This window comes from Pristis pectinata, chromosome 22 (genome assembly GCF_009764475.1).
Source record: "Pristis pectinata isolate sPriPec2 chromosome 22, sPriPec2.1.pri, whole genome shotgun sequence".
NCBI classification, from domain to species: domain Eukaryota; kingdom Metazoa; phylum Chordata; class Chondrichthyes; order Rhinopristiformes; family Pristidae; genus Pristis; species Pristis pectinata.
This window is the reverse complement of record NC_067426.1, coordinates 11,240,069-11,357,981: the sequence shown is the minus strand read 5'-3', so window position 1 is coordinate 11,357,981 and position 117,913 is coordinate 11,240,069. Positions and strand designations below refer to the sequence as shown.

General features: G+C 40.5%; 1 long non-coding RNA gene across 1 annotated transcript; it reads left to right on the top strand.

The window, feature by feature from the left end:
• Positions 1-28,844: 28,844 nt before the first annotated feature.
• Positions 28,845-114,889, top strand: LOC127581861 (uncharacterized). The gene is made up of 4 exons (XR_007958024.1): positions 28,845-29,139; positions 40,364-40,491; positions 53,199-53,301; positions 114,865-114,889. It is a non-coding gene; the product is annotated as an uncharacterized LOC127581861 (long non-coding RNA).
• The last annotated feature ends 3,024 nt before the right edge of the window (positions 114,890-117,913 follow it).

Genomic DNA, 117,913 nt, shown 5'->3' with positions numbered 1-117,913 from the left:
GATACTGAACCACACTAGATTAAGTTTGTGCATCAAGAATGGCCTTAAGTCATAAAGAAATGCAGAAGATATCAGATCATGGCTTAGTCCAATATGAAGTTCCATATATTCAATGCTCATTGATCTTTGTTTAAAAGCTGTTTTTCTCTAACATATTCCAGATCTGACAAAGTGTTATCTGACAATAATGTGGCAATTTTACTTAACTCACTGTGTGGGTTATCCACTGGATTGGGTGGGTCTCTGGTTTTACACTGTGCTCAATTTAACTGATCAGTCATGTCAGTGGAGAGTAACATCAAGTAACATGTGAAACCAGCTCTGCACCGTTTTGTCAGTTCCTGAGTGGCCAAGTTAGTTCAATATTGCCCCTGTTAACTTGCTTTCATCTGCTAAATGTCTGCACCCTTTTCTGTTTTTATTTCAGATATACATCATCAGTAGTGTTTGTTTTTCCTCTTCTTATCTGAGAATAGTTCTGATATTCTGACAGACAGAATGGGCAAGCTGAAGACCCTTAAAAGTTAAAATTTATCCCAGTGTATCCATAATCATTCAGGTGAAAAATCATTTGTGTAATTTGATTTTGGAGCCAATGAAAATATACTTGTACTTTAATGATAAATGAAGAATTTGCATTTATAGAAAAGTTATCACACCCTCAGCATGTCTCAAGGATGCTCTTGCAAAGAGTATATTGCCTCAAAATGCCTCACGAGAAATTATTTACTTTGGAATGATCATTCTGACATGGCCAAATGTAACATCCATTTAGCAGACAACCAATTTAAATGTGGCTTTGAGTATAATGTAAAATTGTTTTTGTTTCCATAGTGGGATTAATTAAGTGGGGAATGTTAAAGTTATACTGCGAGAGCACTGCTTTGTCTGAATGGTGACTGTGAGGTCTTTAATGTCTACCTGAACCAGTTGGAGAAGTAGGGTTACTCTGGGTTGTTTACGTTCCCAGAAGTTGGATGTTTTTGTAAGGGAGCACAATGGCGCAGCTGGGAAAGCCACTGCTCTGCAGCGCTGGAGACCAGATTCAAACTTGACCTCAGGTTCTGTCTGTGTGGAGTTAACACGTTGTATTTGTGACCACGTGGGTTTCCTCCAGGTGCTCCGGTTTCCTCCCATAACCCAAAGACTTCCAGGTTGGTAGGTTAACTTGCCACTGTAAGTTGAACTAGTGTGTAGGTGAGTGGTAGAATTAGGGGGGGAGTTGATGACAATGTGGGGAGAATAAAATGGGATCAGTGCAGGATTGGTATAAATGAGTGGTTGATGGTTGGTGCAGACTCAATGAGCTGAAGAACCTACATCTCTCGATGAAGTTATGTTTAATCACTTAGTATCAGATCATTTGATATTTAATATTTGATTATGTGACACTTGCTCACAGTTTGAAACTCTTACCCTGTTATCATGTAAAGGCAGAGACCCTTGTAACATTATTCCTTTTGCCTCTGAAAGACAAGGAATTCCTTTAAGTAGGAGAAGGCAAAGGAAAATGTAGGTGCAAACGAAAAGCTCAAAGCTCCGCTGTTCTCCCTGGTTGCTAGTAGCAGTTGCTAGGAGATTTGCTCTCTTTTTCAGAGGACTCCTGGAAAATCCTGGAGGTTTGGACACCCCATTATTTACTGAAGGAACACCGTTTGGGGTGTGGTCTCTCAGGAGTGGCATCAAACCAACTTGATGAGAAATTAATCTACCGTAACCACAGTATCTGAAGAGAGGTTTTCTTCACAAGATTTAAGCTCTGCTTAAACCATCAGAAGGGATTATCTAAAACAAAAACAGAAATGCTAGAAATACTCAGCAGGTCAGGCTGAATCTGTGCAAAGAGAAACAGAGTCAACATTTCAGGTCGGAGAGTGTTCATCTGACCATTTGTTGATTTTCAAAATTGATTATCTGATCATTTGTCTCATTTTTATTAGTGAAGTTTTTGTTATGTGCAATTTGCCAATTATTTTCACAACAGCGGTTCTTTTTAAAGTGGTTCATTAGCTGTGGTGAAGTTTGGGAATTTATGACAGGAAAGATGTTATATAATTCAGGTTTTCCACTGACTTTTTCTTCTTTTACAAGATGGTGAAAGATAAAGCTGAAGACCTGGGTAGCATGGATGGCGTCTCTCTGATTCAACCCGTATCTAAACTGCACACACATCTGTCCAGCCATATGCAAGGTTGTCAGATGTGTCTTGCCAGAAGAAATCAGCCTGACCAGATTATTAGCCCTATTAACCTATTCCCAATTATAAATAATGGAAAGAATCATCAACAGTACCAGAAATATTAAAAGCCAAGGGATAATCTGATCAAAAAGTCTAAAATGTTAATAGGGTTTATAAAGTATATACAGCAAAACTATTTACTCTGGCATGGGGAATTCAAGATTGGAAAGCTATCATCTTAAATTTAGACACAAGATATTGCAAATGATGGATATCTGAAATAAAAATAGAAAGTCATGGGTCAGACAGCTTTATGGAAAGAGGAACTTCATCATATTAAAGTGAAAGCTAGATCTTTTAGTGGCAGAATCCAGTATAATCAACTTCTAACTTGGGTCGGTTTGCAACCTTATGAAAGAAGAAGGGGTGTTGATTTAACGTCGAAAACAAATGAAATGTAGCACTTCTTTGGTGTTGTGCTGGATTTTCAACTTGTTTTATGTGTTCTGTTCAGAGGGACACGAATTATAATATTATCAATCTCAAAACACCATGACGTCTTCACTGTAGGTGTTACCAAGTGGAATATTTTGGATGGGCAGCCTTCCTCAGGCTGATAACCTATCTTCCAACAATAATTGGTCTCCAGAGCTTCAGCTTGTATGTTTCTGAATCGCAGGATAAATATAGGAATGAAATGAAAACTGTTGCCAGCTTCTTGCACATTAAGTTCTTCCAGCCATTGCTAATAATTAATGAAAGGAAGATTATATAAAACTGCAGCTGTATTGAAATTTGGTTAGACCACATCTGGAGTACAGTGTGCAGTTCTGGTCACCACATTACAGGAAGGATGTGGCGGCTTCGGAGAGAGTGCAGAAAGGTTAAGCAGGATGTTGCCTGGATTAGGCAGTTTTAGCTGTAAAGAGAGGTTGGACAAACTTGGATTGCTTTCTCTGGAGCATCGGAGGCTGAGGGGTGACCTGATGGAAGTTTATAAGATTATGAGAGGCATAGATAGGGTAGATAGTCAAAGTCTTTCTCCCAGGGTGGAAATATCAAATACTAGAGGGCGTAGCTTTAAACTGAGAGGAGGAAAGTTTAAAGGAGATTTATCATGCAAGGTTTTTACACAGGGAGTGGTAGGTGCCTGGAATCACTGCCAGTGGAAGTGGTGGAAACAGATACGATAACAATGTTTAAGAGGCATTTAGACAGGCACATGAACAGGCAGGGAATGGAAGGCTATAGACCATGTGCAGGCAGGTGGGATTAATTTGGATTGGCATCATGGCTGGCACAGACACTATGGGCCGAAGGGCCTGTTCCTGTGTTATATTGTTCCATGTTCTATTGTAAAGACATAAAGGATTGTAAAATTCCTGCCATATATCAAGAATGATAATGTGCAGCCTTTTCGCCCTCACTGCCAATAGTCTTATTTCTGAAGTAAGTATATATAAGGAAGTTAGTTAAAAATCCATTTTGTCTAAAAGCATCTTTTTTTCACTCTTACTATATAAATAGGAGCTGCACCAGAGGCATTATGGTTGATATAATGTCAGACACCATCAAGTTGTTACCCCTTTACCCTGCGTGACTCTGAGTTTATTTCCATTAACCTTTGTGCTATGTGGTGACATTGCCAAGCAACCCAGGAACTGCAGCATTACAGAAAATGTCAAAGCTCCAGAAAAAATGTAAGAGACCTGCTTGTATCTGAGAAAATCTCTGCATGGGCTGATTAGGAGCCAGTGAAAACAAAGATCTCAAGCTGGGATCTGAGTACTTCTCCTCTAATGATGATTATCAATCATCCTGAGCTTTTCTCAGCAGTCCAGACGCTTCACTGTCTATAATCAGAACAGCACTTCAACACTGAGTAACGAGCTTTATCCAGCCTAGTCTTTGCCTTCAATAACCCAGAGCCATCTTGTGGAATAATGATTTTGTGCTGAGTGAAGGGCTGAGAGAAAGAAAAAGCAGCCAGAGATCTTACCTTTTACTGCTATGCATTGATTCAAGGAGCTGGAAAGCTTGTTTGTATTGCAGTCAGGTAAGAATAGGGATAAGAGTCAGTTTAGACTGGCTGACTGGGATGTATAAATATCCAGTCCCAACCCCAGGCTAAATAACTCCTCAACCACTATAGGAGACTGAGAGGTGCATAAAATCATGAGGGGCATAGATGGGGTGAATACACAGTCTTTTTCCCAGAGTTGGGGAACCAAGAACTCAAGGGCAGAGGTTTAAGGTGAGAGGGAAAAGATTTAACAGGAACTTGACAGGCAACTTTTCTGTCCAAAGGGTGGTGTGTAAGTGGAATAAGCTGCCAGAGGAAGTGGTTGAGGCAGGTACAACAACAACTTCTAAACGACAGTTGGACAGGTACATGGATTGGAAAGGTTTAGAAGGTTATGGACCAAACACTGGCAAATGGGACTTGCTTGGATGGGGCATCTTGGTCGGCATGGACCAGTTGGCCCGAAGGTCCTGTATAACTCTATCAATTCTATGAAGAACAGTTAGGACAACACCAGTGCCAACTCAGGCTTGCAAAGATCCGTATCAGCAATTGAAAGAATTGCACCCATCATCGTATTGATGGTGGTGGTCGGTAACCTGCAGCACGGGTTTGCATTTACTCAGTTAATGACTTGACCCTGGAGGACAGCACCTCCCACAGTTTCCAACCACCCCCCATCCGTAAGCTGGGCAACACGGCACTCTGAGAGGATGGTTCACATATGAACACCTCACTTTAAAGGCAGCTTTTTATTTCTGTTATGAGCCAGACTTTCCACTTTATTAATTAAAATTGAGCAGTTATTTTGATGTCACATTTCCTTTCATTCATCCTATTGGAATAAACAGCAGACACATGCGGTGAGTTAACTCATGCGACCATGGCCAACCCATCCACCACGATGATGTGTCTTGCTTTATAATTTGAAAGAGGTGGTTACCTTAGCTACCTTTCCTAGGGCCATGTATCCTGTCCACGCCAACTGACAGGATAAATGGTCTTGTTTACACTCCCAGACAATGATAGCCCTCTGAGTGAGGCATCAGGAAGGTTGTTCTTGCTTTCCAAATTAAATGGTACCTTCAGGGAAAAAAAAGAAGTGAAGTTGGAAAGAGACAAATGAAATGAAGAGTCATTGATATTGTTTGTTGAATTAAATGGCTGTTTGAAATCTCCACGGCTCTGTTCCGATTTAACCAAAGTCAAATAATGAATATAAGAAAATTTTAAAAAGTAGAAGTATCAGGAGCTTAAAACTTCTTTCAGTGGCCTAATTCCCTGATGTTGACCTTGGGAAGTGACAGTGTGGTTTCTATAATGTTTTGATATTTTAAATTTGTTGAATGGTGTGTACTTGGACATGAGAGGAATGTCATCTTTTCCCAATGCAGGTGTCTTGATCCTCAAGCTCACATATTCACCCTAAATTTATTGCTTAATCATTGTCAGGAGACGGGCAAGGCCAGCATTTAATGAGAATGTGCAGTGAAACATGGGATAGGTGCTCCACATTACATAGAATATAGAACATTACAGGAAAGTACAGGCCCTTCAGCCCACGATGTTGTGCCGACATTTTATCCTGCTCTAAGATCTAGCTAACCCTTCCCTCCCACATAGTCCCTCATTTTTCTACCATTCATTGTTGTTAATTAGCAAGTATCAGGAACAGGTGACATCTTCCTAAAGCAGGGTGGTCTGTGACTTGAAGGAGAACTTGATGGTGTTAACATGTAAGTACTGGCATTTTCCTTCAAGGTACTAGGAGCATTCTATTTGGAAAGTATAACGAGCAAGATGCTTGAGGAACTCAGAGGGTCAGGCAGCATCTGTGGAGGGAAATGGACAGTCAACCCAAAACGTTGACTGTCCATTACCCTCCACAGATACCGCCTGACCCATTTGAGTTCCTCCAGCATCTTGTTTGTTGCTCCAGATTCCAGCAGCTGCAATCTCTTGTGTCTCCTCTTTGGGAAGTTCCCTCAGTTGAACTGATCATACTACCTCACTGCCGCTGACTTGGATTAAAGTGAAGTTAGGCGAAGGATTCATCAGCATAATGCTTCCAGGGTGCAAACTGACCACATCCCAAAGACTAAAAGGCAGCTTTTGTCCAGTCAAAAAGATGTTATGAAGATTTAAGTGTTCTGAAAAGATGGAAGCCTTCTTAAATCTTAAAATTTTTAAATTGAAATGAATGTCACATTTCTGACTCTGTAATCAATCACATCATATAATTTTTCTTTCTGCTCTCCTTGAGTGCAACTGATGGAATTCACTGACCCTCTCTGGGATCAAGCAGAGCCTGTGTCTGATCCCATGTGTTTCCCTTTTTTTGAACATATCTCCTCAGGCACAGGTAGGTGCCAGTCGTTTGCAAGAACATAGAACATTACAGCACGGTACAGGGCCTACGGCCCACAGTGTTGTGCCGACATTTTATCCTGCTCTAATATCTATCTAACCCTTCCCTCCCAAATGTTAACCCTTCCCTCCCATTTCTCTATCATTCATGTGACTATCTAAGGGTCTCTTAAAAGTCCCTAATGTATCTGCCCCCACAACCTCTGCAGGCAGTGCGTTCCATGCACCCACTACTCTCTGTGTAAAAAAACTTACCTCTGACATCCCCCTTCCTCCAATCACCTTAAAATTATGCCCCTCGTGTTAGCCATTTTCACCCTGGGAAAAAGTCTCTGACTGTCCACTCGATCTATGCATCTTATCATCTTGTACACCTCTATCAAGTCACCTCTCATCCTCCTTCTCTCCAAAGAGAAAAGCCCTAGCTCACTCAACCTATCCTCATATACATGCTCTCCAGTCCAGGCAGCGGCCTGGTAAATCTCCTCTGCACCCTCTCTAAAGCATGGTCTAACCAGAGTTCTATAGAGCTGCAACATTACCTCACAGCTCTTGAACTCAATACCCTGACTAATGAAGGCCAACACACCATAAGCCTTCTTAACAGCCCTATCGACCTGTGCGGAAACCCTGAGGGATCTATGGGGGTAGACCCCAAGATCCCTCTGTTTCTCCACACTGCTAAGAGTCCTGCCGTTAACCTTGTATTCTGCCTTCAAATTCGATCTTCCAAAGTGTATCACTTCACACTTTTCCGGGTTGAACTCCATCTGCCACTTCTCAGCCCAGCTCTGCATCCTATCGATGACCTGTTGTAATCTACATCAACCTTCTACACTATCCTCAACTCTAGGATTCTAGGATTCAGATGTAATCCATTGATTGCAAATCTTTTTTTCTGATGACCTGAAATCTTAATAATAATGTTGTTAATGCATTTCATTGTATAAAAATGTACCATTTTGCACCTGCTGAGATCCTCATATCTAAGGAAACAGTAAGTTCAATTAGTAATGCAGTGTGACAAATGTTGGTTCTTACAGATGTTGGTTATATATTGGAGGACAAAAGAGCAACAATTCTGACAATACAAAAAAATGAGCTGCTCGAGGAACTCAGCGGGTCAGGCAGCATCTGTAAAGGGAAATAGCCAACGTTTCGGGTCAAGACCCTTCATCTAGGCTGGCAAAAGGTTTTTTACCTGAAAGACTCACTTGTTCATTTTATCATTTTGGTGGTTGATAGATATGCAGCACATTTTCAATACTTTGGTTTTTCTTTTCACAGAATCCAGAATACTTTCCAATATGTTTCACAATTTATGTTTATTGGGACTGGTGCCCTCTAGCTCCGTTCCCTTCCACGGGGCTTTCTTGTAGACAAAAGAAGACTAACATGATATACAATGGTACCTGGACAGCATTGGCAGTGATTGCTTTTGTATTTTCTTAAAGTTTACCTTTCATTGAAGGACAAGGTAAAATAAAATTCAACTATAAGCTGACACACCATAGAGGAAGAGAAATAATTTCCTTCTGCAGAATTACTCAGTCAATAGAACCAGTCACATTCATTATACCAACTATTCTCAGAGGGAGAAATATATTGTACTACAAAAGAATTCAGGCATAGTGCTTTGTTTGATTGTGTTGGTTTCCATCTAAACGGAGATGCTAGAACTTCCAGTGCAAACAAAACTTTTAGCTTTGTGCTACTGGCATGCACCCAAGATTATGGAAGGAAAATGAAAGTCAGCTCTGAAAGCAGTGGAAGAGTATTCCAGAGAGAAATAAAAAAGTTTCATGGTTAGGTTTGAAAGACTATGCATTTGATGATTTCATTTGGAAGATAAAAATATAAGTTCATTTCAAAGAACCTCTACATCCATGAGTGCTCAACCTTAGTGAAGCCGGCAAGGTGATGCCACTGATGCTACATCCTAATAATGATTAAGCAATAGATGTAATGTCAATACATAAACCCCAGAATCAAGGTCAGGGATTCCTAGCGCAGTCTCTGGTGCTCATAATGAGAAGTGCCTCAGTTCATTACAAGTGAGGACCACGACACAGGGTGAGTTATGACAGCACTTATTGAAACAGCTGCTAATCTCAGCTGCATTTTTGTCCCTGGCTCCTTTTTTATATAAACAATAAGAAAAAAATGCACAAGGGCAGCAGAAGGAAACACACTATTTTTTTTAAATAAATGCTCCTGTGATTTATCTTCCTGGTAAATGTTCCAGTTTCAGGACAATCCTGAATATCCTGCGGATAGCAGAAATTACATCGTTTAACCACATACTTCCTAATTATTGGCCAATTTGGGTCTTATAATCATGTTGCACTAAAAACTTGCTGGGCTATGGAAAGAGGGCAGGGGAATGGGACTAGCATAGGCCAGCAATGTTCCAATGGCCCAATTGGTCTCCTTCTCTGCAATGACCATTCGGTGATTCTGTGACCTTGGTTAACCCAGTACCTCTTCTGGAATTAACACGAAAGGCAAAATGCTTCTATCCACACAACTGAATCGTTATTCTAGGTTAAAATACTATTAATTAACATTAAACCTGCAATTTCATGCACACAAGGCACAGAATTAACAGTGTGAAAAATGGAAGAATGTTGTGCTCTTGCATTACAGGAAACTCTTCCAACACAGGGTTTCAACTCTTGCTGGATCTATTCCTGTAGCGTTGACATTGATCACACAACATCTGATCCCAAGACATTCAGTCACTTGATATTGGCCCTCACTTTGCATGTTATTGGTCAGACTGAGTCTCCTTGCTCATGATGTTTCTGTCAGAAGTTGGCAGCTAGAAACGCGGAGCATCAAAAGGGCGTACACACGGAGATGATGAAAGTGCTTGCACCTATCACCATCCAGTCCAAGGTAATAAACTGGGAGAATTTAGAATGGGGACCAGTGCTTGCTCTCAGATGCAAATGAGAAGACTGGTTCTTAATTTCTGGACGCTCAACATTATTTTAAGAGAGCCGTTGAAGAATATCATTAATTCACTATGAGTTTTATCCTGCAGCTAACCATGTTTAATCTGACCTAGCACTGCTCTACCCTGACTCCAGTGTTCTGTCAGGATGATTTTAGCATACTCCTTAATTTTAACATACTCATGGTGTTGTACAAACTCTGCTCTTCTATTATACATGATCACCTGCTAATGTGTTTGTCATGGTATATTTACAGAGAAGTATGAAGAGACATTATTAGAAGTGACACATCTTCCTATGCTTGATTGATATTCCCCTTATTTTGCAACATTTGCCAGAAGATAGGCATTCCATTGTGACAAGAGTTATAAAGCTCAGTTGATAACCTCTGTGATGGAAGCATATTTCTCAGTATATTTCTCACCTGATGTGTGCAAGGGGTGTGAGATAACACTGAGATCATTATACAATTTTTAAATCAGCTAATAAATGTAATATGCCCCATATCATATATTATGCAAGGCAGAGGGAATAAAAAAGAGAGTTCAATTCATATACCATATTTTACAAGCCTAGGACATCTCCAAGTGCCTTAGAACCATTGAGGTAGCTTTGCCATGTTGTAATGTAGCAACTCATTTGTCTACAGTAAAGTTGCACTAAAAGCAATGTGGTATTGAATGAGTCATCTGTTTTTGATTGATGGAAGGATAAATATTAGATAGGACACTGGGTAGAACTCCCCTTTTCTTCTTTCAAACATTTCCATGAGATTATTTTTGTCCCTCTGGGATGGCAGAAAACTTTCCCAGCCATCTAACCCTTCAGCTGAATGAAAGTATCTTAGATCCGATATTCAGTCACTCACTATCAAACTAGATGTTGGTATCAAGCTTCTGGAATGGGATTGGGAAACTGGCTTAGCATTGGAGAACTCTTATGACAGAGAAGAAGGCCATTCAGCCCACCATGCATGTGCAGACCTTTCATAAGGGCAATACAGGTAGTCAATATAGGTCGTCTCATTCCATGTCTCTTTTCATATAGCTCTGCAATCATTTCTCCTTCAGGTCCTTGCTGGAACACGATTATTGAATCCATTCTCCACCACCATTTGAAGCAATGTTTGACCCCCTATCTGCTAGCTGCACATAAATGTTTTCCTAGTGCTTCATTCTTTCATTCACTGTTAATCTGTGTCCTTTGGTTTCTGACACTCTTCCGTCGAAATACCCTCTGCTTACTTAATCTCTGCTTAGATCCTTCATAATTTTGAACAAATTCTATTAAATCTCATTTGTTCCTTCACATCTTTCATGAGGTGCAGTGTGGTACCTAGATTTGAACCCAGTTTGTCAGCCTGGACTGAACCAGTGTTTCACAAAGGTTCAACATGTAAACACGCCCCCTGTGTCTAATGTGACTCTATGTGTCTGTCACCTTCAACTGTTTGTGCACAGAAATTTCTAGCCTTCTGCCTCACATGCACCCCTTCCATGACATCTCTGTCACTTTTCTCCTGGTGTAATGAATCAATTCTTTTAATCAACAGTCTAGTTACTTCCCTCGGGTAAATTGGTAGGGATGCATCATTTGTGCCTTCCCTGACTTAGTTGTATTTCTGATCCAATCACATGGAAGGTAGATGTGACAGTGCTCTCTGAAAATTTATGACATTTGTCTGTGCATCCATGGAAGAAATATGGTTAACTGTTGAGTCTCTATTTTTAGAATTTCTATTGAATATCTGCCGAGAGATTCTCGGAGCTATCGCAACCACCAGTGGAGACTGACGGCCAAATTCCATATGCCCCTCAGATTGGCAACCGTTCCTTTGCGCATTTTCTTAACCAGACACCAGATAAGTAAAGGGTGGGTAGAAAAAATAACCTTACTTTTTTATTTATGATTTTCATAACACTGGAACCTCCCAAAGTACTTTACAGAAAAAGAAGTACTTAAAGACATGTATTCACCTCTGTAATGTAGTGAACACAGTAATCATTTTGCACAAGGCACGTCCCAATAATGAGTTCATCTGCTTGTAGGCATTATCCTGTCAGAGTTTCTGTCATTCCACTGAGGCCAGGATACTGGGAAGACCTCTTGTGGTCTTCACTGAAATAATGCCATGGGGATATTTTATAGCCATCTGTTGAGATGCTTTATAATGTCAAATTTGAAAAGTGAGCTTCTGTCTGTTTCTATAAATGGAATGGGTCAAAATGAACCTGAACTTTTTATAGAAACCTAGGTTAGCCCTTGCTCCTGTCCTTATTTTCCAATGTACTTTGCTAATCTTCTTATCACTTTGGTTCTTTCCCTCTGCTGATTTTTTTTCACATACCTATCCTCTGTCAGGTTTGGAGAGCATGTCAATCACCTTGAAAAACTCCTAATCCTTTACCGCAGACATGTAATTAGATCTCCATATAAAACTCAAGGTTGTTCCATAAATGTAATGTAACATGAACCAAGGAACATTTCTGAAGCTATTTTAGAACGTTCAGCGTCTGTAGCTTGTACAAGATCTTCTTCATTAACTAGTTTCAGAAAAGAACAAAGTGAACTTTGAAAGATGAGATCTATAAGTACTCAGATGGTTCTTTCTCAAATTCAGTATTCCTAAGTGGTCAACTCAGTTATCAAACTGGCTGTTGAAAAAAAATTATGGAAGATTTCTAAAGGAAATTTCCAAATCATTTTGCAGTGTAATTTTTCTTGATTGGCAGATATTCTGTACCGGTATTGTGGGTGCAAATCTTGCTCCCTAGTTTTTGAATGCAGTGAGCACTTTAGATTAGGTTTTTCTTTAGTAACACGTAAAGCATCACCTGCCCCAGCCAGTATCACCTCTCCTTCTGATGTTACATCAGCCATCCCGCTGTATTCTTGGAAGCTGTCGGTTCTGTACATTCAGTGCCACGATCATTTCTGCCCACTCTAATTCTTGCCAATTTTGTACATTCCTGTGTACCCAACGGGTACAGCACATATGGATTTACTTGCGAAAAGGAAAATTGGAAGGCAGGACACAGCCTATTCCTGCAAGCCAAAGTAGCAGTCACACCCTTGCATTCTCAACAAGAAGCGGTGTGTGGTAGTCAGGGGAAAAAAAGAGCACAAATTTCCAACTCAAGTACTTGCTCTCAGAGAAAGTGCATTGGTTTAACTCTGGCTCTATAAAGAGGAAAACAATTTCATGGGTTGATTATGTCTTTTCCTTCTCTGACCACATCCAAATGATTACACTGTATGTGTTAGCCTGGACACCCAGACTCAACAGAGGTTGAGGAGAGCAGTCAGAGGAGGAGCAGGACTGAAATGAGTAGCACAGCCCAGCTGCTGCCTGGCTATGCATTGTTGGCTCAGCATGAAGATGGGGTTGAATTTGGGATCCTCTAATTTGCATTAAGCCATTAGTTCCTTGGAGCATAGGAGAATGAATGGTGACCTCATAGAAGTTTATAAAATTATGAGGGGTAAGGATAAGGTGGATGGTCATAGTCTTTTTCCCAGGGTTGGGGAGTCCCAAACTAGAGGGCACAGATACAAGATAAGAGGGAGAGATTTAAAAGAGACCTGAGAGGTAACTTCTTTACACAGAGCGTAGTGAGTTCCTGGAATGAGCTGCCAGAGGAAGTGGTCGAGGTGGGTACAATTGCAACATTTAAGAGGCGTATGGATAGGTACACGGAGGGGAGGGGTTTGGAGGGTCATGGGCCAAACACGGGTGACTGGGAGAAGCAGGGAGGATGCTGTGGTTGGCATGGACCATTTGGGCCAAAGGGCCTGTTTCCCTGCTGTATTACTCTAGTTGGACTCTAATCAGAGCCAAGATGCTGGAAATTTTAAGAAAGTATCTTGATTATTATGATAACTGTTTAGCACCTGGAGAAATTATAAGAAATCGAAGCCATGTCTGCCCTCTCAAGTGGATGAAAAACGATTCCTTTGGCACTACTTCAAAGATCAGGGGATTTATCCCTGAATATTTATCACTCTATCACCATTTCTAAAAAAAATGATTGTCAAGTCAATATTGCATTGCTGTTTGTGGAGCCTTGCTACATTCATAGCAGCTACCAGTATTTTCCATATTACAACCGTGTCCACATTTTCAAAGTATTTCACTGAAAATTTGGCACGTCTTGAAAGGGGCATGAAAGATGCCAAAGAAATATGTCTTCGATTCTCTGCATGATCACGTGGGTAGAGAATTAGTTTTCAGAGACACTAAACATGGCCTTTGGGTGTGCAAACGAAGTTTCCACATTGACAACTGATTTTTTAAAAATAAGTTATTAGGTTAGCGGTTGAGGGTAGCACAGTAGGCTTGTGCACCAGTTCTGATGAAAGGTTATTGATGTGAAATATTGACTCTTTTTTTCTCTCCATATACGTAGCCTGAACTGCTGAGCATTTTTAGCATTTTCTGATTTATTTCAGATTTCCGACAATGCCTGCAGTATACTTTGGCTCAGAAAGGATTGTCTACGAACAAGATTCTCAAAAGAAAGCAACAAAGTGATTTCCACTTCAAATCAAAGTTCTCCAAGAGGGCTTAAGAGATGGTTCAGGCAGCATCTATGGAAGGGAAAACAGAGTTAATGTTTCAGGGGTTTCGAACCTAAAATGTTAATTCTGCTTCTCTTTCCATGGATGCTGGCTGACCTGCTGAATTTTCCAGCATTTTCTCTTCTTGTTTCAGATTTCCAGCATCTGCATTTTTTTAAATTTTCATTAATGGGTGGGTCTACATGCTTTGGGGTTTTGAAGGCTCCAGGATAAGAGAACTGCTCAAAACTAAAGAAATTAGACTGTTTTCTCAAGGCTAAAATATCATAATATTTTTCAGTTTCAGAGGCTTGGAAGAACTAAGAATCACACGTGTAATGTATCCAAGGTAGAATTAGACAAAATGTCAGGAAGTATTTCTTTTCCCGAGAGGATGGTAGATCCTTGGTGCAAGTTGTCAGCGTATGTGCTGTGTTTGCTGACTTATTGGTTGGTTGGTTTTATTATTGTCACATGTACTGAGATACAGTGAAAAGCTTTTGTTTGCATTGCCATCCAGACAGATCATGCCATACATAATAAGCACATTGAGGTAGTAAAAAGAAAAACAGAATGCAGAATATAATGTTGTAGCTCCAGAGGAAGTGCAGGGCCACAACAAGGTAGATTGGGAGATCAAAAATTCATCTTTAGCATGTGAGAGGTCTGTTCAAGTGTCTGATAATGGTGGGATAGAAGCTGTCCTTGAGTCTGGTTGTACATGTTTTCAAGCTTTTGTATCTTCTACCTGATGGGAGGGGGGAGAAGACAGAACGTCCGGGGTGGGAGGGGTCCTTGATTATGTTGGCTGCTTTCCCGAGGCAGCGGGAAGTGTAGACAGAGTCAATGAAGGGGAGGCTGGTTTTTGTGATGGACTGGGCTGTGTTTGCAACACCCTACAATTTCTTGCTGGATGCCTTGCAAAGAAACCGGTACTTGGGTAGACAAGGGCCGGAATCACGGAGCACACAGTAATGTACATCTTCAATCTCACAAACAACATAGACTATGACTATACAACAATATAGACTATAGACTAAAACCAATTGTGCCAATATAGTTTCTAGTTTTGGGTGCTTGGCGGGGAGACAAATTTTCAAAGTGTTTTCCCCTAGATTGTGTTTTTGTTATATTGTGTTGGCCTCTTCCAGCAGGTCACATGGCTGCTGCCAGTTGGTGGTTGTTATGAATCATAATGCTTTGAGGATCTTGGCTGAACGGGGGGGGGGGGGGGGGGGGGGGGTAGGCTGCATTTTGCAGCTGTTTATTTCCATCCATCGTTTACTAACGTTTGTCAAGAGAGAAAGAACTTGGTCTCACAGGGCTGATTTCACAACCTCGGAATTACCCGAAGCATGTTACAACCAATGAAGTATTTAAGATGTGTAGTTACTATTGTAATGTAGGGAGAAGCCCAGCGGACAATATGTACACAAAAAGCAGCAATAAAAATGACATGGTCATCTGCTTTTTTTAGTGATATTTGCTGAAGAGTAAATATTAACTAGAGCATCAGGAAGAATGATCCCGTTATTCTTTGAGTATCGCTGTGGGAGTTTTAACGTCCATTTGAGACTGGCATTGATTTAGTCAGTCTACTTTAACAGGAAAGCCATAATGTTCCCATTTTCAGGCCTCATTTTAAAATAGTGATGATATTGTTGGATCCAACTGACATATTTAAAGTGGACCTTGCTGGTGCTCTAGCTGCCTGTACACTCCTACTTCACCTAGTGTTTGGGATAAGTTCCCAGAAAAGAGGGCATTAATGGAATCAGCACTGAGTGGTCATTATATCATTATGTACATAGGGATGTGTCACCATTAGTGCTGTTGTGCTGGGAAGTTAGCATGAAACCCTTCCCTCCCCTCTGCTGTACCAGGAACCTAGCATGAATCACAGCCCTCTGTGGGCACACCACTGGTATGAATCGCATATGGCTCGATATGGAGTGGCTAGCTGGGAACGTCGTGTTGGGTGGGCAACCAGATAGGAACAGGAAAGGGGTAGGTTCTCCAGTATATATTAACTGCTCTGGGCTGACTTCTCCCAAGGAACAGAAGAGTTAAAATTATCTCTAAAATCTTTGTTGATAGGTCTTAACTAATCTTGGAAATAAAATCCCTCACCTTATGTTGTTGACAGACTAGAAAGCTGTGATCAAGTATAAATGGAATTATTATTATTATAACAGATTCTGTAAATCTCTTTGATTGATCATAGGATAGAATAATATATTCACAGCAGTGAAATGTGACCAGTTGAAGTGAATGCATGGTATTTTCTTTATCTATTTTTAAGTTTAAAACTCAGCAAGTTATTTGCAGAACTGGTTAAGATCTAACTAGGGTGGAATCTATCTGTATGGTCAAGATGACTGAAAAGGTTTCTGACTCATAAACAGCCGACTAACAAGCCCACTTACTGTCCACGTAACCAACAAATTACAGCACCTTCACAAAGATGTTTCATCGATGACTCATTGTCACAAACTCTCAAGAACATAATTGTATCTTTATCAGGACACAATTAAGAAAATGAAATGTTCACAAAGACTATTGTTTATTGCTAAATAGAATGAGTCAAACCAAAGCATGTGATAAAATTACAGGCAAAAAAATAAGATTTTGGACTGTTTGTTTACAGTTCAGAAAATTCAATCTCAAGGACAATATAGACAATGACTATTCAAACTTATGGACTGAAACCAATTGTGCCTTTACTCTGGGCAGAAAACAGGTGCAAAATAACTGATTTAGCAGGATAGAGGCACACACCTCAATATCATGGACAATATAACCATGGCTAAAAGAGAGCACTTAAAAAGAGCACCGGCGGCATCCATCATTAAGGACCCTCACTGTCCGGGACATGCCCACTTCTCGTTATTACTATTGGGGAGGAGGTACAGGAGCCTGAAGACTCACACTTAATGATTCAGGAATAGCTTCTTCCCCTCCCCCATCAGATTTCTGAACCCATGAACACTACCTCGTTATTCCTTTTTGTTTGCACTATTTATTTATTTTCGTAATTTATTGGAATTTCATGTCTTTGCACTGTACTGCTGCCGCAAAACAACAAATTTCACCTCATGTAAGTCAGTGATAATAAATCTGATTCTGATTCTGATTCTGGCTTCACATCAGTACTGAAGTGTGCTCATTTCAGACTCAAATTTCCCAGTTCATGTAGAATACTCGAGCTGATTATTCAGCTGCTTAACCAGTTCAAAGAGATTACTTGGAGACTATCTGGAAAAAGGCTCCAGACTAGGTTTCTCTTATGGATAGGGAGGAACAGACAGGATGCCCTTGGCTCTACGAACCACTGCTGAGTGTTACCACTCCTTCCCATCCCTCAATCAAGATTTTCTGGGGCTCAGACACCCACCGAAATTGAACAGGCATGATTGGCTCCCTCAGCTAACCAGTACTCGGATATCTTGTTCAAAGCATAGGCTTAGATTGGTCCATGTGAGGTGAGGCTACTGGGATCCAACCCTTGCCTAAATTGGGACAAAACCTAATTTCAGCCATGATCTATCAGTGATTCACTGTGAGAAATTTTGCGCCACCTTCCCCATCATCTTCCTCGATGTTCCATTCATTTTCTTGTTAACAATGTCTACCTGCACATTTTCCTTGCATCAGTGGTCTGAATTAGGAACCAGGACATTTCTTATTAGGGCCAACTGGAGTCCAAGAGAAAACTGAAACACTCTGCGATGCTTAGGAATTCAGAAAATATCACAACAATTACAGGACTTTAGGAAAAGCCAAAATCTGTCAAGAGCACATGTAAAAAAGTTCAACTGTAAAGGCATCAACTATTCCAACAGTGCTGACAATAAGTGTGAGGTGATGCAGTTTGGAAAGTCAAACCAGCGTTAAGACTTATAGTCTGAATTGTAGGGCACTAGGGAGTGTAATGGAACAGAGGGACCAAGGAGTACGTGCATAGTTCGATGAAAGTGGCATCAAAGGTAGACAGGGAGGTGAAAAAGATGTTTAGCATGCTGGCCTTCATCAGTCAGGGCACTGAGTTTCAGAGTTGGGACATTATGTTACAGTTCCATAAGTCATTAGTGAGGCCACACTTGGAATACTGTGTACAGTTTTGGTCATCCTGTTACAGGCAAGACATGGTTAAGCTGGAAAAAGTGCAGAAAAGATTTAAGAGGATATTGCCAGGACTGGAGGGTCTGAGTTATTGGGAGAGGTTGGCCAGGCTAGATCTTTATTCCTTGGAGCGTCGGAGAATGAAGGGCAACTTATAGAAATGTTTAAAATTATGAGAGGCATAGATAAGGTGGATGCTAACGTTCTTTTACCCAAGGTAGGGGAGTCCAGAACCAGGGGGCATAGGTTTACAGTGAGAGGGGAAAGATTTAAAAGGGACCTGAGGGGCGATTTTTTCACACAGAGGGTGGTGAGTATATGGAACCAGCTGCCAGAGGAAAAGGTTGAGGCAGGTGCAATAGTATCACTTAAGAAGCACTTGGATAGGTACATGGAGGGGTGGGGCTTAGAGGGATATGGGCAGAATACAGGAAATTGGGACTAGCTGGGTAGGCACCATGGTCGGCATGGACTGGTTGGGCTGAAGGGCCTGTATTCGTGCTGTATTGCTCTATGACTCCATGACTATAATTATCTGGTATTGTAGATTCAGAGAGCCAACCAGCTCAGAAACAAGCCCTTTGTTCCGCCATGTCACTGTTGATCATCAATTACCCATCTCACTAATCCCAGTTAGTGGTACTAGGTCCATAACCTTCTATGCCTTTGCAATTCATGTACTCGTCTAGATACTGCTTAAATGTTGTGAGAGTACGTGCTTCCACCATCCACTCAGGCAGCATGTTCTAGATTCCAATCTAGGTGAAAGAATTCTTCCTCAGACCCTTTCTAAACCTCTCACCCCTTACCCTAAACCTATGTTCTTGAGTCTTTAATACCTCAATAATGGAGAACAGTTTCTTACTATCCACCCTATCTACACTCCTCATAACTTCAGGTTGTGCTTTCTTAACCGTAACAACTCAAAAACTGTTGAAAAAATGGTCCCTCATTTCATCGCATCATTTTGAACAAATGTATTAAATGTCTTGATTTTCTCTGAGAAAGCCAGCCCCAAATTCTCCATTTCTTTCACTTGACTGCAGTAGGTCCTCCCTGGCATCATTCTAGTAAAGGTCTTTTGCCACGTCTCCAATGTCTTATCTACCTTCCTAATAGGTGGTGCGCAAAATTAGATACAGTACTCCAGATGAACTCTGACTATGGTTTTAGCATAACTTCCTTGCTTTTACACCCTATACCTCTATTAATAAATTGGAAGACCCAATTTGCTTTATTAATGTAATCTTTAAAGATATTTTATGCATACACCCTCAAGATTTCTGTTTCTGCCACTATTTAAAATTTTATCTTTTTGTTGAAGAACAATCTGCCTATTGAGTGAATCCCACTTCCTCCCACCCTGTGACAATTACTTGGTTGTGTTCTCCTGTGTAGTTCATGGCCTTTCACCAGTAGTGGTGATGAGTACATATTCTTGTGAAGATCTTTTAATGACACAGTTAAGTAATTAAGGTAATCAGTGTAAAGAACTGACAGCCAAAAATCTTGTAACTGGAGCTTTTTAACCACTGCTTCTATGATTGACATCCATGAGAAAAGCAAATGGCCACCATTCGTTGTATGGTTATCCACAATGTAAGTGGTAGGAATTTAATTCATCTGCAGCCAAATGTTAATCTTCTGGGTTAGCTTTAATATGTGCAAAACATTTTTAAAATTAGGCTAATATGATGATGGGATTGGAAGCTGGTGATGCTACATTTGGAACAATCTTGCTGTAAATGAGAAGGAAGGCTTAAAAAATTAAATGAAGGTGATTCATAACTTTGGCAAGGAATGAAAAAGATCTCTGTAGAGGCATATTCTCTGTCCACATTATTGTGGAATGTTGTCAAGTTGCATTCTTGGCTTATATCCAGGAGAGTGGAAAAAAAAGCTGAGCACTCCCTCAGACAGAATGCTAAGATGCCAGGAGACCAGCCTCCTGGGAAACCCTTCAAAAACAATGCATTAAAAAAGAGTATTTATAAATGGTAAAAGACAATCAAGTCAATGCATTGCACAGTTGTGAGATTGTGACAGTCTTCAGCTTACTTTCCAGTATTTGCCTATGGTTGTAAATTCTAAGCAGGAGGTCTCTACTCCTCTGACATATTGTAAAATAAACATTATTTGCCTGCTGGCCACAAGCTAAAATCAAGCCAGCTCGTAACTCTGTCCCTCTGCAAACCAACAGACAGCCAGTCTGAGGATTATTGAAGGGCAGCAGCCAGTATCAGTTTGAATGTTGGACACTGACACTGCTCTATTAGGGTTACAAATGAAATGCCCAGTGATTGTACCCCAGTGAATTATTACTCTTCATCAATCTCTTGCTCTCTGTGGTCCTTTGCACAGTCAATCACATGAATGTCCTTGAATGCCTCTCCTCTGTTATCCAACTGGCCTTGCCTGCTTCCATTCTTGCAGCTGGATAATCCACAGTCTTTTCTTCAGCTTCTCAGTAAATTACCTCTGGAGCCCAACATGGATCTGCCCTTGGACTGCTCTTATTTCTCAACTACGTGCTACCCCTTAAGTGCTATCAGATGAAGACAGTGTACTCATGACACCCGACTCCAATATACTAGTGACACCTGTCTCCGATATACCATCACCTTCCCCAACACCTCCACTGCCAGCTTGTCAGTCTGTTTCTCCAATATGCAAGCCTGGATGATCTTCAATTTTCCCCAATTAATTCGAGGCCCCCATCTCTAATTTGGTGCCCACCCCATCATTTCCATCCTCCTCCCTAGCTCCTGTCTCACAATGTTACTGGAACAATTGGGCCTGGAGGTAACAAAGATCAATTGAGACGGCGATGTAAGTGTGCTATGTTATGGATTAGTAGTAGGCAGTCTTTGTAATGTAGAGGATATGATTTGTAGTGTCAACTCTGAGTCAGCTAGAATGCCAAGATTGGAGTTAAACCCATTGCAAAACTAACTACTAGGTAGAGACTACAGATGCTGGAATCGATTCCATCATCTTCGGCCCTTAGTCACTTCTACCTATCACCTGCCAGCTGACATCATTCCCACTCTCCCTCTTCTCTCATCTGCCCATCACTCCCCTCACCTGGACCCGCCTATCACCTGCCACCTCTTGACCCACCCCTTCCCTCCACCTTTTTATACTGGCTATCTCCCAAAACGTCGACTGTTCAATTCCCTCAGTAGATGCTGCCTGACCTGCTGAGTTCCTCCAGCACCTTGTGTGTTGTTAACAAATAGGTACGATTGCCTTGGTTAACCAGCAACTCCCTTTTGTTGTACACTTGAACAGAATGATTGGAAAGCAAACCTTTTGTCCAGCAGTCCCTGCGCTCCAGTGAAGGGGTCAGCATATTCGGGAGAGGAGACTGGAATGGGAGAACTTATTGCAGGAGTTTCTTATTTTTTTGAAGGGAGGCCAAACATCTGGCATTCTTATGAAATTGACAGGGAATGTTGCAAATTCAGACCACAGAGCCATTCGGCCCAGTGGGTCAATGCTGCCAATAAATATGACCATGATCAGCGGAGGACTTTGTGCTGAAGTCGCTGGTTGTTAAAAAGCAATTACATTTACCACATGGGAGAAAGTGAGCTGTAGTTCTGGGAACGCAATATGTTATGATCTAATTTCCAGGGCTTGGCTATTTATTATTTATTTTATGAGCTCACTAATTGTTCAAAAGGTCATGGTCAGCATCATATGGTAGGAAAAAAGAAACCGGATATATATCATTTTCATTATGAGTACAAATTTACTCTTCTTAGGCTGTCCATTCGGATCGTGGATAACTTGCTTTGACTCTGGTTTTGTGGGTCTTGGGGCAGCTAATGAGGTCATGATGGAGCAGGAGGTGGCTGAAGGGATAGGTGGGTGGATAGTTTGTGAGGTGGTCCACTCCTTCCGCCGCTTAGAAAGGGCTTCGGTATGCTCTCAATGCATGGACTCATGGCATTCTGTGCTGGCCCAAATGTCCCTTCTCGAGTACAAGCAGGAATTGATGGAAATATTCATCAGGTCAGGCAGCATCTGTGGAGAGAGAAACAGAACTAATGTTTCAGATCAATAACTTTTCATCAGAAAGATCATTGACCTGAAATGTTAACTCTGTTTCTCTTTCCATTGATGCTGCTGATCTGCTGAGTTTTTCCAAAATTTTCTGTTTTATTTCAGATTTCCAATATCTGTAGTATTTTGCTTTTCAGTTTTCATTGCGAGGTTGATCTTGATAGGAGTCATAGCAACATCTTCAACTAAAAATATTTTGGAGAAAATTAGAATCATGGAATCCTGGAATTGCTGAGACATGGAAGGAGTCCATTTGACTCCTTGAGTCTATGACAGCCTCAGGAAGAGCAATGCCAAGATTCCCACTCCCCCCCGCACTTTCCCAAAAGCACAACAAATTATTCTGTTTAGTGTCTATCTGATTCCCTTTTGAAGGCTGAGATTGATTCAACGTCCACCTTCTCAACAGGGCAGTGAATTCCAGATCACAACTACTTTCTGCATTTGAAAAAAAGCTTTTCCTTACATCTCCTCCTCAATTCTACAATTACATTAATAATTGGTAAACAAAATTAATTAATATTTCTCCCCTGACATCTAAAAGTTTAATTGATGATACACGAGTCATCAGGATCCTCAGGTACTGTACAAGCAAGGATTACTTCAGAGTTATGGTCATTGTTGATCTTGTGAACAGCTTAATTGTCCACTGCAAAGTTGCATGAATAACAACTGATCTAAATAACCAATCACCCTAACTAATAAAGCTGGCTGCTTGAATAATATTGGCCCAAAAGAATTTCCTGCTCTTCGTCAAATAGTGTCCTAGCACCCTTGTCTATCAGGCAGATGGGGCCTCAGTTGATTCATAGAGTCTTGGAGAGATACTTCATGGAAACAGACCCTTCAGCTCACTGAATCTGTGCTGACCATCAACCACACATTCACACTAATTTGACATGAATCCAAAAGAAAACAGCAACAGCAATGCAGCAGACACTTAGCTGTGAACCACACCATCAACCAAAATTATGTACTTGTCTTCTGCAATGGAACTTGAACTCACAATGTTCTCATAGGCAAAACAGCTACCCATGACCTAACTATATTAATAGAGATTTTATAAATTATTTGGATCAATTTTTCTTTGGTCTAAATTATGCAAAGATAAGTTTAATCAAACTTTATTTTATTCATTCTTCCAGACGTGGGTGTTGTTGGCAAGATCACTGTGTATTGACCACTCCTAATTACCCTCAAGAAGATGGTGGGGAGACACTTTCTGAAATCACTGCAGTTTCTCTGGTGAAGATACACCTGCAGTGCTATTGCATGGGAAGTTCCAAATTATGGACTCAAGTGACAAAGGAGCAGAGATATGTTTTCAAGCCAAGACGGTATGGGACTTGGAGGTTAACCATGTTCCCATGTGCCTGCAGTCTTTGTCCTTCTTGGTAGGCAAGATTATGATTCTGGGAGGTGGTGTCAGAGCAGCCTTGGCAGTAACTGCAGGGCGTTTCATAGCTACTGTGTGCCAGTGATGGAGAGAATGAATGCTTCCAATGGTGAATGGGATGTCAATCAAGCTTTGTCCTCAAAGGTGTTGAGCTTCTTGAGTTTTGTTGAAGTTATATTCATTCAGGTAAATGGAAGGTATTCCACCTCTCTCCTCACTTGTGTCTTGGAGATGGTCAGAGGTGAGTCACTCACTAAAGGATATCCAGCTTTCGACTTACTCTTTTGCAGAAATGTGGCTGGTTTAGTTGAGATTCTGATCTATGGTGACCTCCAGTAACAGTGATGGTATCAACAAATATCAGTCTCTCTTATGCAAATCCATGCTGACTCTCAGATCAATTCTGTCAATCCCATTGCCAGGCACTTCTGGGGCATGAACGTTACTTGTAATTTATTTGCCCCTGGCTGCATATTCACTAGGTTTTACTGGATGGAAGCATGGACAGTTTCATTGGTTGGTGATTTGTGAATGGAAATGAACATTGTGATAAACTCCCTACTTCCGACCTTATGATGGAGGGAAAGTCATTGAAGAAGCATCTGAAGATGGTTGCCCCAAGGTCAATGTTTTGAGGAACCTCTGCAGTAAGATATCTTTATTAGTCACATGTACATCGAAACACACAGTGAAATACACCTTTTGCGTAGAGTGTTCTGGGGCAGCCCACAAGTGTTGCCACACTTCTGGCGCCAACAGAGCATGCCTACAACTTCCTAACCCGTACACCTTTGGAATGTGGGAGGAAACCGGAAGCACCCGGAGGAAACCCACGCAGACACGGGCAGAACATGCAAACTCCTCACAGACAGCGGCGGGAATTGAACCTTGGTCACTGGCGCTGTAATAGTGTTACGCTAACCGCTACACTACCATGCCTACCCTTGTAATATCTTGGTGCAGGGATGATTAACCTCCCACAACTATGACCATTTTCCTCTGTGCAAAGTATGACTCCGACCATTGGATTATTTTCCCTTTCGATGCCTATTGAATTCAATTTTATCAGGGCTCCCTGATGCCAGCTTCAATAAAATGCTGCTTTGATGTCATGGGCAGTCACTCTCACCTCACCTCTGGAACTCAGCTCTTTGTTGCATGTTTGGACACAGTCACTGAAGCCATTTGGACCAGAGTGAAAATCCTGACCTTCCACCACACAAATCATATGTGAAAAGAGATGGTCAATTTTTTATAAACTTAGCACTCAAAACTTGTTACATATGCAAATGTACAATCTTACCGAGAACCTATAAGAGAGGTTTTTTCAACATTCTTTATGACATAGAAAGTCAAAGTTTATTGCCATATGCACAAGTACACGTGTGCACAGGTGCAATGAAAAACTTACTTGCAGCAGCATCACAGGCATGTAGCATCAGATAAGCAGTATTCACAAGAAAAAAAACATAAATTAACCATAAATTATACACGATTTTTAAAAGAAAGAACATTGGAACCAAAAGAAAAATCAAAGTCCATTGTAGTGCAAAGTGTTCAAAGTTGTCATAGTGTTGCTGCACTGAGGTAGTGATTACAGGGTTGTGCATGTTGGTTCAAGAACCAAATAGTTGAAGGGAAGTAGCTGTTCTTGAACCTGGTGGTGTGGGACTTCAGGCTTCTGTACCTCCTGCCCGATGGTAGCTGACAGAACATGGCATGGCCCAGATGGTGGGGATCTTTGATGATGGATGTCACCTTCTTGAGGCATCGCCTTCTTGAGGCAGCGCCTCCTGTAGATACTACCGATGGTGGGGAAGGATGTGCCCGTGATGTATTGGGCTGAGTCCACTACTCTGTGCAGCTTCTTACAATCATGGGCAATTGAATTGCCGTACCAGACCATGATGCAACCAGTCAGGATACTATCAACAGTACATCTGCAGAAGGAAGCCATGCTGACTCTCAGATAAGTTCCATCAATCCCATTTCCCCAATTATTTCTCCAACCCACAAACCCATCCACTCTCTGCTAACTTTCCAAATTACAGTTGCCAATTAACCTAACAGCTAGAATATTCTTGGGATGTGGGAGGAAACTGGAGAAACCAAGGGAAATCCACGTGGTCATAGTGAGACCATGCAAACTTCACACAGACACCACCAGCTGAGGTCAGAATCAAACATGGGTTGTTGAAGCTTTGAGGCAGCAGGACTACCTGCCAAGCCACATTGACACCCGAGAGGATGCTTTTCTAGCTCCAACTAAGAGATGTTGAGGAAAAGAACAATGAGGTTTATGCTGCATCTCATGTGCTAGAACTTTCGGATCTAAGATAAGATTTCTTTATTAGTCACGTGTACATTGAAATACATAGTGAGATGCATCTTTTGCATATAATGTTCTGGGGACAGCCCGCAAGTGTCACCACGCTTCCAGCGCCAACATAGCACGTCCACAACTTCCTAACCCGCATGTCTTTGAAATGTGGGAGGAAACCGGAGCACCCGGAGGAAACCCACGCGGTCACGGGGAGAACATACAAACTCCTTACAGACAGCGGCGAGAATTGAACCTGGGTCTCTGGAGCTGTAATAGTGTGACTCACGACGCTTAGCACAAAGAAGTTAACAGAAATATAAACAAGGTTACATGAACTATTGCAATGATTCTCAATTTATGAAGTTGACAGTGTCAATTTCTTCATTAACTTTTTTTGAAAGTTTTAATTTAGTTTAGCTCTTCTGAAAGGATACAAGATGTTAGTACCATCAATTGCACATTTGTACTCCTTTGACCTCGGATGTTTTTTATGGTGGTAACAATTCCAATATAATTTTGTTGATTTTATTTTATTTCACATAAAGGTTCATTAAACATTCACAAAAGTGTGTTTCAATGCTATCACTACTGATAAATACCACCTTAAATTTAAGAATCAAGAATGCTTTGAGTGAGAAGAAAATATGTGGCCATAATTTTCATTGCAATAATCTCTATTAAGTGTCCACATTTCCTCTGAGGAAGTAATCTTCACACTCCAGAAAAAAATCAAGATGGAACAAGATTGTATCTTTCTGTTCCTTTAACTTTAAAACTCTTCTTGCTCCCATACGTCCAATGTGCCAGTTCACTGGGAATCATTGAATTTGATTATTTCAGTTATTCTTTCAATTCCCAATCTCAAGAATACAAGAGAGGCAAATTGATGCAGTATTAAATTCCTTGTATCAATACCAAATTTACAAACATGTCAAAGCTAGGAAAAATACAATTTGTCCTGCTTAAGGTTTGATATTCTAGTACTTGTCCTTTATTTTGTATACTATTAGTGGATGAAAATTAACAAATTGCAGGTGGTAGAAGTCTGAAATAAAAAAAATGCCAGCTTGGTTTTATATAGAGTCCTTATAACATCAAAGCTCTTCACACAACATAAGTGCGGCAACTAGTGTACAGGTAACTGCATATATGATTAAGTTAAATGACTTCAAGAACTTTTGAATTCAGCATATTATTTGCACAAAAATCAACCTTAATTGTAGGCCTTTCAAGAATGTCATGTAAAATTAAAGAAAGCCTTGAGTGAGATCAAAATATTTGGTCATAGACCTCATTGTAATTTTCTCTGTTAAACACCTACACTTCCTTTGAGGTATTCTTCAAGGAAATCATAGCATAACGTTCAGTGAGGTATGAGGTTGAGCTCTGGGACTGAACAGCTTTGAGAAAGAGTGATTTGGTGGTGCTGGAGGGAGTGGGTGAAGACACACGTGCCCTCACATGCTCCAAGTGTGATCTTGTAACATGCCAAGAACAGATCTGTGAAATGTTTAATACCTTGCAGATATCTATAATTGTGCGTGGATCAGTAATGCAGGGATGGAATTTCAGTTACAATTCACAAGGAAAAGTTGCCTCCACTAAGGAAAGAAATGTAGTCACAGAAGCAAGATTTGGTATGTACCATCAAAAAATGAGAAGTAAAAGGGAATTTGGTAAAAGGCCACTGGAAGTTCCATTCCAGAAAAGACCAGGGCTTCTTAAAAAGAGGCAGTCCTGGCATTTAATTAAATAATATTCTAAATGCAAAACACTACAGTTGCTGGAAATCTGGGGAAAAGAAACCAAAAATGTAGGAAATACTCAGCAGGCTGGGCAGCGCCTATGGAGAGAGAAAAAACAAGAGTGAACATTTCAGATTGATGACCTTTCATCAGTTCTGCTGGAAGGGCAGGAGCAGGAAATGTTAACTGTGTACCTTCTTTCAGAGGTGCTGCCTCACCTGCTGGCTGATTTGGACATTTTCTGGTTTTTATTTCATATCACACGCAATTATGCTGAAGTGTCCGGAAAGAACTGTGAAATAGGTGCAAATAATTTACTGGATAAATTTAGGTGCACGAATTCCTTCACTGTCATATCATGACAGTTACATTCCACGGTCACTCGTCCCGACGCACAGTCCTCGTCAATTCATCTAAGGTGTCACTTTTGGAAATGTTGCCAGTGCCCGGGTGATATAATTATGCTCAGATACGGTGGGACAGTTGGGGAGTACATACTGCTTTGATGAAAACGGTGATGTCGTTTTATTTCAAAGCCCCATTAGATGGACGGTGCAAACACCTTTAACTGACATTACATTTCTGTAATGGAGGTTGGTGTTCCAATAAAGCGCACGTTTGCCCCTATATATCCCTCCCAAGTCAGGATGCAATGGCCCATGATACAACACATCAAGATGACATGTAGATTCTTCAGCACTTTGTGGGGGGAAGGTGCAGAAATGTTCAGGTAGACCTTAAGAAAGTGAGCCCCGAGATCTGTAGGAAGCAACCACGCACAAAATCCGAGGTCTCCATTAAAAATCGTAACTTTCGACAAAGGGACGGGTTAGCAGGAGACCGGAGAGAGCAGATATGTAGTTTTGGCGGAATGCATTGCCAAGGTGTGGCGTTGGGTCGTTGCCGGGACTTGTGTGCACGCTTGTCAGCCCCAGATCCGCTCATTGTGTTGTATTTGGCAACATTCACCGAATGCGAATACATTGTTGTGGAGCCTGCCATCTCTTCCAGACAGTAGGGGTGGAGACAGGCAATCCGATTCCGAACTACGCCGGAGATGCAGCGTGTTCAGATTCAGCGCGAACAGCAGTCCGTTCTCTGCGCATGTACGCGCTTACTGGAACAAAAGAAAGTGGCTCTCTGCTTAAATTGTGATAAATATTGCCGGACAGCGGCTGCATTTCCTCCCTCCTCCCCCTCCAGCAGCGCGACGATGCTGAGGGTAAAGCCGCTGCCTTGGTACCCGCTACATTGTGTCAGGAGTGAAGCCTTGCAGAGGATGACGCGGTGTAGATGTGTGAATTGCAAGGGGATTCCTGCTTTCTCTCTAATTTGATCTGCTCCCCATATCTTTTCAGTTAAAAAAATTCCCCCCCCCCACCCCCACTTTTAAATCACTCGGGTAAGCGAATTCAACTACATATTTTTTATTAATAATTTTAAACTTAAACTTTTGAGAATTGCATCCAGGTTTATTAATGTCAGGATTAAGAAATAGTATTGCTGTATTTTTTTGTTCCCTGTCTGAAACTATTTTGCCCCTCGATTTTAAAAGCCGCGGTCTTCCCCTTTCGGAAGATGCCTTTGCTGGGTTGTTTCAGGCGAATTGGTGTCAATTTCACGAATCCAGGACAATGTCTTCTTGTTCCTATTAATTTAGCAGCAAAACAACGAGTCAACGAATTGCAATTAAACGTCTGTGGGCCAACTGTTACCAGGCAGAGCAATTGTTGTGAAGTAATTGTAGAAATACGGGCGTGGAGATTTTTTTGCAAGGACTCGAGACAGGAGCGATTTAAGGACATGAAATAATCTTCACGTTTTTTTAAAATCCTCTCCAACACATTAGTGCGACGGTGCAAGAAATCGACCCAACTAATTTTTTGAGCTCCCGATAGAATCGCTAGTTGTTACATGATAATCGCAAGGGTTTTTAATCATGTGATTGGCTTGTCCTGGAGAGAGTGTGTAGTGCTGCACTGAATGGTAAGTCGGGGGGGATTTACTCGGCGTTAGAAAATAACATGTTCCGGGGGGTTAGGAGTATGTTGCCCCCTTTCTGGCTGAGTTTTGCGATATTCTGCTCCAGTGCTTTGTCGCTGCGTAATTTTAATTAGCAATTTTTAGAGACATTTAAAATAAATTTTCGTCTAGATTGTGTGGCTGCTTAAAATGAACCCACCCCAGCGCTGAAGAATCCTGATTTTTAATTGCCATTAGGGAGTTATTGTTTGACCTCGCCAATGTTTATACGGATATTATGAATATTAATGTATTCCCTATTTTCAGCTCTCTTGAATCAAAACTTAAACCACGTCTGGCTGGGTGGTAATCGTTTTGGGAATTTCCAGACAGCTGAGTTTCTGGAAGAGTCAGTAACATATATTCCCTTTTTTAAAAAAAAGAAATCGAGATGTTGTCTTGCCTTGGCAAATCTTCCCCCGAAGCAGGCGTGGACGGAGACTGTATGAATCTTTGCAGCTCCGTCAGTAGCGTTTCAATGATACCAAGTCGTGCAGTTTCTTGCAACCATTTGACCTGCAGTGACCATTGTACGTGAGGACTGTTGAAAGATACGATATTAACTCAGTTCTTTCAGGAATATTTGGCAGAGGTGAGTGCTTGTCGAGTTCTTCACAATAATAATGGAACCACCCATTACGCCCAGATGCAAATGTATAATTGGGTCTTGCGACCTTCTACTGTGGTGACATTTTTTTGGACTGTATTCCATATTTGGGAAGTTTTAAATGCGTTATCTACCTGTCTCCATCCAATGCACTTTTAAAAATGAAGCTTCACTTTGTTTTCTTCGTAAAGATGGGCATTTAGTTTAAATTTAACAACCGTTAACCATGAACTTGGAATCACAATTCATTTGAAAAGCGATGCAAAACACCGTGGATGCTGTAAATCTTAAATTTAAAAAGAAACAAAGTACTGGAAATACTCAACAGGTCAGTCAGTATCTTTGAAAAGTAACAATTGATTTCAAGTCAGTGATCTGCAATGGAAATCACGGGCACGTTTGATCCATATGACTAACTCGTCCCACAATAGTCGTGCAATTCTGATGAAAGGCCACCTATCTCCACACATGCTGCCTGAACTGCAGAATATTTCCAGCTTTTTCTGTTATTTCCAAAACAGGGGAATTTGAAACCTGTTTTGCTGATGAATAAACCTATTTTGGTTGTGGTACTGGCCCAATGTATGGATGGGGAGTGAGTAAAGGCCTGTTTGAATGAGAATCCTCCTCTCATTACTTGTTTTTGTGTGACCATTGAGCCAGTTATTTTGTTCCTCCCAAACAGTATTTTTTTCAGAAATGACCTGCTGGAGAACTCAGTAGGTCGAGCAACACCTATTGGAGGGAAAGAAATGGTTGACGATTTGTGTCGGGACTCTGCATCAGGACTGAGTGTGTAGAGGGAAGACAACCACTTCTTACACTGGCTGTCATCCCTATGCAGTCTCGGTCCTGCTGCAGTGTCCCACCTGAAACGTCAGCTGTTTATTTGACTCTACAGATGCTGCTTGACCTGCTGGATTCTTTCAACAGTTCATTTTGTTTTTCGCTCCAGACTCCAGCATCTGCAGTGTTGTCTTCAAATTGGCTGTTGTGTACTCTCGCTTCTTGTCCCTCACTATTAATACCCCCCCCCCCCCTTTCTTGTTTCCAACAGTAGTTCTTTTACAGGATCACGAAATTGTGGACTCTTTTCATTCTTTCACTGCAGCAGTTTATAGGCTTTTAAAATGAAAGCTTTGCCGCACCCAATTGTTGCTTATCCTTTTCAATTTTGCTTTTTGTACTGCAGGACTTCACGTAAACTCCTGAATAAATACAGTTGACTTGCATCCATCCTTGGCACCCAGCTTGTAGCACACAGTCATGTTAGTTGGAATTGTAATATAATCCTGCTGATGTTTATTGAGGGGACACTGATAAGGTGATGATTATATGGTAGGTAGGTCACCTCCAGCATTATTTCTTCGAGTTAGTCCTTTAGCCACATGGTTTTCAGAACAGAATAGCTTGTTTCTCAGAGCTGACTTTAAACAGTAAAAACAACCTTCATTTTGACGTCCTGAAATACCTTTTTTAGCAGACCCCTTTTTAATTCACTCCTTGCAGCCTCTCAGACATGCTTTTCCAATATCACCTAATGGAGCTGAGTATTGTATATTTTTCCATAATGCTTCTGCAGAGTGCTTTAGAACGTTAAACTTACTTCATAAATTCAAATCTTAATGGGGAAAAAAATTGAGATTCAAATAAACTCACTATAATCAGACTTCCATGCAAACTTCAAATTGCAGGAAATGGCGATTTACTTCTGTCACTCCTATTAATAGGTCTGTATAGGAACTACTAAGGAAACAAAGGAGATGCGTGTTTTTTTTAAACCATTGTTTTTTTTCTTCTAGGAAAAGTCAAAACCATAAATGGAAATACCTAGACACGGTGCAGTCAAATTAATCCTTCTAAGTGGGACTTTTACCTTTGAGAATGATGTCCAGTAATAATTCATGTCATTCGGTGTGATCTAGACAAAGCAAGAGTGTGTACCCGGGTATCCTCAGCTTGATTGTGTTGATTGAGGAATTTCCATTGAAGGCGAGGATGAGGTTGATGCCCTGATTTTTTTTCAGCTGGTGAATACCACTGAGTATACAGAGGAGAAAGGCCCCAGTTTGATTCTATGCTGTTTTTATCACCTCTCAGCAGGGTGAAATAGGGATGATTCAGAGAAGGTGTGGCTACAGTTTTGCTCTACTCCTACCATGCGTCACTTGCTTCCTGCCCCTTTTCCTTTTCACCATCTTATTATCAAGTTCTGCACTGACACTGACTATTCAAAGGTCTTGTCTGAATAAAAACCAATTGAGCTAGAAAGTGGAAGGTATATGGTGTAGCACAGTAACTCAGAAAGGGTCATATGTTACACATGATCTTGATGAGTGAAGGAGAAGCCTCGAAGCCAAAATGGCCTACTTCTGCTTTTATTTCTTCAATGCAATTCAAGCAGTAGTACAAAATGGCCAGTATCATTGGCCAAATATTCTATGGCTTGTGCTTTATTCAGTTCCCTTGATCAGTCGAGGAATGTCTATATTACAAGCAGACAAATGATGCCATCTGTATGTCTGCCCAGCCTTGTTTCTTTCCCAATGACCTTGAGAAATGATAATATCAGAAAAGAAGATGGAAATAGCTTTGGGCAGGATAGGCCGGTAACCTGGTGACTAAGGTAACGGTGAGTGATCAAAGCTATGAAAAATTGTTGGATAGAAATGTTAGGATATAGCAAGCGTTCACCCTTATTCATGAAAAGAAAATAGATGGGCAAAGTTTGGGATCACTGAGTTGCTGTTTGTTTTTGTTTGGCTATGTTTTATATTCCCAGTCTGTTTTGTATGTCAAGAAAAGCACTAAGCTGAAAGGGTTTGCTCTATGTATGGCTTCACAGCCAAGATCCATTCAGATGGTTTTCATATCAATATTTCCCTTCAAACTGCTTTTGACATAATTGCATCAGTAGTGAAATTTTGCAGAGGTGGGAATAACAGACTGTCATAAGTGATAATAGAAGGAAAAATTGAACCATATTCTCTGAAAATATATTCAGTAAACTAGGAGAAATAGCAAATTATGAACAACAGATGGGAAGGTGAGTTTTATTGGGCAATCACTGAGGAACCTTGAGCTTTAACATTGTATTAACACTAACTCTTTCTTGTATCTATTCATAATCACTTCAACATAGTTTTAATATAATTCGATTTTCAATATAAGCATTATTGTAGTGAGCAGTCACTATTTTTGTATCCTTTTGATCAATAGAATAGAGATTCATGGTAATGTGGTGCTGTTAAAGGTTCTTTTGTAGTATAAATAACTAGAGGAAGTGCTATTAAGGCCACCGAAATCCTACTCCAGGAAGTAGTTTCTCTTTACGTATCTGGAGTTGAAGTGAGAGAGTATTGAAAGGAAAGGTCACGTTTGAAATACAAAAGAGCGGGAGCAATGTCAATATATGTTAGTTAATTCCTTCAATTGATAATTAGGGCCCAGTGAGATGGGGGTGTGACTGTTTGAATGTGCATCATTTGCTAAAGATCCCCCATTTTTTAGATGACAGCTCCTTCCAACAATGTCACACTGTCTGTGCAAAAATAATCATACCTCAGGATGTAACGGCTTCAATTCTTTACGACTGATTGTCGTCATCTGACAAATAAGCATTGCTGTGCCTTTGTTTTGTAAAGTGGTGCAGAGCATGTGGCAACTCAAAGAAAAATAAACCCAATATTGTTGATATCTCTTGACCTGTGAATGTATTTCAACAGACTCTGATACCTTTGGGATCTCTGGAGCTAATTTGACATCTGATTCAAAGGCATCAAAATGTAAAATTAATATTTGATTCTGAATAAGTTCAATAGTAAAATCTTTATATATTTGACAAATTCCATTTTATCTATTATTCATACAAAACAATTTTTCTTGCTGTCTAAATTCTTGTTGCTCTTCCTTAAATGAGTAGGATGGGCAAATCTAGCCATCTGTCTCGGCAGTTTTGGACCAAGGGATCACGACCCACTCAGGTTGGAATTGACTTCATTCTTGCTCTCTTTCCACTAGTGTTGTATCACCAGAAGTAAGAGAGAAAACCTCTTCACCCACACTTGCCAGAAAAGTAATGCAGGGAAAGAGGAAGCAGTTACGTGGAATTCTAGAATTGAAACTCAGGAAAATAATGACACCTTGGCAGAGTAGCATATTGCAGAATGAATTGTTGGGAAGTGGTGTTGCTATGAATTACCAACCACCCCAATCTGTTGGTCACTTTGCATTACATTCCTTTTAGTTTCATGAAGAAGAGGAAACTTGTCAGCCTCTCCATCCTTGTTGTTGCAATTGTGCTTTTCAAACAAATTAAACCTACCACAGAAAATTGGAGCAAGGTGTTAAAAGGGACCTTGCTAATGGTGAGATTTGCATTCTTGCAATCAACCTCTCCAATCTGGAAAGGGAACGGTTGAATCCGTGGCATGTTGTTCCTGCATTTATGGTACTTTTCCAAGATTCTCAAAGTGTTTTCTATTTTTGCTCTGTGACTTTCTTTCTCAGAACAATTCCTTCTTGGATTGAAAACTGCATCAAGTGCAATCCCGTTCCAATCTCTGTGTTCAAGGTTTATTGTTGTACTGCTGCACGACCACTTTTAATGATTGTTCCATTGTTGTGGATGGCATCATCCTATCTAGCCACGGGAGATTTTCTTTCTCATTCTTGGGTTGTTTGTTTTCCCATTATCCACTGGTATAGTTCACATTGTTCATGTTTGAATGTAACATTCTTCGAGTGGTACAAAATAACTTCTTATTTCTGTATTACATTTTCTTCTCTACTAATTCCAGAGTGCAAATATTTATGGCCTAATACTTCTGATGTGTTTATTTCTAATGCATTTCACAGATTATGTTGTGTCTTGTTGGGTATCCTGAGATTTATGAAAGACACACAAGACCAGACTAATTGTTATTTTTTTTTTTACGAGTATCTATCTAGAATAAAAATAAGTATATAATGGTTTGCAAGAACTTTTGAAAGTGAGTTCTATGAATCAATTACCTGTGCAGTAGTTTGCTTGCAGCTGAGCAGGAGAGACTACAGAATATTTTGAAAATGTACCACTGTACAAAACCCTTTGTGCAAATAAGATGTTTTGCATAAAGAACATATCCTCTCAGCAGCATCATTAACTGTTCCCCATGAAAACATCAATATGTCATTTTTCAAAGTAAATATAGACAAATTTCAACAGTTATATTGACTTTTCTATTGTAATTTTTATAACCAATAATCCTGCACTATTGGCATTATGTCATAGTTAAGTACAGCTCTGAACAGCCATTAAAATTAGAATTCCCATTGATTCCACAATTGGTGTGACATTATTAACTGCCCTCTTCAGTTCACCGGCAACTAAAGTTGGACATTAAATGCCGACATTGCCAGCAACATCCGTCTCTTAGAACATAGAACACTACAGCACAGTACAGGCCCTTCGGCCCACAATGTTGTGCCGACATTTTGTCCTGCTCTAAGATCTATCTAACCCTTCCCTCCCACATAGCCCCCTATTTTTCTATCATTCGTGTGTCTATCCAAGAGTCCCTTAAATGTCCCTAATGTATCTGCCCCCCACAACCTCCTGCAGGCAGTGTGTTCCACGCACCCACCACTCTGTGTTTTTAAAAAAAAACTTACCCCTGATATCCTCCTTATACCTTCCTCCAATCACCTCAAAATTATGTCCCCTCGTGTTAGCCATTATTGCACTGGGGAAAATGTCTCTGCCTGTCCACTCAATCTATGCCTCATCATCTTGTACACCTCTATCAAGTCACCTCTCATCCTCCTCCTCTCCAAGGAGAAAAGCCCTAGCTTGCTCAACCTATCCTCATAAGACATGCTCTCCAATCCAGGCAACATCCTGGTAAATCTCCTCTGCACCCTCTCTAAAGCTTCCACATCCTTCCTATAATGAGGCGACCAGAATTGAACACAATCTTTGGAACATATATTTGGTTGCAATCTCCACTCACTGCATATCTTTGGAATCAGAGCTGAACATAATAAATGAAAGAACACAGCACAGAAGAGAAAAGAAAGGATGCAATTGGCTGAGGGCAAGTTATGACTGACAGAGCAGTTGGAAAAAGGCACTCGCCTTCCTTTTCCTGCTAGGTCTCAGACGTCTGAGAAACTTGCATTGTATCAGTGAAATGTTTGTCAGTAGCAACTTACAAGATGCTGGAGGAACTCCACAAGTCAGGCAGCATCTACGGAGAAAAAAGGTCAGGACTATCCATTCGGGTTGAGATCCTTCATCTGGACTAAAAGATAAAGGGGAGATGGCCAGTGTAAAAAGGTGGAGGAAGGGAACATATTTCATTAACTTCTTTCAAGGATGTGGATGTTACTGAAAATATCAACATTTATTGTCCATATTTAATTGCCCTTGAACTGAAGCTGCAGTTAAGAATTAACTGCTGAAGTGGATCTGGAGTCACTTAAAGCCAGCAGATTGTCTTTCCTGAATGATATTTGTGAACCAGGTGGATTTTGCAACAATTTGGTAGCTTCATGACCACCATTATTGATATCATCTTACTTTTCAAAATATCACTTATATTTAAATTTCCCAGCTGCTGCAGTGGGATTTGAACTAATTTCTTCAGATTTGTGGGCCAGGTTTCTGGAAGCTATTCCAGTAACTTCACCATTACACCACCATGCCTGTGAGAGATAATTAAAACTGGATTCTAATTGCTCTGTTAAAACAACATGAATGGGATGAGTTGGGGTGATTTGTCTCTTCCTCATTTTTAAAAGCCTGCTGCTACCCACGCCATTTTTTTTTTATGGAGTGTTTGGAGATTAATATAGAGGCAAGATGCTGCATTGTTCATTGAATGTAAGCATAAGAACTCTTAAATGGAGAAAGAATCCAGGCGGTGGTGTGACTTCTGTCTTGAAGCCTGAAATTCAATCATAGTTTTTTAGCCTTTTTGTTCATCTCAAGATTTGCACCCTTGATGACTGAGGTTCCCTTTGATAGTTGCTTGGTGTTTATGAAAGTGCAGGCCAAGTTAATAGCTAAGCACCACAATTGTGTTTGGGGTGTCAAATTCTGCATGAGTAATGCCATAAAGTGATCAAATCTCTTTACATTGCCATTTATCAGAGGTGACAGTACTAGCACACATTATTGCATGAGCTTAGAGTGAATGAAGTAAGTGTGTAACAATATGATAATACATTTAGTTAGTACTTTCAGTGTATTAAACCATTCCCATGGTGCTTCAGGGTGTGACAGCATGCTGAAGTATACTACAATATTATATCTCAGTTTGTTGTTCATTAGTTTGTCAATTGTGGCCATTGAACCCAAGCAATATAGTGGGTAGATGTTAAACTATTTAAGGACTGGTTAATCAGAAGTTTGGACACTATCATGTAATGGCTGGATTGTGAGCTTATCCACTCTTGACTTGCTGGGACTGTCCCGTGCAAAATGAGTTTTCCCAGGTTTGGCTAATCGCTCAAAGCACTTTGTAGTTTGGTAATTGCGTGCTGCAAAACTGTGGGATTTTGAGGGAAATCATAAATTGCACCATGGACATATTTGTGGTTTAGACTGAAATGTAACATTGGGGTAATGTAGAGGAAATGGTATTCTATATCTAATCATGTTCTATTTGAATGTTTGGAGCATGAAATACAAACTCTTCAGCTTAATGTACCTTGTTGACCTTAAATTCATGAAGAATTGCACTGATTACAAATAAGATTTGAGAGTCTTGCAGAATTGACCTTTTTTAAGCTCTGGAGGAAACTAAAGGCAACAATTTAGAAGTGAAATTTGTAAATTTTTTTTGTAAATACCTTTCAGGGCATAAAAGCCTTGCTGTGTGAAGAATGCCCATATCCCTGCCCCCCCCAAAGGAGCATTACAGAAAGTTAATACTAGTAGTGATGGGAAGGATGGAATTAGGTCTTTATTTAGCACCAACTAAGTACCCACATCAAGATGAGAGGATTAGTTTTATTTAGCATCAACCTTGCTGAAATAAAACCTAGCCTGATTAATACTGTACACTCTTAACTGGTGCACTTTAAATTGTCAGAAGTGCTTAAATAACCACAGTTATTATAGCAACCCTTTTTTATTCCATTTGTAAAGCAGTTGAGCTCTCTGCTTTTTAACCTGCAATGCACTCAGATGCATTTCAACTGTTCTAAAATTAGTTTAAGCTTTTTTCATTTAAGTTTGTTTTATGAATTGTTGCACTTATAACATAGGGTTATGGATTGGCTAAGTTTCAATTTCAGCCAACTGTATTAACACTGAAGGTTCTTGGATCAGACATAGCGTTGTAGCGTAATACAGTATGGAAACAGGCCCATGAATGTGTTAAAATTGATGGGCAGGAAAAGACGGTCTAGTCTGTTAGGCCTCAGTCATAATACCTGAAATGTTGTCATTCGATATCTTCCATCCCCAGCACCCAAGGAGGAGCAAAACTTGTATTAAAACACCACAAGGCAAATATGGGCGAAATGGAAGTCCAAAGCCAGCCCAGGACTCTGTGTTGACTGTACTTACAATTTGATCTGGTTTTAATACAAGTCAGGGAATCTATGGTTCTTAGTGAGTGAGTACATCAAGTCAGCATTCATTTGCAAATTGGCTACGTGTTCCACAGGTCTGCTAGCCTTGCTGAAAGCCCAAAACTAGGCAGACTCTTGAAGAACTTATATCCCCGTTATTTCCCCAATTCATCAATAATAATACACTGATCCATCAGCTATTTTAAAAAAAACTTCCAGCAAATGATAGAAAGTATCTATGCCTGAAGTGAATGGCTCCAGGTTTTTAAGGTTATTGCAGTAATTAAGGCTTAACAGTGCAGAGTAAAGCTACTTTGGCTGTCAGCTGGACCAATGATGTCTTTAGATTAAGCTCTTTACAAAATAAAACAAACATACCATGGTCGTCTATGTGTCAATTTTCCATTTATCCCATTAACTATACTGTGAGCTCTGACTTGTGTCAATTTGGTTCAATCAGGTATTCATACATGAGGTAACATTACACATCATTCTGTGATGCAGTAAAGGAGGAAATGTTAAAGTCTTATGTAGATTCAGCATGAAAATTAAGGCATAAGGTTAGGAGGGAATGCAGTTGGCCAGACAGAGCAGTCTAGTGATTTTTTTTAACAAAAGGGATAATAGGGATAAAATCGGTTGTTTCGTGAAATAGGCATGATGGGTTAAATGACCTCCTGCGGTGTAAGATTGTTTGATTCTTAATTATCTTAACAGCTTGGGACAAATCCTATCATTAGCCAACTGAAGCTCAAACTTCCCTGGTTTTTGAGTGGGTGGGAAATTACACCAGGAAGAAATTGCAAACCCACATAGTTGCAAGACTACTTCAGCTTCACAATACCTAATGGCATTAATGTACATTTAAAAATAACTTGTAATGGAAAGTATTTATTAGCATGGCAATGTAATGTGCCCCATGTTGACTCAAAATGTTTTTCTTTGCAGATCTTTTTAAACAATATTGATATCCTGATGGCATTAAGCAGGTCATAAACAAGGAAACACTGTGATAATATTGATGATGGCAAAGTATGGTGCAATACTAGTTGAATTTGCATTCAAGTATTTGACATTTGAAATATTTTTAGGATTATGAATATCAGTCAAGAGATCCATGGATCAGTTGATGTGCACACTTTCCATGGTGGAATTGAGGCATTTGGTTCTGCCTCATTGGCAAATTAGTTCGTAGAACCACAAAGAGAAACACTGAAAACAGGCCCTTTGGTGTAGAGTCTGTGCCAACCAGCAAACATTCACCTACACCAAGGTCCCTGTGAAGGCTTCTACAATTAAGATGTTTGAGCTTGGGGAAGAAAGACTAATGTGGCCCTTCATTCGGTTTGTTCTACTTGTACAGCCTGCTTAGAAAGAATGAGCATGTGCATTTTGAGTGAGAACATAATTTATGCTTTTTCTCCTATCCTTACTGTAGGTCAACACTCGCGCCTTGGGGCTCACGTATGACGAAGGACTACTTGGGGTATGTGCTGTAGCTGGACAATACCCATGGGATCATATCTTACAGGGGTCTACAGCTTCAGAATAAATTGGGACAGAATGGTGAATTTTTATATTTTGATGTCACATTTCACGGTATAGTTAGATCTTAAAGTAAGCTTTTAAGTGACTAATATGTTAATGGTGAGGAAAAACGGATGAATCTGACTAATCCCAACAGTTCTTAGAACAGAATCCAATTGTAAACGTGCTGAAAGTAGAGCAGCTTGCTATTAAAGAAGCAATTTCCAACTAATACATTTCTGACCCAGGAAGTTATGGAGCATCTTAATGAATCGTTATTATTAACAGTTTATGGTGACTTGCTGGATTATCCTTTCTTTGATTCATTGGCTTGCACCTTTCACCATGATGACAACCTTGTTGACTTTACAATTGGGAACAGGCTAGTTGAGTTTTTTGTCATTAAACATTCATTACATTTTAAAAGGTGAACCTTGTGTTCAGAGACATTGAACCAGCACTTAACTGAAAGTAGAGTGATGGTTTCCAGGTAGAACCTTTCAGACGTGCTTTACATATGTTAACTGCTAAGGGTTGTACTCCTGACCTGCATTAGTGGTGCCAATGAAGATGTGATACAGCTACATGCTGGCCTGTATTTATATTATGAAACTGTTGAAGTTCACTTTAAAAGCTTCTTTTCTGTCTTTTTGCTTCTGTAAATTTTTGTAAAGAAAATAATGTCAAGTACTTGAGCAATGGAAAAAGGTGATGTTCAGATGTGGATTGGTAATACTTGGAATGCATTTCCTCAAATGACAATAGGATTTTATATCTACTTTTGACATAAGGGACCAGTTTGGCGCATTGAGTCCATGCTGGTTAACAGAACAATCTCATTCCACTACTAACTTTCCCTGTAGCTTACTGTCCCTACATTCCCATCAACTTCCCCTGACTCTTGCACTCATCGACACACTAGTGGCAATTTACAGTGGCCAATTAATCTACCAACACATCCTTGGGATGTGGGAGGAAATCAGAGCACTACGGGAAAGCATGTTCTCTCTTTGATCACGTAGCAAACTCCACACAGTGTCAGCAGTCAGGATTGAACCCGGGCCGCTGGACTTGTAAAGCAGCAGCTTTACCAGCTCTAATGCTATCCCGCCCACATAGTGTTAATGGAGATCACTATCCTATTTTCCAAGTTTGTGTGTTTATATAGTCTGGCTTTTAAAATGGGAATGAAAGTTAAAGTGACTGAATTCAGTACCTTTCCACTCTCTGCTAACAAAACTTCATTTGCTTAACAATTGAAATGGAATCATAGAAATATTTCAAGGGTCTGTCACTGCCTTTTCTTCCTGTTACTATTTTCAACTTGAGGCTATTGAAGACCATATTTTTATTGATTGATTCATGCTGCACAGCAATGGAATGTTAAAGTTAAGCAGCTGCAAGCTGGTTATTCTTGGGATGGGAGAAACTCTCCAGAAAATCAACATTTGTTGCTTCAGCAATCTTGTCCTCTGGATCTGGACACTGAGTCTGATTGGTGGATTCCTTCCCAGAAACCTGAGCGAACCTGCGGTAACTTCTTCACATCCAAAAACTTTAGCTTTTAGAATCCACAAAGAGACAAACAGGTGGATGATCTTTCTTCAGAAGTGGGAGAAGATAGAGATCAAATGACCTTTAGAAGACCATCTTTAATTCATTGGACTGAATTTTGATGGGGTAACCGTTTGAGTAGATAAGGGTAATGTCATCAATTATGGTGTACATTGACTCCTCAAAAGGCTTTTGACAAAGTTTGATATCAGGTTTATCAGTAAAGTTGAAGCACAAGTTGTAATGGACTTAGATAGTATGAATCCAGAGTCATCTAAATAAAACTAAGTGGGTCATGGTGAAAGGTTGTTTCTCAGACTGGAGGAAGGTAAATAGCATTGTTTCCCAGGGATCTGGGTTAGGGCCCTTAAACTCGAGGGTGCAAGCAACAATTTCTAAATTTGCAGATGACGCATAACTTTAGGTAGTTGTGTCAACTGCAAAGAAGGTAGTGATGAATTATGGCAGGATATAATTGGGCTGGTGAATGTGTGGCAGATAACAGTCAATGCAGGAGAATGAGAGGAGCTGCATTTTCATAGGAAGAATGAGGAAAGGAGGGAATAAAGAATACGATTCCCAAAGATGTGCAGGGGCAGAGGGACCTGGGGGTAAGGGTGCACAATTCAATGAAAGTGGCAGAGCAGGTTGAGGAAGTGGGTAATAAGGTATACACAATTCTGCTTTTTCTCAATAGAGGCAGAAGAGTACAAAAGCAAGGGTGTTGTGCTGAACCTGTATTAAACACTGATCTGCCCTTAACAGACACAGACAATTCTGATCACCTTGTTATCAGAAGGATGTGAAAGCATTAGAGTCGAGAAAAGATTTATGTTTCATTCCAAGAACCAGAGACAGTTACAAGGATAGAATAGAAGCACTGGGGCTGTTCTCTTTAGAGAATGGAAGGACGAGGGGGAGATTTGATGGAAGTATGTAAAATGATGAGGGATCTGGGCAAAGTTGACAGCAGGAGACGAAGATGAGAAGGGGGAATTAATATCGGGTAATGTGGAAATGGCCAAGGCCTTGAATGACTATTTTGTGTCTTCACGGTGGAGGACATGTCTAATGTGCCAAAGAGAGGTGCTATGGATGCATTGGGGGGGAAGGGTGGGGTGAGGGGAGCTTGATACAATCGCTGTCACTAAAGAGGTAGTGATGAGCAAACTCGTGGGCCTAAAGGTAGACAAGTCCCTGGTCCCAGTGGGATGCATCCCAGGGTACTGAAAGGAATGGCAGAAGTTGCAGTAGAGGTGTTTGTGATAATTTACCAAAATTCTCTGGGCAGAGGTTTGCTCAAGACTGAAGAAGAGCCCTCAGCATTATTTTGTCTTGCTACTGATGGCACCACTGCCAGTCTGAGTACGTTAACAGAGGGCTTGAGAAGTTGAGCCACAGTCAGTGTGGACTAACCGCCCCACAACCGGTACGTGTATCCAGCAGTGACTGAATCACTGCCGTCCACTTACAGCAACCTGTGGGCAATCTGAGTGGAGATAGTCGGTTCATGTACTGCCAGTTACAGAAGCAGTGTGTCAGAATTAGGTGAGAGGGAGCCCTTTCAAACTTCTAGCAGATCTTTGTCTGAAGAACTGGCAAATATTGAAGAGCTACTGTTACTCTTGCTTCCAATATTAGGTTGGGACTAAATGGTAGTTGCTTGCTGCACTCCATTACGTACTAAGAGGTCAACTGTAGTTTCACTCTTACAATTTTTTTTTATATGATAAGGCCTGGCATTTCGACTTGAACCTTGTGCTACCCCTCCCCTTAAACAACAAAGGGTTTTCTCCAATGTCCACTCTGTTTAGTGAGCTCAGTGGGAATTGGATTGAGTGTTATAAAGAGACCGAGATGTTTAAAATTCCATGGAACTTTATCATCTCATTAAACTTTATTATTAACTGTGTCACTTTACTCTGTACTGTTACTGTTTTTACCTGTACTACATCAATGCACTCTGGACTGACTCAATGTAACTGCACTGTGTAATGAATTGACCTGTACAATCAGTTTGTAAGACAAGCTTTTCACTGTACCTCGGTACAAGTGACAGTAATAAACCAATACCAATCTGTTGGTTGATATTACAGTTGGAATATCATCATTGGAGATTATGCACATATGAATATTCTGAATTATTATTTGGGGTACTTTTTGTTTACTCTTTTATGGGACTGTGGGTATTGCTGGCAAGACTAACATTTACTCTCCATCTTTAAATGCCCTGGATTATGAGAGGCATAGGTAGACAGCCACTATCATTTCCCAGGGTTGAAATGCCTAATAGTAGAAGGGATGCATTTAAGGTGAGAGGGGGAAAGCTTTTTACACAGAGTGGTGGGTGCCTGGAATGCACTGCCACAGGTAGTACTGGAGGCAAATATGATAGAGGCATTTAAGAGGCTCTTAGATAGGCACCTGAGTGTGCAGAGAATGGAGAGATATAGACATTATGTAGGCAGAAGGGATTAGTTTGGTTAGGTGGTTAACTACTAGTTTAATTTGGCAGAACATCGTTGCAGGGCCTGTTCCTGTGCTATACTGTTCTATGTTCTAAGGCTAAGGTGAACTGTCACCTTGAACAACTGCGGTCCTCACGGTGGAGGTACACGTTGCTCTGGATAGATTATTGCAGTGTAAAGACACTTGAGGTCTTGTAATGGTTTGGTGGTCTGCATTTCCTTTTTTTAATTAGTCAAATATGAGGTTAATGAACATAGGATTGCTCTTAATGACTTTTTTCCCAATGGACTAATTGGTACTGTGACATTAAAACCTTGTCCAGTAGGCTCACCCCATCATCCAAGTCATCTTCGCCATTGAATATTTGTTATTTTTAGGATTAAAACACTTTCCAGGATTATGACTGCTCTCATCCCTCACCACCTAGAAATTGTTTATTATTTGATTCCTCACATTAACAGTTCCACTCTGTGTATTAGTCCTACGTACCTACCCCTGTGTAACATACACATCTCCCACACATTCGTAACACTGCTGTCATTCTCTGAGAATAAACTGTGTTTCACCATAACGCTACCCACAGATACAGTAAGTTTCAATGCAAATGAAGAAAAAAGCTGGCACTGTCCCAAAGGTGTCCTTTCAGTGAGTGATCCTGGACTTCAGATACCATGCAGGAGGGTAAAGATTACTGCATTGTAAGGACCTGGAATTGCTAATATTCTATATGGATAATGAGGGCAGAAGTACAATCAGGTAGTCTGTAACGATGTTAAGTTTTCCATTCTCTAAAGTACATCCTTGAATACCCAACTGCATCTGTTTTGTGTACATCAATTTTGGTCTTGGACAATTTACTGTGAAAAATCTGTTTTTAAGAATATGAAGCTGTGCCCATACTGTCCTTGGTTATCTGATTTATTTTTGGTGCACTTTCACTTCGAACACTGTTCTTTTATGCCAAAAATAACATCCTGGAAGGTTTCTGTTTATTTTTAACTGGAAGTTAAAGGCTTGAATGTGATTTTACAAGATCCAGTTCCTTCTGCTGGGAACTTAAATTGCGATTAAACCAAGCTAATCTGCTAATCTTCACAGCCTGAATTATATTAGGTCAATGAGTGACAGATCAGAGGCAGGATCAAGCAATGATGCACTATTGGAGTTGTTTGTGTCCTTTTCAAATCTGCCGATGTATTGGCAGAGAGGTGCTAGGCACAGAGCAAGCATCACTTGTACCCCTTGATGTTAGTCTGGCCATGTGTCCCTACAACTCTCTTCAGTGACATTGTAACTGTAAGAAATGGCGTCCACTTATCCAGCAAACTCTCTCTAATTAGGCATGTTGGATATCTCTGAGCGGGGCAAGCCGCTTGCACTTGTTCTGGATATACATTCTTCCTCCCCACTTACTGTCCTAGCATTTGGAGAAAGAACATTGGACAAAAACCTGTTGGATCTGGTCAGCCAAGCCTGGCGTGTTGACACCACAGCCTTGCGCAATACAATTGCGTTAAAGGAACAGGCCAGAACACACGAGTTGAGAAAACCTTTTTTTTTGCCTGAGAGCAGTCACACCCCCAGCTCCCCTGTCTTTGTCTGACATTTAGAATCATTCAAAAACCAATAAAATGATGTAAATAATTATAAATTTAACTGTAAGTTACTTGGTGTTTGCAACAACAATTTTTGTTTCTTCCTCTTGTTTCTGTATAGATAAATGCTCATGAATCGTGTCAGATCTCAAGTGGGGCAGTATCTGCAGTTTCCCCTGCTTAAGTGCTGGATACTTCCAGTAATTTTGTGCTCTGCTGCTAAACAGAGTGCAGAGTCTGGTGGCAGAGTGCGGCAGGTCTGTCTTCAACTTTTGCACTTGGGGTACACATGCATTGAAGCCCCAAACTTGCTGGCATGTACTTATAATGTGACTGAACTTTATATTCAGTTTGAGGGATAGAAGAATGGGTCCAGTATTTTAAATTTAAATAATGGCAGTTGGGAGGGTATGAAGACACAGCCGGTGAATTGACAAGTTCATTCAGTTGCAGTGCAGTGGCGGACATTTAAGGTGATCTTTTAGAACATACAGAATTGACATTCAAACGAGAAAGGAAAATTCCAAGGAGAGGGCCCATTTGACAATGGTTAATTAAAAAAGGATAAAGCTAAATCAAGCCCAAGGAAGGGCATATAATTGCCTTGTTAGTTGCCAACCAATTTTTACCCCTTTCATTGACCAATCGGAATGAGTTGTGTTCCTCCATCCCTACTTGGGTTAAGTGTGGATAATGCTTGCACTGAATCTGCTCATTGGCTGAACTCTTCAAGCTGTCAAGGACTTGGTGTCTTCAGCTTTATGAAACTGCCATCCGGATATCTGAAGTCGTTGTCTGTGGGAGGAGGTTACAAGAAGTACTGCCAAAGATGCACTTAAAAGGATAAATGTGGATGCTGGAAAGAAATGCCTGGTTAAGGAGCTTAAACAGTCACTCTGCTTTTCTTGACAATACATGGCAGAAATTTGAAATAAATAAGAACAAAAAAACTCTGGAAATAAGTTCTGAAGAAGTGGATAGTTCAAAAGCCAAATCACGTTTTCTTATTAAGATGTAAAGTGACCTGCTGTGCAATTTATTATAGTCTATTCATCTGAGTCAGTGCTGTGTTGTAATATAGAGCTGGTAGTGTTTGGAGGAAACATGAAAAATAAATTACAATGATGTAAATACGGAGTTTTCCTCTCACCTAGTCCCTCTCTTATCACTCTTTAAATTATTAAATGCAGGAGATGTTCAATAACGTATTTATTTTTATCTGATAAACCTCACCCAAACTGAAAATTTGCCTACTGCCAAAACAGGTCTACGGCAGACGTCATCTCCCTGGCCCTACACTCATCTCTGGAGCATCTGGTTGGTAAAGACACCTACGTTTGTCTATTGTTTATTGACTGCAGCTCCGCCTTCAATACTATAGTTCCATGTAAATTCATCTCCAAGCTCCTAGACCTGGGACTCACCACCTCCCTTTGCAAATGGATCCTTGACTTCCTGACCAACAGACCACAATCAGTAAGGATAGGCAACACCTCTGACATGATCATGCTCAACACTGGTGCCCCACAAGGCTGCGTCCTCAGCCCCCTACTCTATTCCCTATACATTCACGACTGTGTGGCTAGATTCTGCTCTATATCCACCTACAAGCTTGCAGATGATACCACCATGGTGGGCCATATCTTAAATAATGATGAGTTGGAGTACAAGAAGGAGATGGAGAGCTTAGTGACATGATGTCATGACAACAACCTTTCCCTCAATGTCAGCAAAACAGAAGAGCTGGTCATTGACTTCAGAAAGTGGGGGCGATGCACATGTTCCTGTCTACATCAATGGTGCTGAGGTCGAGAGGGTTGAGAGCTTCAAGTTCCTGGGAGTGAACATCACCAATCACCTGTCCTGGTCCAACCACAGATGCCATGGGCAAGAATGCTCACCGGCACCTCTTCTTCCTCAGGAGGCTAAAGAAATTTGGCATGTCCCTTTGACCCCCTCAAATTTTTATCAATATGCTATAGAAAGCATTCTATCCAGATGCATCACGGCTTGGTACGGCAACTGCTCTGCCCATGGCCGCAAGAAACTGCAGAGAGTTGTGGACACAGCTCAGCACGTCACGGAAACTGACCTCCACTCCATGGACTCTGTCTATACTTCTCGCTGCCTCTGTAAAGCAGCCAGCATAATCAAAAACCCCACCCACCCTGGACATTCTCTCTTCTCCCCTCTCCTGTTGGGCAGAAGATACAAAAGCCTGAATGCATGTACCACCAGGCTTGAGAACAGCTCCTGTCGTGCTGTTATAAGACTATTGAATGATTCCTTATTATGATAACATGGACTCTTGACCTCAAGGTACCTCATTATGACCTTGCACCTTGTTGTCTACCTGCACTGCACTTTCTCTGTAATTGTAACACTTTATTCTGCATTCTGTTATTGTTTTACCCTGTACTACTTCAATGCACTATTGTAATGAAATGATCTGTACAAATGGTATGCAAGACTGGTTTTTCACTGTACCTTGGTACATGTGACAATAAACCAATTTACCGACTTATAGTGTAGCCACTTTGCTCTATTGCATGAACTAGGAACAAATGTCGGTGTGGCATGAGGCATGTATGATAATGATGGAGGTAAAGAGACATGGAATGGAAATGTACACACTCTTGTTGAGGTCTTCAGTAAAGATTAAATGCATCTTCTAAAGTTCATGATATCTACTTGAAATTATATTAATGCAACATTATCCGCTCTATGAAATGGCTGGCGGATTACCTCCTGATGTCTGATTTTCAGCATCTTAAATGCCAACAATAACTCTTGACTGTATTTTCCCTGTTGTTCATTCTGGATTCCTTGTATTTTACCTTTTGGTTTTTTTCCTTGTACTTTACCTTGTTTTTCTTTGGTTCCCCACCCCCCGGCACACTTGCATGTCTTTTTCACAGGTGTCTGTCACCTGTGGCTAAACATATTCTTGGAAGTGTAATTGTTGGATCTCTGAACTCCAATCATTCCACACACCCCTCCCTCCCACCCCACCCAACTCCTTCCAGTGGTCACCAAACACATCCATACTCATCAACTGGAAAGTAGATAGTCTTCTGATTATTGTCTGTCATTCAAATGGTAACATATCTAATGCTTTTTATGAGTAGAGTCAGGAAATGGCACTTTTAAAAACTTCTTAAATGGCCTTGGGATCTCTCACCTGGGTTACTTAAAACAGTGTCTGGGTATTGGTCTTAAATTCTTGAAAACTTCAGGAGACTATTGATCGGTTGGCAACCCTGCTTACATGCTATCATTATCAGACTTCACGCAGTACTGAAGGTATATGAATTATGACTAAGTCCGGAATACAGCTAGAGTGTTTAAACACTGTTCCAGGGATTTAGCACCCATCTAAAATGGATGTTGTTGAGGAAGCCTGTTTCTCAGTGCTGGATGCTGTTCCTTTCTGTAAGTAACCTTGCCCTTTTTGCTGCCCAGGCTTGCTGCTGAACATTTTCCCACCTATTCCTCAATTTCTTTTCTAACTGAGTAGCTGCCTTTTTGGAACAAAAAAACTCCTTTGCTATAAAGCAATAGACAGCTTTTAAGATCATCTCATTTGCCAACTGCCTTTGTTTTGTGGAAATGCATATATACCCCTCTGGGTATCCTATTGTCAGTGCAGATTTGGGAGAGGAGTGGGACTACCTGATGGAACCTCCAGGTGCTGAAGCTGAGCCACCTGAGACATCTCAACCCGTGCACAGAATCACTGAAGCAATTTATATCTATTTTCTTAGAAATTTATTAATGACTAAATTTGTAAATTTTGTAATTGATAAATGTGCAAGGATATATTTTAAGAATAATAAAATAATATTTGCCTCGTAGTCTTGGATAGTTAAGAGCATTGTTTGTCAGTGGTACCTTCCAAGCTAAAAGAAGAAAATATTTAACATGCAATTCATAAGCTCTCACTAATTTGCCTTTTTGTGAATTCTGCCTTCAGATGCAGGAGGAGTTTTTTTTTAAATACTATAATTGCATTTTGAGATAATTGATGAAAATTCACTTTTTAAAAAAAAGTGCAACTGCTATCCAAATTACATATTAAGGCGATTGGCAGTTGTATGCAATGTTCATTTTGTTCTTTGAGCTAATACAAGATTTCACCTTCTACCCTAATTGCACAGTGGACTAAAATATCACATTACTTTGTGCTGGATCCAGCAGGTCAGACAGCATGAGTAGGGAATAAAGCAGAAGTTTTGGTTCAAGGACCGACTATTAGAACTGCTGCACTGTTAGGAGGTTGAAGGCAGGTCAGATTGGGATGGAGAGTCAAAGTGACAGGCAACTGGAAGATTAGGGTTACCCTTGTGGATTGGAAGGGGGTATTCTGCAAAGTGGTGACCCAACCCGCATTATGCTTCTGCAATGCAGAGGAGGCCACTGGGTGCAATACGCCAAATGGGAAGAAGTGCAAGAAAATTGCTGATTCACCTTTTTAATTTTGCTGCCAGTTTCCACCCTGCTGTACCTTCTCCTTGATTTCTCTCCACATTTCAGTCGATAGGTTAGTCACCATCCACTATAAACCACCTACTCTCATGGCTACCTTGACTACACCTTCTCTCACTTTGCTTCCTGTAAGGACTCCATTCCATTTTCCCAGTTTCTCCATCTCTTTCTTTACATGCTTTTTGATTTTTCTTTTTCCTAAACCGTGGCTTCTCCTCTTCCATAGTCGATACCATATCTCTGTTTCCTGCATGTCTGTACTTGCCTTCTCTCTTCCCAGCTAGAACAAGGATAGGGTTGTCCTCTCCTTCCACCCACCACATTCAATGGATCTTCCTCTACGAACTTCCACCACCAGACATAAGACATCCTGCAACCCCACCCTCAACCCAACCTTCTCCAATTTTCAGCATGCTGATGGGATTATTCCTTGATTCTATGCAGCTCCTTGATTCTGCTCTTCCATCTCGATCAACCACGTCCCCTCTCCCAGCACCTTTCCATTGTGATACTTGCACCTTTACCTCCTTTTTTCATCATCAGTTTGCATGCAAAGCATTAATTCTCTTGCACTTCTTCCTATTTAGTGCATTGCATTCTGTACTCACAATTTGGTCTCCTTTGTATTGGAGAAGCCAAATCCAGATTGGGGACTGCTTTATACAACGCTTCAGTCCACAAGGGTTACCATTGCACCTCCACTCCATTTATTAATTCACTCACTGTTCTATTTGCAGTTTCTTTGCATCCTTCTTGCAGCTTACCTCCCCGACTAGCTTCGCAACCGTCAGATAATACTGATATATTGTACTCAGTTCTATCAATGTTGGTGATTCTAGGTTGTAGTTAGCTGAGGTGAAAACATTGAACCTTGCAGCACAGCAATAACTAAGAACCACCTTTCTAAAAGTGACCCATTCATTCCCTTTTTCTGTTTTCAACTAAACCAACAAGCTGGGGCCCAATCACCAACCCCTGTGCACCCCACTCTTCACAGTGTGCTGACCTGAGAAAGATCTGACTTTGTACCTTGTTTCAGCAATACCCAATATAAGTTGAAGGGAAGATACAGTATTTCTTTGCAACCCTTGGGTCTTGATATTGAATATTAATAAATTCATTATATAAACAGATCTGGTTAATTAAAGGTTGTACCTTTTCTGTTTCAATTTTTCTTTTCTGTCTATAACCAACATTTTTGATTTTAAAGTAATTCTGACAACTATTGGTTTGCAACTTATCAAACATTTCTCCTTATTCTCCCTACTCCTTCTCTGTAACTTAAAACACACTTGTTTTCTCAGCTTTTCCAGTTCTGATGAAGGGTCCTTGACATGAAACACTGACTCTGTTTCTCTCCCCACTGATGCTGACCGACCTGCAAAGGGATTCCAGTATTTCTTGTTTTTGCTTTGGAACTCCAGCATCAGCAATTTTTTCTGCCCCAAATGTTGTGCTTTTCTTGCATGTACATATTGGTATTGGTTTATTATTGTCATTTGTACTGAGGTACAGTGGAAAAACTTGTCTTGCATACTGATCGTACAGGTCAATTCATTACACAGTGCAGTTACATTGAGTTAGTACAGGGTGCATTGAGGTAGAACAGGTAAAAACAATAAGAGTACAGAGTAAAGTGTCACAGCTACAGAGGAAGTGCAGTGCAGGTAGACAATAAGGTGCAAGGTCACAACAAGGTAGATAGTGAGGTCAGAATCCATCTCGTTGTATAAGGGAACCGTTCAATAGTCTTATCACCGTGGGATAGAAGCTGTCCTTAAACCTGGTGGTATGTGCCCTCTGGCTCCTGTATCTTCTGCCTGATGGAAGAGAAGAGAAGAGAGAATGACCCCGGTGGGTGGGGTCTTTGGTTATGCTGGCTGCTTCACCAAGGCAGTAAGAGGTAAAGACTGAGTCCAAGGAGGGGAAGCTGGTTTCCGTGACGTGCTGGGCTGTGTCCACAACTCTCTGCGGTTTGTTGCAGTCCTGGGCAGAGCAACCCTTCGCAACCAGAGCTTAAAACATTTGTGTGTCTTAATGACAAGATGTGCCACAATTACTCAGCAGGCCAGGAGAGTGAAATGTTTCAGGACAACAACCTTTCATCAGTGAAAACACTTCAGAACCCTAGTTATATTGCCTGAAGCTGTCTTGAATCTTCGACATAACTCTAAGTTGGGGATCTGTGGCGTGTTGCTATCTCAAAAAGCAACAAGGTTCTAAGAGATTTGAATGTGGATCATTTTTCTAATTATATTTTAAATGACATTTTTGTAGAGCTTGCAAGAGCAAATATAATTGAAATGTCTTGTGATACTAAATCTTTGCTGTGTCATTGCAGCTTGCACTGATTTATTTTCATCCAATTTTTCTGCTTATTTCCTCCATTTTTAGTGTGTGACTTTATTTGGCAATGTCAGGATTACTGTTGCATACAGGGGAATAGGCTGCAAGTACTGACCTAAGGTCATGAATAAAGTATAGCCACTTGGGTGTGGCTTTGGAGGGTTTATGGTGATTTATAAACAGCACTCAGCAAGAGGCAGGAGGAAAGAGAAATAGACCTTAGTAGATGCAAAATATTTGTATCATCACCTCTGTGCTTCATTAACAACCTTTCTATTCAACTTCGATCTTTCACAGCTTGGCAGGAATTGGTACTAAGGTGGAAAGTATCTAATCTTGGAACCTCGCAGTTCAGAAAACATTTTGGAAAGTCCTGAACACTAAATGACTCTCTGAGGAGGTAAGCAATTTCCCCACCCCCTCCCCCACGCCTCCAAAATTACCTTGATACCTTGCAACACTGAAGCATCTGTGCTCAATCTGCACTGAAGCAACACTGTATTGATGATTATTGCAATAGGAGACAAACTACTGTGTGGTATTGTGACCTTTCAAAGGCTGATGCTTATTTGAGTATGAGAGTGATCTTTAACAAAGTGGATGAACCTGAATATTGGTTGCCCCAAGAGGTTGTATCTGGTTGATGTAGCCAGTAACACAAAGCTAGACAAAAGGTCCTTTCACGCCTGTAATACTCTAGAGCTGCTTAGTGCTTCAGCTCTGGTCCTGGGATGGGAATGGTCCATGCGTTCTTGTCTACAGGTAGTTCTGCTATAACGCTTGATTCCATAATGCAAATTGGTTACAATGCCAGAGATGGATGAGGGAACACTGCATTACGCAGGCTGTATTGGTTATGGTGCGATTGGGGAAAACCATTTGAAATCTGTGCTTTGAAGGCAACCACAGCCTGTTCTGCTGTAATGTGACTGTCTATAATGCATGGTTTCTTACAAATCTAACTATTGTGTTGTAGTAGCAGAACTACCTGTACTTAATTCTTGGTGGTACATCTCTTTTAACCTATATGTATGATGTGAATTGTTGTCCTGTATCTGTCCTCACTAGGAGGTGTTTCTTGTGAAGGAGCAACATGATGGCACTGTGTTTCATTTCAACTCTTTAAGGAATATCCGTGGCATTTAGAAAGGCTAACTTTAGAAAATATCTTCCAAAGTGCCCACCTAATGTAGCAGATTATGCAAAACTGGCATTAATGGAAGATGATGCCTTATGAACAACATTAAATTAACTTGCACCTCAGAGGCTAACATTGAATTGCATTTTGAACTTACGAATGCCCCATTTTACCAAATAGTTCCCAAAATTCATCATCCTATGCCATTTAAAAACAAAGTATCCTTTCTATAACCCAAGCAAAAAAATTTTTTACTAACTCTGCCTCCAGCTCCTCTTAATTTGTTTCAATGCAAACATTGTTAGTCTTTATAATCTTCTTCCTTGTTGCTGTTGCAGTACTTTTAAGGACACTTACTTCATTGTATTAATGCTAGACTGTCAATTAAGCTTATTTTAAAAAGAGATATGGACACGGTCAGCATGTATTGCTATCCCTAAATGATGTCCACACTGAGCTGGCTTGTGAGAGAGCAGTTAGGGTTAACCGCATTGGTAAGTTTGGAGTTGCCTATCAGACAGACTGTGTGAGGATGGCAGATTTGCTTCCTGAAGCACATTGGGAAACAGAGGAGTTTATGCAACAATCCAGTAGATTTGTGGTCACTATTTATACTAGCTTTGAATTCTTGATTTGGTAAACTGAATTATAAATTTCCCAGCTGCAATATCTGCAGAAAAATAGTCCAGCCCTCTGGATGTAATAACTTAAACAATCCGCTGCTGTCATTCACATCCCTTGACTGTGTGTTTCCATCAGTTGCACTCTGTACCTTCAGGCTAAACATCCAGAACCACAACAGAGGCAGTATTCCTGTGGCTGATGTGCACAAGGGTGTTGGAAAAATATGTTCCATGGTTACCAGGCCAATGGCTCCTCCTGCACACTTTCCCACTGTAATTGCTGCTACTGGAATGCATTCCTTTGACCAATATTGGTAAGAGTATTGCTGTGGCCTCAAGTAGGAAGAAATATTTCCTATATTGTAATTTCTCCAGGTGGCAGTTTAATTAAAATGACTTCCATCCTCTTAAAGACTGAAGAAAAGATAAAGATTTACATAATATGCACAGCATGGCAGCAGGTCATTTGGTTATACTGGTCCATGCTCTACAAAATGTCTTTTTTTTCCACTTTTACAGTGACAGAATTAAATGAAGTCTTTGTTCCTTTCTCCTCCTCTTCCATGTTTTTCCAGCCTTCCCTTCCAAGTAGGTCTGTTTGTTACAATTGCTCCCTCCGGTAATGATTTTCAAATGTTACCCGCACGAGATAAGGAAGGTTCTCCGTAATTCCCAGTTCAACTTATTGATTGCAATCTTGGGTTTATGGCTCCTTGTTTTGATCTCACCCACAAATGGAAACTATATTAAGCTCTTTTTAATCATGTTAAACACCTCGTAGGTCACATCTCCAGTTTAAAAATAAAGCGCCATCTCGTCTAATCATCCTTGTTGGGTGTAATGCCTCTGGATTTAATTCAATAGAGATTACTCCTGGTAGTCTGTGGCCCCAAGGGGGTCAGAGGCAGCCAAATAGACTGCCAACCCTTCTACGTGGCTGGGGCAGATGCATGGCACAGGGAATCTTTTGGAGAACATGGAACCAATGTGTGGAAATGTGAGACCTATCTGTAAACATCCTAATTGTAATTATCAAACTCTACTGCTCTTTAGTAGAAGTATGTAAGATACCAAAACAATGATGGATGATTAATGTCATTAGGTTTAAAGTGTCTTGGGTTTACTCAGTCGTTGCTGGTGTGTTTGGGACCACGTGATTGGAGTGAGGGTGTTACCCAACAATCGTTGGGACCAGCCTTGAGGAAATGGGTAGTAAAGTGATGGTGTCTGGCTTCAGCTGCAGTGAGCACCCAATCCAGGAGGCACAAGGCCTGCTCCGAGAGGGGGCACGTGATCTAAATAATATGGATGACCTGTTGTCACCTATTGCATTTTCTGCTGCTTCAAACTTCAGGTTGCACACTTGACCGGATCCTGCCCTCGGGTAAGTCAAGAGGTGGAATAAAAGTAAGAGAACATAAATTTCAGGAAAGGGAAGGAGCTCTCATCAATGCTGAGTGGTGCAGACTAGAGGCTGACTTGCTTGTACAGGTCAGCATCAGTGGGGGCGAGGGGGCACAGTCTGCTTAAGTATTGCCCCACATTTTATTACTTGTGATGACCTAGCAGTTGTTATTGGGATGATTGAAAATTGACCTAACCCAATTTTTGATTGGACATCGATTTTAGATCAGAGCTAACAACAACGTAAATAACTCTGAAGATGGGTTTGTTATTTGTGTGTGCAAGAGGCTTTTTACTGAAGTACTTTAAATGACAAGTGTGCGCAGCTATTTGCTTTCCTGCAGCTGCTATGGTCACTGCAGTGTTTTGTTTGCTGTGTATGCTTTGGGCACCATAAATCACTGTGGCAGGTCTACCTATGTCCCTGGTGTTTCTTGAGATGACATGACATCCAGCCACTCTTTGTGCTTCATTGACATGAAGGTTATCTCCTTATGTTTGCGAGCAGAGAAGCTTGTAAAATTTCTTGCTGAGGATATTTTTAGAAAAAACCTGACAACAAGCAGCAACTCTTGAATTTTTGGAGATGATGTTTGTGGTGGTCATGTGTTGCCAGGTGGCTAAATTTCAGAGGTTCTGAGCATTTGTAATTATAGCCTTTGGTGGATTCTATAAATACAGATCAGGCAGCTTGACATTGCTTTTGCAGGACCGTTGAAATGGTCACCTATGATTGAGGTTCACCACAGCTTAGGGACGTTGGGGACATATTAACTTGTTATGTATTCCTTGAGTTCAGGTGGTTTAGAGGTGATCTGATTGAGATATTTGATGCAGTTAAGGAATTTAGTTCACTTCCTGCTCTGTTCTGTTTTTAAGTATCTGATCAAAATCAGGACAGTGGTTTCGGAGCAGAAATTTGTTGCACTGTCCTCTTGGTTATGGATTTGGGAAAACAAGTTGTTTATCACACTTGACTGTGATCTAGAAAACAAAAGGAGTGCAGTGGGGTGGGTTAAGCAGTAATGGACCTGGTAGATGAGTACTCACTGACCAGATTCACTCGTAGGATAACTATCAAGTGTAAGCCACTTATCCACAGGATTACACCAGAGTGTGAAAAAGGGAAAAGTGGAAATGAAAGAGGAAGAGATTAAAAATAGATAATTGAGCACAAACACTAAATTTGAGGCAAGAATTTGAAGCAACTAGTATTTGATGCACTTTTTGCAAAGGGTATCAAATATTAAAGGCTGAGCTATGACTTCAACGTCAGCACCATTAACGTGGTATGTCATGGTGGATGTGTCCAAATATAAAAAGATGATTGATATTTTGAGGTCTCTTTTACATGGAATAATTGAATGTCAAGGGATTAGGATAAATGGTAAGGTTCACTGTTTACAAACATGTAAATGAAGGGCAGGAGTAGGCCACTCAGCCCCTCAGACCTGCTTTGCCATTCAATACAATCACGGCTGTCCGATTGTAACTTCAACCCTGCTACTGCACGATCTTCCACCCCTTGCAAGGTGAGACAAAAATGCTTTGAGCACAGTCACAGAGTCCTATAGCACGGAAACAGGCCCTTTGGCCCAACTGGTCCATGCCGACCAAGATTCCCATCTAAGCTAGTCCCGTTTGCCTGTGTTTGACCCATATCCCTCTAAACCTTTCCTATCCGTATACCTCTCCAAGTACTTTTAAAATGTTGTTAATGTACCTGCCACAACCTCTTCCTCTGGCAGCTCATTCCGTATACTGACCACCCTCTGGGTGAAAAAGTTGTCCCTCGGATTCCTGTTACATTTCTTCCCTCTCACCTTAAACCTATGCCCTTTAGTTCTCGATTCTCCAACGCTGGGAAACAGTGTCCATTCACCCTATCTATGCCTCTCATAATTCTATACACCTCTGAGATCCCTCCTCATTCTGTTATGTTCCAATGATTAAAAAGTCCCAACTTGTTCACCTTTCTCCATCACTCAGTCCCTTGATCCCAGCAACATCCTTGTAATTCTACTCTGCACTCTTTCTAGCTTAATGGCATCTTTCCTCTAGTCCTTTGTGAAATGCCGTGGAACTCAAAATGAAATGCCTTTTTGTTCCATATCTCTGATGTACTTTCTATAGGGTAGCAGAATGAGGCTGGGCAAGAAACTGTTTCCCTGCTTGCTAGAGCAGGGCTGCATTCTCCTCCAAAGTGAACAGAAATGTGGTGGGTAAACACTATTAGCCTGTGATCTGCAGGGTTTTTTTGTTGGCCAAGAGAATTCCTTAGAACATTACTACTTTGCTGCTGTTAATTAGACGTTGTCTTCCTAACGTAAAGCCAGTCCTGCTTTCCTGAATCTGTCAAATTATCCGAGCATGTTTGATAACACACGAGAAGAAATAAACCACCTTGCAGTGTGTGCTATGTACTTGTGTGCCAATCAACTGTTTAATTTTGTTTTGTTCTCAGAATAGCAATGATAGTTTATTATTAATCAGTGGGGTTGAAATTGTTAATCTAGAAGCAAATTCTGAATAAGGAGAAAACCATCTTTCTAGGTCATTGATTGCACTTGAAATTTCAATGAAAACTTTAACAGGGTTTAAAGAAGGTTTTTAGGTACAGTTAAGAATTTGAAGTATCTACATAGACAGCCCTTACAGTGAAGGACTTGTCTTAATCAGCTACATAAGTGTTCAAGGTTCCTATTACTAAGACTAACAACCAGTATGTAACAATCAATTGAACTATTACTCATCACAGGTCAAGATCCAATGTTTCACTTGCATGTAATTATTTGAATTTCCTTGCTTGGAAGTCTAAAAATGGAATTTGGAAATGTTCGGACAATGTTCAAAAATGCCTGTTGTTTTTCTTTTGTCCTTGATTTCTTTTCTGCTGCCATTTCTCTTTCCTGAACAATGAAATCTTTTCAAGTCTGCTTTGATGAACAAAGATCTTTCAATTCAAGGATATGTATAATAACTATCTGCATTTTTTAAAAACATTTTAAATCCTATTTCATACTGAGTGCTCAAATGACAGGGTCGGCAAAGCAAAAGTAGACTCCTCTTGATGTACTTGTGTGTGGTATGATTTGTCTGGATGGCACGCAAACAAAAGCTTTTTATTGTAACTCAGTACGTGTGACAATAATATTCCAATTCTTCTACTTGCTTCATTACTAGTGAATGTCATGCAGTAAACTGGTTACTTAATGGGATAATGTATACCTAAGATCTCAACTAAATTTGAATTAATTTAGGATGATCTGAATTCTTGATTTGCCTGCTTTCTTTGGGCACAATGAAATCAATAAGCAAGTATCTTCCCTTCCACCTACCTTGATGAACATCTCAGAGACAGACACAGTTTGACGACATATTTCAATTTATGTCACTTGCTAATGGCACACTTCTTTGTTCAGTGCATGCATAAAATGAGAACTGAGCACTGTGTGACTGGTCTCTTTTAAACAAGTGATTACTGAAGCTCTTATCAATACAGATGGAGTTTGCCACTTGATTTTCCCCAACTTGTTCAGTTGTGGATTTTTCTGAATGCCTTTACAGCTGACATTTCTACAATTATTTTTACCACTGCAGGCCATCTTTTAATATCTTGAACCGTTACTGGTTCTTTCCCCATAATCTAGTAACTCTAACCTACTTTAGTCTCCTGAGGTAAGAAATTTGTTGAGCTTACTGTAAAATGTGTGCAGAAGTTTTAACTGAAGTGAGAAAGTTAGGACCAATCTTTGACATTTTTACTGAAGTACACCAAACAATATACTTAAATTCTTCAGAAATTCATCATTGGGAAAATTAGTCAAAAGTTCATTAGGAAAAATGCTGTAATTCTTTACATTTCCTAATTTGTATTATTCTGTATTCTTGCCTTTGAGCTAAACAAAAATACAGAAATAACCATTTTCCTCAGAAATAGTGAACAATTTATTTTAAATTAAAGGCAGAAAATCAATGTGATAACTGAAAATAAAAGATCAGATTGGCCATACATTTGAGTTAATCTTACACTCTCTGATGAGCCATTTTATACTGAATGAGCAATTATCTTGCATTGATAGTTATTTCAGTGTTTCATTTGAGTGATGCTGCACTCTTCTACATGACCTGGGAGAGGGGTAACAATGGCTAAAAGTTGAATGGACCCAGAAAAGGGTTGTGTAGGAATGGTATACAACTTGATAACTGATGGCTACCACCAGTTGAGGGTTGAGAGCTGCTTGCCTTGCTGCAGTGTTGGGTATTTAGCTGCTTTACTGAATACAGTTTATTTAAAAGGCAAGAACATGAACCTGGTCCTAACATTAAAAAGATTAATGCAACTTGAGCTTGAATATGCACTTAACTGCAGGAGTTTACGGTGAGTAAATAGTGTCAAACTAAAGAAAGTGGAACTAAATAACATGCAATTGTACACTTTATGGCATTAACATGCCTCCAAAACTGGAGAGCATTGGCAAAATGTCACCGAGTTGTCCAAACCAAGAGCTGTTGGCACCTGGTGCAGGGAACATAATATTAAACATGGAAGAACAGAATGAAAATACATCATGGTTAGATTGCAGGTTGAATACTGTGCAGTGTCTTTGGGTAAGATATGGATGATGTAGATGAAATTTAAAAACTGACACCACGATTTCTGTCAGAAATGACTGGAGGAATTTTTTGAAGCAGGGAAGGTGAGGGAATCTGACAGGGTGCAGTCCTTCTCCGTGGCCGATTGGGATGGCGAAGCATGGAGACACAATCCATGACAGCCTCTTAAAAATGAAGCAGGTAAGTATTTGAAGGAAAAAGAATCTGACAGAAAGGCAAGGGAGTGGGGCTGTGGATATTGCATAGTTGACTAAATGGCTCCTTCCTGAGCTTACCATTTCTGTGAATCAAGAAAACCAAGCTGTAGTTTTCAGAAAGGCCACTGGTACAGTAGATGGCATACGTGACAGCATGTCAGCTGCAGGTTGGAGGGCAGAGTGTCCCCTCAATCCACATCAATGGTTGGTCACTTCTCAGCTGGTCTCTGATTGGGGTATTGCATAGTGACAAGTCAAACTGAAGACAGACAAGGGAGCAGGAAGTAGAAGCCAAATGTATTTGCACTAACTGTGAGCTGATCATACAACTGATGTCGACTGCAGCCAAGTGATGGGCAACTCATGCTCTGCTTTCTTTGTTCTGGGAAGGCAGGAGAGTTGGAGGTAAAGAATACAGTGGATCATGGTACAGAACTGTACAAATTTAATATATTCAAAAATACAGTGCTGAAGTAAATCATAGTCTAGCTTTCTATGATAGTGTATATTAAGATGCATAGAATTATAGTGCTATCGGTGGTTAGAGAAATCAACTATTTTTAAGTTGTAGAAGGTGTTTTGGCTCCTTAGAACATGTTGAACTTGCAACGAGGCATTTGTCATTTCACACAAATTTATACTGCACTGTTGCAGAAACAAATGGCATGAAACGATGTGAGATACTATTTCTGAATAGTTTTTTTCACTTAGAATCTCATTTCACTGCAAAAACAGACAGGCACTGGGAGAGACTTAACGGAACTGATGATATATCACCAAATCTGTCTTCAATTTTCTGGACTACCAGCAACTAACTTCTGTGATGTTAAGCAAATACAATCTGATTTCTGATGGATTGTTGCCAAAGTCACATTTCATGGCATCATGGAAAATCAGCAACACAGGAGGAGGCTGTTCAGGCAAAGTGTGTTCACTAGGGACGGTGAAGAGCTACTGAGACTAATACCACTTTCCAGCTTTGACTCCGTAGCCCTGTAGGTCACGGCTCTTCAAAATACCCATCCAAGTATTTGTTTTAAGTGCAGTGAGGATTTCTGATATTGCCATCCTTTTGGCAGTGAGCTTCAGATCCCCACCACCCTTTGTGTTGGAGGCAAAAAAAACCTCATCTTCCCTCTAATCCTCCTGCCAATTACATTAATCGTATCCCCTCTGGTTTTTGACTCCATTGCTTTGAGAAATTGGTCTTTCCTATTTACTCCCTATAGACCTTGTACTACACTTCAATTAGATCTCCTCTGTTCCAAAGGAAACAATCCAGCCTAGATTGGAACATTGCTAAAATTTTCCAGTCTGGGCAAAATCTTCATAAATTACCTCTGTACCCTCTCCAGTAGAATCACATTTTTTCCTGCAATGTGGTGACCACACCTTTTTCCTGACAAATTCATGCTGCCTTTTTAAGTGAAGGTTGTACTGTTCCTTGGAAGAAATTCCAATAGTTTTATAATTACAGAAAGAGCAAGAGGATACCTAAGGCAAGAATGGGTTACTGTTTGGTAGCTTATGTGATTCTTTGTTTATAAAAGAAGGGAGTTCCTTAAATCCTTGAAGGAACTCCATTTTTTTTCACAAACAAAGAAACAACATCAAATCCTGGGGACTGCTCCTGTAGCTGGGGTTGATTGAACAAAGGAGACGCAAGAGATTGCAGATGCTGGAATCTGGAGCAACAAACAATCTGCTGGAGGAACTCAGCGGGTTGAGCAGCATCTGTGGGAGGAAAGGAGTTGGCGACGTTCCGGGTCAAAACCCTGCATTGGGACTCGTGTATGATTGAACGATGATGGTCAAATTTCCTCCCTTGCTGTTTTATAACCTGGAATATATTTCGACTGGTCTTGATAATTTAGCTAGTTTCAAAGATGCTAAACACCCTAATATCCTTTATCTCATCTCGTATTTCACACTCTTCCTCATTAACCAGTATTTTACCCCTCTTTAATGAAGACTACTTTTTTTTAACAAGAGCTTGATTCATATCTTCCACCAACCAACATAGTAATGTAGGCTACTAAACAGTAACCCATTCTTTCCTTGGTTATTCTCTTGATCTTTCTGTAATTATAAAACATCCTTGGATTATCCTTGATTGTACTTGGCAGTAGATTCACTCTTTGTTTTCCTAATTTACCTTTTAATTTCTGTGCTCTCCCAAGCTTTCTGCAATATTAAACTCTGAGTATCTAACACAAAGTTTTTTTTCTCTCTGCTTCCCTTTGGACTCCTCAAGACTCCAGATTTGACCATTGACCTTTTGTGGAAATTCAAAAAGAAAACTGCACCTGTTAGAAATCTGCAACAAAAAATAGAAAATGCTGGAAACACTCACCAAGTCGGGCAGCATCTGTGGAAACAGATACATAGTTAATATTGCAGGTTAAAAGCCCTTTGTCAGAATTGGGGAAGAGAGAAAAATCAGTTTGTTTTAAGATGTAGAGAATATGGAGTAAAGGCCAATTCTGCTTTAAATAATCCACCTGTGATGTTTTAGTTTTTCTTTCTCTGTTAGCACACCCCGACTTGCTGGGACATGTCTTGCAGCCCTGCTATTAGTAACACAGATAAAGAAACGTAATTGCATCTAATTGCCCCCCCCACCCCATTAACCCATTTGATCTACCCACAGATGTTCTGTTTGTCCTGTCAATCACTCCCCCACCTTTGCTGTAACTTAAAATATTATCTTACTTTCCCAGTTCTGATGAAGTCTTTGACCTGAAATCTTAGCTCTATCTCTTGCTACAGATGCTGCCTGATCTGCTGAGTGTTCCCAGCACGTTTTTGTTTCTCACCCTTTGTGAGAACATATTTACCCTGAATCCCTAGAATGTCCTCCTCGCTGTTTGGGACATACTCTCAAAATGTTGGTCCTAGAACAATTTTGTGAAATTACTCATCAGCCTTGTATCACTTATACCCTCATTTAGAACGCTACCATTTTATTTTTGTCCTTTTCCAAAATTGCTAAAATGAACTGAACTATGATCACTCCCAACTAAAGTGCTTTTCCCACTGCTTGTATCTGCCAGTTTTTTGTAAATTTATTCATTCAAAAGGGATGTGGGCTTCATAGGCTGAGCCAGCATTTTAATTGCCCATCCCTAGTTGCCCTTGAGAACCACTGCAGTCCTTGAGGGGTGGGTGTGCCCACAATGCTGTTAGTGAGCGAGTTCCAGGATTTTGTGTCAGTGACAGTGAAGGAACGGTGATATATTTCCAAGTCAGATGGTGTGTGGCTTGAAGGCGGCTTCCAGGTAGTGGTGTCCTCATGCTTTTGCTGCCCTTGTTCTTCCAACTGGCAGAGGTCGTGTGTTTGGAAGGTGCAGTGTAAGGAATATTGGTGAGCTGCTGCAGTGCATCGTGTAGATGGTACAAACTCCTTAACTACTGTGCGTCAGTGGTGAGTGAGTGGATGGAATGGCTGTCGATTGGGCTGCTGTGTCCTGTATGGTGTTGAGCTTCTTGAGTGTTGTCTACTTCCTGAAGCTAAATCCAGAGGGAAAAAATTCTCCAAAAACAACTTAGAAATTCTTTATTCTGTTTTACACTGAATGCGCCACGGTTAATATTAGAGTAATTGAAATTTCTGTCCTATTGCTTTTGCACGTTAAAAATATTCCTGCAAAGTTGTGCTTCTAATCCCACAGACTTGAGGTCAAAGTGATTGCCCCTTTGTTGTTTAGTTTAAAGCCTAGTGTAAGGACCTTTCTAGCACATTATTCCTTCTCACTGTCATGATTTTTTTAATGAATATTGCCACTTTTTAATTCCTTTTTTTTTAAACCATGTGTAAAAACTCTGCAACTAGGAAGGTGATGCTGCATTCCTGCCCCTCCTGAGCTATGCTTCAGTAACGAACTAGCCTGTGCCTGTTTGCTTAGGTCTGTACTGCCAAAGCTCTGGTTCTTGGAAGGCTGACAGCTGAGGTAATTGTTCACTGAAATCTGAAAGAGAAACACAATTGCGTTATAGAAGTTAAATGGGTTTTAATCCTCTTAAATGGAATTGTCCAATAAATTGCATTTTGCATGAATTTGAGATCTGCTTAAAATTTGGATTTTGGTCACAATGTACTTTCATGTTTTATTGTTAACAATTTGGACAACATATTGAGTATAATTGGCAACATTAAGCATTACCCCCAACTAGAAAATCACCAGTTAAACCTCTTAATTTGTGATAGTGACAGATGAAATGATGTCTGTGAACAATGCCCTATCAATTTTTGAGCAGCAAATATGGTTTTTAGTAAGCATAATTGATATAAAATTTGTTTCTTTGTAAAAGAAATGCTAATTTGTGATGCATCTGCTGCTCCACATGAAAATGCAGTATTTTTAGAATCCATCGACCTTGATAATACTGCCGTCTTGGGAGCTTGAGAGAAACTGTTGCCTTGGCTTGCATCCGATACCTTTTGGTAGCTGAGTTCAAAATCAGCTCAGACATATTGAAAGTCTGCTCTGTATGTTTTTTAATTGATACGATTTAAAAAAAACAAATGTGCTTTTACTTGAAATACCAGATTCATTATTTTGCTATGTTCAATTGGTAAGTAAAATCAAGTTTATTTAAAATTTGGCAAGATTACAATATTGAAAGGGAAAAACTGAAAAGTTACTAGGTTTGCTGTGTGAATATTCTCTGCAATAATTAGATGTTTTCTATCTATTTAAGGGCAAAACATCCACGGTGTTGCTTTTGCAGGAATTTTGAGTTTAAAATTTTAAATTGAAATACTTGCACAAAGCACTTAATTTTTTTATTCTGACATCTGGTATCCCAAGTGATTTGTATCCTATTCTTACATTCTCAGCCACTTCATAATTATGCTTGTTTGGGAATGTAGTCATTTTACTTAAATATAGAAAATAGACTTCTGTACCTGTGTTTTTGGAACAACCAAGAGTGATTTGATTTCTTGGCGGCTGGATATATGGTATACTTGAAGGGACATTCAGATATGTCATTTAGAACTTGAAACAGACGAAAAAATTAACCTGAATTTACAATTGAAATGTGACATAATCACGGATTAAAACTAAGTACCAGCAGTTTTTACTGCCATCGTCCTGCAAGTTCATTAATAAAAATCTCAGATGGGCAATGAATTTGTTTTGCTCTCCAATAATGGGTGCAGTCTGTGTGGAGTTTGACATTCTTTTGGTTTCCTCCGACATCCCAAACACTCTGGTGGGTTAATTGGCCACTGTAAATTCTCCCTTGGTGTAGGATAATGATAAAAATAAATTGAAGGGGAGCTGACAGCCATGTGGGAGAGAGGACAAGTTGCAGGGGTTCAGGGAAATGAGGACAGATAGGATTGCTCCTCTGGGAGCCATCTTGGACCAAGTAATGGCCTCCTGGGTCATTCTTAGCTGATACTTATGAAAAACAATGGGGTAAAGCTGCTTCATTAGCATGTCACCCTCACTTTCAAGTTGTATTCCTGGGCCTTGATTAAAATCAGTAATCTGTTGGTCTACCTTATTTAGTGTTAATAAGCCATCTATTCAAGCCAGCTGATGGCTGATTAAATTTAGTTACTGAAATGACTTGCGGCAGCTGGAAAGTCTATTGGGTAATAAGTGTATCATTAAACAATTGAAGACTAGATTAGAGTTTCAGACGGAGGGAGAAACCTTCATTAAATTCAATGCTCCAATTACTTAATTTTCTCTGGTACAAGTAGCATGAAACGGGCTCCATCTCAACTGCGTAGATATTAGTGCGCAGAACAGACCATAACTTAATGGTGATGTTTATCCACTAGTCCAGCAATTGTCCTGATCCCATATGCCTACTTTGTTCCAATATGGCTTTAGATTATTTTCGCTATATTTTAATATGGTCTCTGCTTCAATTATCAACTGAATTTACAGCCTCCTAACCCTTCCCATTAAACTAACGCCTGCTGCGTCTGTCATTCCCCCTGAACCCCCCACTCCTGTCCCCTGACTATTGGAAACTACCTAATCTGGCCTAGATTTTGACCGTTTTAAAGACTTTAATTGTGGGTTCTTCTAATTTAATAATAATGAGGTGTAGCTTGGGGGCTCATGCAATTAGAAGATGATTGTTCTGAGCTTGCCTACTTTGTCCAGTTTTGTAAATGCTCGTGTATACATATTTATTTCAGTCTTCTCGGCAGCTGTAGAATGTCCTCTTCTAGCTGTAGCTTCTTTTTTCAGACTCCTGTATTGTCTCATTGAGATTCTCTGGTTGCTGACTATCTCTGCATTGATCTTTCCAGTCTGCAGCACTGACCTAGTATTTGGGAGGTTCCTGCTGTCACTCACCATTGCAGTCCCCTGTCTTGTCACAGATGGTTTTCGTGTACTGCTTCAGCAGTGGTGAAAGCATTCCTGCATAAATACTGTACCCGTCACATTAATCAGCTGGATACATTTTCAGGCACAGTGCAAAATTGATGGTACTGAATTTCATTGTTCCTGTGATCACATGCAGCCAAATTCACGGCGAGGAGTTGAGTTTAGTGCCATGTGTTGTATTTCACTGTCTTAAAAATTCCTTTTGATTACAACCACTCCTCAATATCTGCCACACTTAATTCTTGCATTGTGAAGGTACTGACTTTGCTATATTGGCAAGTATAGACAGTTTATCAGTAAGCCCAATATTTATTTATTTATTTCCACTTTTCTTTACAACATGAGGACCATTGAGTATATTACTGACTCAATCCCATTTTCCCCACTTGCTTTCCCTAGTGCCCTATTCTCTCACATTTACATTAACCCCCTCCATTTCCCTCACCAGTCACCTACTTGGGGCAATTAACCTAACGGCCAACATATCCTCGGGAAGTGGGAGGAAACAGGGAGAAAGTGTAAACTTGACACAGGTAGGAACCCAAGGTGAGTATTGAACCTGGGTCATTGTAGGTGTGAGACAGCTGTGGTACTCTGCTGCCTGAGTTATCAACCCAAGCTGCACTGTCAGTCAATGAAGATCAAACAAAAAAAACTACAGTTTGTGGAAGTCTGAAATAAAGACGAAAAAACATTGGAAACGTTCAGCAGGTCAGGCAGGATCTGTGGAAAGAGAAACAGTTAACGTTCCAGGTCAAAGATACCTTTTCAGAACTGGAAAAGGGACAAAATAAGATGGTTTTAAGTTGAGGGGAAGGGATGGACAGGACAAGGGGAATATCTCTGGGTGAGGCTGGGGTTGTTGCAGAGCAGTTAGCATAACACTATTACAGCACCAGCGACCTGGGTTCAATTCCTGCCGCTGTCTGTAAGGAGTTTATACATTCTCCCCGTGTCTGCATGGGTTTCCTCCGGGTGCTCTGGTTTCCTCCCATATTCCAAAGACGTACGGGTTAGGAAGTTGTGGGCATGCTATATTGGTGTTGGAAGCGTGGTGACACTTGCGGGTTGCCCCCAGAACACTCTACGCAAAAGATGCATTTCACTGTCTGTTTCGATGTACATGTGACTAATAAAGATGTCTTAAGAGGTCACTGGCCGATGGGTTAACAAGGCAGCTAGAGAGAGACAAAATGAATAATGGTGATGAGGTGAGGGCAGTTAGAGAGTGAGAAGGTAGACACAGGAACGTGAAAAGGTGCAGAATTGTGGGCTGCGGGATGTGCCCAGTAGTTCGGCTGTGCTAATGGGGAGAGGAAAGCTGAGCCAAAATCACCAGTGGATGACTTGGAGCAAAACTAGCCAGTTCTGCTCCAGAAAATGCAAGTTACCTAAAACTGCGGAATTTGACGTCAAGTCTTGAAGGCTGCAACTTGCTCAGATGGAAGATGAGGTGCTGCTCCTCAAACTTGTGTCGGGCTTAGTTATAACATTGCGGGAGGTCACACACAGACGCATATTGCGGGAGTGGGATGGAGAATTGAGTTGCAGGCAACAGGGAGGTTTGAACCACCTCTGGAGACTGAACACAGATGCTCTGAAAAGTAGTCAGCCAACTGCACCTGCATTTGGTGATCACTGAATGAGGTACACCAGATTGGATGGATTGCTGCTTCACTTGGAAGACTGTTTGAGTCCCTGGAAGGTGGGATGGGAAGTGCTGAAGACATGGTAGCACTTTCCATGGAAGGCGAGATGTTAGTGGGAATGGAAGAGCTGACCAGGTAGTTGCAAAGGGAATGGTCCCTCTCTATGCTGAAAGGGGAGGGAAGGAGAGATTTTCTCGTGGTGGAATCTTCTTGGAGCAGGTGGAAATTGTGAAAGATGATCCATTGAATCTGGAGGCTGGTGGAGTGGGAGGTGAGAATGGGGAATTCTGTCCTTGTACAGAGGAGACGGGTGTGGGAGGAGAGTTGCAAGAAATTGAGAGGAAGTTGAAGGCTCTGTCCGCCATGGTACAGGGGAAGCCACGCTTCAGGAAGAAGAAAGACATTTCAGAGGGAAGTCTCATCGTCAAAGCAAATACTGGGAGAGCAGAATGGAGTCCTTACAGTAGACAGGGTGGGAGGAAGTATAATCAAGGTAGCTGTGAAAGACTGCAGGCTAAGGGAGAGGGAAACTGAGCCACTGTCGCTGAAGGATGACTTGGGGACAGGCAGAGAGTGTGTGTTACCTGAAATTGGAGAATTCTGTGGACTTGTAATGGATGTTTGTTGTCAGCCTATCCCCTGAGATGGTGGGGGGGGGGGGGGGGGGGGGGAAGAGAGATCCAGAAAGGGAAGAGTCAGAGTGGGCACAGAATGGTAACGAGAGTGGTGAAATTTGAGCTCTGTATGAGTGCAGGAAACAGCACCAGTGCAGTTGTTGATGTGCTGGGAAAAGAATGGAGGGAGTGGGCCTGAGTAACTCTGATGCAAAGACTGTTCCATGTATGTCATCAAAGGCAGGTGTGCCTTAGGCCTGCGTGAGTTCCCATGGCTACAGCTTTGATCTGGAGAAAGAGAGTGAAGTTGAAAGAGAAGTTGTTCAATATGAGAATGAGTTCATCCAGATGAATGAGTTCTTGGTGGAGGGGAACTGATTGGGCTTCTGTTCAAGAAAGAAGTGGAGGGCCCTCTGACCACTTTGCTCTGGGTAAAGAGGGATTGTACACACATGGTGAAGCTGAGCCAGTTGGGACCAGGGAATTGGAAGCTGTCAAAGTGGCTGCCACTTTCATATGGTCCATCTCTGGCTCTTCTCTTGCCTTTCTAGATTTCCCCCATCTTCATCTTGGGATAGGTTGGCATCAAACATATGGAATTCTCCAATTTCAAGTAACTCGCCTTCTCTGTCTGTATTAGAACTGGCCATTTCTGGTCCAAGTCATCCATCTTTTGTTTTTCCTTACTCACTCACTCACTGCTCCCATGAACCGATTGAATGAACAATGTCAATAACTTGTTCCTGGCCTCATCTATTGGAGCCATTCCCTTTGTCCAATCCATCCCTCCTGCACCTTCAATCAAATTTAAAACTAACTTGCTTTTATGCTTTGCCTGATGAAGGTTTGTTGATCTGAACCATTATCTCCGCTTCTGTTTTCACAGATGCTGCCTGATCTGCTGAGTGTTTCCATCAATTTCTATTTTTTGTTTGAGTTGTTAGCCAGCTATTTGACCATGGAGAGTTTGACACCTTTGCTCAATCTGGTTGTCATGCAATGTCCATATGGTAGGGGTTCCTGGCTAGGGAACCATTGATGCTCGCCACATCCCCACTCCCTCCGTCCTCCTTTCTACCCTCTACCGACCCTGGTTCAGAAATACATTTTGTAACTATAGCACAAAGGCAATGAAGTCCATGACATTCTGGATGAATGACTCAGTGCCATCCCAATAGAATGTTCACTCACTAGGCTATCACAGAGCAAACAAATACATTTTTCATGAGAATTTTGCCCTTTCAAAATACTTTTGGAAACACATGAATCTTATCTAGAAGCATTCCTGCAGTGTGATTATCACTCTGATTTTGCTGGAGATTACGTAAAATCTTGCGCTCTGTCTAATGATTACAATTATCCCAATCAAAACATGAATTGTTTCATGAAATGAGCTCATTTTCCCATGACCTAGTTTTGTATTACAAGAAACCTCTCCGATTTCTCTGCTGCACTGAGTGAACAAAAGTGAATTCTCCACTGAGAGATGACCCTCTGTGAATAGCAGGCTATTCTTTTGATTATAAGCTACTACCTGCTGTCTGACTGCATTTTTGGCTGGATTCTTTGAAGAGACACGGAGCCTATGAAGCTGCTGGCATTTTGGCACCTGTCACCACATTTTTTAAAAAAAACTAAAATGCACTTGTGTGAATCACTTGCATAAGTATAAGTCTTCTGGCAATTTGAGTTTTCAATTTGCACAGAAATACCTGTTACCTAAGAAGTTGTTGAAGTCTGTTGTCTAAATTGGTCAAATTAGAAATTACACATGTGGAGAAAGGATTGAGAAAGACCATGTGAAGACAGATACCAAATGATGGACTCTGGGGAAAGCTTTGGGTAATATTGAATGATTGTTTCGAGGGAACCTGCAGAAATTGAAGCTGGCTTCAGAAGCTCCTTCAGCCTAAATGTGTTCCCTTTCTTTCCAAACTACAGACGGGTGGCTGTTGGATAACTTGGGATACAAAACTGGAATTGCTAGCCAGGTCGGAAATAAAATCTAATTTCTATAATGGCAGCAGAACCTCTTTAAATACCAGACTTCATGATAGGTCAAATTCACAGCCAGGGATGAAGCAGCTGTAATATAGTTGTATTTTATTCCTTGACTATTTCCTGAATATTATCCCTGAATGAGATGTATATACTTATAAGATGGATAAAACAAATTAAAAACTAGAATGAGGTGAGACTGATATTGTAATACATTTTCTGGGGAAAGTGTACATGATTTTTATCATTGTAAATAGCCTATGTGCAAATTACAAAAACAAAACTGAAGAATTATCATTGCCATAGCAACCACAGGTGTTGATTATTAAGACATTTGGATTCAGTCTTGCATCATCCTAAATGGAACTTAATAAATTAAGCTCAAGTTGCTTTCAATTTGCAGAGAAATATTTGTCACCTGGGTAGGTTATTGAAGTGAATTGTATAAACTAGTTAAACAAGCAAATATATATGACTGTGCAGAAGGAATTGAGGAAGACCATGTGGAGGCAGTGAGAAAAAAAGTTGTTTAAAAAAAAAGATTGACTGTCTCTCAGCTTCAATGACCTTTGTTAGATCCTGACTTCCAGTGCTGTCTGTGTGATGTTTGCATGGTCTCCCTATTGCCCTTGTGGGTTCCCCACCCAGGTGCTCAAATTTCCTTCCAGGTGCCAAAGATGTGCTGGTTGTTGGGTTAATTGGCCACTGTAAACTACTCCTAGTGCTGGTGGGGGTGGGAGGATCAACAGGGTGATAACGGGCATGTGAGACAGAATACATTATGGGGAATTGAGCGGGGGAACGGGTTTATTCTGAGCTAGCATGGACATGGATGGGTTCAATGGTCCCCTTTGGTACGAAAGAGCCCATTCTGTTTCTCCTCCACCACCTTCAAGGGTGATTATCAATGGCCTTGTTAGCGATGCCCAAAAAAATGAATTAAACAAATAAAATTGCCTGCGTCAACCTGTCTTTGGCATCATATTTTGAATTGACTTTGACTTTACCTTTAAATCAGAAGCTTGGTGAGCTGGAGTTGCACTCCAGCATAAATTTAGGTTCTCAGCTCAGAGCTGTACTGAGAGATCAGAGGTGTTTTGGAAATCCTGAGCCATTGGTGAGGGAGGAACTGAAATACTATGGTTCAGACAGACAGTTCCTCTGGTGTCATGTCCAAGATGAACTATTCTAGTCTGGAAACTTAGCATATGCACTTCCTTTTCAAGACCACATCCTAACTCCTCGAACAGTCAGCAGGAATCAATTGTGCAAATGTTGCTGTAATGGGTTCTTGACTTGGTACTGGTTAAAAGAAAAAGGAACAAGTGTTAGAATGTAAAAGATGACTCATCCGGAGTTAGCATCTTATGGTGAGAGTCATGTTCCAGCAGACTCTGATTTTTCGTTGGGCCGCTTTGTACAGCTTTCAAATGTCTAGTTTTCTTCCTTTCTGTTTAAAACTATGAGATTTGTGTCCATGGAAGTAAGGTGAGGGATGTAGGTGCTGAGTTATGTAATGCTTTCAATTTCAGGTTCCCAGTTTTGGAAGTCAGTGGGACTGACACAATGAAAGGTTGAAACTCCTCTTAGTTTGCCTTACCTGTGTACACTGTCCACCTAGAAGGTTTAAACAGCCAGCAAGTGGACCTTGTTTCCCCTGTTAATTGATCCAAACTGGATTAAGACCAGGGACCAGAAATGACAAATAACCCATCACAAATTTCCTTTTGATAGACCAGCTTTCACATCAAACTCAAGTTTATTGTCACGTGCACAAGTACATGTGTGCACAGGTGTAGTGGGAGAACCTGCTTGCAGCAGTATCGCAGGCACATAGCATCATATAAGCAGTGTTCACAAGAAAAACATAAATATAAATTATATGCAGTTTTTTTTTACAAGAAAGAACACAAATAGAACAAATAAGTCATTTTTAGTGCATAGTGTTCATCGTGTTGCTAAGCTGTAGTGATTAGAGTTGTGGCAGTAATAGTCAATTACTATTATTTATTTCCAACATACACATTTTGCTCACATATACTGATTCAAGAACTGAATGTTTTTTTTCATCCAGTTATCAGGTCTGAAGGGCCCTAGTGAAAATTTATAAAGGTATCTCAAAACAACAATGTCATTCATTATAATAATGATCACGTTCACTCTGCTGTCAGCTTCCCTGAACACGCTGGTGTCTGTAGCTGATCTTCAAGTTGCAATAAAGAGCCCCTGAATGGAAAAGTTTGTGGTATTTGCTTAAAAATTGGAGATTATTTTTAGTAGAACCACGAGACCATGTGATAAAACTTGGAAAGGTCTTTTTATGGGGAGGGGGGCGTGGGGGGGAGGTGGAAATGTGTATGACCTACTGTGGTTAAAATCAGAGGTTGATTAGTGGTCAGACAAACAACCCAATTACATTGTGTCATAAATGCTGATCACAACAAATTAACTTCCTTTTAACGATATTGAATTCTAGATGATGGTATGAAAATCAGTATATGTGAGCAAAATGTGTATGCTGGAAATAAGTAAAAGCAATTGACTATTACTTGTATGTGTTTTTGAACATGTTAGCAAACGTGCCCTGGGAGAATCAGACAGGATCCCTTTCTCTCCACTTACCTGGTTGGATGCAGCTGCAACAGGACTCTGAGCTTGGCCCAACTATCTTCTTCCTTTTATCCCTGACCTCCAATAGCAGCAATTGACTTTCACCTCGCTTGCTGGGAGATTTTTTTTAAGACCATTATCTTTTACAGCTGACCGAGTGGGGGGCCTGGAAAGTGCTGCCGGAGGTGGGGGGGGGGGGGGGCGGTGTGGTAGAAGCAGACATGATAGCGATGTTTAAAAGGCATTTAGACTGGCACGTGAACAGGCAGGGAATGGAGGGATATGGGCTGTGTGTAGGCAGATGGGGTTATGGTGGCATCATTGGTCAGTTCAGACATGGTGGGACAAGGGACCTGTTCTATGAGTTTGCAGTCTTTAATTAAACGTGTGCCATGTGTAGCAGCTAATGATTTTGATGTCTGCTAAGTCAGCTCTTGAGTCTTTGTGACCGGTCACAACTCCTCTCGCCCGCTTTCTGCTTTCCACAGGGACCACTTTCTCTGTGACTCCCTGGTCAGGTCAGCTCATCCCTTCCCCATCCCCTGCAACCATAGGTGTAACACCTGTCCCTACACCTCCTTCCTCACCACCATTCCGAGACCTAAATGGCCCTTTTAAGAGAAGCAGAGATTCACCTGCACCTCTTCCAAGCCAGTCTACTGCATTCACTGCTCCTGATGTGGCCTCTACATTGGTGAAACCAAGCATAGACTAGGCAACCATTTTGCCAAGCACCTGCACTCTGTCTGTAACAGCCATCTTGAACTCCAGTTGCACGTCATTTAACTCGTTCCCATTCCCACACCGACCCATCTGTCCTCAGACTTCTCTATTGCAACAATGAGGTCAAACTGGAAGAACAACATGTCATTTTCTGTTTGGGTAGCTTAAATCCCAATGGTATGAATCTGCCAGCCCTTGTCCCACCCCTCCCTTGTACTGCTATATACTGATCCCTTTCAGCCCTGATGCAGGGTCTCGACCTGAAATGTCAACTTGCACCTTTTGCCTCCAGAGATGCTGCTTGACCTGCTGAGTTCTTCCAATGTTACATTTGATTGCTGAAATAATTTTTTGAAATTCCATGATTGCTAAAGTTGATGCTTTAATGTAGAATACTCAACACTTTGGTAGTGCTACTTGGATTTTTGCTCGATTTCGATTAATTTGTCAGGGTGGTTTTGAGCTTGCTCGATTAAAAGAGCACAAATAGGAGCATGGGTAGTCCACTTGGTTCCTCGAGCCTGCTCCACCATTCAACAAGGTCATGACTGATCTAGAGCCATGTCCCTTGATTCTTGTTAATGTACAGAAATCTATTCATCTGTGCTTCCCACACCGACCCAGGTCTCCACACCAACTGCAGGTGCTCAGCAAAATGGTTGCCTAGTCTATGCTTGGTTTCACCAATGTAGAGGCCACATCAGGAGTAGTGAATGCAGTAGACTGGCTTGGAAGAGGTGCAGGTGAATCTCTGCTTCACTTAAAAGGGCCATTTAGGTCCCGGAATGGTGGTGAGGAAGGAGGTATTGGGACAGGTGTTACACCTATGGTTGCAGGGGATGGGGAAGGGATGAGCTGACCAGGGAGTCACAGAGAAAGTGGTCCCTGTGGAAAGCAGAAAGCAGGCGAGAGGAGATGTGACCGGTCACAAAGACACAAATCCACAGCCCTTTGGGACAGGGAATTCCAAAGATTCACCACCTTCTAAGTGACGAGATTTCTCCTTAATCCTAAATGGCCTTCCTCTATTTTGATTCCGTGAACCCTAATTCTAGTTTCCTGAAACATCCTCCCTGTATCTCCCCTGTCAAGCCTTCTAAGAGTTTTGTATACAGTATTTCCATAAGGTCACCTGTTATTCTTCTAAACTTCACAGAATGTAGACTTTGCCTAATAATCTCTCCTTGTATGGCAGACCTGCTATATCAGGTAGCTGTTTGATGAATCTTTGCTGCACTTCTTCTGGAGTAAGTTTTAGGGTAAGAAATCAAAATTGTAAATATTTTTACAGGTTTGGTCTCACCAAGGCCCTATATAATTGTAGTAAAACATCCTCGCTTCTATTGCTGAAATTCTCCTGCGGCAAAGGACAATATATCAACTGCCTACCCAATTGCCTGACACACTTTTATGTTAGCTTTGTGATTTGTGTACAAAGATATCCAGGTTGCTTTCAACATCAACATTTCCCATTTCTCGCTATTTTAAAAAAAGACTCGACATTTGTTAGCCACTTTGGTCACAAAAACCTCTCCATTTTCCACACTGTACTCTATCTGCCACGTTGTTGTCCATTTTGTCTATCCCCCTTCTCCCCCACCCTCTTAAATCCTCTTTGAATCATCATCACTTTGCTCATGTCATCAACAAGCTTGGAATTGTTCTGATTTGAATGGGATAACTTGTGAATATTTGGGGCCATAAGTACTGATCCCTGCCGGTCCCCACTGGTCACACTCTACCAGTTGTAGAAGGACTCATTTATTTTTGTTTTCTATCTATTAACACACTCACTCCATTCTTGTACTACCTTCAATGTAACCTCATTTACGCTCTACCTTTTGATTCTCCAGTTTTTCTGGCAGGTTTTTATTTTCTATGCGGTCAGATTCAAAGTATTAATTTAATTTGTCATTTCTTTATTCCCCATTATAAATTCTCCTGTCTTTGTGCAAGGGACTGACATTTACCCGTGTTAAGTCCTTTCTCTTTTAGGTACCTACAGATGCTCTTTGAGTCTCTTTTATGTCTCTAGCTACTTTGCTCTTTTATTCAACATTCTTACTCTTTTACCAATGTCTTGGTCATCCTTTGCTGAATGCTACTACACTTTCAATCCTCAGGCTTTTGGTTTTTTTTTCTGGTACCTTTTAATAAGCCTTCCTCTGAGATTCAATATGACCTTTAATTTCTCCCATAATGCAGGAAAGCAATGACCCAGTCTAACTTTTGGTTACTGTCACCAGAGCTTCAATGAGATGACACAAAATTCAAGGCATTTTAAGTTCTGTAAATATGCAAATTCAAACGAGTTTTGCTAGATGAAACAAGGATTAGATGCAAACACCTTAATTTTGGACACATTGCAACTAGCCTCATTTATAGCATCAGACAAGTGCAAGGATAATGGATAAAAATTATTGCTTACTGAACCATGTTAAAACAATGTTAAGCCCATTTGCAATCTGAACTAGTTCTATTTCTCTGTTAAATCTTTTCTACTTCAATTAGCAGCAATTGTTGAAAATGATAATCAGTATTTTACATTCAAATGATGCTTCAGAAAACTTTGACCAATATTCATAATGATGGCCCTTAACCATGGTCCTGTTAACATCAGTATTTCACAGCTATGAATTGTTGCATTCATTTGATATGCTCATCCTGGGGAGAAGAGTTGTTTCCTTTCTCTTGGTAAATGTGTACCCCGGTCACAGTCAAGATCCACAAAAGAATAATATGCACATATATGGCTTTGCATAATCACACAACTTTGAATTTCATAGTTTTGAAGTGCAAACAGAGTAGATTAATAAGTTGCCCAGTCTGAGTTGGTCAATGAACAGTGCAAGTAGAACATAGAACATACAACGTCGCAGCACAGTACAGGCCCTTTGGCCCACAGTGTTGTGCCAACATTTTATCCGACTCTGAGATCTATCTAACTCTTCCCTCCCACTCATGTGGCTACCTAAGAGACTCTTGAATATCCTGAATGTATCTGCCTCCACCATCTCTGCTGGCAGTGCATTCCACGCACCCACCACTCTGTGTTTTTAAAAAAAATCCTTTCTCCAATCACCTTAAAATTATGTCCCCTCGTGTTGGCCATTTTCACCCTGGGAAAAAGTCTCTGACTGTCCACTCAATCTATGCCTCTTATCTTGTACACCTCTATCAAGTCACCTCTCATCCTCCTTCTCTCAGCAAAGTGACTTAGAATCATAGAACAATACAGGCCCTTCGGCCCACCATGTTGTGCCGCCCTTCAAACCACACCTAAGACTACCTAACCCCTTCCTCCCACATATCCTATTATCTTAAATTCCTCCATATGCTTATCTAACAATCTCTTGAACTTGACCAACGCATCAGCCTCCACCACCACCACCCCAGGCAGCGCATTCCATGCACCAACCACTCTCTGGGTGAAAAACCTCCCTCTGACATCTCCCTTGAACTTCCCACCCATTACTTTAAAGCCATGTCCTCTTGTTTTGAGCATTGGTGCCCTGGGAAAGAGGCACTGGCTGTCCACTCTATCTATTCCTCTTAATATCTTGTATTACCTCTATCATGTCTCCCCTCATCCTCCTCCTCTGCAAAGAGAAAAGCCCTAGCTCACTCAACCTATCCTCATAAGACATGCTCTGCAATCCAGGCAGCATCCTGGTAAATCTCCTCTGCACCCTCTCTAAAGGCTTCCACATCCTTCCTATAATGAGGTGACCAGAACTGAACACAATACTCCAAGTGTGGTCCAACCAGAGTTCTATCGAGCTGCAACATTACCTCGCAGCTCTTGAACTCAATACCCCGACTAATGAAGGTCAACGCACCATACTCCACCTTAGCAACCCTATCAGCCTGCGTGGCAACCTTGAGGGATCTATTGATGTGGACCCCAAGATCCCTCTGTTCCTCCACACTGCTAAGAGTCCTGCCAGTAACCTTGTACTCTGCCTTCAAATTTGACCTTCCAAAGAGTATCACTTCACACTTTTCCAAGTTGAACTCCATCTGCCACTTCTCAGCCTAGTCCTGCATCCTATCGATGTCTTGTAACCTACAGCAACCTTCTACACTATCCACAACACCACCAACCTTTGTGTCATCTGCACACTTACTAACTCACCCTTCCACATCCTCATCCAAGTCATTTATAAAAATCACAAAGAGCAGGGGTCCCAGAACAAATCCCCACAGAACACCACTGGTCACTGACCTTCAGGCAGAATACTCTCCATCTACAACCACCCTCTGTCTTATGGGCGAGCCAATTCTGAATCCACACAGCCAAGTTTCCCTGGATCCCATGCCTCTTGACTTTCTGAATGAGTCTTCCATGAGGAACCTTATCAAACGCCTTACTAAAATCCATGTACACCACATCCACTGCTCTACCTTCATCGATGTGCTTTGTTACATCCTCAAAGAATTCAATCAGGCTCGTGAGGCATGACCTGCCCCTCATAAAGCCATACTGACTGTCCCTAATCAGTCTATGCTTCTCCAAATGCTCATAAATCCTGTCTCTAAGAATCTTCTCCAGTAATTAGCCCACCACTGAGTTAAGACTCACTGGCCTGTAATTCCCAGAGTTATCTCTACTCCCTTGCTTGAACAAAGGAATAACATTTGCCACCCTCCAATCACCTGGCACTACTCCTGTGGCCAGTGAGTATGCAAAGATCATCGCCAAAGGTGCAACAATCTTTTTCCCCCACTTCCCGTAATAATCTTGGATATATCCTGTCCAGCCCCGGTGACTTATCTATCTTAAGGTGAAGACTGCAGTCACTTTGTTCACAGCAAGTGTTGCAAACAATCTGTTGAGTGGTATTGATTTATGGATAAATGTTGGAACTCTTGCTGTTCAGGTGCGCTTATCTTGGGAAGCAAATGGGGTATGGAAAGAAATGTCTAAATTTTTTTGTAGATTTTGCAAACATTATTCATTTTGCAATTATTAGATCTGCTGCAGTTGATCCTGCTAATGTTGGCAGTTACAGATGCGAGGTAGTATCTGCAATAACCTGTGGCTAATGAAATGAGCACAGTGTCCTAATTGCAGTTGTTATCTTGCATGCTTAAATAGTTTAATCAGAAATTTACCTTTTTAAAGCAATGAGAGTAAGAGGGTCTAACTAAAAGCTGCCTACACTCCTCTTCATATGAAACCTTTGGATACCATTTTCAAAAAAGAATATTTTCTCTGGGATGTCCATAATCTTCATCTTTGCAGCAATCTTCCTACTTCATCCAAAGCAGATTCTTAATAACACCGTGAATGGGATTGATGGGAGACTGGCTTCTGGGATGGCAGGGATCTTGGGGGGAAGCTGAGATTGATCATCCTCTCAGCATTTCAAGCAGAACTTTGTTATGAATGATTCAGCAAAAAAAATGCATGGCCTACCAAGCTAGATCGCAGTCTTTTATAAAGAAGTGCTCTAAAATTAGTAGCTCTTACACAGTTGGCTTTGTTTTATAAAATGCAGTTTTATCCTTCCTCCAAAAATCAAAGGTGCAGTGCAATTCCTCATGGAATCCTTCAGACTTGGGGAGGGGCTAGAAATAAAGTGAAGAATAAAACCCTTCCACTTATTGGACCCTCTGTATCCTTTAAGGTTCTTGGTCTTTTTTTATGTTCTTCTGATAATCCTTTGCTGCTTGAGAAGGACACCTAATTTGTACCCAGCATTAACAATAATATTAAATGGGTTGCAATGACATAAATAATGTTAATACTGCCTTAATCAACCTTTTGGGCAGGTGCTGTTCATATTAGAAAACTGAGCAGGGAGATAAAAATTGGATATAAAAATTAGTGACAATGGGTGTCTGGGTTGCTTCTTGCATGGTCCCATCATTGCACAAAATTTAAAAAGTATGAAGGAAAAAAAAGAGACTTGTCTAGCTGATCCATGCCAACCACTTGAGGCTGTGGATCTTGACCAGGATTTACCGATTTTTATTTTGCATCATCGTATGAAAGAAATCATAGAATCCTGCAGCACAGAAACTGGCCCTTGGGGCCCACCTCATCCATGCTGTGATGTCTATCTATGTTATCCCATTTGTCTGCATTTAGGCCCATATCCCTCTGCACCTTTCCTATCAAAGTACCCATCCTCCACCACCTCCTCTGGCGGCTCGCTCCAGATATTCACCATCCTCTGTGTGCACAAACATACCCCTCAGATCTCCTTTAAATTTCTCTCCTCTAGTTTAGACTCCCCTTCCCTGGGGAAAAAGATTCTGACCGTCTATCCTATCTGTGCCACTATAAACCTCTTATGTTCCAGTGAGAATAAACCCAGCCTATCCAATCTCTCCCCATAACCAAAGTCCTCCAATCCAAGTGACATCTTGGTGAATCTCTTCTGCTTTCTCTCTATTGATACCACATTCTTCCTGTAGTGTGCAGACCAGAACTGTACACGATACTCCAAGTGCGATCTAACCAATGTTTTGTACAACTGCAACATGATGCCCCAATTCTGATACCCGATGCCTTGGCCTATGAAGACAAGCATACCAAATGCCTTTTTCACTACCCTATCCACCTGTGTCACCACATTTTGGGAGCTATGGACTTGGATCCCAATGTCTGTCTACACATCAACACTCCTAAGGTCTCTGCCATTTACTCAGGATGTCCAATGGTAATTTGACTTCCAAAAGTGCATTAACTTGTCTGGATTAAATTCTATCTGCCACCACTCCACTAAACTTTCCAACTGATCTACATCCTGCTCCATCCTTGGACAACCATCTACGCTATCAACAATTTTGATGTCATCTGCAAAATTACTAATCCTACCCCCCATGTTATTATCCAAGTCATTATAATATATATGTGGGTTCCAGGACTGATCCCTGCGGTACACCACTTGTTACAGATTTCCAATCAGAGCAACACCCATCCACCACTACCCTCTGCCCCCTATCACCCAGCCAACTTTAGATCCAGTTTGCCAGCACATCCCGGATCCCTTGTGCCTTAACCTTCTGGACCAGTTTACCACGTGGGACCTTGTCCCTCCACCCCACCAGACATCAATGTCACCGATGGTTAAATGCCTCCTCAACTCTGGGGCAAAGCGAGGTGGGCAAAAAAGTGCTGGCAATATCTACAGCCCGATAACAAATAAATATGAGAATACCAGGATGGGCAAGTATAATGATGAGGGGAGAGTGGCAGTACTGGGAGTACAAATGAAGCAGAGAAAGTTAGAGTAAATTTAATGAAAGTTTTCATAATTAAGGATGAATTTGCCTTGGGGAGGAGCCCATTTTCTTAAATTGGGTTGACAGAGAGCAATGATGATGGGTCAGTGGTTTAAAACGGTTGCAATTAGATTGAGATTAGTTTAGGAGGATTATTTTTATATGGAACTGCAGTGGGTTTCCACAGGAAATGGTTAAGGTAGAAATCATGACATCTTTAAATGGAGTTGGAATAATTACTTATTGCAAGTGACAACACAACGTTGACTGTAAATTGCTTTGGGACGTCAAGTTCGTCAAATCTGTGATACAGATGCAAGTTGAAGCAAAGATGTGTATTTGTGGTGGTGGGCAGTGTGATTATGTTTGGTTATTGCAGCAAACCAAAAGGCTAAATATAAACTAATATGATTCCTTAAAATTAGGATTTAAAGAATGAGCAGATCAAAGAAAAATGGCTGTGGTAAGGGTTCTGGAGTATTTGGCGGGATTTTTTCCCTTGAATCTTTTGAAGTTAACATGTCAATGAGGTCCTGACAGTTGTATATTTTTGAATGCAGCCACCTGAAGTGAAAATGAGTTCTGTTTCTATGTTTGACCTAAGGCTATCATTGCTGAGGAAAGGTCAGGATTTAAATGTCATATGTGGGATGGTGGTGGTGGAGGGTAATGAGTCATTTGGTTGGGTAGACTATGGGTAGGACAGTTGCATCCTTTTTTATGAAATTAACTAGAAAGTGGAATTGATTTTGGTGAGCATAAAATTGCAGTGAATGTGAGCTTTCAGGCAGCTTGCAGATTAGGTCGGGGGAAAATCTTGCCATTTGCCCTTTAATCCACCTTCTGAGAGAGTTGGCTTCAGAATCCTGCTATATTGTGTGACAGACATTATTCTTCCCCTTCATCTGGTCTCTTGCAACATCAAGCTAAAGGGGTTGGCTAAATGTTGGTTTTGAACACTTTGCTTTACTTGGTGTTAAAATAATATCTTTTCTTCCTCTTTTGCATGCGACAAAACCTGATTGATTTGTGCCTGCTGTTTAATAATAGCTCTGGAGCATTGACGGTTTTCATTTTAAAGTCCTAGAATTCTTTGTTTAAAACAATGATACAGCTCGTCTTTAATGATGCTGTGGATTCATTAAGATAAGATAGTTAATAACAAGGTCTCAATCTCAGATTTTGGCCTTTGACACTGTGGGTACTTTGAAACAGGACATTGCCTTCCAAGTGTCCATTCACCCTAAAACAAAAGTGGAAAGAATAAGTATGATACATGCAGGAAGTCCTGTTTCTCCAGGTGCTAATAAGCTTAACTAGTGATTGTTAAAAGTTGAGTTTGTTGTCGTATGCACAGGTGCAATGGAAAACTTGCTTGCAGCAGGCACATAGCATCAATTAAGTATCATTCACAAGAAAAACAAACATAAATTATACATAATTTTTACAAGAAAGAACAAAAAATGTCCACTTTAGTGCAAATTGGTCAAAGTAGTAATAATTTTGCTATACTGAGGTAATGATTAGGATTGTGCAGGTTTGTTCAAGAACCGAATGGTTGAAGGGAAGTAGCTGTTCTTGAACCTGGTGTGTGAGACTTCAGGCTTCTGTACCTCCTGCCCGATGGTGGCTGTGAGAAGATGGCATGGCCCCGATGGTGTGCATCTCTGATGGATGATGCCTTCTTGAGGATTGATGGAGACACTGTCAAAAGGACAAGTTGCTTGATGTTTGTGATTCAGAGTCATTTGTGAGGCTCCTCACTCTCCCATGATGTGTCTCCTAGTGGCCACCCATGATAGATCCAACCAATTTTCCATCCTCCAAAATCTGCCTAGAAGGAGAGGTACAGATGCAAAATGCTGCAGATGTTGGATTCCAAAATAAATAGAAAATGCAGGAAATACTCAGCCGGTCAGGCGGTATGGTTGGAGAAGGAACGGATTTAACATTTCACACTGATGGTGTCTCATCTGAAAGGCCATTGACCTGAAATGTGAACTCTGTTTTTTCTACCAGACCAGCTGAATACTTCTAGCATTTATTTCTTTTATTTAAGATGCAGGGAGGTGTAACCAACTTAAATGACATTTCTAATGCACCACTGGGGGAGGTTGTAAATGTTTACGGTGAAAGATGCAGTAACTATCTCACTGGCTGGTTTACCCTGGATGGCATTGAGCTGCTTGTTCTGTTGCAGCTGCACTCATTCAGAAAAGGTAACACCATCACAAGATGTGCTTTGTAGATGGTGGAAAGGCTTGAAGGAATAAGGAAGTGAGTAATTATTTGCAAACGATTGAGTCTTTGATATGTTCTTGCAGTAATAATATTTAGCTGGTTGGTCCACCTCCATTGCTGGTCAATGGTGGCACATGGAATGTTAAAAAGGGGAGTTCAGCAATGTTAACAATGTTGAATATCAAGTAGAGGTGCTTAGACTTTCCCTTGTTGGAGATGCCCATCGTTTGGCAATTATGTGGCGTGAATGCTACTTAATAATTTAAAAGTTGAAACGTTGCCTCATGTGGGTATGTTGGTAATACATACTGAGTTGTATTTGGAACTGAACACTGCAGTCACTTGCAAATCCCCGCTTCTGATCATGTGATGGAGAAAAGGTTTGTATGATGTAGAAGAAGGGGCTAGGAATTTCTACTGGTGTGGTCAGATGCTGAGATCCCATTCTAACAACTGCGATCATCTTTCCTTGAGCAAGGAGTAACTGCAGCTACTGTGAATTCCCATTGACTGCAGTTTTGTTTTTGGAGTTCCTTGATGTTCACTCTGTCAAATGCTGCTGGATGTCGAGGCTGGTCAGTTCTCGGTGGATATTAAGTTGGGCAACGGGAAGATTTGCACTTTTAAAGCACATTTGTGACCTCAGGATGTGCAAAATCACTTTACTACCACTGACAGGCATTTGAACGTGGTCATTGCTGTAATACAAGAAATGTGGCAGCTAGTTTGAACACGGCAAGATCCTGGAAACGAGATAATGACCAGAGTATTTAATTGTTCAGTAATATTGGTTGATGCTAAGTATTGGTCAGGACACCAGGGCTAAATACCTTGCTCTTCAGAATAATGGTATGGAATGATGTATGTTTAACAGAGTGGCTTTATTTTAATGGCTCTTCCAAAAAAATAATATTAGGGAGGCAGCAGTGCACTGTTGGTGAAGTGTCCATCTGGACTTCTGTGTGCAGTTCTTTGGACTGAACATGAGACTCAAGCATTTGATTTAATAGACCACTAAGCCAAGACCATGAATAGACAAACACTTCTACTGTGTGAGCAGGTGCATTGGTGTCATTGACTTCGGCATTCACATGAAGTGGAAGGGAAGGGAATAAACATTGATTAAATTTCCCAAACCTAGATTCATTTTTTGACCTTGTACAAAGGCAGTTTTAAGAAGATAAGGTAACTTGGTTCCAAACAAGCTTTGTTCAAATTGCTCACAAATGTCCCTATTTGCACCTGTTCAGTTAAGGAGTTGTTTTGGCTTGGGAATCCATTTATTTTATTTTATAAAACAAACATTAGATTTTAATGGTATTATCTTACTTCATGCATTTTGCTGCAATTTGCCTACCACCACAACAGGTCTACAGTGGACACAATCTCACTAGCTCTCCACTCGGCTTTGGAGCATCTGGACAACAGCAAAACACACGTCAGGCTGCTGTTTATCGATTACAGCTCGGCATTCAACACCATCATCCCCTCAGTACTAATGAACAAGCTTCAAAACCTGGGCCTCTGTGCCTCCCTCTGCAACTGGATCATCGACTTCCTTACTGGGAGACCACAGTCAGTGCGGATCAGTAGTAACGTCTCCTCCTCACTGACGATCAACACGGGTGCACCTCAAGGATGTGTGCTTAGCCTATTGCTCTACTCTCTCCATACTCATGACTGTGTGACTAGGCACAGCTCAAATGCAGTCTATAAATTCGCTGATGACACCACTGTTGTTGGCAGAATGTCAGACGGCGATGAAGAGGTGTACAGGTTGGGAGAACACACACCAATCTTCATTGAGGAGTCTATGGTGGGAAGGTTGAGCAGCTGTGGGTGTCAACATCTTAGAGGTTCTATCTTGGGCCCAACACATTGATGCAATCGTGAAGAAGGCACGCCAGCGGCTCTACTTCATTAGGAGTTTGAGGAGATTCGGTATGTCACCAAAGACTCTTACAAATTTCTACAGATGTACGGTGGAGAGCATTCTGACTGGTTGCATCACCGCCTGGTATGGAGGCTCCAATGTGCAAAATTGAAAGAGGCTGCAGAGGGTTGTAGACTCAGCCAGCTCCATCATGGGCACAACCCTCCCCACCATCGAGGACATCTTCAAGAGGCAGTGCCTCAAGAAGGCGGCATCCATCATTAAGGACCCTCACCACCCAGGACATGTCCTCTTCATGTTACTACCACTGGGGAGAAGGTACAGGAGCCTGAAGACCCACACTCAGTGTTTCAGGAACAGCTTCTTCCCCTCTGCCATCAGATTTCTGAACGGTCCATGAACTCTACCTCGTTATTCCTCTTTTGCACTATTTATTTATTTTTGTAACTTATAGTAACTTTGTCTTTATTTCTTGCACTGTACTGCTGCCGCAAAACAACAAATTTCATGACATATGTCAGTGATAGTAAATCTGATTCTGGTATTAGTAACTTTCTGGAGCCTTGCAATGAGCATTGTATTAAATACGATGATCCTTTAACTCAGAAGATGGCTGATAAATGAGGCTTCTGTCAAAGGTGCTGTGTGGTTATTTTTGAAGAGATTCTCAATTTTAGCCTGAGATAAACTACTTTTTCCAAAAAAAAACTCCTCAGTGGTTTTCCCATTGGATTAGAAATCCACAACATAGCAGCAATTTGTCTTCCTGTAGGCATAGTCTCCAAAGTTTACTGCAGCAAAATATCATGGGGTCATACAGCACAGAAACAGGCCTATGCCAACCAAGATTCCCATCTAAGTTAGTCCCATTTACCTGTGTTTGGCCCACATCCCTCTAACCCATTCCTATCTGTGTACCTGTCCAATCATTCCGATCATTAACAAAAATTTTTATTTTAAATTTTTCATTTGTCAATGTTTGGACACCACTTTCTTGAAAATTGTATGTGGCTTAGGCTGTTCCCCAATCTGCATTTTTATTGGAACTTTGATTTCATTTGAAGCGGTAATTAGTCTGGCGTGGCAGTTGATCAATAGTCATTTTGGTTCACTTTGAAACCCAACTTTTTGTTTGAAATGAGCCCTTTGGTGAAAGATCTACTTCGAGTCTCTGCTTGGATTATCTTGACATCTCTGCTGAGATTTAAGAGTAAATATGTAATAGTTTTAAACTAACTTGTAACAACTGATGCCAATAATACATTGGTTTATCAAAGCTTTCTTGTATTGAAAAGAACACTGCACTTTTCTGGGAGTTTTTTCATCTAGTTTCTCTATTATGTTGCTTTTCAAGTGCTTTGTTCTCTTGCTTAGCAGTCCTTTGATTAAAGCTCTAACATGTGCTATTTATACTTATGACATAAACACATGGCAGAATTTTCCTAATATTTACCAGTACAGTGATTATTTTCAGCTGAAAGAATGAGAAAAGCATCTGCTTTAAAAGGCTTGAAATCCCTCGTCAGCAGCCAGGGAATGGACTTGCTTCTCCTTCAGCTTGACGTTTAACAATTTAATAAATTCACTGGTTATCGCTTCAGTTAAGATATATTTATTAGTCACGTGTACATCGAAACACACAGTGAAATGCATCTTTGCGTAGAGTGTTCTGGGGGCAGCCCACAAGTGTCGCCACGCTTCCAGCGCCAACATAGCGTGCCCACAACTTCCTAACCTGTACATCTTCTAAATGTGGGAGGAAACCAGAGCACCCGGAGGAAACCCACGCAGACACGGTTGAACAGAAAAAGCCATCACTCGCCAGAGTCATTTTGACGTTATTTGCTCCTTCCAACATAGATGGATAGGTCAAACTCTCTTTTTGGTGATGTAGGTCAGATTGGCTAAGTAGATGTTATTTTATGTTTCATATCATTTGAAGCAATTGCATGATCAGAATTGGGCTTTGGTTTCTTTGTGCAGATTGTCGAGTACTGCAAATTATTGATTCATTTTCCACATTTCATTAGTTTTCAGTTGCATGGAGTTAGGGAATGGATAGTAGAGGTTAGTATGAACTCCATTTTTGAGGATGCTATCAGGAAAGCTGGCCAAGAAAACATTATACCAAATATATACATATGCATTTGACAACCATTCTAAAGACTGTCAAAGTGAAATAATCTGAAATTAAGCAGTTTTATTTTGAAACTTTAAGTACCAATTGCTATACAGCTGCAAGTTTTCATTTTGACAGTATTTATACTAACCACTATACCAATACAAAAACCACTGCTATTTTATATTTCTACATCACTTCATTCTGACATGTATTTATAATGTCAGATATTATTCTTCAACTGCAAACGTTCAAGTGAATCCATCTATTTTTCCAATGAAGTCATCAGTATAGTTCCTTGATTAGCATACAGCCCCTGTTGGACAGGAGTTGCAGTTCTCTCCAGAGTGAGAGTACCGGATGCTGTGCTGACGCTGCTGAGAAGCTTTGCTGCAAATAGCGAAATTCATCCTACAAGGATAAAATAGTTGTGGCAGCTGAGGGTGCAATTTCAAGCTGATGCTGTAAATTACATACCAGTAAGCATGTTATCAATTAACCCAAGCATTATTTCCCATTGGTTTCATTAAGAAATGTATTTGTATATGCAAATGAAATAATTAAAATGCAGAACTGAATAGAAATGGTCAGGTTTTTGCAGTAATGATGAGCTTGCTGCTCAGTTTTGTGAAGTTGTTCAATCCCATGTTCTGATCTTCATATTGCATTCTAATATATTAGTTTACAAGGTTAGTTAAAACTAGTTTTCTTTTTCTTTCGTGCTTTGAGAAATTTTGATTGTGATTGACTGCTGAGCCAGCTTGATGACATCATTGCTACTGGTTGCCAGAGTTCCATGGGAACGGACGGTTGACAAATGGTGTCAGAAAGTGAAGCCCATGCATGGTAACTACAGGCCGGTGAGCCCTGCGTCAGTGTAGGGAAATTATTGGAGAAAATTACAGGGATATATATGACAAACAATTTGTCATCTATACCAAAGAGTTGGATAAGAATGTACAAGGCATGGTTAGTAAGTTTGCAGACGACACTGAAATAGGTCGTATAGTGGACAATGAAAAAGGTTATCAAAAATTACAGGGGGATCTTGATTGGGTGAGTAAGTGGGCCGAGGAATGGCAAATGGAGTTTAATTCGGATAAATGCGAGGTGTTGCATTTTGGAAAGTCAAATCCAAGTAGGACTTTCACTGTGAACAGCAGGGTCCTGGGGAGTGTTGTAGAACAGAAGGACCTTGTGGTACGAGTACATGGTTCCCTGAAAGTGGAGTCACAGGTAGTCAGGTTGGTGAAGAAGTCTTTTGGCACGCTGGCCTTCATAAGGGCATTGAGTATAAAAGTTGGGAGGTCATGGTACGGTTGTACAGGATGCTGGTGAGGCTGCACTCGGAGTATCATGTTCAGTTTTAGTTGCCCTGCTATAGAAAAGATTTACAAGGATGCTGCCAGGACTTGAGGGACTGAGTTATAGGGAGAGGTTGGACAGGCTAGGACTTTATTCCTTAGAGAGTAGGAGGCTGAAAAGTGATCTTATAGTGGTGTATAAAATCATGAGGGGCATAAGATGAATGCACTCAGTCTTTTTCCCCAGAGATGGGGTATCAAGAGCTAGAGGCAGAGGTTTAAGGTGAAAGGGGAAAGATTTAAAAGGAACACGAGGGGGCAACTTTTGTTTTACACAGAATGGTATCCATATGGAATGAGCTGCCAGAGGAAGTGGTTGAGGCAGGTACAATAACAACTTTTAAAAGACAGTTGGACAGGTACATGGATTGGAAAGGTTTAGAAGGTTATGGGCCAAACACTGGTAAATGGGACGAGTTCGGATGGGGCACCTTGGTCAGCATGGACCAGTTGGGCCGAAGGGCCTGTTTCAGTGCTGTATGACTCTATGATAGGATTTATGTACATTTGGAAAGGCAGAGGCTGATCAAGGATGGTCAGCATGGCTTTGTGCAGGGGAAGTTCTGCCTCACTAATTTGAGGGTTTTTTTTTTGAGAAGATAACTAAGAAGATTGAAGGCAGATTTAGCAAGATGTTTGACAAGATCCCACTGGGTAGGCCGATCCAGAAAGTTAAGACACGTGGGATCCATTGCGAGCTGGCTAATTAGATCCAAAATTGGCTTGGTGATAGTGGTGGAAAGACGCTCTTCTAATTAGAAGTCTGTGACCGGTGGTGTACTGCAGAGATCGGTGTTGAGACCTTTGTTATTTGGCTGAGAATCTCTCTGGTCTGATGAGCAAGTTTGCTGATGACACAAAGATTAGTGGAGATGTCAGTAGCAAGGATGGTTGCTCAAGGATACAGAGGGACATGGATTAGCTGGAAGGTTGGGCGGAGCAGTGGCAGATGGAATTTAATTCAGACAAGTGTGAGGTAATGCATTTTGCATCTAATACTGGCAGGACATATATGGTAAATGGCAGGGTGCTAAGAAATGTTGATGAACAGAGGGACCTTCAGGTTCAAGTCCATAGTTCCCTGAAAAGTAGCAACACAGGTAGATGGGGTGGTGAAGGCGGCATATGACGTGCTTATCTTCATAAACTGGAGCACAGAATACAAAAGTTTGGATATTATGTTGCAACTTTACAAAACACTGGTTGGGCCACACTTAGGAGTGGTGTGTGCACTTCTGGTTGCCACACTAGGAAGGATGTGGTTGTGCTGGAGAGAGGGCAAAGAGGATTCCCTGGGATGTTGCCTGGATTGGAGGACTTTAGTTTGGGAGAGATTGGATAGGCTGAGTTTGTTTTCCTTGGAGCAGAGGAAGCTGTGAGGAGGCCTGATGAAGCAGTGTAAAATTGCAAGAGGCATAGCTATGGTAGACTGTCAATCTTTTGGCAGGGGTATCAAAAATGGGAGGGCATAAGTTCAAGGTGAGATGAAGGAGATTTGAGGGGGGAGGGGGTGTTTTTACAGAGACAGTGGTTGACGTCTGGAACTCTCTGCCAGAGATGGTTGTGGAGTCGGATACAATCAGTACATTTAACAATTTAACAGATATGTAGACTGGCACTAGAATAGGCAAGGCATAGAAGGCTATGAACGTCACACGTGGGATCTGCATGGATGGGCAAAAAGGTCAGCATGGACGTGGTGGGCTGAAGGGCCTGTTTCTGTGCTGTACGGCTCCATGACCATAAGATTAAGGAGCAGAATTAGGCCATTCGGTCCAGAGTCTGCTCTGACATTCTATCATGGCTGAATTTTGTTTTTAACCCCTTTTTCCTGCCTTCTCCCTGTAACCCTTAACCCCCTTACCAATCAATAACTCTGAAACTAAAATATTGGAAATATTCAGCAGGTTAGGCAGCATTTGTGGGGCCACACATTGTTCGTAGTTGCTTACAAAGATCAAATGACTGCTGTCTTTGATATCAATGGAGAGGACTTTTGCTCTGCCAGGCCAATGTATGATGTGAACATAACTTTATCAGGATGCTAATTAAGAAGGATGTACTGAAGCTAAACAACTGCCCTAATGCTGCTTGATTGCATTCCTAGGAGAACATCCAATTGGAGGGATGGTGCAGCTGCCTCACTGTTGGGTCTCTCAAAGATTTCTGAGACAGATTCTATTAAATATTAAATCATGCAAGATTGAGAACAAAGTTGCATTAAACAATTTGCTGTCTTCTCTAATGTGGTATATGTAAAATAAAATTCAGCAAATCAGAAGAGTGTTGGAAGTGTGTTAATAAGAGCAGCCATTCAAAGGACACTTCACAATTGATTTGTTTCACTTCATTTGATTTGCTGAATTTTAAATTATAATTTACCATCATCCCAGTTTGTGTGTTTCATATGTCATCAGTTAATGTGTTGATGCTCACATGTACAGGATGTTGAGATGTCCTGTTTATTTGGCGTGTGCGATGTGTCTGCCAGCTTTATTTTTGTTAGCTGTTCAGCCTGCAGAGTTCTCGTTGCATACCACCAACAGTTCCATTTGAGAGATGAACATTAATTAAAGCCTTGCTAAATTTTCTCTTCCTCAAGGAATCCATTTGACCTGAAATTTACTGTTGGGACAAACCTTCTCCACGAATTTTAGCCTCAAGTAAGATTTGAACTCATCTCCCACAGTTTGGAGCCGAGGGCCCTAATTTTGCACCACTTTCACTATAAGGAGGTTATCTTATTGTTGGTTTACAATCAATGGCTATTCAAATTACACATGGAAGGAAAATAACATGGTTTATTTTTGTATACATGCAGATATACATGCTCTGAATAATTCAGTACAGCAGTTAATGATTTGGGCTATTGTCTAAATGTAGTCTGAATCTTCAGCTCATCACATGAATCACATTTCTACATATTAAAGATCATCAAGTAATTACCACAAGCAGCTTTGAGTAATGCAAATACACTAAAATTAATTTCACATCCCTGACTGTTGCAAGTTACAGTCTAATGACTGCTTGAGTTAAATAGAAAAACAGAATATTGTGATACAAATGGACCACAAAAGCAGATCTAGCACTGAAGTACAAACATCAGTGCAGCTCAATCTTGGTTAGCTCTGTTTCACCATTTGTTTATTTTGTGTCACCTGTAGCTGGATAGACTTTATGTTCTGGCTGTTTTCATTGAAACGATGAAGTTTAAGAACCCTTAAGGCAAGAAGCAAAGCTAATTGGAATGGGAGCAATTTCCTCCCATTGCATTAATCACTGCTTTTCTCCACCACTTAATCCACCATCCCCTGCCTTCACTGACCACATGACCTACATCCTATTTCAGTGAACAGTTGATTTAAATTATTATCAAAGGATATTCTCTGCCAAAAGCCACCACCTTGCTGAATGTTGGGATACACAGTAGGGTAGTCACTACCCTCAAACATTTCCTTGCATTTTTCATATAGTTGGATGTGACTTTGCCTCTTGCTGTATTGTTTACAACAGCACAAAATGAGACTGGCTGGCTGAGATGAGAGTGTCTGTGATTGTAGGATGATGATGTCATGGCAATCAGATAATATTAATGCCAGACATGAGACTGCAGGTACTGGAATCTGGAGTAAAAAAACAAACTTCTGGAGGAAGTCAGTGGGTCATGCAGCATCTGTGCAAACAAAGGGACAGTTGACGTTTCGGCTTAAGACTCTGAATCAGTGTTAATGCCAACATTACTGATGCTTGATTGATATTCAAATTATTTACTAATTTAAATTGCAGTGATGGAATTCAAACTTCTGCTGCTGGAGTTTAGACCAGGCCTCTGGATTACTGCCACATTTACATACTGTTACATACCAGCAACAAAAGAAACACACTGAGTCATGTATAAGTGTTAGAAACTATTTTATTAATAACTACTTATGATAATAAGAAAAATAGAAGTAAAAATGTTAGATATTAAACATTAACCCCAAAAACTAAACCCAAAGTGTGTGTATGTGGCAAATTCCCAAACTCCAAGTTTAGGAATAGTTCTCAAAGTTCAGTCCAGCAAGCTATAAGGTGATATGTGAGCAAAGGCTTTTGCAAAACCATTGCTGACTGAAGAGAAAATGTAGAGAGAGAATAGAAAGAAATTACGAAATCCAAATGTTCCACGATGGAAACCATAAGACACCTCAGTCACTAATGATCTCCACTGCTTTGTTCCGAAGTGTCTGCCACCCCGAAAGGCATTCAAGATGTGGCCGTCCACACAAATACCTGTTTCCTTCTACAGGTTAATGACAAAGTGGACTCCCCTGGATTATTCCAAAAAATCCATATGTGGATTGTAGTGACAGACACAGTCATTGTTCTTCATCCATTGATACAGAGACCAGCAGGCAGTGTCTCTCTCTTTCTTCTCTCTCTCCTGACTGACCAAAACGTCAGCACATTGTTATTTCCTGTTGTCGTCGTAATAACACCACACACACACACTACTGTAATGTCTTAAAGGGACATTTACCAAATAGCAACCTAATCCGTAACACTACTAATGAGTAAATTGGCCGTAGGACATCTGGATAATCCTAAACTGATCCAGCATTTGTGAATCAATGCAAAAGCCTAAGGCAGAAGATCAATGATTTTTGAAGATGTTACTGTATTAGTTGTTAGTTACTTCTTGTACATCAATAATTAACACATTGTTGAGTCAAATCATAGTCTTGCTAATAATAACTGTCAATTTGTAAATTGTCAAATGCATTTATTTTAACATCAAGATTTTTGAATGTGGTGATTCTGATGACAATGCTTGAAATTGTGATATTATATTAGAACAATACAACACAGGCCTTTTGGCCCACAATATTGTGCTGACCTTTAAACCTCGCCTAAGACTATCTAACCCCTTCCTCCCACATATCCCTCTATTTTAAATTCCTCCATGTGTCTATCTAGTAATCTCTTGAATTTGACCGATGTACCTGCCTCCACCACTGCCCCAGGCAGCGCATTCCATGCCCCAACCACTCTCTGGGTAAAAAAACCTTCCTCTGATATCTCCCTTGAACTTCCCACCCATTACTTAAAAGCCATGCCCTCTTGTATTGAGCATTGGTGCCCTGGGAAAGAGGCACTGGCTGTCCACTCAATATTTTGTATACCTCGATCAGGTCTCCTCTCATCCTCCTCCTCTCCAAAGAGTAAAGCCCTAGCTGTCTTCGTATCTCCTCATAATGCATACTCTCTAAACCAGGCAGCATCCTGGTAAATCTCCTCTGCACCCTTTCCAACGCTTCCACATCCTTCCTATAATGAGGCGACCAGAACTGGACACAATACTCTAAGTGTGGCCTAACCAGAGTTTTATAGAGCTGCATCATTACCTCGTGGCTCTTAAACTCGATCCCTCAACTTGTGAAAGCTAACATCCCATAAGCTTTCTTAACTACCCTATCCACCTGTGAGGCAACTTTCAGGGATCTGTGCATATGGACCCCCAGATCCCTCTGCTCCTCCACACTACCAAGAATCCTGCCATTAACTTTGTACTCTGCCTGGGAATTTGTCCTTCCAAAGTGAACCACCTCACACTTCTCTGGATTGAACTGCATCTGCCACTTCCCAGCCCAGCTCTGCATCCTATCAATGTCCCTCTGCAATCTTCGACAATCCTGTACACTATCCACAACACCACCGATCTTTGTGTCATCTGCAAACTTGTCAACCCACCCTTCTACCCCCTCATCCAAGTCATTAATAAAAATCACGAAAAGCAGAGGTCCCAGAACCGATCCTTGTGGGACACCGCTAGTCACAGCCCTCCAATCTGAATGCACTCCCTCCACCACAACCCTCTGCTTTCTACAGGCAAGCCAATTCTGAATCCACACGGCCAAGCTTCCCTGGAGCCCATGCCCTCTGACCTTCTGAAGAAGCCTACCATGTGGAACCTTGTCAAATGCCTTACTAAAATCCATGTAAACCACACCTACTGCACTACCCTCATCAATCTGGCTGGTCATGTCCTCAGAGAATACTATCAGGCTTGTGAGACATGATCTGCCTTTCACAAGGCCATGCTGGGTGTCCCTGATCAGACCATGATACTCTAAATGCCCATAGATCCTAGCTCTTAAGAATCCTTTCCAACAGCTTACCCACCACAGGTGAAAGGCTCACTGGTCTATAATTCCCTGGACTATGCCTACTACCTTTTTTGAATAAGGGGACAACAATTGCCACTCTTCAATCTTCCGGTACCATTCCCATGGACAATGAGGACTCAAAGATCCTAGCCAAAGGCTCAGCACTCTCCTCCCTTGCCTCACGGAGCAGCCTGGGGAATATTCTGTCAGGCCCTGGGGACTTATCTGTCCTAATATTTTCCAACAACTCCAACACATCCTCTAGAACATTAACCTTACCAACACTGTCCTCAGCGTCATCAAGGCCCCTCTCCTTGGTGCATACCGAAGAGAAGTATTCATTGAGGACCTCACCCACTTCCACAGCTTCCAGGCAGATCTTCCCCCCTTTATCCCTAACTGGGCCTACCTTTACTCCAGTCATCCTTCTGCTCTTCACGTAAGTGGAAAAATGCCTTGGAGTTTTCCTTAACCTTACTCGCCAAGGCATTTTCATGTCCCCTTCTTGCTCTCCTCAGCCCCTTCTTAAGTTCCGTCCATGCTACCCTATATTCCTTAAGAGACCTATCTGATCCTTGCTGCCTAAACCTTATGTATGCTGCTGCCTTCCTCCTAACAAGATGTTCCACCTCTCATCTTCCATGGTTCCTTCACCCTGCCATCTTTCTCTGCCTTACCAGGACAAATTTATCCTTAACATCCTGCAAGAGATCCCTGAACAATGACCACATCTCCATTGTATATTTCCCTTCAAAAATGCCATCCCAATTAACACTCGCAAGTTCTAGCCTTATAGCCTCATAATTTGCCCTTCCCCAATTAAATATTTTCCTATCCTTGTCCATGACAATGCTCAAGGTTAGGGAGCGGTGGTCACTGTCCCCCAGATGCTCACCCATTGAGAGATTAGTCAGCCTGTCAACATACTGTGACAGGAATCAGTCCTGGACACACATAACAAACTCTTCCCTGTCTAAACATTTGGTACTAAGCAGGTGCCAATCAATATTTGGGAAGTTGAAGTCTCCCATGATGATAACCCTGTTATTCTTGCACCTTTCCAAAAGCTGCCTCCCGATCTGCTCCTCAGTATCTTTGCTGCTACCAGGGGGCCTATTAGAATACTCCCAGCAGAGTAACTGCTCCTTTCTTGTTCCCAACTTCCACCCATACTGACTCTAGAGAGGATCCTGCTACATTATTCACCCTTTCTGCAGCTGTAAAAGTATCCCTGACTAGTAACGCCACCCCTCCTCCTCTTTTCCCCCTTCCCTGTCCCTTTTAAAACACTGAAATCCGGGAATATTTCAGTATCCATTCTTGCCCTGACAACAGCCAAGTCTTTGCAAGAGCCACAATATCATAGTTCTTAGTTCATCACCCTTATTCCTGGTGCTTCTTGCATTTAAGTAAATGCACTTTAGCCCATCCACCTTACTACTTTTATACCCTGTACTCTGCTTCTCCTTCCTCAAAGCCTCTCTATATTGTTAGATCTGGCTTTACTCCATGCACTTCTTCCACTGACCTATCCCTCCAGTTCCCATCCCCCTTGCAAACTAGTTTAAGCCCTGAAAACGTGAATGTCACTAATTATTTGTGAACTCTTGTTTTTAAGTTGGCAAGGAAATGGCAGATGAGATTCAATGTTGAGAAATGTGCAGTTGTACACTTTGGAAGCAGAAATAAGCGGGCAGATTATTATCTAGAAGGAGAGAAAATTCAAAGTACGGAAGTACAAAGGGACTTGGGGGTACTCGTGCAGGATACCTTAAAGGTTAACCACCAGGTCGGATTGGTGGTAAAGAAAGCGAATGCTATGTTGGCATTCATTTCGAGAGGTATAGTGTATAAAAGTAAGGAAGTGTTGATGAGGCTCTACGGGGCACTAGTGAGGCCTCATTTGGAATATTGTGCGCAGTTTTGGGCCCCACATCTTAGGAAGGATGTGCTGACGTTGGAGAGGGTTCAGAGGAGAGTTACGAGGATGATTCCAGGAATGAAAGGGCTTACGTATGACGAGCGTTTGTTGGCTCTTGGACTGTACTCACTAGAGTACAGAAGAATGAGAGGGGACCTCATAGCGACATTTAAAATGTTGATAGGAAAGGAGAGAGTAGATGTGGCTAGGCTGTTTCCCTTGGTGGGTGAGTCCAGGACCAGAGGGCACAATCTTAGAATTAGAGGGTACAGTTTCAAAACAGAGATGAGGAGAAATTTCTTTAGCCAGAGGGTGGTGCATTTGTGGAACTCCTTGCCACGTACAGCAGTGGAGGCATTCAAGGAGGAGATAGATAGATATCTAAATAGTCAGGATATCAAAGGATATGGGGATAAGGCCGGAAATTGGGATTAGAATAGGTTTTTTTTCCCCCATTCCCCATTTCTTTTTCCCTTTTCCTTGGAGCAGACTCGATGGGCCGAATGGCCTGCTTCTGCTCCCTTGTCTTGTGATCTTGTTAATTGCTTCTATCTCTAATCATGTTCTTCAAAAAAATTATCTGCTGCAATCAGAGAGGTGAAGTTGCAGTAAACTTTCATTGACGTTCCTTGCTTGTTCCCTCAACTTTGGAAGTGCTACAACAGGACACACACTTCATTAATTGTAATGTACTTCAGTATCTTAATACTATGAATTGCTGCATTTTTTTCCAATCTCACAAGGTTCCCTTACCACATTAATTCCATAGTTAATAATAATGTGCCAGTCTGTAAAGTAGCTAGCGTACAATTATCATAAACTTTGTGACCTAAATAAACATGACTTTTAACTGGTCTGCAATTTTAATTAGGATTGCTCTTTAATGTTGTAACCTAGCACTTTCACTAAAGAAAATGAAACAAAAATTATTCATAGGTATGAGAATACAATACCTGGGATGTAATGTTTTCCTCTTAACTACTGTAAACCCATGCAGTCTTTCCAAAAATACACCAATATAATTCTAACATGAGATTCAATTATAAATTATACAATTCCTGATTGCCTTCCAAAAGGATAGCCAAGCAAGTAACTGATGTTGATGAAAAACAATGCATTTTTAAAATTTATAATTTCTTGTCTATAACTCCAAAAGGAGGATAGAAGAAAAATACTGAAAATAAAAGATACAATTTCAACCATGTGTTTGTTACTGTGCAACAGAGGCTGGTTACCACCTTTTCTAAGGCCAGCCTGTTGTGGTATTGAACTAAGCAAGTATTCAATAGTTGGAAGGCATCTAGTATGAGTGGGGTATTTTGTGGAGAATGATGTGTGAAAAGCAGCTTTGTCCATCATTAAGATATTTTCTATGGGGTTCTGGAAATTAAAATTTTGTTTGCAGAAAATATCATTTGGGGTGCATACATATTACACCAAAGATCTTGGCAAAACATTGGCATGTACAGTGCCTGTTCCCATACCATGGATGTGATTCCTCATTATATGCACCCATTTTGATAAACCTGAAAGAAGCACTGAGAAGAATGCATAGCATACTTGGTGTGGAGTACAGTGCAACCCATCCACTCCATCCATTACTGGTGAACCAACTGTAGTGTGCTGTCTACAAGATACACTGGAGAAATTTGCCAAGACTTAAGACTGTACCACGCAAACCCACAAACTCTTCCACACGGAAGGCCAAGGACAGCAAGAACATGGGAATGTCACCATCTTGAGTCATACACCATTCTGACTTGGCAACTTGCAAGGCAATATTTCAGAGTCTAAAATGCTAAATCTCCACACCCAACAAAACAACAGGAATGCTTTCCCCAAGGACCATAGTAATTCAAGGAGGCAACCCAATGGCATCAATAGGGAAAGTGAGTAAAGGCAGTAACAGCTGAGATTGCCAGTGATGTCCTCATCTTGATATCCCTCTCAAAAAATTCCCTTTTTTCCAATGTATTTTTTCCCCTATTCAGAAAGGAATTTTTTTTTTGGAATGGCAAATAATTAAAGACTTGAGTAGAAACTAGTAAAAGGTGTTAAAGGTTCCTTATAATTGTGCCATTTATAAATTATTTGAACACAAAGTATAGACAAAAAGCAACAGATTTCCACAGCACTGCTATCTTGGATGTTACAGAACCTACAGATTTAGTTTAGAACAAAAGCATTTTTATGAAGAGCTAACCAATAACTGAAACTCATTCCTTTCTGGTTACTGATGCAGCATCCCTTGCAATATCTCTTAATGCTTTCCTTCTTGAGACACTTTATGTACTATGAGCTTGGTTGTGCTTCCTGAAAGATTTATTTTTAATATTACTCTCATACTATTAAACCCTGGAATAATTTTTCTGACATGTCTGATATAAAAATCCTTGGTGAAATATTTGCCATGCTTCAGAACTTTCTCCAAATCAAATATTATGATTTTTTCCTCACTGCTTAGATTTTCCACACACAATATATCTTTGATCAAAAACCTGGGTACTCTACTTGCTGTCAAGCCTTTGCCAATTATAGTGTGAGCTAGTTGCTGGCAGATAAGCAGTGCAAATGTGATTGACATATTCAGCAGCGACCTCAAATTCAGTGATCCCTTAAAACCTGAAATATGGGCAAAGAGCCCTCCTCCGATAGTACAGTATAATACCTCGGCTAAACAAAAGGCGTGAAGTATTGAGAAGTATTGAAAAGTATTGATTGGTTAGATGACACATGGCTTGGATTCTGCACGATCTGCTTTGTTCTAGTGCAATGTTTGATCTGCGATCAGACCTGGACTTGGAACCTGCAGTGGAGAATAGTTGTCACCAAAACATGAGCTGCTACTAAGTGGGGGAAAAAATACACCAAGATGCCAATGCTTAATTAATACACTGGTCCAAGAGTGAACCACAAAATTCAAGCAACATCAATCAAAAAACAAAAACCTGCACATTAGAGAAATCTGCTGCAAAGAAAAAATGCTCAACAGGTCAGGCACCATCTGTGGCGAGATGTGCCTTGATCTCCTGAGAGAAATTAGTTTCACTTTCCTCAGCTGCTGCCTCACCTGCTAGTTAACTCTAGCATTTTCTTTTTCAAATGATTCAACAGATTAACATTGTTTATCTCCCTCCATAGATGCTGCCTGACCTGCTGAGTTCCTCCAACATTTTGTGTGTGTTGCAATGGATTACCATGTTATTTTCTGTCTTTCACTCCCCTTAAGAGGGGGAGAGGGATTAAACGTACTTTGGTACGTTGCGTAAGAACATAGGAGCGGGAGTAGGCCATATAGTCCTTCCGGTCTCATTTTCCAGCACCATCCACATAACCCTTGATTCCAATTATGTTCAAAAATCTGTTGGTCTGCAATTTAAATGAACCTCTGAGCCTCCACAGCCCTCAGGGCAGTAAACTCCAAGGATTTGTCACCATTTGCGTGAAGACATTTTTCCTCATCTCAGTCCTAAAAGACCTGCCTCTCATTCTGAGACCGTGGCCTCTGGTTCTGGATGAGTCAGCCACAGGAAACATCATCTCTGCATTAAAAAAAATGCATGTTTCAATAAGACCTCCACCCATATAACAACAGAGGGCTTCTTTCCCTAAAAATCACTACCGACTCGGGACCCAATGTGTGTGTGTGTGTGTGTGTGTGGGGGGGGGGGGGGGGGGGGGGGGGCGCAGAAATGTGGAGCTGGAAAGGTGAGGATGGTGCCAGAAACTGTTAATCGGTCAAAGAATTATGTGGAACATTTGCTTAGAATTCTTGGTTCCACTGACTTCCCAGCAGGAGTCCAATTCTGCCTACTGTTAAGGATTTCTGGATGCAAAAATAAAGTCTCAATCTTTTCAAATGTTTTTTTTAAAAAATATTTTTGTTAAGAACATTGATACCATTTGAAATGATATCCTCAGGTTTAAACAGCATATTGCCTTTGTCCCGTGCCACATGGGAAAAGGAACAATATGACATTGTACAAACCTAAGTAAATCAGATTTTGTGACCTCCTTCCAGAGCAGAAAGATCAACAATATTGTCTTGTGAATACTGTTTCACCTGCCAGTCTATCTCATAGTACTGTCATTGTGTAACTGTAAGCTGAGTTTCAATTCGGTTTCTGATATCACTCTTCTTTGTAAGATATCTTTAACAATAAATAATAAAGGGGAATATATTGGATCAGCAATTGTGTTTCTCTGCAATCAAATTTTTGAAATTCAATCTGGATGCCATTTCACATTTCCTCTTGCATTCTGCAGACATCTTGAGACTGAAAATAAAGCTTCCTTTTGTAAGAGCTGGCAAGGGTCTGCGTCTTTGGTGACCTATGCTTTTCAATGTAAAAATAAACCATTGTAGATTATTTGTTTCTGAGTAAATACAATCCACTTTCCTTCATTAGCTTTAAATTTCCCATATTCCTCTTAGCTTCTGTTCCATGGTGTAAAAATTCAGCACTTCTCAACAAAACAACTGAATTGAATAGCAGATTCTTTTGAAATCAGTTTTAAAGATATCAATTTTATTTTCCCTGATTCTGAAGCCTTCTATAAACTCATTAGCCAAGTCTAGTGAGTGCTTTTGAAAAGACATTTAAATTGATTGCTAGAAGGAGCTACATTTTCTGAGAGAGCTCATTATTCTGATGTTATTTTGACTTTTTTCCCCTCTGGCAGCATTCTTTTCTAGCTGGTTCCTTGCCCTGGTGAGGTGGGCTACTGGGGGCATGTCTGGAGAACTGCAGATGCAAATCCAGTGTCCATGTATCCCATCAAAAGCATAGTGCTTCCTACCAGACCATTATCAATGATCACTTCAGTCAGCAGTGCCCACTATGCTAGCTTCTGTTCTTGATGAGCAAGGTCTTTGTTTGTAGATCACCACAACAGCTGATCACATTGAATCAGCCATAGAACAGCTGACAGATAATGAACTGGGAAATGGCACCGTTGGTTCAGTGGCCCTGTGGCTGATGACTCAGTTGGTAAGTAACAAGCTGTTGGCTTCTGATATCAAAATGAAAGTTACTTGGAGAAGGAACGCGAACACACTGGCCTCAGTTGTAACAGTTATTAGGTTTGGGTTAAGTGGTGAGTGATGCAAGTACAAAACTCGGATGCTGCTGCAGAATTAAAGCTCTTGCTTGATTTGACTCCTGGGTCTTATTTAAATCCTGACAGCTGATTTCCCACCTGGAAAGGCCTGAAACTCTTGCTGTGAGTTTACTGGGCTGACCTACTCTGCCTAGAGCAGGACAGAAAGCTCCCAGATCTGGACTGTATCTGGAACTTGCTGGTTCCATGCTAGTTGACCATTGGGTAGTCTGATTAAAACCCTTCATTACAACAAGTTAAATTGTTGTATAGAAAATGTCGATGCAATTTTAGTCTCTTGACTCCAATGCCATGATCAGGCACAACGTTTATTAAAATTGCCTTTTCTTAAAAAAAATAAATTCATTCCTGGGAACATGATAATCAATTGCAAGTCCAGAATTTGATTCCCCATCTCTAAATGTGGAGAAGGTAGTGGTGAGAAGCTTTCTTGAACTCCCACATTGTTGTTAGGCAAGGAATTGCAGCATCTAACTGCTGTGGAAAAACTGGCAGGTGGGCTCTATGGATGGACTTTCCAGCTACTCAATAGCAGAATCGTGACAACATAGCAACAGCTGCACCTCCCTCAGGAATGGGGCAGGAAGCCAAGTGCCACCATTTTGAAATGATACTACCTTATTGCCTCTAGGCAGAAAACATCAAAATCTTGGACGCAAGTAAAAGTGTGCGCGCCCGGTAGACATCCAAAATTTAGCAATAGCATATTAACAATTTGATTGATATATTAAAAATTGGAAAGTTATGGTTGGATTTCCTGTGTGAATCACCTACAAAGAGCATAAGCTGAAACTCATTTCATGCCCAAAATTCTAGGCCGACACTCCAGTACAGAGGGAGCGCTCCGCTATCAGGGTGGCTGCGAAGTAAAACCTTGGTCCCATTGCCTCTTTCAGTTGACTGGAAAATATTCAGTTACTCTACGTTGAATGGAAATGCATTATTTCCATTATCGTGGGAAATATTTTACCATTCAATATGATTCAAAAAAAATTATCTTGTCATTAATCTTTTCGGGATCTTTCAGTGCTTGCTGCTGTGTTTCTAGAGTTATTAGAACCGTGACAAGATGAGAAGGTTGAAAAGCACTTTAGCATCTTTTGTGTCCTTGGGATGCTTATGTCAATGCAGATCTTTCCATTTATTTATTTACATGGGTCTGTATTTGTGTCAGATGAATCTATGTCTGACTAAGTTAATGGGATCTATAGCTCAGCTACTAGACAATGGCAAGCAATAATGTATTCAAAATCTTGCACGTTTCCAGCTTTTTTTTGTAGTAAATAATTTTGATAATGGATAACACATTAATAGGAGCTTTCAAGAGTCTTATAACAGCAGGAATAGAAGCTGTCCTTGAGTCTAGTGATGTGTGTTTTCAAGCTTTTGTATCTTCTGCTCAATGGAACGGGGAAGGAGAGAGAATATCTGGGGTGGGAGGGGTGTTTGATTATGACTGCTTTTCCGAGGCAGCAAGAAGTGTAGACAGCATCCATGGAATTGCCAATAACTGAGTGTTTCCAAGATGGTAGGGAGACCCATCAATATGTTCGCATTGATGTAGTTAGCTGAACTCCATTTTGTGGTAATGACAGTAAATATCATTCCCCCATTGATTATGGCTTTGAGACTTATTGTGGAGCTCCAGTGCACTAAAATGAATATTGTTGTAAGGCCATTTGTGATTGCTTTCAGTTTCAGATCTCAACTATTCAGTCAAACGTAGAAGAGGTTCCCCATCATTCTATCGTTTCCCAAATCATGTCCACACACTAATATGCAAAGATATTATCAATGGGAAGAACAGTACTTCTTTTAATGGCAGAATATTATGGAGATGCTCTGTACCCCAAATGCACACAAGATCTCATTGTCAGAGCTGCTGTTAGTGGGGCAAAATGTGTATCACCTTCATACCCCTTTCTCCAAAAGGCCAAACTACTGATTTATTGTAAAAGCAAGTTAAGTTCTACAAAAATCCCAGTTTAAATGAGTCTAAGTTCACTAAATAGAACTTTCACTCTCAAACTGGAAAAACAAGTTGAATTTGTACCATATATTAGCTATCTCCAAAAATATCCACTATGCCACAATCTTTCAGCAGGAACACAATTGTCAAAAATCTATGCCTTCAATACAATAAGCTTAATTAGACCAGTCATATTAGCACCATAACTAGAAGAAGCTGGGTATTTTATGGGAGTAGGGCAGGGTGATGTGATGTAGGATTGGGTAAATATACAAATTGCAAGTATAGGCCAGAGAGCGAAGTTGCATCTTGGGTAATGAAAAGCAGAATGTGATGGAGGAACAGAGATTTACTGATAATAGTGAGTCATGGAACAAGGTCAAAATGAAGGAAAACACCAAAAAGTTATAGGCATTAAATCTAAATGTGCAAAATATTCACAGCATGATAGATGACTAAATGGCACAAGTACAGATAAATGGGTGTCATCTAGTAGTCATTAGAGATATTTGGTTGCATAATGGTCAAAAGATAGTTTTAAATATCATATCAGAAGGAAATGTAAAATGAAGAGAGGCCATTCAACCCATCAAGTCTCTTCCAGCTCTCAGAGCAATCCCATTCCCCTATAACCTATTCTTTTACACATACCCACTATTAGCCCCATCATTACAATTCTTGCTTCTTACCCATCTATAGTGGCGACAATTAATAGGTTAATTGGCTACTAACACCCAGCACATCTCTGGAAGGAAACCCATGCAGTCATAGGGAGACTGTGTAAACCCACACATTCAGCACCAGATGTCTGAATCTAACCTGGGTTACTGGAAGTGTCAGACTGCTCAACTAACTACAGCAGCACCATGCAGCCTTACAGGATGTTTAGAAAGGACAGATGAAATGGATAAAGGAGGGGCTAAGAGTAGCATTGATAATAATGAATGCCAAAAGAACAGCAGTGCACAATAATCATGGTTTAGAAGAACAGAAGTAAATCAGTATGGGTGGAACTGAAAGATAACAAAAATAGCACTGGCAGTGATAGTTCATAGGCCTATGAATGGTGACAATACTTGAAGAGAGAATTAATTGAGAAATAAGAGCTTGAAGCAAGAACGATAGAAAATCATGTAAGATTTTAATCTTCATAGATTTGGCAGATCAAATTGGGGAAAAATATTTTTGGATATTGAGTTTATAGAATGCATACTGGGCAGTTTCCTGGAGCACTACAGTACAAGACCAAATTGGGAATCACCTAAGTTTGTATCTTGTATAATTGGGGTTGGTTATTAAGCTGGTGATAAGGAATTCATTTGATAAAAATGATTACAGTAGAATGCAATGTGTGTTGAATTCAAAAGTGACAATGCAGGTGGCTTGTCTTCAAGCCAAAGAAAACAAATCACTTTGGTTTGAGGAGCAAATACACTGAGGTAAGATGGTTAGATTACCAGTGAATAAACAATGGTGAACATTTAAAGAAATCTTAATTTCAAAATAAACACATTTATTTTCTGGGAGATAAAACTCCTTTAGATAAGCAATCCGCTGATAGATGACTAAAGAAATTTAGACAAAGAAGAGACTTAAAATGTTGCCACTGATGGTGGTAAATTGAGGACTGGAAGAGTCTTTCAAAGAACAACAAAAAATGCTTAGAGGGAGAAAACAGAAGATGGTAAATGTGCAAGAAATATAAAATCAATTTAAGAACTTCTACAACTGTGGAGAAAGGAAAAGTACCTGAAAAATTATCCCTTACAAGTGGAGACAGTAAAAAAAATATAATGGGCATAAAGAAATGAATTCAGTTTCCATTAAACAATATTGTGCATTTTTCTTCACTGTTGAGGACACAAACAGAAATAGTGCAGAAGAATGGATTTATTGACAAATGAGAAACTAAAGAATATTAAATGAAGAGAGAGTACTGGAGAAGTAAGAGTGACTAAAAGTTGATAAATCTCTGGGATTCCCAAGGTTGTAAAGGGGGTGGTTACTGATATAATGAGTGCATTCGTGATAATTTTCCACAATTCTTGAGATACTAGAATGATTCCAATTGGCTAAAATATAGCAGACGTAAAGTTACTGTTAAAAAGGTACCAGTAAACCTGATATTAATCATAAGGAAACTTGCGATAGATCTCTCGTAGAGTGTCGCACAGCAAACTGACAGTTTCGGCATTACCAGAGCTATTTAGAACATAGAAAAACTACAGCACAATTCAGGCCCTTCGGCCCACAAAGCTGTGCCGATTTGTATGTCCAGGACTTCTGCATTCGCCAATGCTTGTGCTGAAGTTGCCACACGCCAACAGTTCAGAATGAAGCCATTGGCAGAAGCCAGCAACATCTGATCCAACTTATCTAATACTTGGGGAGTGGGGAAGTAAGCTGTAAAGAACACACAGCCTGTTCAGGAATGTAAAATTTTTCAGTAAGTGGATAAGAAGATGGCATGTGAGGTTTTTTTTTTACTTTGTTAGGAAGAATAGAAAAACAGTTTGATGGTGCAAAATGAATAAAAAGCAATTTAAAGTCCAGGTTCATGAGATACAGATGATTAAAATCCAATCCAACATGGAAGCCTTGCTTCAGGGTGTTAATGAGACCACATGGTATTTTGTGCAAAAAAAAACAAACTGCTGGAGGACCTCAGTGAGTCAGGCAGCATCTGTGGAGGGAAATATACAGGTGATGTTTTGGGTCAAGACCCTTCATCTGGACTGAAACACAGAGGGGAGATGGCCATCTCCCTTTTATCTTTCAGTCTAGATGAAGGGTCTTGACCTGAAACGCTGACAATCCATCTCCCCTCTATCTTTCAGTCCAGGTGAACGGTCTCAACCTGAAACATCAACTGTCTATTTCCTTCCACAGATGCTGCCTGACTTGCTGAGTTCCTCCAGCAGTTTCGTTTGTTTTGGCGCTCAATTTCAGCCTCTGCATTCGGTCATTATTTTGTGCATCTCTGATCTCCATTCCAAAAAAGCAATAAAACATAGTTTGACTGGATTGATTCCTGGAAAAATGATACCAAGTGGACAAAATGAGTAATTCTACATGCAGGAGAATGTGAGTGAAAACACTAGATGATGAGAGAAGTTGACAGGTAGGTGATGAGTAGGTGATGGTTCAGCAGCCTAGAATTGAAGTGCATAGTTTTAGTAGGAGGTGGTTAGCCATTTCTGATTGAGAAATTTCCTTACCCAGCAGATTATAACCAAGTGGAATTCTCTAAACCAGAGGCCAGAGTATAGTCAGGATTGGGATCAGAAGATTTTTGAATACTAAGCAAATTGGGTGATATAGGGATTTTGTTTTTTCTTATACTGGAGAGATACCTACTTATCTCATTCCTGGTACCATCTGCAAAGGACCAAGAGGGCCAGAATTTGAGCCTTTGAGTATCGCTACTGAAATACCAAGTAATCTTTCAAATGTTGTGGGTGGACCTATGAACTTAATATCCCATTACAACTTGTTGTGTATTTTCTAGCTTGTTAAACATTTGCCAGGAAAGAAAAACAAAGCTGTTTTTGAAGTGACATCACAAAATCCAGTTGCCATGATTTAAAAAATTGTGGGTTGTAACAGGTGCTGAATATTTATTGAGGCACTTGATGGTATAGAATTCAGTTAAAACAATGTATTTCTGCTTTGTTCATAATAGTTCAGCTCTAGTGCCAATGAACGCAATAATTTGTGGTGCCATGGTTCCCTTGGAGAAATTGCACTCTTTCTGTCAAACCTCATTCTGGTTTGCCACAGATTTCAGATACTTTTCTCCTGTGATGTCTAATAAGGGCTGCATTCAACATCAATTTACTTGCTCTAATAAATCTCCTACTATGAAGTGTACAGGGCTGAGGACTAGTCAACTGTAATTCTGCTTGATGGGGGAAGAAAGATGCTGGAAATTTTGCCTTAAAATAAAGACATCAGGGTTGAGCATGGTGAGGTTGTGAAGCATTCAAAGATGGTTTCTGTTGTTTTCTTCAATGCAGTGAGATAACATCATCAAAATAACTAGTTTAGTCTGTACTCTAACCTACAAAATACCAAGGCTTATATTCCAGAGTAGATCTTGCCTAAGTTCCCAAGATAACCAGTGAAGATCCCTCCTTAACATTGACGGATAAATATTGGCCAGGCTTGTCAATCATATGTTGAGATATTTTGATACCATGTAAAGAGGTATAAAGCTCCAATGTAACGTCATGTCCGAAAGACATTCTTTCCCTTGAATCTTTGCTAACATCAGAAATATAACTGGCATGTTTTGGACAACCTGCACATTGGCATTTGTCAAAATTTAAACCAATTAGTCTGAATGATGCGAGATTTTAAATCAATATAAAATTTAAGGCATTACTTTAACAACTGCTGTAGTGTGTGGAGGAGCCCACTGAAACAGAAACAAAAATCATTAGTTGTCCTTGGTAATATTGGAGATTTTCGCTGTTTTACATGCACAAACTTCCTGTTTACTGCATCATGATGACAACATGCAATTCTTTTTAAACCAAGCATCGAAACTGCCAACAGTGATCAATACTAATGATCATATCTGCTGACAGTATGTGTGCCATTCAAATTTCTGAAGACTAATAGTTTTACTTAGAGCTTTTAGACTGAAAACAGTGGAAATGGACCAAATTGATTTTATCTGCATTACATGAGATGTACATAGATTTTGTAAATTTGTTATTTTTATTTGATGTAAATCTTGAACATCAATAAATAACCACACTGTAGTAGTCTATACTAGAATGTGAAGTTATTTATTGATGTTCAAGATTTACATTCAATTTTTTCTTAAATCAGTGCTGATGAGGAGCAAAATGGAACTCTTGAATTAAACAGCTCACTAACTGAAGATACTCTAAATGGTTTGTATTTTCTGCAAGTTTGTCATCTTAGGCACATTTTAAATTGGGTTCACTTAAAACTTACTGACACTATGCTTTAATTGCAAAATGTATATATATTTTTTTTAAAAGTGTGTACTGTTTTTCCTTAAGTTAGAGGAAAGATGTCAGATGTAACTCAGTGTTGCTTCATGTAAAATAGGTTTTGGGGAGAAGAATTATGAAAAGTATAATTTAAAAGTAGCTTCACGGGTGAAAATCCAAGATGGGTAAAGGTAATCTACACAGTTTATTGACTGCAGATAGTAAAATTCATGAAAAGGCTACTTTGAATTACAACAATACACACAAAATACTGGAGGAACTCAGCAGGTCAGGCAGCATCATGGAGGGAAATAAACAGTTGACGTTGAGTCGAAACTCTTCATTAGGATTCCTGAAATTACATCAGCCGTCCTGATGAAGGGTCTCGACCTGAAATGTTGGCTGTTTATTTCCTTCCATAGATGCTGCCTGACTTGCTGAGTTCCTCCAGTGTTTTGTGTGTGTTGCTCCTGATTCCAGCATCTGCAGAATCTGTTGAGTCTTTGTGTTATAACATAAGAGATTGTGAAAAGTTTGTACAATGTTTGGCCACTATCCACAGCAGGTTCAGGTGATGGGCCTGATAAATCCAGCTTGATTTGGTCCATTAACATTGATGTAAATAATGGAGGATTCAAACGTTGATCTCTCAGTAACAGTAGTTATAGCTTGCCAACCCAAAAATGACCATTTACCCAAACCCTAGTTCTGATGAAAGATCATTGTGGAAAGAGGAATAGAGTTAATGTTTTAGATCAGATGCTGCCCGGCCACCAGGGTATTTCTGGCATTTATAGTTTCATTCCTAACCCTTTGTTTACTGCCTGTCAAGTAATCACCTGTTCATGATAATACATCACCCTCAACCTCATGAGCAGTAACCTTCCATGCTGCATCTTATCAAAAGGTCTTTGGTACTCCAAATCCACAATATTCAATGGCTCCCTTTAATTATACAGCAAGTTACATCTGCAAACAACTCTAAATTATTTAACATTTATCCTTCATAAACCTGCCTAATCAAGTCATAATTTTCCAAATGCTTCATGATCACTTCCATAATAATAGATTCCAATGTTTTCATGCCAACAGATATTGAGCTGATTGGCCTGTAGTTTCCCATTTTCTCTTTCCACTTCAGTTGCTATGTTACATTGTGGTGTTCCAATCTGCTGGAGCCTTTCCATGACCCAGGGAGTTTGAAAAATGACAACCAATGCATTTTTTTTTAAATACCTCTGCAGCTCCCCTTCCTTGCCTGCCCCCACTAAAGCACCTTAGATTGGCTCCATTATAAATCTAACAACACAAACTGTGTTGAGTTCTTCGGTCTTTTTGTCAGTTCGTTACTTACTAATTTTCACGTGCCTTTGATATCTTCCACTGTGAGGAGGACAGGTATGACATTATTGTTCAACTTCTCTGCCATTTCATTCATCCCCCATCAGTCTCACCTTGCAAGGAACAGATATTTACTTATGCTGCTCTATCTTCTTTTAGCTCTTTAGAGAAAACTTAATCATTTTTTTGTATTTTTGGCAAGTGTACTCACATTATATATTCTCCCTCTTTTCAATTTTTGTTTTAGTCATCCTTTGCTGGCTTCTTGGGGTTACTGCTATTCATAGCAATTTTTCTTTCAATCTAATATCATCCATAAAACTTCGGTTAGCCACAAGTGGATCATTTTCCCCACCATTTGATTGAGAATTGGAGTTATTTTCTTTGAATGTCAACCATTGCTTATTATCATTCCTGTTAATCTAATGCCCCAATCTGTTTTAACCAACTTGCCCCTCATACCTATGTAACTGCCTTAATGCTAATTCTCTGACAGTAGTTATGGAATGTAATTCAACACTCTCAAACTGAAAGTGAAATGATCAGATTGTGATCAAACTTCCTGGAGGATCCTTGAATTATTAGTAATTACTTGTACACTGCCTTGCTCAGTTTTTAAATGGGGATTCTATATTGTTCACACTCCTGGGCAAAATATCTGGGTAAAACATTCCCTGACTACCAAAGGTGGTGAATAATAAAAAAAATTCAGAATGAGACTCAATCTTTGGGACTCAAATGTTTCTGTTTTGAATTGCTGATCATTAAGTTCAGATTTTTTTCCTCTGATCTTTGCTGTAATGATCCACTACGATTGTGTCAGTAAACACAAGTGATTTACAGTGTGACATCCAGAGGCACTATCCACTGTCAGTCTGTGGGATGTAAGGAAATTTATTCATGTAATTTTTCAAAATAAAATTGGCATGAATATTAATGTTCTTTTTAGCTATTAATATAGATTTTCTGAACTATTTTACTTAAACAGTGTTACTATACTCTGGGGCCTTGTTGTTTTGGCAGGCTTCTTGATAGCTGGTACCACGGGACTTGACTAAATTGCTAATGACTGAAGCATCTTGGGTTAATGGCTGTACCTAATCAATACAGCTCCCTCATACTCTTGGCTTTGGCAATGGCTCCAAGCCAACTATTTCTGATGAGGTTATTCTTTAAATTTGTTTTCATCAACAGAAATGACAATGTCGTTTTTGTTTTATTTTTATTAGCGTCCCAAATTAATCTCCCATCATTTTTCTATGATTCCTGTTCTAAGTATTATATAACCTTCTTAATAAACCTTGGTTGATACTTTTACTCTTGATATTTTTGTTTGCTAGCACAGAGGTAGTTCTAGTATACAGCATTAGATGAACAGGAATAGACTCAGAGACAGGTTGTTTTTCCCCCCTATAAAGTCCGAAAATGGTTTAAGCTTTGATCAATTGAAGTTAACTAGGAAGCTGAAATCTTATGGTTGTATGGCTTCTTATTTACTAGGATATACTTCGACACACATTATATGGCTGAATCTACAATATGTAAAGTGAATTGGCCTCATAACGATCAATACATTAAGTTCAGATCTTCTTAGTGAAGAATTTATCCCCTAACCAGAGTCAGAGTCAAAAATATTTTTTATTTGGACTGACACTGGGTAGTGCCTTGGATGTCACACTGCAAATCACTTGTGTTTGTTGACACAATCCTGGCAAATCTGGGAGGTCTGAAAAGTCATTTTATTTCCAGTCTCTGCCTCAATATTTTATTTAGAAATTTTGATACTTTAAGATCTCAAACCTGCCTCTGTGCCATGCACCTCCAGATTTGTGAAATGTGGCAAGAGGCAGGGGAAGGCTTTGTTTGTAATATAAACACTTTAAATGAAGGCAGCCTCCAATTTAACCTGGAGGCACAAGAGACTGCAGATGCTGGAATCTGCAGCAACAAACAATCTGCTGCAAGAACTCAGCTGGTCAGGCAGCATCTGTGGGAGGAAAGGAATTGTCCCGATGCGGGGTCTCGACCTGACACGTCAACAATTCCTTTCCTCCCACAGATGCTGCTTGACCCGAGTTCTTCCAGCGGATTGTTTGTTGCTCTGATTTAACCTGTTTGGGTTTGAGAGTGGCGAGCCAGGTTTTGCTGGACTCAAACTCTAACAACTGAACAGTTGACCTCAGATTTGGAGAAAAAACTGGCACTGCTTGGGGAGCAGGAATTCAGGGATGCTGTGTCCCCCACCCCCACCTCCCAAGCCCCAAGCTAAAACCCTGGGATCTTGAATTGACCCTTCCAAGAAATCAAGATGAAGAACAGAGGGACTTAATGTAGGGCACCACTGGAGCAGAAAAGCATAAAGTGGATGTGATCATGATAGTATTTTGATAAAACCTCAAATTTAAGATCAAGTTCCTTACAGTAAATGAAAATGGGGATAAAGAATTCAGGACTTGCCTGCTAGAGAATGAGAAAAGTTATTGCATCTGTTCAAATAAAAAGCAAACTCTGAAATACAGTATATATTTGGTTTGCTAGAACAGGATAAAATGTTGAGTTTCAATATATATTGAGACCTACTATCAGACATGAAAACACATACAAAGTCAATGGAATTTGTTCAATTGAAACTATTTACAATTACCAAATTGGAAACTTTCAATTCATTAAAGGATTATCAGAGGCAGTCCAAAAGAGATTCACTGGGCACAGTTCTGATAAAAGATGACTCTTTTTTGCAGTTTAGAAAAATGAGAGGTCATCTTATTGAAACATACAAGATCCTTAGTGGGCATGACCGGGTAGATGTCAAGATGTTTCCACCTGTGGGACAGTGTGAAATGAGAGGATATTGTCCCTAATAGTGACAAGATTAGGGATGGCATTTAAAACTGAAGTGCATAGGGTGATGAGTTTCTATAATCCGCTACCCTAGAGGGTTGTGGAGGATAGATCATTGGGGGTGTTTAAAGAGGAAGCAGATACGTTTCTGAAAGATCAGGAGATACGGGGAACTAACACAGAGGCCTTGGGCAGATCAGCCACAGTCACGTTGAATAGTGGGACAGGCTTGAGAGGCCAACTGGCCTACTCCTGCTCCAGTTCTCTTCTTAGTTCTCTGCTCTGCTATGCGAGCTGTGCATGTCAATGAGATATGGTCTGGTCACACAATGATACTGTCATTTGAGTGATGTCATCGTGATTTGCTTAGACAGAAGGAAGAGATCATTTACAATTTGCTGTTTGCTACACCATCATTTAATGTCAATGCTTAAAAGCATCTGTGACTAACAATGGAACTGTAAATATAAATTCAGTGCAAATCATTTATACTTGTTGAATAAATAGCTCATCTTATATACTGTGGTTGCTAAACAGTGGGCCTAGGCCTTTATTTTTGAGCCAGTTCCGTTTCAATGTGCACCCATCACTTTTGATTCTGGTCTCCTTCTCTCTGCTCCACCAGCGGCAGAGCTTTTAACACTTCTACTTAACACCTCTACAGATGCTGCCTGACCCACTGAGTTCCTCCAGCAACTCGTTTTTTGCTCCATATTCCAGCATCTGCAGTCTCATGTCTCCCTTCCACTTTGCAACTACTTTCCCTGCTTTTAACCTTCCTATTTTTATCTCCAAAGTACTTTGTTCCGTTTTATGATGTTGAAGACTCTAAAAGTGACAGTTGTTTAAATGCTAACACTGCTTTGTCACACATTTTCAGTTGGTGCTACAAAATCGTGCTGCGATGACGGAGGTGGAGCCCGTGCTGGATTTTGCTACGTCAGGACGGACAGGCCGAAGAAACGCTTTGCCTGACATCCTCGGCTCACCTGCAGGGGTCAGTCCATCAGAACTCCCTATGAAACTGGCAGAATTATCCATAAATGCAGGTATGCAGATAGTTCCATGCTGTCTTGGTGCAGTCGTCACATATTTTGTTTTAAATAGGAATTTAAGCAGCCATGAGCACAGCTTTTATTTTGTTTATGCAACAGTCATTTCAAAAGCTGACAGATTACTATTTCAAATGAAAGTTATATTGTTTAAACAGAGCAGATTCTTCACCAAAACAGGCACTATACCTCAGAGCACAGAGGAGCAGAAAAAGTCTCGTTCATAGTGGTTTTCTCTATCTCTCCATTCACTTCTATATCATTAAATTTATACTACAGGCTATCACTAGGTAATGAACAGTTCTGTTTTTACAGATGTCCATAAATTGATTTTGTCCATGTTGGAAAATACACAAAAATCAGTCAATATTGCAATTTATCAGTCTTGCGCTTTTGAAAGAACTAAATTACTAAAAAAAAGTGCAGGGAGGAAACAAATCGTGCCATTCATAGGAATGAATGTTTGCCAGACTTTTGAACTTAATATTTTGGGAGCTCGTTAGTATGTAGGGATGTCCATAAGTCAGGATGGCCTGTATAAATTAGAAGCAAGCTGTTCATATTCTTGATTATTATAGGAAGGATGTGGAAGCGTTGGAAAGGGTGCAGAGCAGATTTACCAGGATGCTGCCTGCTTTAGAGAGTATGCATTATGAGGAGAGACTAAGGGAGCTAGGGCTTTACTCTTTGGAGAGAAGGAGAATGAGAGGAGACTTGATAGAGGTGTACAAAATATTAAGAGGAATAGATAGAGTGGACAGCCAGCGCCTCTTTCCCAGGGCACCAATGCTCAATACAAGAGGGCATGGCTTTAAAGTAATGGGTGGGAGGTTCAAGGGAGATATCAGAGGAAGGTTTTTTACCCAGAGAGTGGTTGGGGCATGGAATGCGCTGCCTGGGGCAGTGGTGGAGGCAGGTACATTGGCCAAATTCATGAGATTACTAGATAAGCATATGGAGGAATTTAAAATAGAGGGGTATGTGGGAGGAAGGGGTTAGATAGTCTTAGGCGAGGTTTAAAGGTCGGCACAACATTGTGGGCCAAAGGGCCTGTATTGCGCTGTACTGTTCTATGTTGTTCTATGTTTGAGTTGCAGTGCACCTGAGTGGTCGACAGTGGTATTACTGCTATTACTTCTACTTCAGAATCAGGTTTGTTATCACTGACATATGTTGTGAAATTTGTTGTTTTGCAGCAGCAGTACAGCAGAAAGACATAAAATTACTATAAGTTAGAAGATTAAATAAATAGTGCAAAAGAGGGATAACGAAGTAGTGTTCATAGACCGTTCGGAAACCTGATGAGGTTTCTCTCCATTTTTCCTGACACCATTGCAGGGTATAGTTTAACGGACAGTAAGTGTACGCTGTTCCTTGATCTAACTGCTTTTGCCTCATATCCTTCAATATATTTGGCTAATGTCAACAGCAAGTGTATTTATATTGTGCCAATTACATACTAACATATCTCAAAATACTTCTTGTATTGTACTGCTGCCGCAAAACAACAAATTTCCACGACATCTGTCAGTGATAATAAACCTGATTCTGATAGGAACATTAAACATTAGCAGATTTATAAAGAAGCAGGATGAGAATTTTAAAGTCAAAGTGTTGCTCAGCCAGAACTAGTCTAGATCAGGAAGCATGTAGCTGGAGCTTGGGAGGAGTTTTTAAAGTTGAGGGAATGAAGACTAGGCAAGAGTGCTTTGGAAAGGCCATACCTAATAGATCACACAGGCAGGGTTGAGGATTTTATCAGCAGGTGAACCAAGGCAGGAATAGAGTTAAGAGGGAATCAAAAAAACTGCACATGCTGGAAATATGCAATAAAAACAGAAAATACTGGAAACTCTCAGCAATCAGGCAGCATCTGTGGAAAGAGAATCAGAGTTTATATTGCAGATTGAGTGTTTTCAGCATTTTCTGTTTTCATTACAAGGTGCAGCTTTCTTAGTGCTGATGGCACAAACACACTCAAGAATAATCTAAGGACCAAATTTGACACCATGGTTGTAGGCAGTATGGGTCAGTTTCAAGGGTAGGGATTTAAAACTCAAAGATTTAAAATTTCAAATGCTTTTCTCTTGTGATATCCAAGGGCTGCAGTCAGTATCAATTTACTAACTCAGTTAAGTTTCCTACAGTGGAGTGTACAGCCTGAGGACTAGGTCGTCATAGATGGTTTCAGTTGTTTTCTTCAATGTGGTGAGACAATATCATCAAAATAACTAATCCAGTCTGTACTCTAACCCACACAATACAAAACTTTACATTCCATGGTAGATATTGCCATAGATCCCAAGACAAGCTGGTTTTGACAGATGTCCAGGAAGTAATTCAAAACTTATGATCTTGACAAAAAGTGTATAAATTGTCCTTCTATGGAATGATCATTTATTTTACTCCTGGTGGGGAACATTTACTTCCCTGTGCTGTTCCTTTAAATTTTACATCAGAGGTGATGTTTAATATTTCAAAAAGAGCAATGGGATTTTTATCAAAGTATGTAACATTGAAGGAATAAATATTGGCTGGGCTGATCAATAATATTTTGAGATATTATGTGACCATATAAAGAGGCCAGCCTGCTCTTGTGCAATAATTCATCTGAAAGATTTTCTTTCTTGAATCATTGTTGATGTCAGAAAATAGCCAACATGTTCTGGAGAGCCAACATGTTAACATTTCTTGAGTTGCAGTGCACTCAAGTGTTCAAGGATGGTATTACTATTATTACTCCCACATTTTTCCCCCAACACTGACTTTTGCAGTGTGTAGTTTAATGGACAATAGGTATACACTGCTCCTTGGTCTATTCTTGATAGAGGAGCTAAGAGAGGTCTCATGCCAGGTCAGTTTATATACTTGACAAAT